This window comes from Dermacentor silvarum, chromosome 4 (genome assembly GCF_013339745.2).
Source record: "Dermacentor silvarum isolate Dsil-2018 chromosome 4, BIME_Dsil_1.4, whole genome shotgun sequence".
Classification (NCBI taxonomy): Eukaryota; Metazoa; Arthropoda; class Arachnida; order Ixodida; family Ixodidae; genus Dermacentor; species Dermacentor silvarum.
In genome coordinates, this window is record NC_051157.2 from 103,717,032 (window position 1) to 103,860,585 (window position 143,554).

Sequence of the window (143,554 nt, forward strand, 5' to 3'; positions counted from 1 at the left end):
ACCAGGATCAGTCCACGTTTTTGCACACGCACACGAAAAATACACGGAAGCCTAGCCATAAACAGTTTTGCTGTAAAGAATCCCCAGACTCTAGTACCAGCCTGCCCAAATATTAACCTTGCTGAAATGACATCTGTTGCCTGGCGCACACGATCACTAAAGATGGGCGTCTCATGAACTCTTTGTACGTTAAAAGAAGTGAAAAGCTAAGTATTTTCTACCAAGTGTATTTCGTTCTAATAGATTGGCTACCTTTTTTGCAAACCGCGAGCGCTTACGTGGTTGCCCAAATGCAGCCGTATGGCATGTTAAAATAGCTGCTGCAACATCTCTCCATAAATGGCGTGACGTTACTCTCGAGCCGAAAGCTGGAGTGGAGCGCATCAATCCAAACTTTCGCCAACGATTGGTCACCGTCGCGGCGATCGTTCTTTATTTTATTTTTACAAATTATCGCTCCATTGCGCGCCCTCACGGAAAAAAGGCGTTTTCAAATGATGACGCAAACAATGGCGCAAACAATGACGCTTGCGCAGTTGCGACTATTCAGCAGAAAACGAGAACCATAGCAAGAAATTCCCGAGATGAGAAGTACTTATGTCCTGGACGAAGAATTATAATAGCTTAAAAATGCTCGAACAGTCAAGTGCATTTGGTGAACAGAAGGGCCGTCAGTCTATTTAGCAGTGAGCACCCTAACATTACCCCAATTTCCCCTTACCTACCTCTACTAAAAAGTGTGAAATGCTTAATTTTCGCTTAATGCAGTACCATAATTATTAATACTGCGATGACGGTACTGGCGTGTCCATATTGCAGTTATGCTCAAACTTGCCTCCCCCGTGTCTGGGTGAAGGGTAGTATTTAAGAGACGACAGTTGCGCAAGAGGTTTATTGACGACGACTGGCCGGTACATACACATAATATGTTCAGACACGCCCCCCTGCTTGGATAGGCTATTTATATGTGATGGTGGCGCTGGAGTGCCCACGAGCGTGGCCTCCTGCTGGTTACAAAATACAACATCTTTCTTCCCCCTATTTGGCTACAGGTACCCGTACTTTTCGGGCACTAGCCGGATCCTAGTGTATCGCCGCAGGGGCGCTGGTCTGACTGGCTGCTGTGGGGGAGTTTGCTCGGTTGCTTGGCCCTCTGCTAATGGCGCCGAGTGGACGTGACTAATGCCCCCTGCCTCGGTAAAATTTAGGGGAGTACCTTGCTTTGGGTGTCTGCGTCCTCCAACAGCGTTATTTCGGACCAGGGAGCCGTTGGCGATTCCACTTTACATCTCAAGTGATCGGCATGGCAATACCTAAGAACCCCACCTACACGTACCAGGAACGTCACTTTTGACACCTTCTTTACAATTTTCCCTGGCCACCAACTCACCCTTTCGTTGCGAACAGTACGGACATATACCTCTTCGCCTTGCGTAAAGTCCCGGCTGTTACCCCTTCTTGCATCTGCCCCCGTGAGCTTATTTTTTTTTTCACTTCTGTTCTTCCACACTTTCATGCTGCACGGTTTCAGCATGGACAGTCTGGTTCGGACTTTTCGTCCGAGAAACAACTCGCAGGGCGCTGATTCTGTGAACGAGTGCGGCGTCTTCCTGTATGAAAACAAGAAATTATCAATGCGGTGTTGTAACGACCGCTTCCGACCGGCTCTTTCATCTAGCTGTAATTTCAAGATCCCCCTCTTCGTGGTCTGCACCAACCTTTCCAGTGCACCGTTTGACTTGGGGTGATACGGGGGCATGAAAAGTGACTTTACACCGTTTTGTTCCAAGAAGTGTTAAAATTCCTTGCATCTAAATTGTGGACCGTTGTCGGTCATAACACTGGGCAGGCCATACGCCGCAAAACTGCTTCTTACCGCCTCTACCGTGGCCAAGGCTGATGTACCGTGCATGACGCTTACCTCGCGACATTTTGAGTACGCGTCTACCATCAGCAGCAATGATCTCCCTTCCACTTCCGCAAAATCTGAATGAACTCTCTCCCAAGCGTTTGAGGCTATTGGCCATGGTTGCACCGGTACTGATTGCGCTGAATTCTGTACACTTTGACAGACCTCGCACGCTCGTACCATGTCTTCTAGTTCTTTAACAAGATTTGGACACCAAATCCAACTACGCGCCAGCATTTTGATTTTCGTCATTCCTGGGTGGCTCTCGTGTAATAAAGACAGAACACTTGGCTTAAGAGCTTTCGGGATAACAACCCGACTGTTCCACAACAAACAACCCTGCTCTATCGACAACTCGTGTCGACGATTAAAATACGGGCGGTATTGCTCTTCTTAAAGCCCCTATATATAAAAAGTAGCGCCATCCACTTCTCTCCTCCTCCGTTCCACTATCGCGCTCGGCGCGACCAGCGCGATCGAGGCGCGATATCGACAGGGGCGCCGCCTGCGTCGGGCCTGCCGCGGCAGACGACAGCCAACGCACTACCAGAGGAAATTCGAGGAAAACTTCGATCGCGCCCTGCGGAGTTTTTGAGGCGCAATTTTGCTTCGTCAGTCCGTTACTGGTCCTAATAATGCCGTTTTGGAAGTAGCAACGCGACATTGCGAGACGGCGCAAATATCAAGTGTGCAGCAAGCGTTTGCGCACGCCGGATGGTAAAAAAAAAAAAAATCCTTTTGCCCTCGCCTTGTCGGTTGCGGCAACTTAAGGCGCAGCAGCATGCCATCGCAACGATGTTCTTGTCCCTAACACGTTTGATCCGTTTGTGCGTACGGCACTTTCGTCGCACAGGCCCCAGAATGGCAGTCGGAGCGCGCTGGAAAGCAAAAAATATAGAAAAGCGCAACGCGAGCTTCCACGTGACACGGATTGGCCAATGGGGGAGCGGAGGAGGCTGGCGTGACAGGAGGCGGCAAGGAGGAAACGCCGGGGTGAGCGCGGTGGCGGCAAGATCTAAGAATGGCGCTACTTTTTATATATAGGGGCTTTAGCTCTTCCGTTTCTTGAGGCCAACCGCGTCACGTCATGTCTACTACCGCTCTCAGAACCTCAGCCCTGTTTGTTTCTTCAGCCACTTCCTGGGCTGTAAAGGTAGCCTCTGATAGAGGCGAAATAAAATTATTTCTTGTTCTTCCCCCGTAGTTGTTTCTAACGGAAGCCTCGATAAGCCATCTGCGTGACCGACTTGTTGGCCCTTCTTGTACTCGATGACATACCAATAACAAGTCAAGAAATGTTTCCATCGCTGCACTCTAGTTATCGCTACTTGACTGCTGTGTCTCTTCGGATCAAACAACTGCATCAGCGGCTGATGATCAGTGACCATTTCGAACTGCCGACCGAACAAGTACTTATACAACTTTTTAATGTCAAAAATAATGGCTAGAGCTTCGCGCTCAATTTGTGCATAGTTTCTTTCGGCCGCTGTAAGCGTGCGTGACGCGAATGCGACAGGTCTCTCGCAGTGACCTACGGTGTGCGCGAGCACCGCTCCAAGGCCGTATGACAATACCTCAGATGTCAAGCGCAACGGTTTGTTTCCATCGTACAAAGCTAGCACTCAGTCCTCGTTCAGAAGCAGCTTGCATTTATGAAAGCTGGTTTCACACTATTTTGTCCATTTCCACGGACAACCTTTTCTGAGGAGCTTGTAGAGTGGTTCTAAGGTCGTGGCTGTTTGGGAAAGGAATCTAGCATAAAAATTCACCAACCCTAGGAAAGCCTTCAATTCGGAGACACCTGTCGGAGTTGGAGCCCTCAATATGGCTTCTACTTTTTCTTTCGTAGGATGCATGTCAACTGCGTCAATTTTGTGACCAAGATAGCGGACGCGGTTTTAAGAAATTGACATTTATCAGCGTTCCCACGTATCCCATGCTTCCGTAGTCTCTGCAGCACTTGTTCGGTGCGTCTCAGGAACTCGTGTTCGGTCTTTCCTGCTATGAGAACATCATCGAGATAGCACACTGTACCCTGCAAGCCAGCCAATTCTCGATCCATCACTGACTAGAAAATGGCAGGTGCGCTTGCGACACCAAACGGTAAACGCGTGAAACGGAAAAGGCCAAGGTGTGTATTTATCGTTAGCAACTCTTGCGAAGGGTCATCCATTCGAAGTTGCAAGTACGCTTTCGATAAATCAAGCACACTGAAACAAGTTCCCCCTGCCAACAACGCAAACACATCTTCAGGCAATGATAGCGGATGGTGGGCAACCGTAATACAGAGGTTTAAAGACACATGGTAGTCACCACAGACCCTGACGGCTTCTCCATCACTCGCAACACATGTGACCAGTTTAGGCGAATATGGTTCAACCAGTCTCGGCCAAGCAATGCCGGTACCGTGCGCCCCTGTTTATTCGCAGCTATCACGAGCGGCAGTCTAAAAGAATTGCCTTCATGAGCTACACTTAGTGACACTGCCCTTCAAGGTAACGCTTGAGCCATTGTATGTCCTTACGCGAAACTGCACAGGCTGATATGGCAGATGTTCAAAATATTTCACAAATTCACTTTCAGGCATAATAGATACCGTTGACCCGTGTCTATTTCCATGGCAATGGTTTGCCTATTTACATTCATATCAACTTTGTACGGCTGAACTATTTATCCTAACGCGCAGAATTCTAAGCTAGACCCGTCCTCTTCCACGGTGAAATCGATCTGCCTTCTCTTGCACATAATAGCTAAATGTCCCGTCTGGGAACAACTATAGCACCTTGCCTTGATGTGCCGACAGTCGTGCTGGTGGTGGCGACCCCCACGACGGAAACACGACCGCATCCTGTCCTTGTCAGCGGGACCCTTTCCTCGCAGCCGCCGTACCACGTTGTCGACAGACGCTGGTGGATCGCGTAGTCGCGGAACTGTCGCCGCGTTGCCACTTGACGTCGTCCTCTTGTTCTCGGGTCGCTCCTTGCCCTGGTAGCATCTCCCTCGTGTGGTTTTCCGCGGCTTCCATGGACGTGGTGATAACACACGCCTTGTCCCATGTTAGGCCTTTGCCATCTTCAGCGGCCAAAAGCTTGCATCGAATAGCCTCGCTGCGCACACCCACGACAAGCTAAAGCCCCTATATAAAAAATTAGCGACACTCTCCTCCTCCGCCTTCCCTCCACCTCGTTTCTCCTCTCCTTCGCGCTCCTTTTTCGATCGTTGCGCCTCCTACACCGCTTGAAACACGTGCACTTGTTTATCTTTCGCCGCTGATCAGATTCGACGATCGCCGACGGTGTTCGCCGCTATCGTTGTGCTCTTCGCCAGTCGGTAGACGCTTCTCGGGCGAAAATGGCGATGGAGCGTGATCGTAAACAAACGCAGCCAGCGCCCGGCGGCGCGACGGTCCACGTGATGCCATTAGGCCAATACCGACGCGGCGTCGGCCTCGGACGGGGTGTGCGAGGAGGCGGCGGCATTCTTCAGAGCGTGACGCTACTTTTATATATAGGGGCTTTACGACAAGCTGGTCTCTGAGCGCCTCAGTTAAAAACGTTCCAAACGAGCAGTTCGTTGCCAACCCCTTCAATTCCACGATGAAGTCGTCAACTGCCTCCCGGTATCCCTGTGTGCGTTTATGGAAGTTGTAACGCTGCGTGACTATTGGCCGCTTTGGCGCGTAATGGTTCAGAAGCAACTGTTTCATCTCTTGATACGTCTTCTCACGAGCCTCCGGAAATATCAAGTTCCACAATCTGGCATACGCGCTGTCACCCACTACCGTGATAAGAACGTCCGTCTTGCTTTGTTCGTCCAGCTTAGTCACTCTCGCAAAAGCCTCGAACCGTTCGAAGTAGATAGCCATCTTACCTGTCGTGGTACAGAATTCTGACAGGCGCCCGACGAAAGGTTGCTGGCTATAGGACGGCGGCAGATCGTTGTCCATGATGTCTGCTGCTGCTCGTTGCTTGAATCAGGGCCGGCGGTTTCTCCCATTCTCGTCGCCATTATTAAAGAGAAGACTGTTGCGCAAGAGGTTTATTGACGACCACTGGCCGTTACATACGTATGTCTTCAGACACGCCCCCTGCTTGGGTAGGCTATTTATACTGTAATGGTGGCGATGGAGTGCCCACAAGCGTGGCCCCCTGCTGGTTACAAGACACAACAGGTAGCAAATCAAGTTTCCTGCTCTTGTTAACCTTCTTCTATTTTCTTTGTTTCGGACACTTTTTCCTTTGGCATAAATCTATTTATTAATTTATTTACATACTCACAAGGCCCAATGCTTCGCGTTTCGGGCGAAACTGCGACTTCCTTAATTGCACTGTAAGGATGAAGTAGTGCGCCGTGCAGAGCTCCGCAGCCGGATCGCCAACGCTACTGAAGTGAGGCTTGGGCTATACGCTGTTCCTGGTGCGCCTGGCTAAGCCTACGCTGTTGTGTCGTCCGCTCGGCGTCCTTCGTGTCGTCCACAGCCTGTGCCAGACTTCCTTGTCATAATTGCTGGAGGTTTCCTGGGTCTCCTGCAATCCTGGAATTGCGCAACCGGATCCTCCCTGCTATCATGACCTCCGCAAGCGCCACGAGCTAGCTTACCACCACCTGCTCCCCAGTCCTCCGTATGGCCCGGGACACTCCGTCAGCGGGACCCTTCCATCTTCAGCGGCACTGACGACCACGGCATTGATGACTGGCTATCATAATACGAACGCGTTCGTCTTAACAACAGATGGGACGACATCGCGAAATTGACCGCCGTCCCCTTTTACCTCACAGGCCCACTTGTGGTCTCGGAACCACGAAAGCGAAGTCCCAAGCTGCACTGTGTTCAAGACAAAGTTCAGCGAGTTCTTCGGCCACCCTGCTGTTCAAAAGATTCGTGCCGAACAGCGTCTGCAGTTGCGCTCTCTGCAGCCTGGTGAGACCTTTACCAGCTACATCGAAGTTGTCATCGATCTCTGCAAACGCGTCGATGCATCCATGACTGCGGACAATAAAATCAAGCATATACTGAAAACCATGTCTAAACTAGCCAAGAAAACGGATAATGCCATCAGACTCATACGGAGAGTTGCCAACCGGCAGCAAGGTCTTGGAGAGGACAATCTTGTGAGACTGGTGCACGCCTTTGTAATGTGTCATTTTACCTACGTGGCGGCCATGCACAATTGGCAAAGGTCGGAGAGGGACAAGCCCAACACGTTGGTCAGGAAAACTATCAAGAGGGCCCTCGGCCTCCTCATGTACACAAGCTCGGAGAAACTGATGTATCTCGGCATGCACAATACGCTGGAAGAGATCGCGGAAGCGCAGGAGAGGGCGCAGTACGCCAGGCTGTCCACCACCCAAGCGGGTAGGAGCATCCTGCGGGAGCTGGGGGTTCCTCCGGCGGAAATCGAGTCCCGCTTCTGTGGTCTCCCTCGAGAACAGCGGGAACGCATTGTCGAGGCTCCAATTCCACGCAACGTTCATCCCGAACACAACGTGGGTCGGAGACGAGCTAGGGCCAAGGCTCTCCTGGGCAAAGCTCGGGAAGAGGCTCCGGATTGCTGTTTTGTTGATGCTGCCCGGTACCCCGGCGGGACGGCGTTCGTAGCGGTGGGCATCGATCACGATGGGAAAATCACGAACTGTGCGACTGTTCGAACGAAGTCGGCCGAGGTGGCGGAGCAGGTGGCCATAGCCCTGACCCTGCTGGACGACAAAAGGACCACGATCTACAGCGACTCGCGGACGGCTGTACGAACTTTCGCCAAGGGCACCGTTTCAGAGCAGGTCGTGCGCATTCTACGGGACAAGGACATCAAGTCGCACACGATCATCTGGTTCCCTGCACACATGGGGCAGATCAAGGGCGCCCCGCCCAACCTCAACGAGTCGGCCCACAGAGCTGCGCGAGGAGTCGTTGACCGCGTAGCTACCGGGTGGCGCGACGTTGAGGTTATGGACAATCGGGACCCTCCCTCCTCATATAACGAACTTACGCAACATTTTATTGCGATAGCAATTATATGGACACTCAAAAGCAGATTTCTGCCGTCGGCGTCGCCGTCGCCGTCGCCGTGAGGTTCCGTATGACGTCAATGGAGATGAAATCGTGGCCGCGCGCCGCCGAACGCTGTATGTGCGAGTGAAAGGGCGCGAGGGACGCGCTCTTTCACGGGGAGTGAACGCACGGCGGAGAACAAACGCGCGTTCTGCGCCGTGCTTCCTTAAGGGCTGCAGAAGTAGGCGTCTCTTTCCTCCTTTACAATCACCATATATGTAGAGCAAACGCGCCTTCTTCCGATGCGCGAGAGGCCGTGGGGGAGGGGGGAAGGGGGAGGGAAGGGAGGCGACGTTTAGCTGCGGCACCAAGTGCCTATTTATATCAGAGGCTCCGGCAACAGTCACCAACGCCGCACGCATTTTGAGCGAACGCGGGCAAAATGCCGACGGCGTCGACAACAGTTCGGCGCGTTGCCGGTGCTGCTGCATGTCCAAGTTTATACAGCTGATAAAGCTAATATCATTACTCCGTATATCTCTCTACAAATTTGCTATCGCAATTGATGCTTCACCTTTCAGGTGAAACTGCAACAACTTTTTTACATGGGACGGAGACGATATCCTCCGCCACATAGGAAACTAAACGGACCACAGGCGTTGACACTCAGATTACTCCAGGTAGGGGCATACCCTAACCCCGCACTGTTACACAGAATATACCGAGACATACAATCGACCAATGCTTGCGAGCTATGCTCAGACCTAGCTGACTTGGAACATATGCTCTGGCGGTTCCCCGCGTTACACGACGGCGACGATGTCACGTCGACCAAATGGGAGGCTCCCCTAAGCAGCCCCGATCTTGAAGCACAGCTATGGGCTGTCCATCGGGCCCGCGACGCAGCAGCGAGGCTCGGCCTTTCTGTGCCGACGTGGGAGTGGCCCGCTACGTGCTGACGCGCGTTCCGAGGGACAATACTAAAGTTTTACCATACCATACCATATACTGAAAGGCATCGACGAGGACGCGTTTCAGATGCTGATTTCAAAGAGCCCCTCTACAGTTGCCCAAGTTATTGAACTATGCCAAATCTATGACGAGCTCCGCCGTCAATTCCTCCTCACCCGCCGTCCTGTTCCCCATCAGGAATCGTTGTCCGCCTTGACCTCTCCTTTTCATGATTCCACCCTCCTCTCGCAGATGAAGACTTTCGTCCGGGAAAAAGTTGCTCGCCAGCTCTCCCTTATCCCCAACCCGCCGGAGTCATAGAAGAACAAGTGTCCGAGGTCCTTCCTGTGGAGCGGGCGCCTCAACTCACTACCCCATTGACTTACGCCGACGCCGTCGCTTCCGTGCGTTCCGTGCTCCGCCTCCGACGCCTAGCTCTGTTTTTATCTCCACGCCGCCACGACCTCCAGTCCAACGAGTAATTAATCCCTGGCGCACAGCGGACAATCGGCGCATCTGCTATTCGTGTGGTATTCCCGGACACGGTGCACGCCTGTGCCGCCGCTATCCACTTCATTCACGTGACGACCCACGCACAGCAGCGTACGACAATCCGTTGTCTTACGCTCCCGACCGCGATTTACACCTTCCCTGCCCAAACCTTCGCCCAGTTTCTGACCGCCGTTCTTCTCGTCGCTCGCTCGCTCTCCCCGATGCGTCGACGTCCCTCTATCGCTGACACGGAAAACTAAGTGGCGCAGTTCCCGAGGCAAGAACTGCGTCATCGTCAGAACGCTCAATCCCTCTTCTTTCGCCGCCCAACGTTATTGATGTCGCTGTTGAAGGTGTCTCTGTGCTTGCCCTCATTGACACAGGTGCCGCCATATCTGTGATTGCCGAAAAACTATGCCGCTCAATACGAAAAGTCACGACGCCTTTCTTCGCTCCATTACTCCGCACGGCCACTGCACAGCAAGTCCAGCCGGTGGCTGCGTGCACCGCCAGACTTGAAATTCAAGGAGTGCTCTACATAGTCGAGTTCGTCGTTCTTCCCCACTGTTCCCACGATATTATTTTAGGTTGGGATTTTTTCTTCCGTCACCTAGCTGTCATTGATTTCTCCCGTGCAGAAGTCGCCTTCTCTTCGCTTGGCATTGCCATATCTGACGACCTTTCGCTTTCCTGCACCAAGTTGTCCCTCACTGACGACATCCAGATACCTCCGTACGCATCCGTTCTGGCACCTGTATCCTGTTCCGTTGCCTGCGACTCTACCGTACTCTTCACACCTTCCACTGCTTTCGTTCATCGCCACATCTCACCACTCCCAACCGCGCTGCTCGGCCTTCAAGCAGGTGCGACTCATCTTCCTGTATACAACCACTTCCCATTCCCGATTACGTTGCTACGCGGTGAACCTCTCGGCCCTGTGGAGCCTTACGACACCATTACCACGTTGGAACTTCCTATTGGATCGTCCGAGGTCAACACCCCCTCCGGTAGTCTCGTACCTGGCACATCGCCTGAAGACGTTTTCAGCCACGCCATCGACAACGCCTTAAACCCCAAACAACGTCATGACCTTCTCCGTAACCTCGGCAAATTTCGCCCTGCTTTTGACAGCCATAGCACTTCTCTGGGTCGAACGACGACTGCATGTCACCGGATTGACACCGGTGCTCACTCACCGCTACGGCAGCGACCATACCGGGTGTCGTCGACAGAACGACGCGTCATTGATGAGCGAGTAGGTGGAATGCTAAAGCGTGGTGTCATTGAACCGTCCGGCAGTCCATGGGCATCGCCAGTTGTTTTAGTTAAAAGGAAGGATGGCTCGATCCGCTTTTGCGTGGAGTACTGTCGCGTAAACAAAATAACCCGAAAGGATGTTTATCCATATTGTCGCGGATCGATGACGCCTTAGACTGCTTACAAGGTGCAGAGTTCTTTTCTTCCCTCGATCTACGCTCTTGTTTTTGGCAAGTGCCTATGGCTGCAGACGATAAGCATAAAACGGCTTTCATCACACCCGATGGCTTATACGAATTTTGTGTGATGCCATTCGGCTTTTTCAACGCGCCTTTGACTTTTGAGCGGATGATGGATACTATTCGTCGAGGCCTCAAATGGAACACGTGCTTGTGTTATTTAAATGATGTAGTATTGTTTGCACCTGATTTTCCTACTTACCTTCATCGCTTGGAGCAGGTTTTACGCTGTCTCAGTGACGCTGGTCTCCAACTCGGACATTCTCGGACATGTCGTGTCGAAGGACGGCGTTCTCCTCGATGCCGCAAAGCTCCGTGCTGTTAAAGACTTCCCAAGGCCAACGTCTCTAAAAGACTTGCGTAGTTTCATTGGCCTCTGCTCGTACTTCCGCCGCTTCATTCGAAATTTCGCTTCGATTATGGCATCGCTGACAGAGTTTCTTCGGGGAGACGCCAATCTTTCCGCGTGGTCCCCGGCTTGCGACGAGGCCTTCGGACGCTACGTCGCCTGCTTACAACACCACATATACTGCGCCATTTCGATCCAACTGCTCCCACGGAAATCCATACGGATGCTAGCGGCGTTGGTCTTGGCGCTGTGCTCGCCCATCGAAAGCCCGGCTACCAAGAATATGTTGTTCCTTACGCGAGCCGCACGCTCACGAAAGCTGAAGCGAATTATTCAGTCACGGAAAAAGAATGTCTAGTGGTCATCTGGGCCATTACTAAATTTCATCCATATCTGTACGGCCGGTCCTTCGATGTCGTTACCTATCACCGCGCAGTTTGCTGGTTGTCGTCTCTCAAGGATCCCTGTGGCCGCCTAGCCCGGTGGGCACTGAGGCTCCAAGAGTACGACATCCAAGTTGTCTACCGCTCAGGCAAGAAGGCAATGCTCTTTGGCGCTCGCCTGTCCACGCCGACATTGTCAGTGTCTCCGTCCTGGACGACCCACTTCCCCATTCGCTTCTGTCGACATGGCTTTGGAGCAACGCAAGGATTCCTGGATTTCATCTTTGATAGATTGCATCTCTGATTCACCTGCACGCCTACCATCCCAAGCTCTACGCCGACAAGATTCGCACTTCGCCATCCGCGACGGAATCATCTATCGCCGTAACTACAGTTCCTACGGCCGCAAAAGGCTGCTTGTCATACCCCGGCAGCTCCGCACTGATGTATGCGCCGCTTTCCACGCCAACCCTCAGTGTGCACACGCTGGTCGCTTCAAGACTTACACCAGACTACGTAATGGCTCTTATTGGCGCGGTATGTACACATTTGTGCAAAAGCGCATTCGATCTTGCACAGAATGTCAACGCCGCAAGCCTGATCCTTGCCGCTCTTCTGGACCAATGCAACCTTTGCCGTGCCCTTCGCAACCCTTTGACCGGGTTGGAATAGACCTATACGGGCCTCTGCCATACACAGCTGCTGGAAATCGCTGGGTCATTGTAGCTATAGACCACCTCACGAGGTATGCAGAAACGGCCGCTCTACCAGCCGCGACGGCTCGTGACGTTGCCTCCTTCCTGCTTGAACGCTTCGTTCTACGTCACAGCGCTCCCCGCGAACTCCTGAGCGATTGAGGTCACGTCTTTCTCGCCGATGTCATTCAAGTACTTCTCACTGAATGCCGCATTATTCATCGCTGTACCACCGCATATCACCCGCAAACAAAGGGATTGACAGAGCGCTTTAACCGAACTTTTGGAAACATGCTTTCGATGTATGTCGCCTCCAACCACACCCACTGGGACCTCATCCTTCCCTATTTCATGTACGCCTACAATACGGCACCCCAGGCAATGACGGACTTTTCTCCCTTCTTTCTTCTATATGGCAGAGAACCGTAATTTCCCATTGACACTATTCTTCCTTACCGTTCGACATAACAGCGGGTACACCGGTTTCCGAGGCCGCCCGGTATGCAGAAGAATGTCGGCAACTAGCTCGCTCCCTTACAACGCAAGAACAAGCGCTACAGAAATTTCGTCATGACGACGGGCGCCCCCACAACCAGTTTTCGCCTGACGCTCTCGTTTGGTTGTGGGTGCCTCCTACTTCGACACCAGGCGTCTCCTCAAAGTTTGTATCCCGACACCATGGACCCTACCGGGTTCTACAGCAAACTTCTCCGGTGAACTACCTCATCGAACCTCTGACGCCCCCTACGGACCTGCGTCGCCGAGGCCGCGAAACTGTCCACGTCGATCGGCTCAAGCCGTATCACAAGCCCTTCGTCCTCACGACTCCTTAGGCCTCCTGTGCAGCTCCGTCTTCAGCGGGGGGGGGGGGGGGGGGGGGGGGGGGGGGGGGAGAAGAGATCAGGAAGAAGCGCGCCGTGCAGAGCTCCGCAGCCGGATCGCTAGCGCTCCTGAAGTGGGGCTCGGGCTCGACGCTGTTCCTGGTGCGCCTGGCTAAGCCTACGCTGTTGTATCTTCCTGTCGGCGGCCTTCGTGTCGTCTACAGCCATGCCGGACTTCCTTGTCATGGTACATTTATATAAACTATAGCTCACAACAGCACTTGTAGCATTGGAACTTGTTTGGATGTATACCCCCTGATGTGTTGGGTATGCGCGTTATAATAATTCGAATAAAAAAGGCAATAGGAAATGCCATGTTTGTCGCATCCTGGAGGCAAATTGGGGCGTACAAAAGATTTCGAAACATTTTATTGACTTTAATGACCACTTTTTTACATCTTCAGTTGGTGTCACGCCAAAATGTCTTCTTCGCAGCAGAAATACTGAAAAACTGCCACCAATTTTTGCTTAATGTAAGAATACGATTTTAACAACTTGAGAGTAGCAAGGAACGAAAGATTTGCGCCAAGCCTGTATTGCACGCTTTCTATAAAGTACTGAATATTTTGTCATTTTTACATTACATTTTTAGAGCGCTGCTTTTATGCACCCGTTCCAGCGGTGAGCGTCGGCGTGGTCCCGCGGCGTAACCGAGCGAACAAGCACAGCGAAAAATGAAAGCGAACGCGGAGTGCAGCGTGAGAACACAAGCGTAGTGCCGCGCAATAATTGCGACGACCGCTACGAGATGGCACCAGACGAGCGCGCCGTCTAGAGTTATTGTATAGGCTCCCTTTGGGGACCTAAAGGGAACCTATACAGTAACTCTAGCGCCACCCCTTGAATATAAAGTGATTTCAGCGCCGTCGTCTCTTCACCAGTGGCATGCAGCGAGCGTGCCCAAAGTCGGAAACAAAGCGTTGCATGAGCAGAGGTCTGTCTGTGGCGGCTGCTGTGAAACGCGCCCACGCGTCACCCACGCGCCGCCTCCTGCTATCTCCCGATTACCGAGGCAGTAGCGGACCACTTCGCTCCGTTTGTAACATGCCATACGAGACAGATTATCCGCGCCAGCCAATATATCGCGAAATGAAAACACTTAGACAACTGCGCTGAAATTTCGGATTAAGGAGTATACCGTAATCATATGTTATTTTTTTTACTCACATGAACTAACTACTTACACTATAGCAAACCAACAAATAGTGCCGAGACGACGTGATGCTAGCTCCGCAGAACCTATCACTGTTTGCCTTCGCCGTCGCAAACAACGTCAAGCTGTATAATTAATGCCCTTGGAGTCAATGCAGCATGCAATTTAAGAGAACATCTGCGCAAAAGAAGTGACATCAACATCAATAAAGTCGAGGTGGTCGCACTGAACGGTAATATGAATTCGATCAAAAAGACTTTAGCAGCAATGTAGACGGACATCAGAAAGGTTGAGTTGTGTGTGACATGTCTTGAGTGACAGTTCATGGCTGACAATAGTGTAAATTGGCAAACCTCGCGGCCTCTTGAATACGGGTGACATTTATTTCATATAGACAGCTGGCATCCTTGAGGGGCAAAAATGCTTACACTCAGTGTTCGAAGATAGGATTGTGCATTAGGGTAGCGGTAGGAACGGGTACTTTTGGCGAGCGATGGAGCAATTGAATTTCGGTGTGCGACAAAGAAGTTGAAAAGTGGGGAACATATGGAGGGTGTGCACCCATATTCAACACCCGTACTAAATAGGACGCAAGGTTTCAGTTCAAGTTCCCGACAGACACGCGGCCATCAATGTCAATTTTCATTAATGTCAGCCATGAACTGATGGAGCATATGCCGCCAATGCTATCCACGTGGCAATTCCATTACGTCCACAAGCTATACAATAATCTAGGTCACAGTATCCATACATATTGAAAGGAAATTTCTAGCTGCATGCCGTTATCTTATGTTAACTCATTCTAATTAAGTGTAACCATGATGCTGCCGTTCTTAGGAATAGTCCGAATTCATAATTCATTAACGAATGTGTCGAAATAGTTTTCTCGCAAATGTCAAAGCTAATTTATCCTTTGAAGAAACACTTGTTGGGACTCGGGTAGCGCTTAGGCCGGTGATCCTTCCGCCAAAGGGATGAGTAGGTCCGGAAGTAAGAGCGATAGAAATAAGGGTTTATTCTACATATTTAAAGTGGCTCCAAATATGGAAGCCCACTCCATGGGAGAGCACTTCGAAAGTCTCAGCTCACTACCTGTCTGAGCACATATCAGAACACGTCAGGACGTCAGGACACTCCAGTGCACCCAAGGTGTCTCCTTATAAAACATTGGTCTTCCCTAGTTGACCCGACTAGGGAATCTGATGATCTTGGTGCGGCGAATCAGAGGGGTCGTATTGTTTACAGAACTCCGCCTCTAATGTTGCACCTTCGAAGCAAGGACGAGGCAATCTGGAAACGGGGGATTCACACTCCTTCTACGAAAGTCGCCTCCTTATTTCTATCTCTCAGTGACGTTCGTCTTGCCAGGGTCGGGAGAGTGACCTTCGCGCTGGTCCCCGCTTCCACGAAAGGTGGCGGTTGTGGTCGCTTCGTGAGCTTCTTTTTCATCGTGTCCCAGCCGGTGTCGCACCGCGTCGCTCGGTAGGCGGCCGCTGATGAAGGGGGTGGCATCGGGAGAAACACACAAACGAGGCGCAACGCCGATTTGAGGCGCTTGTTTGCCCGTCAACGTCGGTGTCGGGCACTGTCGCCGTCTGGGCGCCGCTGATGAAAGGGCCTGCCTCGATGGGAAACAATAAAAGAATGCGCCCGGCCGATTCGGGACGCACCACACTCAATATGTGTTCTAATGGAAGAAAGTGAGCGTGTTGGTATGGATCCGTGGCTTAAAAATTAAGGCTTCAGGGTTTGATGATCCGTGTTTGTGCTTCGCTCACTGGTGTGGCGTTCATGTTTTTGTGCCGAACTTTTCAACCAACAAACCGAATACGTCTTTTGAAAAGGTCTGGAGGCAACGACATCCGGTTTACTGAATTCCACTGCCTAATTGGGACAAAAAATGCTTAACAACGTTGAGCGACATTTACGTCTCCTTTGAAATAACTATGTGACGTTATGAATCCGAGATCACTCCTATGAGCAGCCCAGACCATTCAAGACGATATCTCAATATCCGTGCAGTCGAAGAATGGGCGATGTACGTGCCTTGCTGGCATTTCCTATGTCGCTTCGCAAACGGCTATTCGCAGGGTTGAGCAAATTCGTCACAACTCCATGGCCGTGTTAACGCAAAATCAACCTGGAAGGCTTGGAATGGCTTTTGGAATAGGTGGAGGAAATGCATGTCGACACAAAGCGTCATTATTATTTTTTAGGGCGTTTCTAGCCTCCAAATGCCTATAGCATTGTTTGTGTGTGCAAATATGGCATTGAGAGTTTTTGGGTTCGCTAAACTCCAGCGGCGACCGTGATACGTCGAATATTATGCTGCGCAACACTCTGGTCTTGGACGTCATCATCATAATCATCATCATCAGCCTATATTTATGTCCGCTGCAGGACGAAGGCCTCTACCTGCGATCTACGATTACCCTGTCTTGCGCTAGCTGATTCCAGCTTGCGCCTGCAAATTTCCTAAGTTCATCACCCCATCTAGCTTTCTGCCATCCTCGACTGCGCTTCCCTTCTCTTGGTATCCGTTCTGTAACTCTAATGGTCCACCGGTTATCCATCCTACGCATTAAATGGCCTGCCCAGCTGAATTTTTAATCTTAATGTCAATTAGAACATCGGCTTTCTCCGTTTGCTCTCTGATCCACACCGCTCTCTTCCTATCTCTGAATGTTAGGCCTAACATTTTTTTTTGCATCGTTCTTTGTGCGGTCCTTAACTTGTTCTTGAGCTTGTTTGTTAACCTCCAAGTTTCTGACCAATATGTTAGCACCGGTAGAATGCAATGATTGTGCACTTTTCTTTTCAGTGACAGTAGTAAGCTCCGAGTTAGGATTTGACAATGCCTGCCGTATGCACTCCAACCCAGTGTTATTTATCTGTAAATTTCCTTCTCATCAGGGTCCCCTGTGAGTAATTGACCTAGATAAACGTACTCCTTTACAGACTCTAGAGGCTGACTGGCGATCCTAAATTCTTGTTCCCTTGCCAGGCTATTGAAAATTATGTTTGTCTTCTGCATATTCATCTTCAACCCCCACTCTTACACTTTCTCGGTCAAGGTCCTCAATGAGTTGTTGTATTTCGTCCCCATTGTTGCTGAATAGGACAATGTCATCTGCGAACCGAAGGTTGCTGAGATATTCGCCGTTGATCCTCACTCCTAAGCCTTCCCAGTCTAAGAGCTTGAATACTTCTAAGAAGGGAGTGAATACTATCGGAGAGCTTGTGTCTCCTTGCCTGACCCCTTTCTTTATAGGTAACCTACTACTTTTCTTGTGGAGAACCAAAGTAGCTGTGGAATCTTTAGATATTTTCCAAGATATTTACGTATGCCTCCTGTACTCCTTGAATACGCAATGCCTCTATGACTGCTGGTATCTCTACTGAATTAAATGCCTTTTCATAATCTATGAAAGCCATGTAGAGAGGTTGATTGTACTCCGCAGATTTCTCGATTACCTGATTGATGACATGGATATGATCCATCGTAGAATATCCTTTCCTGAAGCCAGCCTGTTCTCTTGGTTGGCTGAAGTCAAGTGTTGCCCAGATTTTTTTGGAAATTATCTGGGTGTATATTTTACGCAATACTGAAAGCAAGCTAATGGGTCTATAATTCTTCAATTCTTTAAAGTCTTCCTTCTTATGGATTAGTATAATGTTGGCGTTCTTGCAGCTCTCTGCTACACTTGAAGTCGTGAGGCGTTGCGTATAAAGGGCCGGAAGCTTTTAAAGCATGACATCATCCCCATCTTGATTAAATAGACTGTTATTCCATCTTCTCCAGAGAAGATGGATAACATATTTCAGCTCATAAACAGTACAGCCTAATTTTATGACGGCAAGAGGTAGCAGCCACAGTGTGCCGGAACCATGGCTTTAGTGATTAGAGATTTGTTGTGCAGACAACGCAGAAAAAGACATCAGGCCACTTCTAAGGCCTTGCAAAACCGTTGCACTTAGATGGAATGCTACCAACGAAAAGCGCTTGGTAAGATTTGAACGTCTATGCGTTGGGACTTGATACGTTGTGCTACCATGACCATGCCAACCTACAGATTACAGCAGCTCCTACATTTTCGTTTTTTTTTTTGCATTGCACGTGCCGCGAGTTCCCACTGTATAAGGAAGCAATAAGCTGATCAGTGTGGTTGGACATCAGTTGAAATTAACAAGATAAATGGATCTGGCAGGCTATGTGTTGCGTAGGGCGGAAAATTAGGGAGTGGTTGCCAATAAAGGAAATCGCTGTCGAGGACGGGAGAGAGCTAGGTGTTGTTATCAATGAATGAGTGAATCAATGTTTGAGTCCGTTTTCATGGGTGAGAGTGCAATGCTAAATACGCTTCAATTTCCGATTTTAAATTCGACTATGCGTGATGTAATTATTACTGCTGAAGGAATACAATCCTCCATGGACCGTCTTCGACTGACTGTGCACCTGGTCCTGATGGCATATGCCCTAAACTACTCAAACTAGGAAAACCTGCAATATGTCATCTTTTAGCCGACCTATTTCAACAATCTATTGACACGGGATGTGTTCCAAGCGACTGGAAAGTAGCTCGTGTCATTGCCATTTTCAAATCTGGTGACTCATCTAATGCGTCAAACTACAGACCAATTTCCTTAACAAGCACGTGTTGCCAACTTCTCGAACATATCATTTCATCCGCTATCATGCAAGTTCTAGCAGAACATGACTTCTTTTTTGTCAATCAGCATGGGTTTCTACATGGTCGATCCTGTGAAACACAACTCTTCGAATTATTTACTGACGTGCATCACTCTATTCATTCTTTACACGAAGTTGATGCGATATTTGTGGACTTCGCGAAGGCCGATTGACAAGGTCCTTACTTGCGCCTAATACACAAACACACCTCAACATTAATACGACAATTATTACATGGATTACTAATTTCCTAACTAGCCGCTACAAATAAGTTTTTGTGAATGCGCATTCTTCTCTAATAATTCACGTTAAATCTGGTGTGCCATGGGGTTCCCTGCTGGGGCCAATCTTGTTTCAATTTATTTAATGATATCAGTAGTGGCCTGTGTTCCACAATAAGATTTGCGGGTGATTGCGTGATTTATAGAGAAAATAGTAACGCTATAGATACTTGCTACTTACAATCTGATTTAGACAAGCTCAGTAAATGGTGTAAGGAATGGCAAATGGACATTAATGTCAATAAAACCAAAGCCATTCGACTTACGGCCAAAGCTAATCATGTGTTATGCAAACACACATTAAACAATGTGCCTATATCCTCAGCATGCTCTATAGAGTATTTGGGCGTCCATTTGTCATCAGATTTTTCATGGACCACTCATAGAGGCGCTATAGGCGCCATAGTTAGCAAAGCATCTAAGACACTTGGCTTCGTTCGGCACAACTTGCGTTAGCTAGCCCCACCACTAAACATCTTGCTTACACTACATTGGTACGCTTCAAAATCGAATACGCATCCCTAATTTGGAACCCGCATCAGGCCTACCTCATACAGAAATTGTAGTCTCTGCAGAATAAATAAATAAGTAATTAAGTAAGTAAGTAAATAAATAAATAAATAAATAAATAAATAAATAAATAAATAAATAAATAAATAAATAAGTCAATCTTTATTAGCGATAGAACAGAAGTGATACATAGAGAAATATGCAGAAGGAGGTCCGAAGGTTACAAACAGCAGGAGGGGCCTCCTATGTTGATACAGAAAAATTTAGCGATCAAATCAGGAAATTCGCAGGCATAGTATAAGATGTTAGCTGGAGCAAGACAAGGGTAATTGGAGATCTCTGAGAGACGTTCGTCCCGCAGGGGGCAAATTGTCACGTGCCTTGAAAGGGAATTGGTGACGTTTATTGAGGGCATCTGGCTCCTGAAAAACACGGCGGTAGGACCTGGCTATCGATTTGGTTTGGTTTGGTGTGGTGCCTATAGATATAGCACAACGCACTACGTGGAACTCGCCAAGAATAGGCAGTGGGTAGAAAAAGGATGAATACTGAAATAAGATTTTATTACTTAAGAACGAGATATGAAATGAATGCTAATCGTTATTAATATCGAGCGGCCCCGGAGTGCAGCACGCGCACGTCTTTCTCCTTGTCCTTGCCTGCCTTTTTGCATTGTGCCCATTACTGCAGGTGGCATTACGCTCCCCCCCCCCCCCCCCGCCCCTTTCTCGGAAGGAGCATATACTCGATGCTCATAGAATGGTGTAAGGCAAGAAAAATAAATAAATAACAAGATATGGTCAAGGCAGACGCTCGCGCATAGAACACAGTCACCGCTACACAGTCAAGGCGCAGAGAGGTAACCGCATTACCTACAAATAGGAGCATAAATAGCAACATGAATAATGAACAAACAAAAACAACGAACGCGCAACGTAGGGCTTCATGCGGACGACGTGAACTATGTCACGGCGAGGTTACTGTCGACGCCGTGTTTGTGCCTCACTGTCCGGAATGACCTCGTAGTTCCAATCACTAATGCGGCGCAGCACTTTGTATGGCCCAAAATACCGGCTCAGCAACTTTTCACTATCGCCACGGCGACGAACAGGTGTCCACACCCAAACTTTGTCTCCGGGACTGTAGCACACTTGCCTGTGGCGGATGCTGCAACGCCGAGTATCTGCGTGTTGCTGCTGACCGATGTGTAGCCGCGCCAGCTGGCGAGCCTCATCAGCGCGCTGAACAAATTCTTCGGCGTCAGTAGTGAGGTGCTCGGCATCTTGATACGGAAGCATAGCGTCCAGTATCGTCTGAACTTCGCGGCCGTAAAGGAGGCGAAATGTTGTGAACCGCGTTGTTTCGTGTACGGCGGTATTATACGCGAAGGTCACGTACGGCAAGATGCGATCTCATGTTTTGTGCTGTGCGTCGATTTACATAGAAATCATGTCTGTGACGATCCTGTTCAATCGCTCCATGAGTCCGTTGGACTACGAATGGTAAGCAGCCATCTTTCGATGTCTGGTGTTGCTCAACTGAAAAAATTTCGTCCATGAGCTGTGCTGTAAACGCCGTCCATCTGTCTGTGATTAAAGTGGACGGGGAACCATGGTGCAATACAATGCGACACATGAAGAACTGCGCTACCTCAGAAGCCGTGGCTCGTGGGAGCGCCTCTGTCTCGGCATAGCGGGTTAAATAGTCAGTCACGACTACCACCCACTTGTTGCTGTCATGTGACAGAGGAAAAGGCCAAAGAATGTCCAAGCCGACTTGGTCGAATGGCTTGTGAGGTGGTTCGATGGGTTCCAAAAACCCGGCGGGCTTCATGGTCGGTGACTTCCGCAACTGACATTCATGGCAGCCTTTGACATACGGCTTGACGCTTGCCGAAAGCCCGCGCCAGTAATACATATCGCGCACTCTGGCAGTATAATAAGCTGCTTCTGACGATGATAATAGTTGGTCCAGGGCGTAGAGTGCATGTGCCAGACATATGCTCAGTTACCAAAGTTGGCCTCGAATAGATTCATTGAAGAGTGGCACATAGCTAGCGGGCATACCCGTGGGCCTAAGCTGACGTCAGATTCATTGACGAGTGGCTTAGACCAAGTGGCAAATACCCTAGTGGTCTATAAGATGAAATCAAAAATGTTCATTGAACAGCAGCACATACGTAGTGACACATATTCAGTCACTCAAGTTGCTCCGACGGCTGATTTCTAACTCTGTTCCATCAGCAATGCAGCACGATGCGCTACCCATTAAACCATAGACTGCTCATCCCCAGCGACTCAAGTTGGCGGGAAAATGAATAGACAAAAAATTGCCACAGAACCCATCTCACGACGCCTGTCAACGGTAAAGCGTTAGCATTGAGTCAATATAGCGACTAAACGCATTGCCGTATAAGGGCCCATTCACACTTGCTAGTAGGCGAGGTCGCGCGACCTAGTCGCAAAGCGACCAGTCGCAAGTAGTCGCATATTGTCGCTTTTCTCGAAATGCGACCGTTTCGGGCCAGTCGCTCACTGCTCAATTTTTCAGTCGCGCGACCGCAGTCGCAGAACAGCTGAACCAATCACATGCGAAGGAACAGGGCGTCCGTGTACGCTGACGCTTATTTTACGTGGCGATGACATTTCAAGTAGACGTGAACAGCATATCGAGAGACATTACGGTTTAGCGACTCGTCGGTCGCATTTGTCAGTGTGAACATCGTTCGTCTTGAGTAGCTTTCTGGTCGCCAGTCGCAATCGATCGCGCGACCTCGCCTAGTCGCAAGTGTGAATGGGCCCTAAGGGGTGCAGGACTCCTCTTTCGCGCTTCCATAAGAGCACTTCGCGCCATCTAGCACCGCCGCCGAGAAGCCTGCGCGTGTCCTTCGAAGTGCATGGCGGGCGGGTGCGTGCGAACGCTGAGAAATCCGTCACGCGACAATCGGGCTCCTCTGTCGGGTTTATTGCTGGACACGCTGCGCCGTGTGGTGACGCTGCCAAGAAGTTCGTGCGTGGCCTCCAAGACGAGAAGCGTGGCGCGCCGGTGCCATCTAAAGCTCACAATAGTTCCCTCTCTTGCCGCACACCTGCAGTGGCACATACTCAGGGAGCCAAGTTGGCATCGAAGAGGTTCATTGGAGACTAGCACAGACCGAGTGGCACATACCAAGTGCTTGAAGTCGGCATCGAGGAGTTTCTTCTAACACCGGTACCTACCCTGTCCCGCGTCTATAATGACCTATGTCGGCATGTAAGAGGTCTGTTGAGGAGCAGCACGTATGTATAGACATTGCCATATACTCAGTGATCCAAGTTGATCGGATGATCGGAGAGCAGCCCGATGTGCTACCCATTCGACCACTAACAAACCAGTGAGCCAAGTAGGCGGGAAAACGATTAGATTGATAGATATATAGATGGATAGATGGATACATAGATAGATGGCCCCGAAAAGTGCGCATACTAAGAATGCTAATTGCTTTAAAATGTGTGCTTGGGGCCCTTGCGGCCATGAGGAGTGCACCGAGAGCGTGGTCGCAGTTGCTGTCCACACTGCGACATCCAACGCCTTTCGCTACCGACTAAGTGAGCAGTGGTACATTTTCTAGCGATTGCACCTATTGCTGCGTCTACGTGCCATGTCTATGTACTAAATTATTCTCCACTCAGACTTGGGCCGCACGTTGATCTGCAATATCTTGTGAACGAATGAATAAATAAATTGCTGTAGTAAGCGTATAGCCCGTTGCTAACGAGGATAAAAGAAGTGACAGGACACACTTGGCGCAAAAACTCACATTTATTTTGAAGCCCGTGACCATTCTTCCAGCACACTGAACACTGGTACCACGGGTACCACTGGTTTTTATACCACTCTTTGCACTAGGCATGTCAAGAAACAACAGCAATGGAAGCAACGTTAAGAATCTTTCAGTGAATTGGCAGATCAACAGTCAGGGCACCAAACCTTATCCCACACGTTTGGTACTACTAAAATATACAAATACTTTCTATAAAAAATTAATGACAGAAATGCCCCATGTATAACAATATTGTGGCGTCATATGGGAACATAATATAAGAGATGTGTTTATTTTAAATTATTGGATATATGAAAAAAAATTCAATTCTTTGCAAACTCACCTGCCTTCAAAGTATAATACGTACTTAGCGTCTACGTATAATCTGCCCAGCTACCTTGTTTCCGCTCACTGCAATTTCAGTGCATTCATGAAGTATGCACAGCTACAATCCTTGCAGGGAATAGCAACCCAACCTGTAGATTCATTCTTCGTTATACACGTACTGGCGCATGCTATCATTAAGGCAGCGGCCTGACGGAAAACGAGCCACCCGCTAACGGCATATGCTATAAATTTCACTGTCAACACAGTTCACATACTTGGTACGGTGATTTCTGTTGCTGTGTTTACGGATACTTTGCTGTGGATCGGTAATATTGTACCATTTCCCAAATTTATCAGCAGCCAACAAAATCGCTTTCCCATAGGTGATTTGAACAATGTCTTCTTTAACTTGTGAGTTATCCTGTAGATGTAAGAGATTACCACTGTTTCATTCATTCGTAGTTAGGGAACTAATGGTTCAGCCAACAGTGTCGTATAGTTGCAAGAACACTTGAATGTGGGTTAATGGGTTCATCTTTGATTCTTATACTTGAAAGATAGGAAAAAGTTGGCGCAAAAAATGAGGCAGAGGACAGTCAGAGCACGCGCTCTTGTTGCTCTCCCCCAGTGTTCTAGCGCGAGTTCTTGTGCTGTTTCAAGCGAAAACATCGAATTGAGGTGATCATTCTCGCTTTGTGTTGACACGCTTTGTGTGCTTCTCGTGCAAATTATGATGGGAATGCTGCTGTAGGACACCCCTGCGCTTATGACGGCTGTGGCCGAAGGTGATGACGGGAACTGTAGGAAGAGAAAGGAGTTCAAGTTGATGTTTTCCGGAGAAGCGCGTCACAAACTTGTGACCACCATAACTAGCGCAATGTTACTGCCACTAACTGTACCAGGTTTTACATAATGTGTTGTAACGTATCTGTTATTCATCCTTGTAGCCCTACTCAGTTATACATCACCAGATTCACTCAGTATTTTTCTAGATGAACGGCATCAATCTGTGAAAATAATTTCTGAACGCATTCAACATAACACAAATTTATTCCGGAAATGGCTACATGGCAAATTTTTAAAATTCCTCTTTGCTGCATTTGTTAAATCGCCTCTCTATGGCAGATTGACGTCCTTCCACAGGGCGTCCAGATCTGCTCGAAAGCCGGCCGTCTTCGCTGCCATTTTGGCTTTCATGCGCTTAATCTGTGAGGCTGAGAAATGGTTCTCCCAATCGCCGACAATCGCTTTCCTTACGAGATCGGCACCTTTTCTTCTGTGCTTGGTAGGCTCGTCGGACACATCTCCTCTCGAGGGGCTGCATTTGGTTGACTCATCCTTCTCTTTTCCCAAGAAGGCTTCTGCAAAGGCCTTTTTCATGGCTTCAGGAGATATCGTCTAAAAGGGGGGAAATAAATAACAGAAGTAAAAAATATTAGTGCTGAACCCGTATACGAATAGAGCGAAGCTAATAAACCTTAAAACAATTATTGCAATGACACTATTCATAAAAAACGAAACCAATTAGAACAGCCAGATCTTTGGCATCAACAAGCTCCCGAAGCTTGCTTATGCCAGACCAAAAGGTAATATAAGAGCTAACTTTCTTAAACACAAGAAGCTTCGATAAAAGTATTCTTAAAGCTAAGACTGGTGGTGAATCGATATTCAGCGTTGCAGTCGACCATTATGCTCAAGTGCCAGGCTCAAAACTTACAGCAGGCAGTGTTGTTTATTCTGATTTTCAGGGCTCTCGCAGAACTTTTGTACCTGACGATGATGATGACGACCATCGTGAAAACACCAAATCCTATACCGTCATCATTAGCGTTTTGTGCCGATAAGGCACTAAGGATTAGGTTAACGCTGCTGCTTTCCACAAATTGCTTGATATGTTGTGAACCTCCAAAGTAAATAGTGATAAGATTGAGTCGAAGCAGGAATATCAAAGTATTCCCATTGCACGACTCACGTGAGAAAAAAAAAACGACTGCCCTTTAGTCAGTAACCTCACAGGACAGCGACAAAACATTACGTGCCCGAAGAAAATTATTTCCAATGCACTTCCGCTCTCTCTTAAAGTGAAATTGAGTACTGAGAGGAGCTCTGCTCGTAATATTTCTGCTGAGTCTATAGTCTCTCACGGTGCCAGGAGAACCAACATAATCAGGAACTGATATTGCAGTGGATTTCCCATAGCTGTTGTATGGCAGCCAACTAGAATACGCTTTATTTAGCCTCCTTGCACTTTCTATGTCAGTATTTCTCTCTCTCTCTCTTTCTCTCTCTGAATTAGAGGATATTTGCTGTCTTACCCTGACGAATTTGTGCATTGACCAAACGTAAAACCTTTCTCATTATTTTGAGTCCTGTTTTAGCCAACAATAAACAGCATGCATCACTCGGGCACTTGTTGGTCGTTATTTTTTTACGCACTTACCTGAGTCAGCCTCTGGGCCTTTTCACGGAGTCCTGCCGATAAGAGAGGGCAGAGTGCCCTCACATGAGTTCCTGCGACGCTCGTTAGACACCCATTATGTTGCCTTCTCACTAGCCTCCTCCATCTCAGTTACCGTGTCTACTCGAATTAAGGCCGACACCTATTATGTTGCCGTCTCAATGGGCTCCCCTATCTTACTGGTTAATTAACCGGCCTTTCCACAACTAACGAAGGTGACGAATACTAGCACTTGGAGTCGACGGTAAAGTAGTTGTTAAGGCACGCCTCTTCTACGGCGCGGTGGAGTCGTAACTCCTGAGCAGGAGCGTCTACTGGATATTGCATCTTTATATGATTCGTCAGGCACGTCCTTGGTTAACCTCCCTACCTTTGCCTTCGCGTTTCTATCACTCTTATCTATATGATTCGTCGCAATCTGCACCTTCAGACGCAGCCCAAACATAAATGAAGTTACTGTCTTTCTCCTGAACCTTTGCGTTGAATAGAAGAAGCTTATGCATACCTGCACAATCGCATCCAGTGCTACGTTGTCGCTGGTTGCCTTATCCAGCTCATTTCCCAAAAAAGCCGCGATCTTCAGAATGCCGGAATGAGGATCTTTCTTCATGTCCTCATACGTAATACATAGAAAATTAGGCCTCGACCTCTGTGCGAACCAGGATGATAGGTGATCAAAGTAATCATTGGGGTGAACACATCCATCTATGAACATCTCGAAGAAGTCATCAAAGCTGATGTCACTACAACCTGGCACTCCCCGTCGCACCTGGTGGTAATAGGACACGCAGGTGTCATATGGGTTCCGCAGCACGTAGATATACCTGTGAAAATGAGATAGGAACAGGCTGAGAGCATACACGTAAAATATCACGTGTGTAAGACACACTCTGACTCAAATGACCTAAACTGATCCGGAGCAATGCTTCCTTTGACATAACCATAACGTTAAAAGCTCTGTAGGGCGAAATAAATTTTTTCCACCCTTTATGGAGTCATGGCACATTCGAATGCGTGTAGGCACATTAGTAGAGGAACTGCCACATGACCAGCGGTAAACTTTGATCAAAAGACGAATAAACGAATTTCTAATTAGGGTGTAAACTGCCGACGTTGTAAGTTTTTACTTCCCTGAAACATAATCTGAGAGCTCTTTTTCTTAAGGTGCCATGCTTGCACCATGGAAGGTATAATGTGCCATTATACCACAGACGTGTCGACACCTCTTCATGTCACTCTGTCAAATTAAAGCAAGGCACTCACTAGGGTGAAGGGGCCGGTCATAATAGTGTGTAAACTGTTTTGTCGGCCCCCCTCACTGCTAAATTGAGGGGGCCCCCTTTTATTCTGCCTCATGTTAAGTGCACAGAGTTTCGCTGGTCAGTGGATGGAAGAGTTCGTCTCACTGCAGTGCATGGTAACAGCGTAACAACGCTTCATTAAACTAGAGTGTACTAGATTGGGGGAGTGGGTCCAACGCAGGCTCCCCGCTGAGGGTTTTTAGGGCCGAAGCACCTTAGGGCCGAGCCTTGTCCCTCCCGTCGTCGTCGCCCGTCGACCGTAGCTCTGGTTTGCATGGAGTCCGCTAAGGGCGCGGTGGTGCACAAGGGCATTCGTTCCCGACGCGCACTCTCTGTCTCTCTTCAGCCATGGATTATAACGGTCGCTTCTGATAATGGCGCGCCCGCTATGGATGAAAAGGTGAGAGTGGCGGCTCAAGTGCAAGCGGAGTCGAGGGCTCGCAAAGCTGCTGCAGCACGACGACGCAGACAACAAGCGGACCTGGAGTCTAGGGCGTGGGAAGCTCGCGCTTGAACCGAGCATCGGCGCCACCAACCTGAGGTAGAAAACGCCCCGGCGTTTTACCGCCGCTTCCCGCGCTCTCGCCGCCTCTGGGTCCGCTTGCCGGCGTCGCCGTGCTGCTGCACTGATCACAAGGCAGTCTTAATGAAGGGAAAACGAAATCCGCACCTCAATACCATATACGACCAATAAAACAACATTGTATATATTGTACACATGTGTTGTCACTCATTTGCATGTTCGAGTGGGCAATGTACGGGGGATTCACGGTTACCCGAATGATCTCCCGGTGCTTCGCCCACTCATCCTCATTGCGGTATTTTTATTGAAAAGTTGGTGGCGTCCCGTCGTTTTATCCCGAATGAGCGGCCCCACGCACCGGCCGGACGCTTGTCGCGTCGGAGACCCTACCGCAGCTGCATGGAGCTTTGACAGACGGATACTAGGTGGCGGCAACACTGATATTATATTCCCCACCGATCCATTGTAGATAAAATAGAAAAAGAGCGGAGGAAAGAACGCAAACGACGCAACAATGATGGTGCGTCGAGCAGACGGCAGCTACTCAGCCCGTGAACTCGCCTCAGCCAATGAGCGCTGCGAAAACATCCGGAGCCAACGTTTATTGGCCGGAGATTCAGAAGAAGGCGACGGCACCGCCACCACATTTTCCGCGTTTTTTGCTTCACCCTCGGCGCTTGCCAAGGCGTCCGCTGGACCCACTCCCCCCTTTCTAGTACACTCTAATTAAACATTGGTCTGCTGACGCTAAAGCAGCATCTGCTTAAAGCCCCCACCCCCTTCCCCAAGGCTACGCAACTGATCGGGTTGTTTCACTCTCCTCGGCAGGAGCCTTCCGTGTCAGGTGTAGTGGTGCAGCATAGGACAAAAGAACAAGTACAGCAGATGTCAAAAAAAAAAAAAAAACATTACGTCGCAACGTAAAAAAAAAAAAAAATCCACAACGAGATTTGAACTCCCGACCCCACAATTATGAGCCCGATGTTTTTCCGCGGCATAATGAAACCCTTTTTTCTCTTTATTACATGGGAGCAGAATCTTCATTAAGACAAGAAAAACAAAGCGCTACAGAAATTTAAAGATTGCGCGTGTTTTCAGGCGCAATGAAACCTGACGGCAGTGTGTGCTATTACAAAGGTTCTGCATCGGCTGCTGCTACCCGTGACTATATTGTTATGGCTAAGTAAAGCGACCACTCACTACAGTCAGTGCTTTAAAGCTTTGCTTAATCGCCCCACCTTGCTGGTGTTGGTCGCTGCTGCCTCACTGAGTTTAAAGCAGCATATGCCACAGGGTGAGTGCTAGAATAAACAACTTAGCTTGGGCTACTCGATATCAGCAACTGGGCACATTCCACTTGGCATGCTAACATTCTTGGCCAGTCCCCAAGATTGGGTAGGTGCTACCGTCTAGTTGCTCACATATACAAGCAGAATAAGAGACAAGAGATGAAGAAGTCGCCTACAGAGAAGGTCAAGAACAAGTCGGCAATAGAAGCAGTGGCCCATAGAGAAAGCAGCGAAGTCAACAAAATAGGACCAGATCCTGCACTGAGTGAGGGGCGTGGAGCTACATAGAAGTGATAAAGAAAGAGAAGTGAAAGCATTCTCGTAAGCATCAAAGAAAGCTTGGCCTGTAACCACTTTTCTTCACACATGCATGGGATCCACAATTTATATATATATATATATTTTTACTCAGCACCAAGAGTTTTATGTTGCGTGGTCTAAAAGTGTTCATTGTTGAAGCCTTCAGAAGCACGCAGTATCGAGAGCCGACCAGTCTACAATTGCAGGTACTCAGGATGAAGGGTACAGCATAAAATACACTGATGGTAGAAAACAGACATCACAAGCGTCGATTCACAACTAAAGAACAAACTTCACCAAGTGATATGTGTTCATGTATGCCCGAAAGAGCGTGATACGATGCTTGTTTATATATCATTCTTATGGGAATTGTATGGACACTCCGGGGAAATTTGCACGGTCGTCGTCGCCGTGATGTTGCGTATAAAGTCCTAAGGCGATAAGATTGTCGCCGCGTGTCGTATGCTGTGGTTGCGAGTGAGAGTGTTCGAGGGTGAGCTGAGAAGGCTGGTGGCTCAAGGGAGGCAGGCGGGGAGGAAGTGCGCCGTCTTCGATCGCGCGCAAGGCCGTTGAGGGGGTGGGTTCTACTTCGGCCGGCGGCTTAATGCCGCTGCGAGGGTACTGCACGGGCCCGGCTTGCCTCGTGGGCCGGACCGGGCCAGATAAAGCCAATCGCGGCTGGCCCTGAAGCCTTCGGTCCTGGGCCGGGTTCAGGATTGAGGCCACGGGCATCAGTATCGTCACAGGCTCGTCAGTTACGTCACGATTAACGATATTAAAATCACGTGTGGCACATACGCGCATTGGATATGCGTGTGTAAGCCAGGGATATGCGGGTATGAGCCAGAGACAAGAAATAATGAAAGAAAGAAGGAAAGAAAGAAACTAAGAAAGAAGGACAGAGAGAAATAATTTGTCGCTTATACCGGGACCCCACATTTCAGCTTCGCTGGTTTACGATCTGTACGAGGTGCATGGGCGGGGAATTTTTTATTTCTTGCACCATAATGACGATTGCTTTATGGTTACCGCATTACGCATAGATATATTCCGCTTTACTAGTCCTCACAGTGTTCTTAACGAGCCTTAAATTTATGCGCGAGAATTGATTCGTCGTGGACTATTATGGGTTGGTATATGACAGTGTTTTTCGAAGGTTCATTTTTTAATGCCCAAATTTGAGCATATATTTACAAGCGCCGTTTACTGCGATAGCAATTAGGACACTGAAGGGGTGCTCGCTGTCACGGCATCGACGAGCATATGTAGCCTGTGCATGGACGGTTGCTTTTAGCTGAAAAAACGGCGAAGCCAAGCCACGCTTGCGTAATGTATTGGACCAGGCTAGCTAGTGCTCTATTTTGTTCCACGCTGTGCAACAAAATGAATCACCCTCACACTCCGCTTCATGGGCTATGGCGTAGTAGCGGTCCTGCTGAGAATTATGCTTTACCACACCATGGTGCGTACACTTCTTTGAGCAGAAAGAACAGTAAACGTCAAGCAAAATCTAGCGCTACCAAAGCCAAAAGGTTTACCAGCTTTCCGTCTGTCTCGTCTCGTGCGCCATGGTAACGCCGTTGTCAACATTCCTCGCGCTACAGCGTAGTGACACGGCACATATCTGTCAGGGCATCTGTTACTTCTGCGCAGAAGCATTACCTTTGTGTGCTGCGTAGCACCCAGTCGTCCCCACGTATTGTTAGAACAGCGTGCGGGGGGCTGGAGAAGGCTAAACTTCGTTATCGCTGTCAATGCTTCACCTTCTGTAGAAACTGTCACGCATTTTACTAGCGTGCAAAGTCCTTGAGGTTTACAACATAAAGTGTACACCAGACTTCTGTAAACTAGTGAACAATAAAATGCCTTGCCAGAGATTTTAATCGGAGGTTTTGCTTCTGTCAGCATTTCCAGGTTAGTTATTACGTTCGCAGAAAAAAGTTGTTCGCAATGATGTGTTGTCACTGCGTGTAGTTTTATTGTCATGTCTTAGAATACGCCGATGAGGCATTGATAGTTTTCTAGCATGTATAGACTAAGTTCCTCTAGGCCGCGCGAGCTCTTTCTTGAAAACGATTTGCCCTGAGTAGAGTCTATAGACGCAGCGAGGGCTGAAGGCTTCTTGTGCGCTGTGCTCTCGCCGCTTGAGGCAGAGCGAGATGATACACGTTGGAGCGAGAGGCAGCATAATTCGCTAACTGCTGCGGCCGCTCTTCCTCACGCCATCATTTTGACAGCGAGTGCGCGCTGGCACCATTCAGATGTGGTCATGTTTGCCGTTGCGCGCGTGACACCACGCTTGTAAATGTAGTTAGTAAGCGAATGTTGACAAGTTTACACAGACGATAAAACTACTTAGCATAGCATAGCTACTTAGCATAGCTGCCTAATAATGTGCTATCGCAAGCAGTGATTTGCCTTTCGGACGAAACTGGTACTTTTTTTTGTTCGTTTCATTGTCAAAAATGCCGAATTTTGTGAGTTTCTCGTAGCGTGCATCGACTCGTATCTGAAACGTAAAATTTTGCACGGAGGCGGCTCTACATCTGCATGGTCTGATATCTGCATCTGCATAGGCTTTTTATCCACTGCAATATTTCGTTGCGGTTCACACTTAACAACGCGCACCTAGGATACAGTTGTTAGTCCGTGACCTGCCAAGTCGACCGGATGTGCGCTGTAAATGCAGGACACCGGATATTCTATTCCTGGCATCGTGCTTGCCCTAATTCTTCAGCCGATTTTGGTTACCTTGAATCATGCTTGTTTTGCCGCGGCCAAACAGCACCAATAGTTGCGGGGCGAATCGGTTAACTATAACGCCCTGCGTCGGCACTCAGATTGCGTAGAGGCGCAAGAAACAGCAACTGCACGGTGAAGGTGCAGTAACCAATTAAATGGTGGCAAATACAACATTCGCAGTTACCGAATTTTCTCAAGCTACTTTCGAGCCCTTCATGTGTGTTCTTCCTTTATTGTGGGTCTGCGCAGCTTCCCTAATTATGCTGGCGTGTAATCCCGTACAACTAGTGGCACTGTCGGGAACTGAGAACGAAATTATTCCATTGTCATTAAAGGAGATGTTTAATTACCTGGCTTGCTCAGAGAAGCGCACATTCTCGAAAGGCAGATGCGTCTTGATGACCGCCCGTGGCCTTGGCAGCGCCTCAATCTTCTCACCGCCGGCGAATTCCAGGAAGGAATAGCTTGGTCTACATGCCGTGGCGCTTTGTGCCGGCGTTTCACTTGCGTGATTCATGAGGCGATGCAGCACGAAATGGAGCCATGTGGTGCCAGTCTTCGGGAAGCCCACGACGAAGACATCGTCGTCCCTGGGCTCATAGTGAAAGGCTGATCGCAGCCGTGACTCATCGAACAAGTCGCCGATCAGGATGCCTTCGAAGCGACGAAAGAATTTAGGTTTATTGGTGGTCTGCTCTAAGTTGTCTCCTTTGGTATCGGCCATGGCTACGCCTTGAGACTCGCACCAGAGGTATGTCAACTGCACAGGAAGATACATGTCTGTTTTTAGAGAGAAACCTGCATTAGGAACGTACACGGGGTTTGTGGCATTGTGAATCGCTCGATGAGCGTAATGCAGATCGTTAAGGGACGAGCTTTGTAAATGTGTAATTCAACCGCGCTTCACTAGTTGCGTTTAGTGAAGACACAGAGAGCGAAATTGGAGCGGAACTTTGCTATTACCCTATCCTATATGTCTGTACGAGAACTCCCGCTTACGTGGATGATTGCTCTTCTATGGACGCATTACTAAATTTGTGCTCCAAGTTCAGGCAGTTTTTAATGCGTTAGCATTCCTAAAGTACGTCACATACATTTAAGTATGTATGTATGTATGTATGTATGTATGTATGTATGTATGTATGTATGTATGTATGTATGTATGTATCTATCTATCTATCTCTCATGGTTTTATCTATGTATGTTTCTATCTAACCGTTTTCCCGCCAACGTGGGTAGCCAACTGTGCTAAGGTAACAGGGTTTGAAACCAACCATCGAACCAACTTTGCTCACTGAGTATGTGGCAATGTGTGCATACGCGGCGCTCTTCAATGAACGTCTTCAATGAACACTTTTCATCGAGCGTCGACATGGGTCACCGTAAAGTACGAAAGTGGGTAGATACCCTATTTCGAAAATTACTCATTGATGCCGACTTAGAGCACTGGGCATGTGCCACTTGTGAGTGTGTGCCAGTATACGGGTGCGGCCAGCGATGGAACAATTTTCAGCGTTCGCAGGCACCGTCGTGCCACGCTTCTAATCTTGGAGGACACGCGTGAACTTCTCGGCAGCGCCACTAGCTGGCGAAGCGTGTCCGGAAAGTCGCGCGAGAGAGGAGACCGGTTGTGGCAGGACCGGTTTCTCAACGTTCGTCGCCATGCATTTCGGAGGCTTCGTGGTGACAGTGGCGCGAGGTGGTGCCGAGTGTTCTTAGGGAAGCGTGAAAAAGGAACCCCGCTGCAGTACGCGCCTCTGCATAACTCGTTTCGACGGTGGAAATACCTTGTGCCACAATATTGAGTCAATGCTAACCCATTGCCGTCTACACTCATTGTGAGATGGATTCTCTCGCAATTTTTTTTTATTACGATAGCAATTATACGGACACTCCAAGCGAATGTATGCCGTCGCCGTAATGTTAGGCATAAAGTGCAAGGGCGATAAGACCGTTGCCGCGCACAGAATGTTGTATGCACGAGTGAAAGCGCGCAAGAGGGAGCCGACGATCGCGGCTCATTTCTGCCGTCGCCATCGATGTCACCATCGCCTTGATGTTCTGTATAAAGTCCAAGGGCGATAACAGCGTCGTCACACGCCGTAAGCTGTATGTGCGAGTGAAAGCACGCGAGGGGAGCGTTTTTCCGAGCCTGAAAAGTGCATCGAGCGGCCAGGCGTACGGCAATTTCGCGTGCATTCGCGGGCTTCCATCATGCTCGAAAAAAAAAAAAACACTATGTAGCACGTATTGAGCAACAGAAAGCTGTATCGGGTGTTTTTCATGTTACACCACAATTTTCTCATTGAAAATTTTTGATCTAATTAGTATATTTGATAAGTTGAATAAGTCATTTAGTTTAGTTATGTAATTAGGCTGAATGCAAAAATAGTCTGAGTATCCCCAAGCGACGGTATACAACGTTCGTTGCCTTGGTTCTGTCCAGCTACGTGGCATTTGCATATTTTTAACGTTTGGCTAAAATTATACGTGGGACACCATGTACGTAGAAGTCGGCAGGTTGTGTAAAACGATATAGACTACGTTGGTAGTACCTGTAAACGTTTCCTGCTGTGTATACAACAATTGTGACACCCTGTTAGCAACAGTCGAATAAAATCCTGAAGTCGTGCGTCAAAATACTGTGTTCAGACGGTTTATAACCATAGGTTGACTATTGCACTTTACGAACTTTGTGCGCATATACAATTTATATTTTATATACGCCTGAAATCAAGTTTTGTTAACGCCTCTTTACCCATTATACACTACTAAAGAGGGGAATACAGAAGGCCCTTAAAAAGTGCGAAATATACATTTGCTAATGTTTCTGATGAAAAGATAATACTGCAGCGAAGAAGGTGTATTTTTTCCTTACCTGTGGTGTAGGTTCCCCAGGTTACACCTGGACAATGGTTCTGATATGATGCACGTTAGTGCCAATCTTTGTTCCTGCAAGCCAGCTACAGGAGGTCTGATTCTGTATTTCCGTTGCAGTTTATGAAGCCACAGAGGGGCGGCAAAATGGCAGCCTAACTTTGTTGGTCACGTGTTCTTTGTTCGCATACCTAGGCGCTTAGTTATCACCGCCACACGTCTGTTTCCTTTTGTATCTGGAAACTAACCTCCGGATATTCGAGCACATGTGTTGGCGCTCACAACTGCATACGCGAAATCAGCCTAGAAAATACTTGCTACATCATCGTGCTCCTTCAACAACAATATGACAGACCACTCAGCCTAATTGGGCTGCATATTAAGGCTGAAATAATTTTACCGATAAGTTCAGTTACCCTATATTTAGGAATTTATTGAAATGCTAGAATCCTTGTGAACGTTGAGTGCATGTGGTGGGAAAGCACCGGGGAGGGGCGAAAAGAGTGTTCCGTTTCCTGCAAAAAAAAATAAAAATAAAATAATAATAACGATGCACGTGTGGCTCCACTTACAGTGACCTCTTGTTATAGTGTACATAATAGAAGGATATAGCAGAAACATTTGTGAAACACAGGAAAGATACATTTGTTGTTTGGGAATATTTTAACCTAACATGCGAGGATTACAACTATATAAAAAAGAAAGATGCATAAATCAGTAAAAGTCTATGATGTTAGTATCATTCGAAAAAGGAAAAATAAGGGAGTCAGACTGCTTTATCACAAAACTTAGTACCTACTATTATCAAAACGTAATTGCTATACGACGTATGTTATACAGCGAAAATTGCACAAATAATGGACAAACGCAGAAAAGTGGGGTTGGACGGAGGGGAACATGATATATTGGATACATAACAAGGAAACAGCAGAACTGCAAAAAAATGGAATAGACTAACCGGATGAAAAAAAAGACGACTCTAAAGGCTAGCCCAAATAACACTTAATCTTATCTGTCTATGGACGTTAGAATGTCAGTAGTACACATCACTTATTTCAATGTAGGAAGCATTGAGTTATAAGATATGGTGGTCATATCGATAAGCCAAAAAATGGCATAAAATTACTAATATAAACGAATTGTTGATAAATTAGCGAAATGCGTGTTGAAAAGATGAAAATTAGCCAGAGCTTATGGTGAGGTGTTATTGGTTATCGCACCAAAATGCCCGCATCTTTGAAATACAAATAAATAAATACCGAATAACAGCCGTCAAATTTTGGTAAATGTAATAATAGCAACATAGGAACAAATTGGCAGTTTTAAAGAACGACTGGTTTGAAGGGCGCGTGTGATACATGCTTTTTAAAAAGTATAAACATTTTTGTCAGTTTTGTCATGTTTAGGGCTCAACCAAGGCTTTTTCCCCCCAACTGCATGACACTAGCTTTTTGGACTAGCAAACCGATAAGTACTGACGTGACGACATGACGTGGTCCAGCTCTTGGTATCGCACAACGTGTCCCTCTTTCCCTCGCCTTCGGCAATGACATCACAGCGCATCGACGAATGTTCTTGGCGACAATGGGGCTTGAAACCTAACAGAACAAGTGCAGAACAAAAAGAACACCAAAATCAAAAAGGCCAGGGTGTTCACAGTGACTGCTAGTAGAAATTCGATCCAAAATACATTAGCAGCAAGATTGAAGGACGCGCTAAAAGTTGCATTTTGTGTGACGTATTTGACGCGGAAGTCAGGGCCGACATTAATGGAAGTGAGCTTTGCGGCAGCGCGTCTGTCGGGAAATTGAATACTCGTGATCTTATTGAAATGGGTGCCGTGGTTGGAAGCAGTTGAAAAGTGAAAACAGAATTTCATATCAGGAGCGGGCATCCTTGAAGGGGCAAAAATGTTTACGCTCGATGTTCGAAGAGATGATTATGGCTAGTGGTAGGATTGGCAATTTTTGTTGAGCTGTGGAGAAAGGTTATATTTGTTTGTGACGAACTAGTTTAAACAAGTAGAGTGTCTGAATTGTCGCCTAAGGAATGATTGATGAAGTATCATCAAGTACCGCCATGCTCTCCAGGCAGCGATTGCACTACTTCCACGAGCTATAGGATAATGTAAGTCACTGTATTCATACTTACTTTATGAATATTTCTTGCAACATGCCTTTATATTATGCTTACACTTCCTAATTAAGTGTAAGCGTGATGCTGCTGTCCTTAAAAATTGTTCTACTGCATAATTTATTGACACATGCGTCGCAAGTGTTTTATTTTTATAAATGTTCAAGCTAATGTGTCACTTGAACAATCACTTAATATGTCTTAGGATGGAAGAAAACTGTGCGAGTTCGTTACGATCCATGTCTCAAAAAGTTAGGATTCATAATATGATAGCCCGTGTTAGTGCTGTTCTTTTTGTTTGTCTTGCATCCGTGTTTTCTGGGGCATACTTTTAGAAACATGAACCTAGCCAGCCTCTTAAAAACGGTAAAAAAGCCACGAGACCCGCTTTAGTGAATTTCATTGTCAAATTGGGAGAAATTTTGAGGAACATGTTTTCATTTTCGGCTAGGTATGTTCATGTAGGAGAACGAGTGATAGTACGGAGCCGAGATGACTCCTACGAGCAGCCCAGATCGCTCAACCGATATCTTAATACGCATGCAGTAGAACCTTGCGCGACGTACTTACATTACATGAATCTCCTCAATTTCTTCTTAGCAAACGGCTCATAGCGGGGTTGAGCAATGCCGTCACAACTCTGTGCGTGTCACTTAGTGTGCAATGAAGTGTGAAGTCTTGGACTGGCTTAGAATAGGTGGAGTCAGTGCCTGACATCACTAATGGTTAATAATGCTTTTTAAGGTGTTTCTGGTTCCTCACTACTCGACTCACCTCACGGGCTGCCATGCATGAGGAGCTGTAACAGTATATATTATAAAGTAGATTTATTGAGGTTCGTAACCACAGCCGGTCGTAGGATGCACCGAGCACAGTCCTCTCGCTCGAGCTTCTGCTGCGCGCTTGATGCTGCCGATGCCGCGGACTCTGCGCCGAAATTTGTCATTTTCCTTACAAGGGCCCCGCGGAAATAAAGGAGCCATCCTGGCGACTTAGTTGTCCGGAAGGATGATAGAATGGTGATACGGCTTGAGACGCTGAACGTGAACGACTTCGCGGTTCCGACGTCGCATGTCGGACGGCGGCGTCAGCGGCTCAACCAGGTAATTAACGTGTGAAGTTCTCTTGAGAACGCGGTATGGCCCGTCGTACTTCGGAAGGAGTTTTGAAGCGAGCCCGAGCGTGGGGAGTGGCACTAACAACCAGAAGAGGGCGCTCGGGAGAAAAGTTGCAGTCGAGTTCTGGGCGTCGTGAACGGCTTTTTGAAGATTCTGGTCGTCTGAGGTGAACTGGCGGGCCAGATGGCGGCAATCTTCGGCGTGTCTGGCTGCTTCCGAAATCGGCAGGCATTCGGATGGGTCCGGCCGGTAGGGCAGAATGGTGTCGATTGTGTGCGAAGGATGACGGCAGTAAAGAAGGTAAAAGGGTGAGAATCCGGTAGTGGCCTGAGTCGCGGTGTTGTAGACGTAGGTGACAAACGGGAGAACTAGGTCCCAATTAGAGTGATCAGGTGAGACGTACATGGCGAGCATGTCACCAAGAGTTCGACTGAAGCGTTCCGTGGTACCGTTAGTCTGTGGATGACAGGCAGTGCATTTACGATGAACAATAGCGCACGCAGCAAGCAGTTGTTCGATGACTTCAGATAAGAAGTTGCGGCCTCTGTCGCTTAAAAGTTCACGTGGACCTCCATGACGAAGGAGAAAACGGCGTAGTATGAAATTGGCGACCTCCTGCGCTGAAGCATTTGGTAAAGCAGCAGTCTCCGCATAACGTGTTAAGTGGTCTACCGCAACGATGATCCACCTGTTGCCGGTAGGAGTCAACGGAAGTGGCCCGTAGAGATCTATGCCCACGCGATCAAAGGGTCGGAATGGGCATTGTAAAGGCTGGAGTTCACCGGAGGAGTTGTGCGGTGGCGCTTTGCGGCGTTGGCACTCATGACAAGAGTGGACGAAGTTGCGAACGAAATTGTACATTCCCCGCCTGTAATAGCGGTGTCGAAGTATTTCGTAGGTCTTGAAAACTTCCCGCGTGGCCACACTGAGGGTCGACGTGGAACGAGGAGCAAATCTCTGATCGCAAGGTTCGCGGAATGACGAGTAACCATGTGCGTCCCTCTGGGGCATAGTTGCGTCGATACAGTAGCTGGTCTCGAATCGCAAAAGGAGGAACTTGGCGCCGAAGCATTCGTGACGCTGGAACTTTCGACGTATCCGAGAGAAGGTCGAACAGAGATGCAGTGCAGGGATCATGACGCTGTGCAGCAGCAATAGTGTCAAAGTCCAGAGATGAAAATGTGCACTCGCAGGAGGAGTCGTGACTGGCCTTCGGTGGAAGTGGTGATCGGGATAGCGCGTCAGCGTCGGAGTGCTTTCGCCCGGAACGGTAAACCAGATGTCCCTGTAAACGCGGATGTCATATTCCTGAATTCGCAATTAATGCCCAGCGGGCAAGGTGGCCTGATGGGTCTTTTAACGTTGACAGCCAACAAAGTGCGTGGTGGCCGGTCACTACGTCAAAAGATAGGCCGTATAAATATAAGCCAAACTTGCCAAGCGCCCACACAATGCCCAAACACTCCTTTTCTGTAATGCTGTAATTAGTCTCCGCCTTGGTTAAGGTGCGACTCGCGTATGCGACGACGTATTCTGTGTGGCCAGGTTGACGTTGTGCCAACACAGCACCAAGGCCTACACTACTTGCGTCAGTATGTATTTCGGTTGGCGCATGAGGGTCAAAATGACGAAGAATGGGTGGCGTCGTGAGAAGATGGCGCAAGGTTGTGAAGGCGTCGTCACACTCTGGAGACCACGATGAGAGATCTCTAGAGCCAGCAAGGAGCTGCGTGAGAGGTGATAAATTTGATGCAAAGTTTCGAACAAATCGCCGAAACTAAGAACAGAGGCCGATGAAACTGCGTAGCTCTTTGATAAGTGGTAGGTTTTGGGAACGCAGTAACAGCACGTAGCTTCTCGGGATCCGGGTGAATGCCCTCCTTTGATACAACATGGCCTAAAATTGTGAGCTGACGAACAGCAAATCGACATTTCTCCAGGTTAAGTTGCAACACGGCGTTGGTCAAGCAAGTGACTCGTCAAGATAGAAAGGACAGATTGTCCATTTGAGGCCACGCAGAACATTATCCATCATTCTTTCCAACGTAGCAAGTGCGTTGCAAAGTCCGAAAGGCATGACGGTGAGTTCATACAAGCCGTCTGGTGTAACAAAGGTAGTTTTCGTGCGATCGGCCTCTGCCATCGGAACCTGCCAGTAGCCTGACTGCAAATCCAGCGAAGAAAAGAACTCGGCTCCCTGCAAACAGTCCAGAGCATCATCGATGCGTGGTAATGGGTAGACGTCATTCAGAGTGATCTTGTTCAACCGTCAAAAATCTACACAGAAGCGGATGGAACCGTCTTTCTTTGTGACGAGTACCACGGGAGAGGCCCATGGGCTCTGTGAAGATTGAATGACGCCTCGACGAAGCATGTCATCGACCTGTTCTTCAATGACGCGACGTTCCGTAGCGGACACGTGATACGGTCTTTGTCGCAGCAGTGAGTGAGAGCCAGTGTCGATGTGATGCTCGACTGTCGATGCATGGCCAAGAGATGTTTGCGCAACGTCGAAATAACGGCGGAAGTGCTGAAGGATTGCGAGAAGTTGAGATCGCTGCGAATGTGTCAGATCGCCGGCAATAAATGGGCTGAACACATCTGTGCATGCTGAGTCAGCTACGGAGAGGGCACTCAGTTCATCAACGGCAGTAGAAGGCACTTCGTCGAGGACGGAGACAATTCGCGTTGAATCAACCGACTCGACGTAACCAAGGCATTCGCGGCGGAGCAGTGATAGCGGCGATGAAAGATTGTAAATGGGCATCGTGCTGACACCGGCGGCGAGGTCAAGAGCTGCAAAGGCAAAGGAAGCGCTTTTCGGATAACAAAGTGATGAGAGGGCATGAATAAGACCGCCCCGTCGGATATAGCACTACACGATACTGGTACAAATGCTGAAGAGCACGGGGGAATACAGGTGTGTTCTTTCACGAGAAGTTTAGCGGCAGGATGAGCATCGACCGAGGCCAGGTCACCAAGGTGGGAAAGTTCAATCTCAGCCCGAGCGCAATTGATGATGGCATTGTGGCGTGAGAGAAAATCCCATCCTAGAATAACGGTGTGGGAGCACGATGAAAGAACTATGAACTCAACCGTGTGTACAACGTCCTTTATGGTTACCCGGACTGTACAAGCAACGGTTGGGAGAATGGGTTGAGCGCTTGCCGTTCGAAGTGACAATCCAGACAGAGACCAAGCAAGCGGCAAAACCTGGCATCCATAACTGAAATAGCGGCACCGGTATCGACGAGGGCGACTGTAGCGACATCTTCGACAAACACATCAATGATATTGGCAAGTAAAGGAGGAGGACTTCGGCATGTCGACACTTGCGCAGTTCTTGCCTCAGGAACTGCGTCGTCTACTTTCCCTCTTCGTTAGAGACGGGTCGCTGATGCATAGGGGAAAGCGATCGGCGACGTGGGGAGGGTGACCGGAAGCGTTCGAAGCGAGGACGGCGATCTGTCTGGGAGCGAGCGGGTGATGGATCGAAGGGTCCGTAAGGCGCATTTGGATCGGGCGGCACAAAGGACGCTCGTCGATCGTCATCGAACGCCTGCGATCGGCGGCGGCAGAACCTTGCGATGTGACCGGGATACCTACATGCAAAGCATATAGGGCGATTGTCCGGCGTGCGCCACGGGTTAGCGACGGAAGTGCTGGCCTAGGGAACGGGAGGAGGAGGGTGGTGCACTGGCTGCTGGAAAAGTAGTACGGGCGCACTGCGAGCGGCTATTACAGCAACCGCAACATAAGTGACCGGTGTAGCCACGGCATCCTGCTGGTGAACAGCTGGCAGCGCTTTCGCGACCTCTTCATGGATCACATTACGGAGAGGAGGCGGCAAAGTGCTGGCAGACTCCGGAGTGATGGACACGAGAGATAGCTGTCGTCCGACTTCTTCGCGGACGAAATCCTTGATTTGGGTTATCAGGGAGGCTTGTTCGGGGCCGCTGGTCAGGCTGCAGAGTGACGCCGCATTAAGTGTGAGATGTCGCCTTGTCAGAGCTCGCTGCTTACGTAATTCGTCATAGCTCTGGAACAAGCTGATAACGTCGCCAACAGTGCGCGGGTCCTTGGCTAGAAGCGTCTGGAACGCGTCATCATCGATTCCCTTCATGACGTGCTTGATCATTTCCGCTTCCGTCCTGTGCAGGCGCGCTTTCGTTCACGCGCCTGCACAAATTGAGAACGTCTTCTATATAGCTGGTGAACGTCTCACCTGTGTCCTGCGCGCGTGTACGCAAACGCTGCTCGGATCGGAGTTTCCTGACGGTGGGTCGATCAAATACTTCGGTAATCGATGTCTTGAATGCCTACTACGTTCGGATATCCCTCTCATGATTTCTGAATCAGAGACTGGCGACGCCCACAAAATAGAAGGACACGTAAGCCAGCTTGTCCGAGTCTTTCCATTTGTTGTGAACGCTCACCTGTTCATAGGATGACAGATGATGATGATGATGATGATGATGATGATGATGATGATGATCCACAGCACAAATGGCCCCACCGTGGGGGATCGGCCAAGAATTGGGCGGTTTGGAGAAAATGGATTTAAATAAAATTAGAAAAAGATAAAAAGAAAGAAAAAAGGAAGATGAATTCTGCTTGGTCTTCTAATTACTTATTATAATTGACTATTTTAGGAAGGCAGTCGATTCGAATTAATCATAAAGTTTTGCATTGCAGTGCAAACATTCTGGTGGCTGTACCCCAATGTGGAAGCTCCAAACGAAAGCAAGACGGTAGCGTTCATACTGAGGCCAAGTTTGTTTACAGGGTCCTCAAGCACCCTTTTCCTTACTGAGGAGAATCGTCGGCAAGCAAGGAGAAAATGATCAATAGTTTCTGGTTCGCCGCACTGTATACACAAAGGAGATGCCGCCAAACCAGCCCTGTGTGTATAGAAATTTAGTGTCGGGATGCGGCAACGTATCCTGGTTAGTGTAATCTCTAATTTTCGTGTAGGGCAGAATTTACGATTCCAAGGGAATAGTAGATGGTGGTAGTCAGAATGCGAAGCCATACTAGAATTATATATCTCATTCATCATTGTTAATCTCCTAAACCTAGCGGCAGTGATATAGGCGGTTGGGGGAACGGCAGGTACTAAAGGACCCCCTAGGGAAGCCTTCGCTAATGAATCTGCACACTCATTCAAAGGCAAACCTTTGTGCCCGGGCACCCAAATTAAGCGAAGTAAACTCAAATGAGACGGAGCTAACAGATGTAACTCTTGCAAAATTTTTGAGTCACTACGCGTTGTAAGCGACGAACATAGAGAGAGTGAGTCGGTGATAATAGCAACTGATGAATGAGAGGGGTTCAACTTCCGTAATGCTAAAACCACAGCTAAGAATTCCGCTGTGTAGATAGGAGTAAAATCTGGAAGTCTAATCGAATAGGACCAATCTAGCGAATGAGATGAAAAGCGGCTCTCAAGCCCTTTGCCAATTTTTTCCAAGAACTCAGTAATTTCATTCGGTGTAAGAACAAGTGAATCTGCATTGATTGATGGTTGAATCATCTTCAGTGATCTTAGAAAGCGGAACAATGCCCCTCTGTTGCGTGTTTGGGACAAGAAATCAAAATGTCTGATGTTAAACTCTTCTTTCGCTGTAGAAACTGTACGTTTAAAGGTGGCCGCTATGTATTTGTAATCATTCCAGTTTTTTGGACACTGGTTGTATAGGAGCTTTTTCCACGCAGCTTTCCTCCGCCTAAATTCTCTAGTGCAGTCGTCATTCCACCATTTACTAGGGCTATTGCTTTTACTCGAACAAATTACAAATTCAGATCGTTTTTTAGAATCCTCCAATATCGAACATAAACTATGAGCCTTTTGAATACAACTCATATGTCTCATTGAATTAAACGCTGTTTTAAAACAAGTATTAAAACGAGTATAATTAATAAAACTTCTCTTATGAAGCTCCGGAGAGGTTAGCGGGCCTACCACTTCAAAAACAACAGGTAGGTGGTCACTGTTTGTAGCGCAGTCAATCGTTGACCATGAAGACACAACAATATTTGTTCCAGAGAACGTCAGGTCTAAAACAGAGCGAGACTGTCCTCGGAGAAACGTAACGGCTCCAGTGTTCATGCAGGAAAGCCCATTATCTACTGCCCATTCCCACAGTCGTTTACCACACTGATCCGTTTTGTATCCCCATGATACATGATGCGAATTGAAATCACCAGCTAAGATTATATCTTTTCCGCAATTTGCTATAATTGAATCTAAGGAACTAATGTTCTGGACCCCAACAGGAAAGTAGGAATTTACGACTGTGAAAGGTCTACATCCGGGCAAATTTATTTCTACCGCAAGTATTTCGCTGTCTGGGGCCATTAACGTGAATGCTAACTTTGTTATGTGGCAAAATTTTGTTGAAATAAATATTACAATGCCTCCGCCTCTAGTAGGACGGTCCAAACGAAAACATCGATAATTTCGCAATGAAAAATTTTTTCCTGTATACAACCAAGTTTCTTGTAAAAGTATGATATCCGGACAAAATTTATGTGTGAGATGAAGTAAATCTGTTGAAGCAGCAAGTATAGAACGACAATTCCACTGAAGCACTCTCATCAGCCCTCGGGCGGCGAGAGCACCGCAGTGGCAATTGCTCTCTCCAAAATAGAGTCTGTTAACTCGGCGCCATTAGGGCTTTTCTTGGGTTTAGAATGGGGGCGAGAATTTGAGCCAACATTAATGGGGGACCCGCGACGTTTGGGGGCCCGCGACTCCACATCCATAGTCGATACATCATCCAACTCCAAGTTACTGGGACCAGCCATATTTGATTCCTTGTCCGTACTGACGATTGGCAGATTGGGCATGTTGAGCTCAGGTACCACATTAGGAAGAGGTACAGAAGTTGCCTGCAGCAGTTGCGTTAATTGTGCGGACACAATTTGCGATATACAGTCAGACACACTTTCAACGAGGCGTTCCATGACCTTAGCCATTGACTTTTCGACCGCGGTTGCAATCGCTTCTGAAATGGTTGAATCCATGGCAGCAGGTTGCCGCGCCACAACACCAGCGTAACCATGGGATCTTTCCTTTACAGCTACAGTAGCCTCTCTGCGGGAGCAACGCCTTTTATCCATTACTTCAAGAATTCGAATTTCTTGTGATCGAGAAGGGCAGTCAGAATTATTAGCCTGATGCGCACCTCCACATAGGCAACACTTCTCCGTTTGAGTTGCGCACTCATTGCCCGGATGTCCCTCACCACAGACGCAGCAACGAGGACTAGACTTGCAGCCACCCGCACTGTGTCCAAAACGCCAACAACTACGGCATTGTAACGGGCGCGATGCTAGAGGGTCTACACGAAAAATTAGTGGCCAAATTTTTAATTCTGAAGGACATGATGTACCCGCAAACGTGGCAATCACAGATTCTGTCGGTACACGTACGTTATCAGTCACGTGGTTGCACCGATAAATGGCAATAACACTTGCCGCAGAGAGCTCTTCCAGTGCCACTCTTCAACGTCGTTGTCGTCGGTTCCGCTGAAGATGGGAGGTTCCCGGTGGCGAGCGGTGCCAGCTGGAAGAGTCTGCTGGTCGGCGTCCGGCATGGCAGAGTGTAGCTTCCGCAAACAAAGTTCCAGGATGGTAAATTGGAATGTTACCGCGCACGGCTCCACGACCTTTAAAGGAGATTTATTGAGGTTCGAAGTGAGAGCCGGTCGTAGGATGAACCGAGTACAGTCCTCTCGCTCGAGCTTCTGCTGCGCACTTGATGCTGCCGATTGCTTGCTTGCTTGCTTGCTTCCTATGCCATGGCGCATACCCACCACGGGGGATTGGCCAAGAAGCCGGCGGTTAAACAGGTGGGTTGAAATTATTCAATGAAGTAACTGATGTTAGAGCCGTATGTTATTTTATCTTATAGGGAATCGTGTGCTTTTTGAAGAAGATCAAGGTAGAAGGTAATAAATTTCAACCAGTTTAATTGGAATTTTCGAATATAATAACTAATCGATCAGTAACTTGGAATTGGATCAGTAAATTGGAATTTTTTCTGCCGAAGCTGCGGACTCTGCGCCGACGTTCGTCATCTTCCTTACAATATATACTATTTATTCAGGAAGACAGTTAGTTTTTGTGATTAAATGTGGCGAAAACATATATAACCTAGTGAAAGCATTTTTTTTCAAGAAAGGACGTCGCGGTGGCTATCTTTGGCGTGCATGCAGATAGAATGAGGGGGGTGGGAGGGGGGGGGGGCAAGAAATGCGAAAGAAATAAAAGCTGCGGATTGTACATCAGGTAATGCGGCATTTCCCCACTGAGCATCTCTCTATACACGCGCCCGTCGCTGTATTGGCAAAGCGCCAGTTGGGACATCAAAGTGCGTTAATCTGCATTCCTACTGAACGCAACACCGTGCCATGACTGTTGAGAGTTTTTCTTTTCTTTGAGGCAGCGCGCGTACCTCACAACCAGGCTCCCACATACGGAAATCACCGGCTGAAAAAACAACAACAACAACTAATACATGAAGTTATAAGGTAAAAAGGAAACGGAAAGCGACAATCTTACTTTGAGCTTTGGCGCAGCCGCCGATCGAATGTCCATTACCGTTTTTCATGGTAACCTAAAAGGCGCGTTTTTAATGACAGGTGCAATTTAATACGAGAAAGCATCTAGACAATTCAGCTTTCCTTTGAAATTCCAGAGTGCAACCGAAAAGCGTTTTGTTAAACTGGTAATGGTGGGAAAGCCCCATTACCATTGCTTTAATGCAGACTGCAACTCAAGGTCAGAGACGAGGGAAGTTTTCTGCCTTTTAAGTTGCATTTGGTGGCCGGTTGATTGAGCGGTTTTGGTATGTAGCTCTAACTCACGATTCGTGCAGAAGGATCTCCTCTATTTGGCGATAATGAAGCGCCGTATGTATATCGCCGTTTTTATCAAAAGTTCAAAACATTAAGGACAGATGAAATGCGGAACGCGTTACGAGAATCGATGTTGGGGAGAAAATATGTTTATTGCACCGCTCACTTCGACTTCTGCCGAGAAAGTCCTTCTTGGCAGAAGTCGGAGTGAGTGGTGCAGCCCACATATGCTTTTTTTTCTTATTTGTAAGGAAGAAAAAAACTGCACATGCTGCCGGAATATGTCGTTAAAAGGGAGAGGAGGAAAATTACGTGGTGTAGGTGACACGAAGCTTCTGCGACAACCGTGACGCGGCTGCAAGTTGTATTCCGGTGCTGAAAGAAATAATGTAAGTCACTGCTAGCTCACCCACACTTTCTAGACAATGGTCGGCTACGTTCGTTATGTTAACACTGTTTCCTTATATACAGGGTCATGAGGAATGCGATTAGTGTGTGAGGTTTCGAAACTCCATTAAAGAAATTCCAGATTTTTCCACGTACAATGAAACCGTTTGTTATGCTCCCGACTGTACCGATGTAGCAGTCTATAACATTATTTTACTCGTCATGGTCCCTTTGTTCATATTATAGCACGTGGTTTTATCACACTACGTAGCTGGCCATTAAATCACTTTATATACAATATTTGTATATTGCGTACTGTTGAGTGTGTTGGGTATGTTGTGTGTCGGCGACGTGTCCGTGCACTGTGCGTATAATTTCATTTCTCATCACTCTCATCTGGAGCAGCGCGCCGGGCGTGTCACCAGGGAAACCTGGCGAGGAATTATTAGAATTATTAAAGAGCCTCTGTCTACGGCTACAACCTAGAAGAATGAACGCGGACGAATGGAATGACGACGCGGGTTGAATTTAGGCCCTTATCAAACAAACCAGCCCTTACCGGTTTACCCGTGTGTTTACTATGGCGCATACGTATCTACGTGATATCATCGTGAATTGTATTTAGTGGGCTTACCGGACATGCGCCGAGCGCCGACGTGCATTAACTACCACTTTACAAATAATACGATCCGAATGCAAATTCAAACACATTTATTTGAGAGGAACATTTCGACACATGTGGCTCATACCTCTATCACGTGTAAAAAAAAGGCTGGCTAACGTCGCTGCTGCCAAAAATAACTGCTTTACTTAACGCTTACAATATAAGACCTCCATTTTATTATCGATAACGTGTGTAAAAGGCGAGTAGTCAAGCCTTAGAGAAGTGTCCTAATACCTTTTTAACTTCCCTCTAGAATTTCCTCGCTCACAATTATCTCTAACATAATTGAAATTAGTGTGGGGTCGAAATCAATTTACTCAAAATGATTTATTTGCTTCGCTTATGCGCGTTATAAATGCGGTAAACGTAATGGGTCTACAAGCATTTTCAGGTATTTCTTGCAACATTCTGAGCCTTTTAGTGACATGGTGTAATAAGGTGTTGATGTATTCTCCAATATTATAGCGCTTAATTTGGCTGTATCCCTCCTCTTTGTGTGAACAGCTGTCTTCCCTATAATGACAGCATAATCGAGGGTGGTGACTTGATGGACCGGCCCTCATACAAGTGCACGACATGTCTCCTCGGTAGGGATTTAATGTGGTTTCCAACGCAGGCCGATACTTCAGGCGGCGTAACGTCAAAACACCTCTGATAAATCATAGCATTAACCATTAGAGCGCTCAATAACTGCCCATGGCCGGTCTGGAACCTGTGTCTAGACGCCAGACGCGCCCTCCCTACTGGTCCGGGTGGGACCCACTCAGCAAGTGTCCCGAGCAGCATATCCCAGAAAGTATACCGGAAAACTATCACTCACCTTTGGCAATCACTCTCCCCAGTCTCTGTCGAATCTTTTTTGTCTGGTTGGTGACTCCGATGGCAATTTGTCGTTCACCATACGTCATCCGGATCAAATGTCCACGGGACCATTCGCGTTACTTCGATCACAGGTACCGCGAGAAGGTGGCCTCGGCGGGATGTTCCGGGTGCGACATCCTTCTGGGACTGAGGGGCGGCGTGTTGCGGCGCCTCTGCTGGCTGCTCGTCGTCGCGTTCCTGGTTGGCCTGACGCTGCGCGAGTGGGCTCGGGTGTTCGGCGAGTACGACCAGTACAGGGTCTACACCAGCGTTCATTACGACACGCAGGCGTCGCTACCATTTCCCGACGTGACCGTGTGCAACGTGAACCCCCTTAGGAGGTCCGCGCTCTGCAAGGACCGGCAGTTGGCGCGACGCGAGGGTCTCCCCGACAGAGTGTGGTGGCGGGAGTGTGCGGAGCCGGCCACCTACTACGAGGTTAGTCCATGCAATTGTCAATTGTCAGCGACACAAACAAAGAAACACCAAGTTAGTTTAAGTTGATAAAATACTGTTTCGAAGCACTATTTTCGGTAGGTTTGCTGATTATTGAAATTGATTACAACAATAAAAACTGAAATCCATCTTTCCGCTTTTTTGTTTTAGATTTTGTGCCTAAATGTGAGCGCCAGTATCTAGTTGGGACGTGGCGCATTTCAACGTGCTTTCTCGCATTTGCGACGTTGTGGCGCATAAAAAAATCTCGAAACTTGCTAAGTTCAGCCGTTTGGCTTCCTTAGAACGCAATTTTGTCCATCTTTGCCGATAAAAAATTCGCTAGGCACGAGAAAACATCACCAAAATCCATGACTTCACAGCGAGCTGCTGCGAGAACTTGAAGGTGGTGCTGCCATCCGTGTTTAGTTTTTGCGTCCTCTCTAGGTTACGAAGTCGCGTTTCCTGGCAAGGCTTCTTTTGGTTTTTAGAAGGGTCATTTACTAATACAGCTCGACACATTCTCCTATTGAGTGTCTCTGTAGTAGGAGTATACTTGCGAACATGTGCCGGACTTTTCTAAACGTGATACTGGCTGGGAAGGATAGGAGTTGATGATTAACGGGGAACACTTCAGCAACCTGTGGTTACAGATGACGCTGTCCTTTTCTGCAACCATGAAGGTTAGTTGCAAAAAGCAATTGAGAACCTTAGGAGACAAAGTTCAATAGTACGTCTGAAGATTAGTCGGTAGAATACTGAGGTAATGTTCAATACCCTAGCAGGAAAACGACAATTTGTGATTGGCAGTCTGCCTCTAGAGGTCAATGAAAGAGTGCCTATACTTAGGTCATTTAGTTGCAGGGGACCCGGATTATGAGCAGAAAATTTAGAGAGGAATGAAAATCGGTTGAAGGGTAGGCCCCAGACATTACCAAGTCATCACCCGCAGCTTACCGCTAACCTTGAAACGAAAAGTGTAGAAAGATTGCATTCTACCGGCGTTACGTGCATTTCGCCTCTATCGAAATGCGGCCGCCGCGGCCGCGATTCGATCCCGCAACCTCGTGCTCAGCAGCGCAACGCCTTAGCTAACTGAGCTACCGCGGCGGGTGATGGTGACACCCTACACACACCGTATCCTTACATCATTACACCCCACAGCGTTACACAGGGTGCGTATCGTCTGGACACCTGGACACACATCTCCCCATGGTAATGGACGTGCTAATGTGGTAGCCCGAGAGCTCGCTAACCGGGCGCCATTGGAAGAGCTGTCCAATCCAGATGACGCACCCACAGAATCATTAAACTACACTGAAAGTCTACAACATTACAGATACACTTCCCCCCACCACACTAGGCTCTTAACCGAGGAGATGCCGTCGCGTGGCGATAGCTACAAATCAATTAATTACCCTATCTCTTTTACCTTCACCTCTTCCACCCCCACAATATCCCTCATACTGTCCCTACTGTGGAGCAAAGCCCGCAGTATATCATTGCAACTGGGAATACTCAAACCCTCCGGGCAACTCCCCTATTCCTTCACCTTCACCTTCCTCCTGGTAGACTGCGCTAACCTGCGTAGACCCGCAAGAGCAGCGACGGCTGATCCAGCGGGCACGCGGGGTGGCGCGAGCTAATGAGCCCTGAACTAAGGGCGCCACCCTATGAGGAAGTCGCCTGACCGCATCAATAATTTCTCTCTCTCTCTCTCGGTGCAACTACTTCAATGAACCCCGTTTCCCCTGACCCCTCCGTGTGGTTATATTGCGCTTCTTCTTTCTCTGTTCACAACACGCTGCCACCCGCGAGAAACGGACGAGATGATTGATGATGACTGCGGCGTGACGTCGTCTTCTGAAGTTCTTCAGAGTTTCACCGTTCTCGTTCTCGAAGTTCTCCAACTGGCGACGGTTGAATTGGCTCAACTCGTAGCCACTCGCGTAGTAGCTCTCGGGTCAAGACGCTGTCATGTTGGCGGTGGCGGCGGTTGCCGCTGGCGTCCCACCAGGCTGGAACAGAAGCTTTGACTTCACGTGACGGCGCACAGCTGACCAGAGGTGCCGCCAGAGGAGTTTCTTTCATTGTCTTCTTGCACCTGTTCATGAAGAGCAGGTCGTCCATGGCGTCGTCCTGGTTGTCGATATAGGCGCCACGAAGGCAGTCCGCTGGTAGAGGGGCGCGGCCGTACGCGATAGGTCACGACAGTGCAGGAGCCATTTTACACTTTCGGTCAACTTTGACTGAAGTCTATGGTGGAGTCGTTGGACATCTCTAGCGGTGGCGGACTCTGCGGCATAGTTGGCGGGAAATAGCGCGGTTCGTCGATGACTGTGAGCCCTCTGGTGGAAGACCTCGGTGCTGTCACGTGTTATCAGGTCGTTGACGCTGTACATATGCTGGTCTCGGGGCTATGGTTTCGAGCACTGGGGTGCTATTTTGTAAGAGCCCACCTAGTGGACTGTCCATTTCGGCTGTCGCTGACTGGCTGCACGAGCGAGAAGGACACTGGCTAGTGGCAGTTGTCCCCTCCTCACTCGTGCGGCTCCAGCCAATCAGCAGCGGCCAAAATGGACACTCCACTAGGTATACTCTTACAGAATACCACCCCTGCTATACCGGTGATGGTTGGTCTCCACGCTGCGGTGGCCGTCGTGCGAGGACTAAGTGCGATGGCGATTGGGGTCGCTGTTTTGTATTTGATCTACTTTGTCAAGGCTTAACGGCTTGCGCATTTCGTTTTGGGACAGCTTTCCGGAAAGCGTTTCGCTTTCGGGCAAGTCGAACGTGTCGTCGATTCTGGTCGTGATCTGAGGGCTCGTGTAGGCGATCACCTTCTCGTTGTTCAGGATGAGCTGACGCTGTACCCTCGCCTCAGACTGGAGCTTCGGTTGTTGTACGCGGGGTGTTGTTGATCTGACGTTTGAGCTGGCGTTCGCCTCGTTACCGGTTGTACAGACTGGATGCACTGCTTGCAGTCCTGGCAAAGGGTAGGTGGCAGTCATTAGTGATCGGGAATGAAGACGAAAACGAACCCGGCTGATGGGGTGCCGGATCATCTCGTGGTATTCCATGGACGCGGTGAATTCCGCTTCGTATTTGTCGTCGTCGATCACGAGCTCTTCGACTCTGGCGTTGATTTAAGCGAGGCCATAGTCTTTGTCACTGAGTTCTTTCAGGAGCACTTGCAAGTCGGTATCCGTCGGTTCGGTTTCTTGCAAGGCTTCGGTTGCGGCGGCGATTACACCGGTAGCACTGCTTCGAATGACGTCGCGCTGATGGCGTAGTCAGTCCAAGGTCGGTTATGCGGATGGCAGCCTCTTTCCCGGGTTTCGGCACCATAATGTAAGAAACGAAGCGACTGCGCGTCCGTCGGTCAAGATTGCTCGGTGTGACTACTTTAATGAATCGCGTAACCCCTGCCCCTCCGCGTGGTTATATTGCGCTTCTTCTTCCTCTGTTCCCAACATAGACAGAATGATAGATAGGTAGAATGATAGAAATAGATAAATAGACATAAGTTGGCTGAATTAACTAGGCTAAGAATGTCATAGTCGCATTTAAAAAATGGGTGATATTGCATAACCTGTGTCCAACAATCCGTTAACGTAAGATGGAGATTTGAAGTACCCAACAGTCATCTAACAAGGGATGGTTCATGCTGGGATAAACGTTCTGACAAGGAGACTCGTCTTCGTCCGGGCGTACATTCTAACGGGCACGTGTTCACTGTTGTAAAATTTCGTACACAACTTGTTCTGACGAAGCTCGAAGGTTTATTACAGCAAGAGGCATCGCTTGCTCGACCACTATCGATCGCCGTAATCGAATAGCATTACGTGAGTTTAGATGTAATACGAAAACGCATATGATCAGAGAACCATATGTATTCATTTGATATGGAGTGTTCATGCCGTTTAAAAGGGTTGCCGTCTATTTGAGTTGTGACCAATACTCTCGAGGCACGCAGCCCAACCTGGAAGACGCGGCGCTGCAGTCGGAACTTTGGCTGTGGATGGCGCGCAAAAAACGCCTCAACCGGAGCGTTGTGCGAACCATGGGACATCAGCTGCGCCACATGCTTATCGGGTGCCGCCTGGGCAACAACGACTGCATGCAGGCACGGTACGTGTATCCTTGGCATACATTTTATAACGAGCACGTGTACACTACCAACGAAATTAATACGCAAGCGTATACGTGTGACACTTGCGGCAACGAAGAGTGAACCGGGAGCGTGGTCACGGTTCCTTTCACCGCTGCTACATCCAGAGCCTTTCGCTACAGACTGAACCATCGGCCGGTACATTTTCTCGTGATTGCACTCATTGCTACGTCCATGTACTGTGTCTTTGGACTCAACAATTTTCCACGCCTGCTTGGGCCACACCTTGGCCTGCAGGATCTAGTAAATGAATGAATGAATGAATTGCTGCAGTAGGCGTATAGCGGGCTTTGAACAAGGGTAAATGAAGTAATAAGACACTTTATGACGCGCAAATTTGCACTTTACATTAAAGCTCGTCAACTTTCTTACACCAGACAGAGCACTGGTACCACTGGTACCACTGGTACCACTGGGTGTCCTACCAGTCTTGGTACGGCGCATGCCAAGCAAGTACAGCAACTTTAACAACCTTTGAGCGTATTGAAAGAATAACAAGCAGAGTACCCAACCTCATCCTGCACGAGTGTTACTACACTTAAATATGAACCCCCCGATCAATAAATCTCACATAGCCCATATGTAATAATTGCGTATGATAACATGATATCAAACATATGTGATAATGTGAGAATTTTGAATTCATGGCAAAAAAAAATCGATGCTGTGCTAACATACCCGTTTTTCAAGTAAAATACGGTCGCTGCGTCTACGTTTAATCTGCCCAGTTAACTGGTTTCCGCTCGCTCCAATTTCCGTGCAGTCGTGATACATGGGATCTCAGCCACAATCCTTGCAATGCATAACAAGCCAAACTCTCGTTTTATTCTTCACTTGATATGCGTGCTCTCCCTGCCTATCATTTAGGCTGCGGCCTGTATGAACTACGTAAATTCGGCCGCGCGATAGCGGTGTGCTGCAAACTAGACCATCGACGCAGTTAACATACTTGGTACGGTGCTCTTTATTTCGCTGTTTACTGGGCAAATTTCTGCGCATTAGTAATTTTGTGCAACTTATCAAACTTATCATTTGCCGACAAAATCACTTTCACATTGGCGCAGTGGGAAATATTTTCTTTAATTTGTGCGATACCATATGGATGTAAGGCATTACTGCTGTTTTCTTCTTTTCGTAATTAGTTGCTCACAGTCTGTGCTTTCCGAAGAACTTAATCTACGAAAGTCATTATATGCTGCGGATAGCCAGCCTCTAAAAGGCGAGCGCCCTGTTGGCACTGCTGATGTTCTAGATGCAAGCTTCGACCAACACTGCTGTATAGTTTCGACAACATTTTCATGTAGGCTAGTTGGTTCATGCTTGATATTTATGCTAGAAAAATAGCAACAACTTGGCGTAAAAAATGAGGAGAGGTTAGCCAGAGCAGGCGCTCTGTTCTGCCTTTCCTCATTTGTTCTCGCGGCTATTTTTCGCACTGTTTTAAGCGTAAACATCGAATAGTTGCGATTGTTTTTGATTTGTGTTCACACACTTTCTGTGCATCTAGTGACACTTACTTATTTATTTTACAGCGAACCTGTTAAGGGCTAGTTCCCCCAGGATCGTGTCCGCGTGTAGAAAAACACTATCATCAGCAGAACTTCGGCTCCATGTGCACGGTCGTTTGGCTTCAGTGCGCGTGGTGGTTGGTCTCCTGATAGTTGTGCCTTAGCACAGGTGCAAAACGGATGACTAACATGACTGACAGGTCATGACATCAATAACATCCCATGCTCCTCAGTTACATCACGATTAACCATAATAAAATCACGTGTGGCGCATACCCGCATTGGATATGCGGGTATGAGCCGGGGACAAGAAAGAAAGAAAGAAAGAAGGAAGGAAGGAAGGAAGGAAATAAAGAAAGAGAGAAAGAAAGAGGGAAGGAAGGTAAGAAAGAAATCACGTTTGGCTCACACCCGCGTTGGATATGTGGATATGAGCCGCCGAGAGCAGGAGCGGGACAGATCTTACAGGATCCTGACGCTGTCGTGCAGAGTGTCGCGGCTATGAACGCTGTGACTCATACGCTAGTCTATGACGATGGGGTGGACTAGGCGCAGCAAACGCACTAATTGGCCATCGCGCCGGGCAAAAACAAGACGCCGGTGTCCTTGCTGTTTGACGAACATGCCGAAGACGCTCAATATAATCAATAATGATTATATATATGTATATATATATATATATATATTATATATTCACTGTAGCAATAGTCACTACCGCAGACCCACCACAGTCACAGCTTCGCTGGCTTCCATCTTCACAGTAGTCGAAGGGCTCTGATTTTTTTTAATACATAGTTCTGCAGGGCCCGAAGGAGATCTGCAGCTGTAGGTTGACAAATAGCATTTCCTTTTAGGCCAACAAGCTTAACATGAAGACAAAGCTGCTATAGGACACCCCTGCGCTAATGGCGGCAGTGGTAAAGTTGGTGAAGCGAAATGTAGGATGAGAAAGGAGTTCAAGTTGGTGTTTTCCAGAAGCAGCGCATCACAGAAAGTTCCAAAAATGAATTCTGAGGTTTTACGTGCCAATACCAAGATACGGTTATGAGGCACGACTCCTGGTTAAGTTTGACCACCTGGGGCTCTTTAACGTGCACACAATGCCCTGGTATACGACCTCACGGAACGTTTTGACCACTGTAGCTAAGGCAATATTACTGCCACTAACGGTGCGAGATATTCCGTCATGTATTATCACAGATCTGTCGTTCATCCTTGTGACGCTACTCAGTTTTACAGCACCTCATTCCTCACCATCTATTTAGACGGCCGCCATCAACTAAGAAAAAAAAATATACGTCTCTGTAACTTAGCAAAAATTTATAAAAAAAGAAAAGAAACAGCTACTTGTGAATTTGTTAATTCATCTGTGCCATAAGTGCTAAATTTGGTGTCTAAGGCAGATTGACGCCCTTCCGCCGGGCCTCCAGATCTACTCGAAAACCGGCCGTCTTCGATGTAATTTTGGCTTTCATGCGCTTGACCTGTAAGCCTGAGACATGGTTCTCCCAGTCGCTCACAATTGCTTTCCTTATGAGGTTGGCACTTTTCATTATGTGCTTGCTGGATTAATCACAGGGATGTTCTTCGCCTAAAGCTCCTCTTGATGCTCTGCCACTGATCGACTCGTCCTGCTCATCTCTCAAGGAGGCTTCTGTGAAGGCCTCTTTTCGTGGCTTCCGGAGATACGGTCTAAAAAGTGGGAAATAAATAACAGAAGTCGTAAAAATACTTGTGCTGAAACTTACATATGAATAGAACGAAACAAGTCCGCCTTCAACCAATTGTTGCAACGACCATATCTATAAAACACACGAAACCGATTTGAACAGTCAGATCTTCGGCATGAAGAAGCTTCCGAAGCTTGTTCGTGCCGGTGAAAAGGTAATGTGGGATCTAAGGTTTTTACGCCACAACAGTTGCAAGATAAGTTATCTGAAAGCTAGAAGGTGATTCCATATTGGGCGTTGCAGTTGACAATCGTGCACAACAGTGAGGACGAACATATACTGCAGGAAGTGATTTTTATTCTTATTTTCAGGGCTCTCTTGGTATTTTTGTGCCTTATGTTGATGACAATCATCCTGGCGGCGCTAAAGCATGTATACCGTCATCATCAGCTTTTCATGCCGATAGGCCACTAATAAATGAAGTGTGCCATAAGTGAGGAAGTCTGAGAACGCTCATTGTTACCGGCCTGTTGTTATTGCCATGAACAGGAAGGAAACATCTATACATTTCCTATGCAACATTTCCTTCATGAATGTAATAAGTTCAACACGCAAAGAATTTGTACGTGCAGGCTTATTACATGTTCCGGCGAAGCGGACGAGTGAACAAATATGTAGGTGCCTTTTTTCGTGGAGTGAATGCGTCCGAGTGGTATTCCAGAGCTACCAAGTCCAGGGCGATTCTCCGGTCGACCTCTCTTGAGCCTTGATTACATTTAAGACAAACAAAGAAACAAATGACACTAATAAATTTACACTGAAAGGAAACGAGACCATCTTACTGATTTCTTCAACTTTGCTCGACATACAACTTGATGTGAGCAGGCAGGCCGTGTGAGCGCTTGTCGACAGAGGAACTTCACTATCAATAATCACGAGAAGCAGAGCAAATCCAGAATACGTTTTCACAAGCAGATTAGTCTTTGTACGAGGTGACGATGGTTGCGAAAAGGAGCTCTGCTAATGGTTAACATTAAGGCTAAAATAGTAGTCGCTGTACGATGAAGTGTTTCTTTTGGTGATAGAAGGCGCCGAATATGACTTAATCCTTTGTCGCACGGATATGAAGTCGTTGAGGGTAAACATTTATTGGGATGACACTGTGTCTGTAAGCCCCGATGAACACAATTAAAACATATGACGGATAAAAACGAAATCCAAGCCAAAGAATGGAGGCAGTATTCAGAAACTGTGCCTAGAATTGTTCTGCTTAGGAGGCTAACCTCCTGGCAACACGAAGTTACAAGTGCTCTTTAGATTATAAGAAAATACTATATTCCGCAAAGTTAAGACGCAACCAAGGACGGAAAAAAAGGTTCAAGACAGGAAAGAGCGTCACTTACTAGTACCAAAATTGGCATTGTTTGACAAGAGTGCATGACGAACATAAATGATACGTCATCACATGACTATCATGACATGTGTGTCATATAGGTCATGAAACAGCCACCTGCGTTTTGGTGCTCATGACATGTGCGTCATGTAGGTCATGAAACAGCTGTCTGCATCTTGGTGATCTCATGGTTGTTTCGCAAAGTTGGTCGGCTCCCCGCAAACTGCTTCGCATAACATCGGTCCCCACAGGGCGTGGGATCTGCCGGCTTTTTGTAGCGAGAGCTACATTGGCCGTATTCTCGCCGTTTCGCTGCGTTTGGTGGCCGAACCGCGAGCTGAGCCGTTGCCTAGCAAGCGCCGCCGTTGCATCACTGGAGGAGCCGGCGTTGCATCGTATATATAAAAGGAGCGGCTCGCTGCGATTCGTCGGCAGATATGGAAAGTGAGTCGGAGAGACTGAAAGAAGCCAGGCATCGTCGTCGGAACAAACCCAAGAGGGAGGCAGCGAGCCGAGGAGAAGGGGGAAGGACAATCCGCACGCCTCGAAAAGCGTCTAAGTACGAAGCGGCCAGGCGAGTGCATTCAGATGATGGTTCGTCGTCTAGTTCGGCATTTAGTGCCAGGGCCGCGGATCAACGACGGAATGAAACCAGGAGGAGGCAACGAGCTGCGGGGACAGAAGAAGAACGTGCTCGGCGTATCGAACAGAGACGGAAGAGTAATGCAGCTCGGAGAGCGCCGTGCCTAGCCGCCGATACAACGCAGTTGGAGGACGTGAAGGCTCACCGTGTGATGGACCATGTGATTCGGCTGGCTCAAAGTTCAAGTGCAACGCGCATGTTCCAAACGGACTTTACAGACAATCCGTTTGGATTTGCGTGTGACGTTTGCGAAAGACTTTGGCATAACCGTACCTCTCGCTAAGCACACCCAGGTATAACTGAGTTAAACCCCAGCCAATTTTTTTTCTTTAGGGAAGTGTTACTTCATATGTGCTTAAGTTGTGAACCACCGATGAAGATAATAACTACACTTGTGCTGAGTAACAATATGCAAATATTTACATTGCAAGATATGACAAAAAAAAGCAAAAAAGAAAAAAAGCAACTGCTCTCTAGTCAGTCCACTCCCTGGAGAGCGACGTGACTGAAGCCCGTATTTCATTGCACTTCTCTTTCTTAAAATGCAATTGCGTACTGAGACCGAGTTTTGCTCGTAATCTCTTTGCCGCTTCTGTAGTCTCTCAACGTACCTGGAGAATGAACATAATCATGAACTGATATCGCATGGGTATTCCATAGCTCTTCTAAGGCGCCCAACTGGAAGTAACCTTGTTTAGCTTCCTTAGCTTTGTCTGTCTTTTTCTCTGTCTCTGAATTAGAGGACGCTACATCTGGCATATTCCACTGACAGATTTGTTCAGTATCTTAAGCAGACATAAGGTAAAAGTCCTCTAAAAATTTTGAGCTCTGTTTAGCCAACAAAACGAGCATGCATCAGAGAGCACATGTTTCCTATTCATTTCTTTTTCTTGTTTGCGCTGTAATGAGTGTCGAATCGACGAGACTCTGGTGATTGGTGGAGAGGCTGGCCGATATGAGAGGGAAGAGCGCTCGCATATGATATCCTGCGACGTTCGTTAGACACCTATTATGTTGCCTTCTGTATGGGCTCCCACATCTCAATTACTCATTATTTCACAGGCCTTTCCCCATCTAACGAAGGTGACGAAGTTCTAACGAACTTGGAGTCGACGGTAAATTAGTTGTTAGCTCACTTCTCTTCTCCGATGTAGCAGAGTCGTAACTCCTGAGCCGGAGCGCTCCGTCTGCGGAATATTGCAATTTTATATGATTCGCCGCAATGAGCACCTTCTGACGCAGCCCAAGCATAAATGAATAGAACAAGCTTATGGCATACTTGCGCAATTGTATCCAGTGCTGCATTGTCGCTGATTGCCTTCTCGATCTCGTTGTCAAGAAAGGCCGCGATCTTAAGAATGCCGGAATAAGGATCTCTCTTCATGTCCTCATACTCGTACGTTATGTATAAGAAATTAGGCCGCGACCTGTGTGGGAACCAGGATGCTAGGTGATTTAAAGTAATCATTGGGGTGAACCCATCCGTCTACGAAATGCTCAAAGAAGTCATCGAAGCTGATGTCACTGCAACCTGGAATTCCCCGTCGCAACTGGTAGCAAAATGACGCACATGCGTCATACGCGTATACGGATTCCGCAGCATGGAGCTGTATCTATAAAAAGGAGACTGGAACAAGCGGAGAGCCTATACCAACAATATCACGGTTCTAGGAAACACTCTGACCACTTTAACAGGCCTATGACTCAAACTGATCCCGAGAATTGCCTCCTTTGACGTATCCATTATTACGAGTACTGTAGGTAACATGAATTTTTAATTATTACTAGGGTACTTTGCGCAGTTTCCGGGGGCTATGTATGTATGTATGTATGTATGTATGTATGTATGTATGTATGTATGTATGTATGTATGTATGTATGTATGTATGTATGTATGTATGTATGTATGTATGTATGTATGTATGTATGTATGGATGGATGGATGGATGGATGGATGGATGGATGTATGTCCAAACCGTTTTCCCGCCCACCTGGGTAACCATGTGGTCCATGCTTGAATGAGCAGCGCATCGGGCTGCTGTGCTGAGGTAACTGGGATTGAAACCAGCCGTCGGACCAACTTGGGTCACTGAGTCTGTGGCAATGTGTACAAACGTGCCGCTCTTCTACGAACCTCTTTTACACCGACATGGGTCACTGTAGAGGCGGTAGTGGTTGGATACAGCTGTTCAATGAAAATCTTTGACGCCGGCTTGGAGCACTGGGTATGTGTCACTTGGTGTGTGCTGGTGTTCAATGAAACCGGGGTCCTTCAATGCTTTTCATGCTGCCCACAAGGCATTAATAAAAAGGCTAGCCCTTAGGGGCTAAAGACGCGTGTTCTATAAAAGTCTTCGCTGGTACTAAATGTTCCACCAGGAAACCATGTATAAAGTTCTTACATTTGAACCCGTGAGCCACAAGTTAATGCAGTAAAAAAAAAATCAGTAGCTCCTCGCCTGTTGAGGAAATGGGGTGAGCGAAGCTTGTCGTGCATTTATTCGGTGTTCCTGCGAACCAATTGCACTGACGAGTACCACATTGGGCTCGAACCACAACGGGTCACACGCACTGCAGCTGGCTCCGAAGTTGAGAAACTCGCATTTAAACCTGGCCGTCGCACCGGGGAAGCTGGCGCTTGCGTTGCCGAGGCGTGCACCACCGTTGTCGGGTTCCTGGAGGGCAAGACGATGCTGACGTTTGCCCTCAACATCGCGCTCTCGCAACTCGGGGTCGGTGGCTCTTCGCTGACGTTTGGCCTCAACATCGCGCTCCCTCAACTCGGAGTCCGCGGCGCTTCGCTGACGTTTCGCCTGGGCTTCGGAAGCGCTCACGCTAGTATCGGCACGTCGACGACGAGCCCTTTCCCAAGCGCGTTCATTCTGGATGGATTTCCACAAAAAACTTCAAAATTAAATCGGACCGTTACGAAAGACAATGAATGGAAGATCCCCGATGGCTTCTCACGCTTCCCGACAACTGCAGCTTAAGCAACCGTAATGGTTACCGGGAAACACTGGCGGCGAACGCTATGCACGAAGGCGAGCTTTGTGGCAGAAACGCGCCCTTTTGCGTGGAGCCATCTCGGAGATATCGCACAGCCGTGCCAAAAAATTGCATAATTTTCATGTTTCCGTTTTATTGCGATAGCAATTATATGGACACTCCAAAGCAGATTTCCGCCGTCGGCGTCGCCGTCGCCGTCGCCGTCGCCGTCGCCGTGAGGTTCCGTATGACGTCAATGGAGATGAAATCGTCGCCGATGATAAGTGGTTCTTGAGGGAAAGGGAAAGGTTGGCGCTATCTTCTGCAGCCCTTGAGGGAGCACGGCTCAGCGCCAATGTCGCCGCGCGCGCCGCGATAAGTGGTTCTTGAGGGAAAGGGAAAGGTTGGCGCTATCTTCTGCAGCCCTTGAGGGAGCACGGCTCAGCGCGCCGCCAAACGCTGTATGTGCGAGTGAAAGGGCGCGAGGGACGCGCGCTTTCACGGGGAGTGAACGCACGGCGGAGAACAAACGCGCGTTCTGTGCCGTGCTCCCTTAAGGGCTGCAGAAGTAGGCGTCTCTTTCCTCCTTTACAATCACCATATATGTAGAGCAAACGCGCCTTCTTCTGACGCACGAAAGGCCGTGGGGGGGGGGGGGGACATTTAGCTGCGGCACCAAGTACCTATTTATATCAGAGGCTCCGGCAACAGTCACCAACGCCGCACGCATTTTGTGCGAACGTGGGCAAAACGCCGACGGCGTCGACAACAGTTCTGCGTGTTGCCGCTGCTGCTGCAGGACGCCACCACGGACGCGGTCGAGAGCGGACGCGTCTCACGTCGGCTCCTGTGATTTTCGTCAGGACCTGCGGAACCCTGCACGACATCCCACGAAAATTGACCCTATCATCTTCCTAACATCGTTCTGCACCAGAAGACACCACTCTCATCCAGGTAGGCCGATGTTTGGCCATTTTATGTCCACTTCTTGACCTCACCTTGGGGAGCTACGATTGCCCTAACGAGTTAGGCCCAACGCCGACTGCGCCGGGACTCTCCCGCGGACGCCGCCTTATATGGCGGTCACCGCTCTCCGTGGATATGATCCCACTACCTTGGCGTGGAAAAACGTTCCTGCCTCAACGCCCGAAGACTCCGTTCCACCCACGGATATCGTGGACGAGGGACTATTTACAGTGATGACGCTTCGTAAGCGCCGCCAGCAATCTAACACTGCTAAGGCCTCGGATACCGATAAGGCCAAGTCAGCGAAGACCCCACCCAAGAAGACATCCCGTGTATCGTGGCGGCCCGCCGCTATGCCCCGCACTGCTGCGGAAGACTTCACCATCGTGCTCAAGCCTCGAGTGACGGTGGATCTCAAAGCTGCCTTCCAGCCAGGTGAGCTAGGAGCCAAGCTCGCCTCATATGCGAACGCTACCAACAGTGATTGTATCAGTGTGTGGCCCATTTGGGCGCAAAATATCATCGTTGTCTCAACCAACGACATCAACACTGCCAACCTTCTCTCGCGAGAATTCTCGCTCAAGACATCCCAGGGTCCCCTACCGATGATCGGCCACGCCAAGATCAGCGGGGAAGTGTGCCGTGGCGTCATTACGGTGCAGGAACAGGAGACCTCCTCCTCCCTGAAAGCCAAGATCCACTGGCGGGGTGGAAACATCGCTTTCATCAGGAAGCTGGGCAAGACTTCCGTGGCCCTCCTCACTTTCGAAGGCCACCACGTGCCACGGTTCGTGCACTACAACAGTGTCGTGACCCCGGTACGCGAATACAAGCGCACCATACCAGCCTGCTACTGCTGCGGGACGGTGGGCCACCGCCCGGAGCTGTGCCCCCACCCCAACGATCAACGCTGCGGCCATTGTGGTCAAGTTGTGGGTGCCTCTGAGGAGGGGATGACCCCACATGAATGCAAGCCATCGTGCCTGGTGTGCGGCGAGGAACACCTCACCGGATCCCCGGCCTGCAAGGCAAAATTTCGCCGCCTGCAGCAGACGGGCGGCCAACATGGTGGCCGCGGCTCCCCGCAGCAGCGGCCAAAGCCCAAAACATCTGACGTCACGCCGGAAGGCCGTCAGCCGGGAGCAACCAACCAAACCACCAAGACCAATCAGCAAGTGCCACATCCACCCAAGACATCACAGGCGTCACAGAAGACGTCATCCAAGACCCCCGACCAGGGCGCCCCCGTGTTCCAAGCCGGGGAATTTCCACCCCTGACCTCTGGCGGTGCCCCCAGGCATCCAGCAAAGAAGACATCCTCTCAGGTAGGCAGCTGGGCGGGGGCCGCCTCCTCCTCTCACTCTCCCTCCCCCACCTCCTCCCCCGAATTCCTCGTGCTCAAACAAGAGCTCGCTGCGCTCCGGGCACAGAACGCGCAGCTTCTAGTCAAAATTGCCACTCTGTAGGCAGGTAGTACGCCCTCCACCTCCGCGTCACCGCCCCCTCCCCTCCCCAAAATTACCGTCGCCGTTCCGGAACCTAAGCCCATGTGCGTCGCTCCGTCCGTCTCGGAGCCCTCTAACACTGAACAGCGTTTTCAGGCTATTGAAAGCGCTATGACTGCTCTGGTGACACAACTCACCACCATGAGCAAAAGCATCGAAAATCTCTCCAATACCGTCACCCATCAGGTGACGAGTAACATTAAGGCTTGGCTCCAGGACACCAACCCTCGCAGCCGCAGGGCTAGTCCCCTCAAGGACGTTAACCGCCCCTCTAAATTTTCTTATACCAATGACCTCGCCGAACTCTCTGAGGACTCCGAATCCCTACTTGCACAAGGCACCAATGTAGGGGCCGAGTCCATCCCAGCCACCCCAAATTCTCAGTATGGCGGTAGCACCTAAACGCTTACCCCCATCGCGAACCCGAAAACCTCAACTACTTTCTCTAATTCAGTGGAACTGTAGAGGCTTCAAGGATAGGGCCAAACGGGCCAATTTCAGCCTCTATCTCGAAACCTTCGAACACCTGTGCGCGGTGGTTGCCCTTCAAGAGCCCGGCAATGCCGTGCGCCTCACAGGCTATAACACTTTTCAGCGGGACCCATTCACCTGCCTTCTTGTACATAAAACCTTAACTGCACAAGAAGTCGACCTCGACCTCTCAATACCCTACTCGTACACCATGGTCACAATCCTTCCCCTGCGCAGAGCCGACCCCCCGGTACACATCCTTAACATTTACTGCCGACCTAAACTCAAAAAGATCACTTTCGCTGACACCTTCACCAGGGCGCTGAAGATCGCAGGGCGCGATCCCCTCCTAATAGTGGGCGACTTTAACGCCCCTAGCAGGCTTTGGGGCTATCGCAAGGAAGAGATGCGTGGAAGGAAACTCGCGGAGCTAACTTCCACGCTGGGCATCACTCTTCACACCGACCCTGCGCAACCAACTCGTCTAGGTAACTCTGTGACCCGGGACACCTGCCCCGACCTTACCTTCACCAAAAACATCAAACACGCAGACTGGGTCAATACCGAGGAAACCCTCGGCAGCGACCACTGCATTCTCAACACCACACTCTCAACACGACCCCTACAACGCCCCATCACACAGGCTCACGTAACCAACTGGGACGCCTTCCGACAGTCCGTACCTGCCTCTCCCATTCTTCACAATGGTTATTCCCAGTGGGCCCAATCCATACTCCAAACACTAAGACAACACGAGACCGCAATACAACTCACGGACAGCCATCTGGACGTGGATAACCACCTCCTCCATCTTTGGGAGGCCCGTCTTAGCCTCACAAAGAGATGGCGCCGGCAAAAACACAACCGCAAACTCCGCATGCGGATACTGGATCTCACCCAGAAGGCGGCCGAGTACGCTGCCCAGCTCGCCGATTCAAATTGGGTAGGCCGATGTAATACTGCCGCCAGGCAAATGTCTGGCCGCAATACATGGAGACTCTTCCGTAGTCTCATCGACCCCGCGCAAACGCGAGGCGAGACACAAAGGCATCTACATCGAGCCTTTCACAATTTTCAGGGCTCTACAACACAGCTAGCTCTCTCGCTCCGGGACCGCTATCTCTGCACTGAGCAGGACCCGCGAGGCCCCGAGGATCACTGCGCAGGCAGGGAGAACTCGGAACTGGACGCTCCTTTCCAGTTACACGACCTCCGTGCGGCTCTTGCCAAAATGAGGCGGGGCACGGCTCCCGGGCGAGACAAACTCACCGTAAAAGTCCTAGCAAACCTACCCGATACTGCACACCAGTCGCTTCTCGAATACATCAATGTTATCTGGTCCGGAGAAACACCCCTCCCCCTAGATTGGAAAACATCTCTAGTAACCTTCACACCAAAGGCAGGGAAACCCATCAACGCTGATAACCTTAGACCCATTTCTCTTACTTCCTGTGCGGGGAAGCTAATGGAAACTATGGTCAGGGATCGTCTCTCCTCCTACTTGGAAGAGCGTAACACTTTCACTGACTCCATGTACGGCTTCCGACCCAACAAATCTGCGCAGGACATCCTCCTACAACTACACCACGAAGTCCTCACTCCCATAGAACACCCCCACAATGACAAGATCATTCTAGCGCTTGACCTTAAGGGAGCCTTCGATAACGTTAAGCACGAAGTCATCCTAGCTCACCTCAGTGCCACTAACTGTGGCGATCGCACTTTCAACTATATTCGAAATTTTCTCACTGACAGGGCTGCGTACATTCGCATCCAAGATCGGGAATACGGCCCTTACCCACTGGGCACGCGAGGCACACCACAGGGCGCTGTGTTGTCGCCTCTCCTTTTCAACTTAGCTATGGTACAGCTCCCGGCCCGGCTGGATGCTGTCGACGGGGTAAAGCATGCGCTTTATGCCGACGACATCACCCTGTGGGCCACACACGGCAACCTGGGCAACATGGAGGACAGCCTGCAAGCCGCAGCGCATATAGTGGACGAATATGCGGCATACTGCGGCCTCCAATGTTCCCCACAGAAGTCAGAATTCGTGCACATTCGGCCCACGCCGAAGTGCACTTCGTCCATTAACCTTTCCCTACATAGCGGACCCATTAACGAGGCACAGGAGATCCGTGTCCTTGGACTGCACATACACAAACACCGCCGAGTAGAGACAACACTTCACAAACTCCGTAAGGTTGGAGAACAGGTGGGCCGCATGGTCCGCCGGGTTTCCAACAAGCGGGGGGGTCTCGAAAGCAAGGATGCGCTTCGTCTCGCACAAGCTTTTGTCACGAGTCGCATCTTGTATGCGACACCGTACCTGCACTTACGGAAACACGATGAAGATTTTTTGGAGGTCACCCTCCGCAAAATCATCAAGCGAGCCCTAGATCTCCCCATCTCTACCTCCAATGCGAGACTTCTTGCCTTGGGGGTGGTCAACACCTACCGGGAGCTTCGGGAGGCTCACTTGACAAATCAATACACCCGCTTGGCGCAGACCCCGTCAGGCAGACGACTCCTAGATCGCCTACACATCAGGCATGAATTCCACACACAGGAGCGGGTACGAGTGCCCGAACACTGGAAATACGCGATCCATGTTCGACCCCTCCCCACCAATATGTCCCATGAGTCACACACTGGTCGCCGGGAGGCGCGGGCTCTTGCCCTCCGACGCCACTACGGCTCCAAACAAAGCGTATTTTACACGGACATCGCCGGCCCTTACCATGGGGGTTGGTATACGGCCGCCGTAGTCCACCAAGACAGGCAGGTGGATGGTCTCTCCTTCCGTGCACCCAATGCTACCCATGCTGAAGAGGTGGCCATAGCCCTAGCTATCTCACATGACACTTCCAAAACCATCATATCTGACTCCAGAGGAGCCTGTCGAAATTTCCAGCTAGGATGGATCTCACCCCTAGCTGCTCAAATTCTTCGACCTTGCCCGCGGGTAGGTGACCCCTCTCCCCGCTCACTAATCTGGACCCCCGGCCATCAGGAACTCACAGGCAATGAGGCAGCCCACGCTGCCGCCCGCGCACTCATTCCCCGGGCAACTGCCTCCTCCACCGATGACCACTCTGATCCAGAATATAATCCTCCTCTTCTCACTTTTAAAGACATAAGTACCCATTATCGGGACTCTCACCGCCGCTTTCCTGCGCTCTGCAAAGGGCTCAAGAAGGCGGACGAGAGAATTCTTCTTCGCCTATTCACGAATACGCTACTGTGCCCGGCAGTGCTCAAACACTTTGACTCTTCCTTTTCCGGCCTCTGCCAGTACTGTGGGGAGGTGGCTGACACTTACCACATGGTATGGGCATGCCAACTCAATCCGTCTCTAACCCCCAATCCCAACCCAACCCGAGAGGACTGGGAGGCGGCCCTGCTGGGCTGCCTGGACCTTCCGGCTCAACAGGCCATGGTCCAGCCTGTCACGACAGCGGCCACGACCAATGGGGTCCCTGAATAGGGACTCCACCTAGTATTGTATTGAGCTGGCCTATTAAGGGCTGGTTTTCCCGAACAACCTCTATGTAAATAACACCTTAATAAATGTTTACCACCACCACCTGCTGCTGCATGTCCAAGTTTATACAGCTGATAAAGCTACTATCATTACTCCGTATAGCTCTCTACAAATTTGCTATCGCAATTGATGCTTCGCCTTTCAGGTGAAACTGCGACAACTTTTTGTTTCGTACTTTTAATATTTCAGTCTGAGAAGATTTAACATAAAAGGCCTGTGCTGTGGGTGTTTTGTTTTATGGCATCTGTTTGTCGATTTTCATTGTCGAAATTCCGAGGAATAGCTTTGCCAAGAATGCAAGACAAGGTATGAGCAACATTATTGATAGAATGGTGTCGCAGTATAACCCGCATATACCGCATGTCATATAAGAAGGCGTGGCATATACATGTACGTAAGTATATTTGGAGGGCAGGCGTGGTTGGGGTAGGGAGCCCACATGCAAGCGCTGTTTTAGGGTGGTGACAACACCAAAATTTTGACCGCTATTTGCCGCCAAATTTGGTGGACAACCATTTTTGGTCCCCAGTCTCTCTGCCTTTTATTGCGATAGCAATTATATGGACACTCCAAAACAGATTTCTGCCGTCGGCGTCGCCGTCGTCGACGCCGTTGCCGTGAGGTTCCGTAGGACGTCAATGGAGATGAAATCGTCGCCGCGCGCCGCCGAACGCTGTATGTGCGAGTGAAAGGGCGCGAGGGGCGCGCTCTTTCACGGGGAGTGAACCCACGGCGGATCTGGCGCTGAGCCGTGCTCCCTCAAGGGCTGCAGAAGATAGCGCCAACCTTTCCCTTTCCCTCAAGAACCACTTATCATCAACCCACGGCGGAGAACAAACGCGCGTTCTGCGCCGTGCTTCCTTAAGGGCTGCAGAAGTAGGCGTCTCTTTCCTCCTTCACAATCACCATATATGTAGAGCAAACGCGCCTTCTTACGACGCGCGAAAGGCGGTGGGGGGGGGGGAGGGGGAGGGAAGGGAAGTAACGTTTAGCTGCGGCACCAAGTGCCTATTTATATCAGAGGCTCCGGCAAAAGTCAGCAACGCCGCACGCATTTTGTGCGAACGCGGGCAAAACGCCGACGGCGTCGACATTAGTTCTGCGTGTTGCCGGTGCTGCTGCTTGTCCAAGTTTATACAGCTGATAAAGCTACTATCATTACTCCGTATAGCTCTCTACAAATTTGCTATCGCAATTGATGCTTCGCCTTTCAGGTGAAACTGTGACCACTTTTTTTGACACGCTCTGATTTACTCATGTTGGCACGCGATCTATTAAATTTCTTTAATTCAGTTTTCGCCAGTGCGCACAAGAAACCTGCAAACTTCTTTAATATCCTAGTTGCCTTTTCCTTCTATTTGAACACATCAAACTTACTTTTCCATTGCATGTCGTGCGACATATATAAAGCAACAAGTTATAAGGCACGGTGGCATGCTCGTGGTAGTAGTATCTCACGCCAAGAATGTGAACTGCATTAAGCATTGTCGCTGCCTTCCAGTTGTGCATAATATGTAGAGGGTGTTTTTCGAAGTGTGCTGTAATGAAGACTGTCCTTACTAGTCTGTTTAACTAAAAGGTAGACGTGCCGTTTACGGCGCTCAGACGCGCCATTTGTCTCTGGTTGCTGAGGCCAAAGTTTATTAAAAGAAGTTAATTATTTTCCCGTCCCCAAGGGTTGCGGGAAATGTGGTCTGTCAGCTGGTCTGTCGCCATTTTGTGCCCCTAGGGAGCCTACATGCAACGCTGTCAAACGGCGTTGCATGTAGGCTCCCTATGTGCCCCAAATTTAACCCGCCAATTTAGCTGGCGGCGGTAAGTTCCCATACCAAGGCTGTCACCACCATAAAACAGCGCTTGCATGTAGGCTCCCTAGCTTGGGGATGATTTTCTTCGCCACCCGCCAACATCGCACGCCGACGCCGGTTGCCGACGCCGGATTTTCTGCGACACGGGGCCCTTAACGCTATCGCTTTAAAAGAGGAGTGAAATTCTACGCTGTAATGATGAGCGGCAACACAGCCAGCTGAGGAAGAAGACGATGACGACGAACGCGGGAGCAGTGGCACGAGCGCGTGCTGAGCACGAGCACGAGCGCAAACCGAGGGGCACCAACGAGCCAGCTGCCGAAGAAGACGACGACGCTCGAGCCAGTGCAGCTGATGATAATTTTTTGCGTACATAAGCGCCACTGAAGTCTGGGAGTTATAACAAGCTTCGCTTAAAAAATCGCTCTTCCCTTTCATGTTGAAGACGACTGTACACAGCCACATTCTCAGTGAAACAAGTTGATCCCACCGTTGGTTTCGAACACTATTTCATCAGCAGAGGAACCCGACAGGCTAACCATTCGACCATGGCCTACACAATGACCCAGGTAAGCGGGAATACGGTTCGAGACAAACATACATAGATAGAGAGGCAGTAGTCCCTGGAAAAAGCGTTAAGTACCGCAAAAATGCGAACGCATTAACCCTTTCAGCCCTGAATTTTTTTTAACGTGCAGAAATTTTTTCTTCGTTTTGTATTGATTTACTACGGCCCAAGAAGCACAAAAATATTTATTTTATTCGGAGCACCACATCAGCATAACACATGGCGTCATGTCCTATATATAGGACACCAGGGCTTAGTGGTTGTAAAGAGCAATATGAAGTATTTCGAAGTTGCATATTACCCTCGACTGTATCACACATTTAAATATATAAGAACTTGCATGATGGTCATTTGACAGTGGTTCTTTTGCATCAGAGGCATCAAAAATATCCTTCGTGCTGCTTATACACGGCTCATCATTGCACTTCAATGGCCTCTATCTTTGATAGTCGCTTTGTCGGATGTGTTTTCGTCATAGATAGTCAATTCTTCTACTGTACAGAAATTACTGTTCCCCAAGCCTTCAAAAGCAAACTATATCCCGCTTTTCATCGTCATCGTCTGCTACCTCCAACACGCAGACGTCCTCCATCATTGCACTTGAAAGGCCTCCATCTACTTGATAGTCGCTTTATTGGATGTACTTTCGTCATAGATGTCCAAATCTTCATCTATTGCGCAGCAATTACTGCTCCCCAAGCCTGAAAAAGCAAACAGTGTGTAGCGCCCACCGACGCCGCAACGCGGCGACGCTATGGTCGGCGCTCTCGGCCGGCGCCTTGGTGCCGGCTGCAAAAGACGACGAAAATAAAGTTGGGCGGCGCGTGCTCGATGCGTATGCATGGCACGCGCTAGTCTGTTCTAAAAGAATGCTGCACTGGTCCTCTTGCTCTGGCGCTCCGCTGCGCCCCCTCGGTTCCGGACATGTGTATCCTGGTTTTCATCGTCATCTACCTCCAACACGCCCACTTCCTTCATTATTGCACTTGAATGGCCTCCATTTACTTGATAGTCACTTTGTCAGATGTATTTTCGCCATATATGGCAAATTCTTCGTCTACTGTGCAGCAATTACTGCTCCCCTAGCCTGCAAAGGCAAACTGTATATCCTGCTTTTCATCGTCATCGTCTTCTACCTCTAACACGCACACTTCCTACAGTGCAGCAAACATATTTGCGTCCTTGATACAGATACTTATTACTATAGGAGTCCCCTTTCCACTGAATGCAGAAACTCAGGCTGACCTACCGCCTTGGGAATAATAACACAAGAAATCGGACGATGTTACAAGCAACAGCGTCCTCACTGTACATTCAGCTTATTCAGGGGCCTTGACAACCATTGAGCCCTGGTGTCCTATATTTAGGACACGCAGATTATGGCGTGCTGCGGGCTATGCACAAATAAGAGGCAAAAGTTCCTGATATAAATACACTCCTAACCATATCAGAAACAATACACAAAATTATGATTGCTACCGAGACAATAGGTATTGAGTAAAATATTATCAAAGACGTGGAAACTGCTGCAGTCGTGTTTCTTGCCTTCCGCCATTTTGATTTCACCTCTAGGGCTTTCTGAGAAAGACAAGGATGAAGAAACTGTCGCCTATGCTGGCGGAGGTGTATGGGGTATTGAGTGAGTGAAATAACTTTATTGAGGTCCAGAGAAGACGCAGGGGACACCCCGCGCCACCCGGCTAGTCCCACGTAGGGACCGGCAAGCCGAGCTTGACGGCCCGATCGCGGGCACTCTGGACGGCCAGGGTTTGGTCGTTGAGTATGGGGTATTGCTCAAATTCTTTTTTGAGTTTGCTAGCCATTTGCGTAACGATTAAGAACAATTTCTTTTCGTGTCCTTTTTATAGGACGTCAGGGCCTAAAGGGTTAAAACGCCAGCTCTCGCGAGTTTTTTTTGACGTGCACTGACTCGGCATTTTTAGAGGTAAAATTTTTCATGGAGGCGGCTCTATAGCTGCACAATCTGCAACAAGGCTTCTTATTTAGTGCCGCATTTGACGGTGCGCACGTAGGCACAGCTGTTAGTCCGTGACCTCTCAAATCAACCAGATGGCCGCTGTAGATGTAGGACACCGGATAAGCACATGGTTGGCGTAGTTCGGGCTCTAACTCTCGTGCCAGGTTTCGGTTATTGCCAGGCACTCTTGTTCTGCCGCGGCCAAACAGCAGTAATAAAATCCTCGCAAATGCAGCATTCGCACCTACATCGTTTTCAAACCCACATTCGGGCGCTTCATATGCGCTTTTCCTATTCATTGTGCGCCTGCGCAGCTTCCCTGATAAAGCTAGCGTCTAATCTCTTACCACGAACGGCACTGTCGAGAACCGAGAACGAAATTATTCCCATAAAATTAAACGAGATGTTTAAGTACCTGGCTTGCTCCGAGAAGCGCACTTTCTCGTAAGGCAGATGCATCTTGATGACCGTCCTTGGCCTTGACAGCGCCTGAATCTTGTCACCGTCAGCGTATTTCAGAAAGGAAACCGCTGGCCCACACGCCGCGGCACTCTGTGCCTGTGTTTCGCTAGCGTGCTTGATGAGGCGCTGCTGCACGAAATGGAGCCACGTGGTGCCTGTCTTCGGAAAGCCCACGACAAAGACGTAGTCAGCCCTGGGCTCATAGCGGATGGGTGATCGCAGCCGTGACTTGTCGAACAAGTAGCTGCTCAGTATGCCTTCGAAGCGACGAAGATATTTAGGTTTATCGGGGGTCGGTTCCTAGCTGCCATCGTTGGTATCGGCCATGGGTGCGCCTTGAGACTCGCACGAGACGTAGGCTAACTGCAGAGGAAGAGTACTTGTTGGTTTTTAGAGTGATACCTGTACGATAAACGTACACGGGGTTTGTGGCGTTGTGAATTGTTTAATGGATGTAATGGAAAAGCGTAAGTGACAAACTTTGAAAATGAGTGATTACACAGTGCTTTTACTCGTCTCTTTTAATGAATACACACAGAGTGATGTTGAAGCTAAACTCTTTTATAACAAAAACCTATATATATCTGTACATGACCCAACCCTTGTGTGGACGGTTGCACTTCTAATGTGGACGCATTACCATATTTTGGCTACAGGTGCAGAGTGTTTTGGTTGTTCAATTGTTCCCTTTATTATCGATATCAAATTGAATTGAAAAGAAGACACAACAAGAAATAAAACACATAGTGCTTTGTGCGGTCAGTCTCTTCCGTTGTCGCGTGTTCAAGCCCTTTTTAATCATGCACTATTATATAATTGACCAACAAGGTACACTGGTGCATACGTTGAGAATAGAAAACAAATAAATGCCTTGACGATTACAGGATTAAAAGGGAGCCCTGTGCCGAGAAAAAGAATGATTACGTCACTCGACCACGGCTACGTACGTAGCACTGCAAATACCGGACTTTCATAGGCCATAGAATGAGACTGGTGGCACTCTCGTTCTATGGCCAAATGCTATTTAACCTGTGTAAACATATACGCACAGCCAGCCGTTCAATTTATATAGGAGGAAGTATTAGTCAAGGTTGTTTTTAGGCGCTGACGACAGAATAAAGTTACTTTACATTGGGGTGTACCACTCAGTAATTAACCTGGTGTAACTAGGCACGAGTAGCTGCAAGTGAAAGGTATCAGCAGTTTTCAAGACGAACGAAAATTCTCGGTTAATAGGGTTGTGCCAGAGCAATTGACAATTCCTAAAAAGAAAACTATGAACAACCTGAAAAGTTGATTCACGGTGCCACCTTTGCGGGAAAGCGTTTCTCGACCTGGCTTCAAGGTAAGCAGTGAGAGTACTATTGTAACAAGATAAAGTTGCTGTACTTTTGACATAGACTGCACTGTAGGATCGACAGGACGATCCGAAAATAAAGATTAATGAAGGAGGTGATGCTAATCATGGGAAAATTGTTACTCCAAAAGGTATACAAAATCAGTTCATTTCGCAAATATTTCAGCTTTATAACACAGAGAAAAATTGTGTGATTTGTGCAAGAACCTCATTTTTCAGTAGTATATCTATGTCAAGAGAGCGAGTGCACCATTCACTGTATTCCCGGTGTTCGAGGTTATAAAAGATTTCCTTTGTCGTTCCCATTGTAAATGATCGAAGTGAATACACCAAACATATAATGCTAGTTTTTGTACTATAAGCTAAGCGACTTCGAGGGGTGCAATAACGAGCAAGAAAATTAAGAACGCATAAATAGGCATTCGTGACAAACAGAAAAAGTTCGACCATCTTTGGTGATTATTATTTATTACCAGAGAAATCAGATGAGGACAGAACTGTACATACATTGCACGGATATGTGTGCATATTGTTACGGGGAGATTATATATACAATGGATATATGTACAGGGTAAGGCGCACAACGCTGCAGCAATCGTTCAGGAGAGCGCGTGCACACCAGAAAACCACCCGTTGTCGTCGTCATCGTCCAAGCACCGACCACACGATCGCCGCTCGTGACATTACCCGCCGGCGGCAGAAGCACCGTCCCGGTGCAATTAGGGCCCGGGCCGAGAGTGGTACGGTTTAAGGCGCGAGACATGGACTATGTCACTCGCGATTGTTGCAGAGGCCGACGTAGGATTTAGCGGAGCGATTTCATAGGTCACATTAGCGACTTTGCGTACGACGCGGTAAGGGCCAGCATAACGGGAGAGCAGTTTTTCGCATAGGCCAACGTGACGTGACGGGAACCACAGCAAGACGAGCGATCCTGGAGGGAAGTTCACCTCCCGTGTCGGCGGTCATAGAGACATTTTTGATTGACCTGTGAAGCCGACAAGCGATCGCGGGCAACCTGACGGGCGATGTCAGCAAGGGCAAGAGCATCACGAGCATAAGCAGAGGATGTGTCTGCGTGAGCATGAAGTATGGTGTCCATATAGGCAATGGTGGGTCGTAGCCAAACAGTAGATAAAAAGGTGAATAGCCAGCTGTGTCGTGACGAGAAGCGTTGTAGGCGAAGGTCACAAAAGGCAGGTTAATGTCTCAGTCTCGGTGGTCCTCAGACACGTAAATATCAAGCATATCTGTGAGAGTACGGTTGAGGCGTTCAGTAAGGCCGTTTGTCTGTGGATGGTACGCAGTGGTGAACTTGTGATATGTCTTGCAAGAACGAAGAATGACGTCGACTACTTTAGACAGGAAGCAGCAGCCGCGGTCCGTGATTAACTGACGAGGAGCACCGTGGCGCAGGATGACGTCGTGAAGAAGGAAATCGGCTACATCAGTAGCACAGCTGGTGGAAGTGCTCGTGTAACAGCGTACCGCGTTGCGTAGTCAGTAGCCACTGCAACCCATCTATTGCCAGTGGTTGACATGGGAAAAGGCCCTAGAAGATCGAGTCCCACCCGGAAAAATGGTTCATCAGGGATGTCGAGGGGCTGAAGGCTGCCAGAAGGCAGTAGGGCAGGAGTCTTTAGTCGCTGGCAGAGGTCACAAGCCGCAACGTACTGTCGCACAGAACGGTAGAGACGAGGCCAAAAGAAGCGCCCACGGATGCGATCATACGTGCATGACACGCCTAGGTGTCCGGCCGTCGGTGCATCGTGAAGCTGGCGCAAAACAGTAGTGCGAAGATGTGCGGGAACAACAAGCAAGAGCTCAGCGCCGTCAGGCCGGGCGTTGTAGCGGTGTAAGGTGTCATTGTGGAGCACAAACATCCGTAGGGAAGGGTCAGGGTGTGGTAAGTTGAGACCGTCCATAATAGGCCGCAAAGATGAGTCACGGCGCTGTTCGTCAGCTATGTGGACGAAATCTGTAATGGCCAGAACAAAGGTGTCAGGTTCATCTTCCAGTGTATCAGGGGGATCGACCGGGTATCGTGACAAGCAGTAAGCGTCTTGGTGAAGCCGTCCAGATTTGTAGAAAACAGAAAATGAGTACTCATGCAAGCGGAGTGCCCAACGGCCAAGGCGACCAGTGGGGTCATTGAGCGAGGAAAGCCAGCAATGCGCATGGTGGTCTGTAATAACTGAAAAGTGCCTGCCATACAGGTACGGACGGAATTTTGCGATGGCCCAGACGAGTGCTAAGCACTCGCGTTCTTTGATAGAGTAATTTTACTCCGATGGCGACAGAAGGCGGCTTGCATAGGCGACCACGCGGTGGAGGCCGTGCTGCTGTTGTGCAAGGATGGCGCCTATACTGTGGCCACTGGCATCGGTACGAACGTCCGTGCTGGCTGACGGGTCGAAATGTGCTAGAACAGGTGGGTTCGTTAGGATGGCAACGAGCGATGAAAAGGCATCCGCTTGGTCACGACCCCAAGTGAAAACGACGTCCTTCTTGAGTAGGCCAATTAGAGGGCGGGCCACTTCCGCGAAGTTCTGGACAAAACGACGGAAGTACAAGCACAGGCCAAGAAAACTGCGGACATCCTTGGCCGACCGTGGAGTAGGGAACTGACTAACCGCACGGACTTTGTCAGGGTTTGGCTGCACGCCTGCAGCGTCAACAAGGTGGCCGATTACGCAGATTTGACGGTAACCAAAGCGACATTTCGACGAGTTAAGCTGAAGACGAGCACGGCGAAAAACATCAAGGACGGTGGACAGGCGAGTGAGATGGTTTTCAAACGTAGTCGAAAAAACGATAACATCGTCCAGGTAGCAAAGGCATATGGACCACTTGATGCCTCGAAGAAGAGAGTCCATCATGCACTCGAAAGTAGCACGGGCGTTACATAGGCCAAAAGGCATCACTTTAAATTGATAGAGGCCATCAGGAGTCAAGAAGGCGGTCTTCTCGCGGTCTTGGTCGTCCACAGCGATTTTCCAGTATCCTGAGCGCAGGTCGATGGACGAGAAATATCTGGCGCCGTGCAAGCAGTCCAGTGCGTCATCAATATGCGGGAGAGGATACACATCCTTCTTGGTAATCTGGTTGAGGTGGCGGTTGTCTACACAGAATCTCCAGCTATTGTCCTTCTTTTTCACAAGTACGACGGGAGAGGCCCAAGGACTGCATGAGGGTTCAATTATGCCTTTGCCCAGCATTTTCTCCACTTCCTGTTGGATGACAGCATGCTCCGGAGCTGACACACGGTAAGGCCGTCGGTGAATAGGACTCGCATCGCCGGTATGAATGCGAATGCGAATGCGATGCGAATATTACTAAGTTCATGACAAAAAAAATGTCTCTCATGTAAGGAAGAAGAACGGCTCTCGAGATTTCCATCGCCATCGCGTACCTCGGAGCCAGAACAACATCGGCACGCTAGAAAGCGTCTTTGCCATCGCGTGTCGCGCGGCCATTTCGCCCGTCCAGCCGAGCCATCGTTGCTGCGGCTGTGTCTCCGGCTATCGCTCGACGACTCCAATAAACGTCGTCCCATTTGGAGGAGGTGCTGGGTACGCCTGAAAACCTGGAACTTCGAAGAACGACTCTGCCATAAATTCCCATCATGACGGAAGACCCGTCACCGCGTGAAATGGCCACGAAGCCTGCCACGGCCTGCTCGGGTGCATTGCGTCAGCGCGACCCTGCCATTTTCAGTGGAATAGGAGATCATGACGTGGAGGAATCAAATGCCTCTTCTTATTCTATGAAAGCCAGATAGGTTGATTGTACTCCCCAGATTTCTCGATTGACCGATTTATGCCATAGATATGATCCATCATAGAATATCCCTTCCTGAAGCCAGCCTGTTCTGTTGGTTGACTGAAGTCAAGTGTTGCCCTGATTGATTGTATTGGAAATTATCTTGGTGAATATTTTATCCAAAGTGAAAGCAAATTACGGGTCTATACTTATTCAATTCTTTAACGTCTCCCTTCTTATGAATTAGTATAATGTTGGCGTTCTTCCAGCTTTCTGGTACACTTGAAGACGTGAGGCACTGCGTATAAAGGGCCGCAAGCTTTTCAAGCATGATATCTCCTCTATCTTTGATTAAATCGACTGGTATTCCATCTTCTGCAGCAGCTTTTCCACTGTTCATGTCTTCCAAGGCTCTTCTAACTTCATCGCTTGTTATAGAAGGAGCATCTGTATCCTGCTCATCACTACTTCGAATGAAAGTAGCTTGGCTACTCTGGGTACTGTACAGTTCAGTATAGAATTCTTCCGCTGCTTTTACTATGTCATCGAAATGGCTGATGATATTACTCTGCTTATCTTTCAGTGCATACATCTTGCCTTGTCCTATGCTTGGTCTCTTCTTACTAATTTCCATTCTGCGTCCATATTTTACGGCTTCCGAAATCTTTTCCACGTTATAATTTCTAATATCCCTTACTTTCTTCTTGTTGATCAGTTTTGACAGTTCACGGAATTGTATCTGATATATCGAGTTTGCCACTTTCATGCTTTGTCGTTTCTTTATTAGGTCCTTTGTTACTTGGGAGCGCTTACCGGCTGGTTGCCTTGGTGCCTTACCTCCACCTTCAATTTCTGCTTCTGAGGTCAGCCTAGTTATGGTTTAACTCATTACCTCAATGTTGTCTTCATCTGCCTGTTCTATAGCTGCATATTTGTTTGCGAGCGCCAGATTCCATTGTTTCAAATCAACTATGGGTTGTCCAGAGGGCCCACGATGCCGCTGAAGGGCTGGGCCTAACGGTGCCATCGTGGGCACGGCCCACCTCGGCTTGAAAGAGTCAAGCCTCAGGACTTCTCTAAATAAAATGTTTTCACACACACACCTGCCTGAATTGGTCTGCTTTAACCCTTACTGCGTGGAGGTTGGCCTGTTTCTTCTTCAATAATTTTACTCTTTCTCGCTTCAAATCGAGAGAAATCCAAGACCAATGGTCACTGCACTTTACCCTATCTAACACTTCTACATCCTGCACTATGCTGGGATTGGCAGGGAGTATGAAATCTATTTCATATCTTGTTTCTCCATTAGGGCTTTTCCAGGTCCACTTCCTGTTGCTGCACTTCCTGAATAAGGTATTCATTATTCGGAGCCTATTCGATTCCGCGAATTCTACTAACATCTCCCCCTTGGCGTTCCTAGAATCAATGCCGTAGTTGCAAATTGCTTGCTCACCAGCCTGCGTTTTCCCCACTTCCGCATTGAAGTCGCCCATGACTACAGTATACTGAGTTTGAACCTTTCTCATTGCTAATTCAAAATCTTCATAAAACTTTTATTTCTCCATCACCATGACTGCAGGTTGGGCGGAGGCTTGTAGTACCTTCATTGTATACCTCCTATTTGACTTTATTACGGCGACTGCTACGCTATCATTAATGCTGTAGAATTCATCAATGTTGCCCGCTATGTTCTTACGGACCAGAAGTCCTACCCGGAATTTTTTCTTATCTGAAGACCTCTGTAGCGCAGGACGTGGCAGTTAGCTGGTCAGCACTGCATAAGCCTCATTAGTTCTTCTAACCTCACTAAGGCCGATAATATCTCCGGCAATGCCTGATAATTGCTCAAATAATCCTACTAAGCTAGTATCACTCGAGAGGGTGCACGTGTTAACGTTGCCAGGTTCAGATTCCAGTGGCGGCCTGTCCGGACCCACAGATGCTTAGCACCCTCTGCCGCGTCGCAGGTCTGACCGCCACCTTCGTCAGGTGCTCCAGAGCTGCTGGGGACTGAGGGTCGGGGGTAGGAGTCACAAGGGAGGTAGTGGCCGTATACTGAACCAGGGAGGCCAATTCCTGTTCTGGTGAGGGAGTGACTTTGTTGAAGCTTAGTGATATTTCCTAATTTGGTTGCACCTGGACGGATGAAAACTGAAGACGACGAAGAGGAGAAAACGCGTGAGGGAAGGCTCGCGCTAGCGCCACCTTTGACCAGTTGGTTTAATAAACCGCAACCGGCGGACGCGCAGTCGCTTCGTTCCTTACATTTATGGTGCCGAAACCCGGGAACTTTGAACGAATGGTCCAACTTGGTGTACCGTGTTGGCGACTCGTTTAGATGTGGCGTGTCGTCGTGGTCGAACAGGGTCGACTTAAATTTCGAGCATGGGCTGGAACGAGGCTGACTGAGGTAGTCGACGTTTGTTGGTATCTTCTCGGTGTCGGTGATGCCTATTGCACCAAGTTGCCACATCTCCGTCTGGTCAGCAATGTTATGTGTGGCTTGCCAATTCCGCTCACACCCTAGGAATAGGGCAGATGCGCTGGAGTTGCAATTAGGCAAGGCATTGGCGGGCCTTACTGGGTAGACGCCTTGCACCAGCCAACCGAAGACCGTCTCAACTGCGCATAGATCGCTGCTGAGACGTTCTATTCTTCCGGTCACTATGCGCCAATAGTAATCTGATCCTATAAGGACACTGATTGTCGGTATCGGCCGATCGCCCAGTCGATTCTCATCTGCGACAAACATCTTGCGTTCACGCAACTGTGCGAGGAGATCTTGTCCGATGACTGTAGTCTTCACGGTGCAGACTTCCGGTACCTCCAACGCTTCTACGTTGACGCTGCGGGAGTCGAACCGACTATGAAGTTCGAGCTTGACGCTTCGACAGCTGCAAGGGTGGGAACACTTAGAAGTGCCAAACGTCCAGAGAGAAAGGTCTTCTGTCTCGAGGGAAGGCAGGTCGAGCCTTTTGGACAGGTCGCGTCGAATAAAGGCTCTCTGGCTGCCGGTGTCAGGAACTAGTCGAACTAACACGGAATCGTGGTTTCCGGACGCCCATACTGTGGCCGTTTGCATCAAGACAGGTGCAGACGTGTCACTATTAGCTGGAGCACTTGTCACTGGTGGCTTGAAACTTTTCGTTGGATCATGGTGGACAAGTGGACCACTGCTCTCCGGAGACGGGTAGTTGCGATCTTGGTTCCATATGACGCAAAGTACGGAAAGGTGACGTTTCGAGCATAACTTGCACTTGAGCCACGCGGCGTGGCGGCACATTCATGCTACATTGCCCTCTTTGCCACATTTAAAACAACATTTCTTTCCAGCAAGCCGGCGTCTGATCTCGTGGGCTGACAATGTGTCGTGGCAGTCCTTTATGGTGTGGTCACGGTTATCACACAGTACACAGCAGGGATACTCGTTCGATGCAGATCCTGCAGCCAAGGCTAATGCTGACGGTACCGGCGGTGCTAGACAAGGTCGGCATCGCCCTTTCCCCCCAGAGGTAGTTTTCGCGGCCGCATCGAGGCCGCACGTTTCAGCTTGGCTGGTTAACCCTCTGTACGGAGTGCTTGGGCAGTGTCTTCAAACGAAGCTTTCACCCGAGGTGAAATCGCATATGGCTATAGGCAAGATCGCCTGCCTACAGAAAAATACCATCATCCGCATTGGGTCGAGCGTCGTCGTCTTCTTCGGAAGCTGACTCGTTGGAATCCCTTGGGTTGCGCTCGTTTTCGTGCACGGCACAAGCTCGGCCCACTGCTCCCGCGCTTGTCGTCGTCGTCTTCTTCCACAGCTGGCTGCGTTGCCGCTTATGATTCCAGCGGTATTAACCTAGTGATAAACAGCGGGGCCACACGGTTCAACTACGCTGGTTAACCACCTTCGCGGAGTGGAAGGGCCGAGGATTGTTTTTCAATAGGTTATCCCGTGTAATAATAGCATGGGAGTTTTAAATGACATACTATTTTTAATAAGGGATTTTAAAGTATGGGTCATGTGCTTTTTTGTGACCGTGCATTAACAACCTTAAGTTATTTCTAGCAAAATTCGATTCATCACTTGTGATGCTGGACGGAATACTATTGCGTACGTTTACACAGAGCACATTTCTCTACTCAGCCATCGTGAATCTTTTATTTGTATTTTAGCGTGATGCAGAAACCACTATAAGGACTGTCTCGTTGTCGCTGGGTATATAGGTTGTTCCGGAGGCGCCTGGACTCCCGGTATGGCAACTGCTTCTGCCTCAACTGTCATGGGCAGGAGCAGCACAATGCCTCCATCTTCAACTACCACACCGTCTCGGCGCCGAATGCCGGTAAGGGCAGCTATTCAGTAAGTTGCGCAGCAAATCCGATGGCAGCCATACTCCCCTCTTGATAAACTCAATTCGGGAGTTTGATCGATTTGTCGAAGGCCTCCAAAAATCTATGCTTGGTTCACAAAAACCTAGAAGTACTCAAAGGCTCATCTAAGGCTCTCATGGCTGTTATATGGCCTGAGCTGAGAGACATTCCATTACACTCTATCACAACAATGTGCATATGTTCATTGTTTTAATGCAATGTAATGCCTCTCATGATTGAGGACCTTCATCGAGAAAGTGCAAGAATTGGGTTGAAGATGAATATGCAGAAGACAAAAATAATGTTCAATAGCCTGGCAAGGGAACAAGAATTCAGGATCGCCAGTCAGCCTCTAGAATCTGTAAAGGAATATGTTTATCTAGGTCAATTACTCACAGGGGACCCTGATCATGAGAAAGAAATTTACAGAAGAATAAAACTAGGTTGGAGTGCATACGGCAGGCATTGCCAAATCCTGACTGGGAGCTTACCACTGTCGTTGAAAAGAAAAGTGTACAATCATTGTATTCTACCGGTGCTAACATACGGGGCAGAAACTTTGAGGTTAACAAAGAAGCTCGAGAACAAGTTAAGGACCGCACAAAGAGCAATGGAACGAAAAATCTTAGGAGTAACGTTAAGAGACAGGAAGAGAGCGGTGTGGATCAGAGAACAAACGGGGGTAGACGATATTCTAGTTGACATTAAGCGGAAGAAATGGAGCTGGGCAGGCCATGTAATGCGTAGGATGGATAACCGGTGGACCATTAGGGTTACAGAATGGATACCAAGAGAAGGGAAGCGCAGTCGAGGACGGCAGAAAGTCAGGTGGGATGATGAGGTTAGGAAATTCGCAGGCGCAAGTTGGAATACGCTAGCGCAAGACAGGGGTAATTGGAGATCGCAGGGAGAGGCCTTCGTCCTGCAGTGGACATAAATATAGGCTGATGATGATGATGATGATGATGATGATGAATGCCTCTCAGCTCAGCGTTGCTGAGCTGAGAGGCATTAGATATACAGAGCAAAGGACACGTGAGATTTGCGGAGCGTTATGTATCCAATCACATCGAAATTCCTGCGTCAGTGTACCATTTTTGTTTTCTACATAGCTGTGGGGTTACCTATTTCTTAAAAACGGGACAGCTAGCTATGGCGACGCACGTGATGGAATGATTTCATGCCTATCCTGACGCAGATACCGTGTTTTTGTTGGTCTTCTGCGCCGAACCTGTGTATTGTATATATTGCATTCCCCGCAATAGACCAGTGGTTGTTAGTTCAGCGCCTTGCCTGTCGTACTCACTTCATGTCGTCCAAGCGCTGTTTGTTCCCGTCCTAATGATGTGGTACGGTAGCGCCCCTGGACTTCCCGCCTAGAAACTCGAGATGGTCCAGAATAAAGGCTAAACGCTTTGTCATGTACGAGACGTGAGGGCTCCAAGACAGGTCTCTATCAACGTTGATATACAGAAATCGGTGGGTTCATCTGTTTGGCACAATTCGGCCATTGATCGGCAAGGCGTACAGGGCCATCGCTTTGAAAGTAAAATCAACGAGTGCACACTTCTCAACTGAAACCTTAGCCGTTGTTATTTCTTAATTAGACAGGTTGTTACTACATTTGAAACCTTTTAGAGTCGTGCGCCGACTTGTACACGTGTCATTCCTGAAGCCCATGCATATGCAAACGTCGTTCGCATATCAGGAAAGTTGTACGGTTTACGGCAACGAATCTGAAAGACCCACGAGTACCAGGTTGAACAGTGTAAAGCTATAGTACTCAGCCTTGCGGTACGCCACAACAGGTGTAACTAGATGGCGTTGGTCCATCTTCAGTCAAAATAAAGAAATATGGGGATCCCACGCACTGTGACAATCAATGTAAGCGAAGCTTTGTATGCTGTTTGCTTTGATTGACGATAATTAGCAGTGATGTTGGCGGCGAACGTGTAATTTGTTCAGCGTTTAGTGCAAGACCAGAGTGCTGAGTTGATAGTAAACGTTACCTTGTGTTCACCACTGCTGTTTGTCTACGTAGTCCACAGAACACAGCGGGAGACGTGTTTGCATGAGGCGTTGTTGTGCGTCATTGTTCATACTCTCCGAGGGGGTTCAGCATTATTATTGCCTCACATGGCACATCGCATCATGGCAAAAGTGAGTAAATTTCGTCGGCCCTTCCACTCCGTGAAGATGGTTAACCAGCGAAGCTGAAACGTGTGGCCCCGGTGTTCATATAACTGGCTTAATCCCGAGCGTTCATTAAAGTATTTCTCTATTATGAGGTTCCACACACGTTCGTGTGCGACCGAGAGGACGATGTCACTGACTGTATGCCCGAAATCCGCCGTTGTCGCTTGCGTTCGATATCACGAGTTTTCTCGGCTAGTGTGGTCGCAGCATTCGCCCGCAATTGCCACTCTGGATTCTTCGAAAGTAAATTGCTTCAAAATTAAATCTGTCCGTTACGTAAGACAATGAATGGCTCATGCTCCCTTAAGCAATGGCTCATACCCCCGCATACGCGGCCTCCCCATTATGATGACAGAAGAGAAGTGAAATTTCACGCTGGAATTATTAGCGACCACGCAGCCAGCTGTGGAAGCAGACGACGACGATGAACGCGGGAGCAGTGGCACGAGCACGTGCCGAGCACGAGTATACGAGCCAACGAGCCAGCTGCGGAAAAGACGATGACGCTCGAGCCAATGCTGATGATGATAGTTCTGAGTGGACAGGCAATTTCGCCTATCCAATAAAGCTTCGCTTTAAACACATTTCCTCAGCAACGGCTAGTCAGCAAGGGACTGCTCTCGCGCGTTCAGCTGCTGGAGAGGAGTGTTCGGACAGCACGTAGCTCCTCTATTTTAATAAAACGACGTTTTTTATGTCTCAGTGATGCGTCAGTGAGCGTCAAAAACGCACTGCAGGAAAGCCAACTTACACAACTGACCTATCTGCACAACTGCGCACACAATAGAACAATCTGCGCATCTGCGCACACAATCGTAGAACACCAAAGTTTACATTGGCCGTTGCACCGGTAAGAACAATGGGAACTGCAACGCCACGCTACCCAGACGAACTGTATATATCTGCATTGCATTACGCGTGTCTTGCAATGCATTCCCCGCCGTCACCATGGGTAGGCCGCGGGTGCAGCGCACGGCAGAAGAAGCTGCCGTACGCGAACGTAAGCACGAGCGCGATCCTGCCCGTAAGGCCGATCCCCTGTATCCGAAACGGCATGCATTCCGTGAAAGTGGGCGTGTAATCAACGGCTACATGATCTAAAATAAAGGCTATGCAGCCTAACGAAATGTGTTTTGATTCAACTTCAACGTTAAAAAAAAAAAAGAAAACCTGGGCAGCTTGCACTAGTGCTGCAAGGCCGGAGTAAACAGTGGATCTGGTGATCGACCTAGCTTCTGCCAGGCTTTACTAGGCTTGGCTAAGTTTTGCTAGGAAATGGGACGCGCTTCAAGATGAGCGGCTTCTTCGGGTGTCCGGATCATTGGTCGTCCCATGTCAAGGCTACATGTACTCGCCACAGAGTCAACGAGAGTTCTGCCGCCGTCGCCGTGGCTCCGAGCTTTATCTCCCCGATGACGTCACGGCCAAGCCGCGCCTCCGTACTTGCCGAGGCGTGGCTGGTCGAAACCTGCCGAGCCGCCGCCAGGGGCGCCTGCTGCAGTCACGGACACCGCGGGCGTTCGGCGCGAACGCGGGGAAATGGGGAAACGAGGACGGAATCGGTAGCAGCTTTGCGCGTTGCCTCGTTGGTGCTGCTACAATTTCTTTCTCTCTCTCTCTCGCTTCATTTCATCTTTCTCTCTCCAGAGCATAGCGCGCGCCGCGCGCATGCTCTCCTTCCCTCTGCTTAATGTCTCATGTCAAGGCATAGCCTCCTCTATAACTTTGAAAAGTATAGAGGAGGCTATGGTCAAGGAAACATGTGCACAGCACGGAGAGGAGGCGAATGACACGCGGCTCCACAAGTGGTTGCTAGGCAACGCGCGGTGACGCCATCGTTCAGCGAGGTTTTTTGTACACGCTCCACGGCCTGACGGTCGGCTTAAACAGCGCCGCTGTTAAAAAAGTTGTCGCAGTTTCACCTGAAAGGCGAAGCATCAATTGCGATAGCAAATTGGTAGAGAGCTATACGGAGTAATGATATTAGCTTTATCAGCTGTATAAACTTGGACATGCAGCAGCACCGGCAACACGCAGAACTGTTGTCGACGACGTCGGCGTTTTGCCCGCGTTCGCTCAAAATGCGTGCGGCGTTGGTGACTGTTGCCGATGATGATGATAAGTGGTTCTTGAGGGAAAGGGAAAGGTTGGCGCTATCTTCTGCAGCCCTTGAGGGAGCACGGCTCAGCGCCAACGGGGAGGGGTAGGTGGGAGCGAAAGAAGGGATAGAGTGGAGTCGCCATGGCTGGGCGAAGCAAAACCGGCAGGCATAGGCGGCACGTATCAGGCCGAGATGGAAGGCCTTGGTGTGCTGCAGAGTCTGCAGGGGTGTTGTGCCAGGCCGGTCAGGCCTGGGGTGGGGTTGGAGGCCGTGAGGCCTTCCCGCTTGTAGAAATGTCCTTAGAGGCGTGCGGAGAGCCCTGACGAGTCAAGGAACTCCACGACGCCTCGAAGTGCAGAAAGGTGGTGTCGGCCGGGGAAGAGGAGATCTTCCTCCTTGCCAGAGGGGAGGCCCAGGCGGCGGAACTCCTGCAGGAGTGGGCCCCGCTGCTGGAGGTACGCCGGGCAGGCCAGCAGGAGATGTTCGATCGTCTCCGGCTCCCCGCAGGAGCTGCAGGCCGGGGACGTCGCTCGTCCCAGTCGGTAGCTGCGTGCTGCCGTCCAGCTGCAGCCGATGCGGAGCCGGAGAAGGAGCGAGGTCTCCCTGCGAGCCAGGCCTCGCTGGGGGAGTGGTCGTGGGGGGCATCCCAGTGCCACCCGTTTGTCTGGGTGGTGGGTCGCCAGGTGTCGCCGCAGCCTCAGTCCAGTGAAGTCGCCCTCCGTCACGGCCCGACTGAGGGGCACAGTGGTGTGGTGGGCGTCCTTCGCCAGGGTGTCGGCTGCCTCGTTGCCCGGGATCCCTACGTGGGCGGGGATCCAGTGCAGGGACACCGGGTGGCCTGCGTCCTGCAGCGCTGTCAGCCGGGTAGACAGCAGTGCGACTCCAAGGCTGGCGCTTTCTGGCCTCTGCAGGCCGAGGAGGGCTGCCTTGGAGTCGCAGAGGATGGCCGCTGGTACCCCAGGAAATTGGTGCCGCAGCTGTTGCCGAAGCCTCTGATATAAATAGGCACTAAAATACAATCCTAAACAAACGATCCAATGACACAAGCATCGCATCGGGTCGCTCCGCATTGCTTGGGTTCATTGCGTGGTCGTTGGCTTTGGACTTTGATTTAGTTTGCATGGGGGAAAGCTTCGCGTTCAACCATCCTACTTTAAGAAACGGGCTTTGATTTTTCAACCTACGTTCTCACTTCGTACCCTATAATCTGCTCCACCAACATGTTCTATGGCCTGTTATTTTATTACAAAATATGCCTGTTTTGTATCAGGATATCAATGCGGCAAAGTGAAGCAAGAGATTGCAAGTGATACGAAGTGATTGGAATGACGCAGGCCTGACGCTTACGCTAGACGTACAGCCACAGGAGTACCTGCCTACCAGCACTGCGATGGGTTTCTTGGTCATGGTGCACGGACGCGGCTTCAGGGCGGACCCATGCGGCGACTCCGTCTTTGCCCAGCCTGGTTACATCACATACATCGGCCTGAGACAGGTATTTGATGGCGTTTGTGGACGGGAGTACAGTTTAAAATTGAGTTCAAAATTCATTACTTATAAATGTTGCTTTTTTTATTTTGCAAGAACGCTTGTATAGGCGGGTCATCTCGTGGACAGAGCAGGTTTTTCTAAGTGTACGGCTGAATTCAACCGATAGTCGTAAGTTTCATAACTTCTATCCTGAGGCTTAGGTCGCACCGAAAGAGTTGACTGCGCCGTAGTGAAAAAAAAAAAAAACTACGTTTTAACAGCAGAGCTGTTTAAGCTCTTGGTTAGGCCGCGTTGTTTGAACAAAAAAAAAAAAAAAACTGCGCCTGGTGATGACGTCACCACGCGTTGCCTAGCAACACCTCGCACAGCTGGTGCGACGCGTTGCTAGGTGACGCTTGGCGAGGTTACCGCTTGGCGAGGTTACCACCCTCCCCCTGGTTACTCGTGCCACAGCGCTAGGCGCGGCCGACGTATCCGGCGTTCGTTGGCGTACGCCGGCTGCAACACTATATTTGCTAGTAGGTACAGCGTTTGACCGCTGGCGCCACGCTGCGCAGCTCGCACGTACCGCGTTTCTAGGTGGTTCCGTTCACCGAGGGCGCTCGAACGCAATGATATGGTAGTGATATAGTGATATGGATGTATATGCAAACCTTGGAAGCGTGGCTGTATGGCTGAGTGGTTACGGCGCTCGCTTCGGGATCTTGCGTACGCGGGTTCGAAGCTCGCTCTGGCTGCATTTTTTTTTAATATCACGCTTTTCCCTTTTTTTTCTCTCACTGTTAGCCAGCGCGGTCGCTTGAACCCCGGCGCCACGGCGGCCGCCGTGGAGCCGGCCGCCGACGCGAAGCGGCGGTCGTTGGGGTGTTGTGGAGCGCAGCGTAGCAACACCCCAAATAAAAAAAATACTGCTCCAGTCAGGTAGACTGCTCCCTCCCTGATAGTGAGATTATATTTGGATCATCAAAACAGTGATTTCTCCAGCGTTTTCTCCGTCAACGCCTCCTCCGTTCCAACTGCGGCGGCTCGAAACATGGTACGCGCGAGCGGCGCAGCGTGGCGCCAGCGGTCAAACGCTGTACCTACTAGCAAATGGAAATACGCGCCCCGGCTGCATCTGGCGTCGTGATGTGACATGCTCCATTTCGCGTCAGCCTCGTCCCCCAGAATGGATCGCATCCGTGTCTCGTCGATGCGATGCAACGCGATGGGTTGCATATAAAAACTGTGTATTTGGTTACGTCATTTCCGTACGCTAAATATTGTTACGGATAGAGAATGGATTTATTTACAGTGAAAAGGATAGAGAAGACATGGGACGGTTCGAAACAGACGATCACCCAAAAACCTCGCGCTGCTTCCACTTCCTTTTCTACGCTCCTTCTGTGCGGCGTTACATTTTCCTCCGGAGACGAAGCTCACCGAGCGAGTCAGAGTGCGCGTTGATGGTACGGTTTCAATCGTGCGACGTGCACAGGGTGATTCCACGAGAGATCAACGCAGGTCCAAAAATTCATATTTTAGATTTCATTCAATATTTTATATTTTGCGCGCATATCACTCGGTAGTACGAAAGTGAACTTGCCTTGTTTGACAAATGGATACTTTAGGACAAAAAAAAAATATATCGAAATACTTCAGGTGGCAGGCGCCATTTTCATGCACCGGGCATTAATTCTCGCAAATTCACAACAATGTGAAATACAAAATATTACGGCTACATAGAATGCATTTTTTGTGTAAAACGTATACGTAAAGAAGAGTCAGCAAGTGTTGTTTGAGGCTTCTGTGCGAAACGGAAGTGTTTTTGAAAAAATTCTTAATTTGCTACACTTTTCGAAATTTGCTATATTTACGAATTTTATTGCGATCGCAATTATATGGACACTCAAAAGTAGATTTCTGCCGTCGGCGTCGCCGTCACCGTCGCCGTGAGGTTCTGTATGACGTCAATGGAGATGAAATCGTCGCCGCGCGCCGAACGCTGTAAGTGCGAGTGAAAGGGTGCGAGGGGCGTGCGCTTTCACGGGGAGTGAACGCACGGCGGAGAACAAACGCGCGTTCTGCGCCGTGCTCGCTTAAGGGCTGCAGAAGTAGGCGTCTCTTTCCTCCTTTACAATCACCATATATGTAGAGCAAACGCGCCTTCTTCCGACGCGCGAGAGGCCGTGGGAGAGGGGGGGAGGAGGAGGGAAGGGAGGCGACGTTTAGCTGGGGCACCAAGTGCCTATTTATATCAGAGGCTCCGGCAACAGTCACCAACGCCGCACGCATTTTGAGCGAACGCGGGCAAAACGCCGACGGCGTCGACAACAGTTCTGCGTGTTGCCGGTGCTGCTGCATGTCCAAGTTTATACAGCTGATAAAGCTAATATCATTACTCTGTATATCTCTCTACAAATTTGCTATCGCAATTAATGCTTCGCCTTTTAGGTGAAACTGCGACAACTTTTTTGTCTACTAAACTAATGCATGTAGCCTTTTGAAATTTGGTGGGCTATGAGACCTTAACCTGTTTAACGATTGTGCTGAATATTGTTGCTGTATCACAAATTTCCATTTTTACAGTTTGCCTCAAATGTGAAGTTTTGACGAAAATGAACACTATTTAAAAATCAAAATAAAAAAAACCATCGTTAATTTTTCTCAAAATTTCGCGAACAGCTGTCCACAGACACTGGAAAAAGAACATTAAAAACATCTTGCATTATTTTGTTTTTAATGACAATATATGTCGTAGAAATGAGAGCTTCGCCGGGATGCAGCAAGGTGCTAATAAATAGGGACATCGGGGTAAAAACAACGTCCATTAGCCTCTGACTTGCCTAAACTTGGCCATGATTTCGACAAAAGGGCAGTTTTGGTAAACTAGTATTATGATTGCAAGCATGCAGTTCTCGAATGCCTAACTTTCTGACGTAAATTGTGCTACTGGGCCATCATTCGCGCCCATATTTTGTTAGTGCTTTCAGATGATGCTCTTCTAAAAATCGTCTCTTTTGAACGAGTTGGTAGAGTGTAGTAGAATGGGGAGTGGGTCCGTGGGAGGCGGTGGCAAACAGTTGTAAAGCGAAATACGTTGAAAGTTGCTGGCGGTGTGGCCGCCGCCTTAAGAGGAAGCTTTAGCTTGGGTGCTCCTATCTAAATACATGTAAATCGAGAATTCGTTTTTCTCGGCAACCACTGCACCACATTTGATGACGTTTGTTGCAGTTAAAAGAAAAGTGAAACTCTAGTGGCTGCTGGTTGCAATTTTTTTATTTAAGTCGTCAACTGTTTAATGAAATTGACAAAATAGCAGAGCTTCAGAAAACGAAACTATCAAATTTACAACTCTAACTCAGCAATGAAACATCATATCACAATCTTGTAAACTGCACCGAATAGTAAATCTAAACCGTACAAAAATGCTATATTCTACATGGCTTTAAAATAGACTATACTATTTTGTGTGTAGAACTTGTGCAAAGTCCTTGTAAACAATGTAACAAATTCACGTAAGAAATAAATTGGCATATCAAATTTGTCTGCTTTAAATGCTCTAATAGATGCCCTTCACAGGTCTGCGATATCTTTTATATAGGTGCAGAGCTACGAAGTTGTAAACTTCGTGCTTTTTTTTTTTTTTCAAACTTACCAATGCTTGAAAATTCTTGTTAAATAATGCAGGCCAGAAATCTACGTTTTGTGTCCGACAGTCACTAGAATTTACCTTTCTCTCTCATGTGCAACAAATTTAAGTAAATCGGCCCAGTGGTTATCTCAGAAAATTATTTCTGCGTTTTAGATGTATTTGAATAGGCGGCATCGGAGTTGGGCTTGAGCTAAAGCTTCCTCTTAAGAGCAAGCTTTATTAGATTCGCTTCATTAGATCTGCGTGATCTGGCCCTCTGGATCAGTAGGTCTTATTGAAAATGTGGAAAGAGCCGCCATTACTGCTGCGCTTCGTAAACTGAGGACGCGTTCTCAGCACGCTATCATCCTTTCGGATTTTCCAGCGGTGCTCCAACATTTATCCCGTCCATTGTATGGCAGCAAGTTCGGCCGACAGTCATTGATGTTAGCTAAGGAGCACAGCAATAGGCATTTCATTCTCAAGTTTCAGTATATACCGCCACATGTTGGACTTGCAGGCAATGATGCAGCAGATTAAATTAAGAGTGGCAATGAATGACCCCTTATGTAAGGACTTCTCAGCACTTTGAATAGCACCTCACCATCCAGGACTGGTTTTAGCACTTTGAATATCACCTCACCATCCAGGAGTGGTTTAAGGAATCCGTCACGCAGAAGGTATACGCGGTTTCATAGAGTAAGAACTAGTTGCGCGAACACCCCCCCCCCCTCCCTGTTAATGCAAAACAGTTCATCTGTGCCTGCCAATACTTCAATAAAAACATAAACGCTCTACTTGAGGCTTAGCACAGAAGACAATTTCCGTAAGAGTGTGCGGAACAGGTAATGTTTTCCAAAACACACAAGTTTCTGAGAGAGGAAGTGTCGCGCCTCTTTTACCACCTGTTCAACCCACTTTTTAAAGAGGCGGTAGAAGAGAGCAACCGTTGGCACTATCTGCCAGCTAAATCAGCCCTAACCAACACCATCGCCTCCCCTACCACCATCACCGTATCTTAGGTACTCTACTGTATAATGACGTTTCCGACGGAGCCATGGCGAGTACGACATTTTTAGAGACTTTTAACTGCCGTAAATTTTGTTACTTGTGTACATGCACAGGTAGTGCACCGTTAAATCTGCAATTATCTGCGTTGCAAGCTACGCACACTTGTTAAATAAAATGCGCCATGTAAAGGTTGCTCTGTTGACGTATCTTTACTCACATTCAAGAGAATGAGTATTGTACTAAACGGTAATTTATGCATAAGTATTAACCATAAGGGTAAAATTACCCTTGTGTCGCAATCATGGCTAAGTTTAGGCAAGTCAGAGACTAATGGACATTCTTTTTATGCCGATGTCCCTATTTCTAAGCACCTTGCTGCATCCTGGCAAAGCTCTCATTTCTACCACATATATTGTCATTAAAAACAAAATAATGAAAGATGTTTTTAATGTTCTTTTTCCAGTGTCTGTGGACAGCTGTTTACGAAATTTTCAGAAAAATTAACGATGTGGTTTTTTATGTTCATTTTAAATTGTGTTCCTTTTCGTCAAAAGTTCACATTTGAGGCGCACTGTAAAACAGGAAATTTGTGCTACTGCAACAATATTCAGCACAATCGTTAAACTAGTTATAGTCTCATAGCCCACCAAATTTCAAAAGGCTACATGCATTAGTTTAGTAGATAAAAATTCGTAAATATAGCAAATTTCGAAAAGTGTAGCAAATTAAGAAGTTTTTCTAAAACACTTCCGTTTTGCACAGAAGCCTCAAGCAGCGCTTGCTGACTCTTCTTTACGTATACGTTTTACACAAGAAAATGCATTCTTTGTAGTCGTAATATTTTGTATTTCACATTGTTGTGAATTTGCGAGCATGCCCGGTGCATGAAAATGGCGCCTGCAACCTGAAGAATTTCGATATTTTTGTACTCCTAAAGTACCCATTTGTCAAAGAAGGCAAGTTCACTTTCGTACTACCGAGTGATATGCGCACAAAATATGTAATATTGAATGAAATCTAAAATATTAATTTTTGGACCCGTGTTGATCTCTCGTGGAATCAACCCACAACTTGTGCCTCGTGTAAACGGCGGTTATCAGCTGTCACTTAAGTGACATCGTAGGTCACTTCACTCAAGCATTTGAGAATGACGAACGGGCCCAAATACTTGGAGAGAAGCTTTTGACAAGGTCCCCTTTTCCAAACCGGTGTCCACAACCACACGAAGTCACCGGTGACGAATCTGACGGGCGAATGCTGTGCGTCGTGGCGAGCCTTGGCATGAGCATGCGACGATAGGGTTCTGAGCCGGGCGAGTCGACGTGCTTCTTCGGCACGACACAATATCTGCGCGACAGAAGCATCTTCGTTAGGGGAAAAAGGAAGTATGGTGTCGAGGAAACTTTGAGGATGGCGAGCGTAGAGGAGAAAGAAAGCTGCGTATCCTGTTGTATCATGCTTGGCTGTGTTGAAGGCATACGTGATGAACGGTAATACGATATCCCAGTTCTTATCATCCGCTGAGACATACATTGAAAGCATGTTGACGAGGGTACGACTGGTGTGGTCGGTTAGGCCGTTGTTTGGCGGATGCTAAGGCCTGCAATGGTGATACTGAGTTCCCCAAAGGCGCAATAACTCTTCCACGACGTCAGCGGTGAACTGCCAGTCGCGATCACTTATCACCACACGAGGAGCTCCGTAGTGGAGGATAATCGAATGCAGAAGAATCCCAGAAACATCGACTGCTGTAGCTGAGACAAGTGCCATTGTTTCAGTATAACGTGGTAAATAATCCACGCACACGATTATACAGAGGCACCCGGTGGAAGACTTGGGGAAGGGACCGAGTAAATCTATACCCATTTTCTCAAAAGGTGAAGTCGGCGGTCTGACTGGTTGCAGAGTTCCTGCAGGAGCTGTAGTCGGGTGTGTGTTGCGTTGGAAGACGTCACAGCTGGCAACGTACTGCTTGGTTGTCTTCCACAATTGAGGCCAATAGAAACGTTGTCGGAGGCGGTGGAGCATTCGAGCGAATCCCAGGTGCCCGGATGTAAGGTCGTCGTTCATGGCGCGAAGTACCGCAAGGCGCAGGCATTCTGGGACGACGAGGAGCAGTGGAGCTCCGTTGTTAGAATGATTCTTGTGGTAAAGCAGACCGTCACGAATCACAAATGGCGTAGGCCGTTTAGATCTGTGAGTCGCACCAATAATCGGCTTTAGTGAAGGGTCGCGCTGTTGTTCGTTCTGGAAGGCGGCGAAGTCAGGAAAGTCGGATGAGATTGCAGTTAGGTAGTCGTCGAAATCGTCGTCATCACTGCCGTTGCTCTGAGAGGGACGAGATAAGCAGTCGGGATCTGTGTGGCACCGATCACTCTCGTAAGCAATGGAAAAGTTGCATTCTTGGAGCGGTAAGGCCCATCGAGCCAACAGGCCAGCTGGGTCACGCAGTCCAACGAGGCAGCAGAGAGCATGATGGTCGCTAACAATCTTGAAATGGCGGCCGTACAAATATGGTCTGAACTTGTGGATGGCGGAAACAACAGCAAGACATTCCAGTTCCGTGACTGGATAATTGCTATCTGCTTTCGTCATAGTACGACTTGCATAGGCAACGACGTGTTGGCGAGCGTCGTGAAACTGGACGAGCACAGCACCAACGCCCACACCACTTGCATCAGTATGCAGTTCGGTGACCGCCTCCGGATCGAAATGGCGGAGAAGTGCCCCAGAGATGAGCAAAAACTTCAGCTGCTCGAAAGCAGCCTCGCACTAAGTAGACCATACGTAGGGAGTGTCCTTGCGAAACCGGTCAGTCAGGGGACAAGCAAAGCTCGGCGAAGTATTTAATAAACCCGCGAAAATAGAAACAAATGCCCAGGAAGCTTCTGAGGTCTTTCACTGTCTTAGGCTGCCTAAAGTTGCGAACAGCAGAAATATTTTGGGGGTCTGGCCGTATACCGTCATTGTCGATGATATATCCCAGCACGAGGGCTTGACGCTTACCGAAATGGCCCTTCTTAGGGTTTAAAATGAGGCCATCCTCTTGGATGCAGTCCAAAACAACGCTGAGTCGCTGGTTGTGCTCGTGGAAAGTTCGGCTGAAAATAAGCACATCATCTAAATAACACATACAAATGTCCCATTTGAGACCACGGAGGATGGAGTCCATAAATCGTTCGAAGGTTGCTGGGGCATTACATAAGCAAAACAGCATGTAGTTAAACTCAAAGAGTCCGTCACGCGTGACAAAAGCGGTCTTTTCTCTGTCAGGCGGGTGCATCGGTATCTGCCAATACCCGGACCGGAGGTCAACCGACAAAAAGTGTGAGGCAGAGTGAAGGCAGTCAACAGCATCGTCAATGCGCGGTAACGTATACACGTCTTTTTTTTTTTGTGACGGCATTGAGGCGGCAGTAGTCGACACAAAATCCCCATGAGTTGTCTTTCTTCACTAGTATAACCGGAGCGGCCCAAGGACTGCAAGGCTCCTGAATAACACCTTTCTGCAGCATGTCATCAACCTGTACCGCGATCACTTTTCTTTCCATAGGAGATACGCGATAGGGTTTCTGACGTATCGGAGTCGCTTGCCCTGTGTTGATGCGGTGGTGTATGCGGGATTCCGGCAACATCCGAGACCGCTCACGTTGAGCAAAATCAGACTGACGTGTAGCAGGCAAGCACTTGTAGGAGTACATCTTTCTCGAAAGACGACAACGACTTGATATTCATACGCCACAAGTCATCCGAATAGTTGGGCAATGGTCGACTGATGTCTGAAGCTGCTGCAACTAATTGTACGTCTATTGTGGCTTGCTCCTCAAATGTTCCCATTTTAATGCCGGCAGGCAGGGCAACAGGCTCCGTAGAAGCGTTAACTGTCCACAAGAATGCACGCCCGTTGACGGCTTTAACAACAGATCGAGGGAGCAACACATTCTTCTTAATCGCGTTATTATGGTCTGGCTCGACAAGACTGCTGCTTGATCCCGCCCGGACACGTAAGAACACACGGGAACAAACATGGATGTCCGACCAGGCAGGGAGACATCTTGAGAAAGCGAAAACACGTCGGCTTGATCGGTCTGCAAATCATCAAGTATGGCTATTGGCAACCCGCTCGGTAGTAAAATCTCTCCAGCCCCGCAGTAAAGTGTAGCACTGGAATGCACGTAGGAAATCTATGCCTAAAATAACATCATAAGTTGCGTGGACCAAAACAGTGAACTCGGCTCTGAAACAGTCCTCCAATCGCAACCAAAACCGAAGAAACGCCAACAGGGCGCCCGATGCGACGTTCTCACGACCAGGATGGTGGTGGTTCGGGAATGCCCTCGTCAAACGCGCACTGATAAGCAGCGTCTGCTCCTTGAAGTCGCGCTAGATCATCTTGAACCACTCGACGCACGATCGAGGCGGTGTCATCGCAGGCCGCGCGTTCATACTTGCAACTTTGGTGAAGTTGTCCAAGCACCCGAACTTGGGTAAGATCCTTCGGGTCTTCAAGGCTTGGAACGGGTGACACTGTTGCATGAATTCGGACGGGATGTTCAGTTTTTTTTTCGCGATTAGAAAATTGCAGACGTCGTCAGTGATGCCTTTTAACAGATGTACCACCTTGTCTTCATCGGACATATTCGCGTTTACAATTCCACATAGCTTCAATATTTCTTCAATATACGTTGTACACGTTTCGCCAGGCAATTGGGCTCTGCGCGAGAGCGTGCGTTCTGCTTTCTTCTTTTTTGGAATTGGAGTCACCAAAGCAGGGTTTCAATCCTGGACAGAGGTTTCCCAAGTGGCCACCATGCGTTCGTGATTGTCAAACCAAAGTAGTGCGGCGCCGGCGAAAAAAAAATACAACGTTCACAAGCTGCGCTTGCGTGGTCTACCCGTTATGGCGGCTTACTCTTTCGTAGTGCCTCAGCCAGTCATCCACGTTTTCATCTGCTTTACCTGAGAATATGCGTGGTTCCGGCGTCCAGTAGCTAGGTGGCCTTGGTCGCTGGCTGACTTGATCGATGCCCTCTTCATTGGTGCTCGTTGAACGGCCTGCTTGGGCTGTGGCCATGCTTGTTGGCTCTGGTGGTAGTCCGGCCAGGCATTTGCTTCTTCGAAGATCTTGGAGGACTGGGTTGTCCAGGACGTCTAGTACCCAGCACCTCCACCACTTGTTACGGATAAAGAAAGAATTTATTTACAGTGCAAAGGGTAGAGAAGACATGGGACTGTCCGAAACATCCGATCACACAAAAACCTCGCGCCGCTTCCACTTCCTCTTCTACGCTCCTCCTGTGCGGCGTTACAAAATGTATGGTTCGCACATATCCTCAGCAACACGGTCAAGGCGTTTCCCGTACCCCACTGCCGGCTGCGTCCCTTAATCAGTCTACCCGATTCTTTGTGCGCGCGCGCGCGCGCGCGTGTGCGTGTGTGCGTGCGTGCGTGCGTGCGTGTGTGCGTGCGTGCGTGCGTGCGTGCGTGCGTGCGTGATCTCCTCGCGCAGCACTTTGCTGGAAGGCGAGCGAGGCACCATTGGTGTGTCTGCGTGCGGTAGTTCTCAGCTGCATCTTGATGGCTGTGCCATCGCTGCTTTCGTAGTGCATCGCCCATAGACACAGAGCTGCAAACATAAATTACTAGAGAGAACTTTGGGCGTTAGTAAATCTGCAAGCACGGTGTTTCAGTCAGCATTGAAATGGCGGCTATTACATGAATTAGCCTAAGCTTCATCCTTCTGGTTTTAAACGCCTTTTGGCTTCGCAAATTTATTATATAAATGCCACCATTCGCTGTGAATATGCATGATTCTCCCAAAATTATTACAGCCAAGCTGATAGCCTCTGGTTGGTGGGGATGTTTCGTGGCGGTGCTCAGTCAAAATACGGCAGCTGGAAACGGGGCTTATGTTTCAGTTTCCGCGTAACAGAGTTAAGTTTTCTCGTATATTTGAATTTCAATCCGATGCTACCTTGTCTGCAAGTTGTGTGTAAGCCGAACTTTAAGAAGTTTCTAGGCGAAGGGCCTACAGGAATGAAGATGCATGCTCTGCTATAGGTATCGCAACCTAGCGTCCGCGGCCACTCAGGCAGGCCTCAAACAACAGTTGGAAAAGGGCTTTGTCATTCAGTTCCCGCGTAAGAGATTCATGTTTTCTCGTATATTCGAATAACAAAGCAAAACTGTCATGTCTGCAGCTTGTGTGTAAGTCGTACTTTTCGCATTTTCTGACGCAATATACTTTGAAACATTAATTTAGTTAAATAAGGTACTTACACGTGGCGGACAGCCTAGAAGAATGAGGATGCATGCTGCGGCTAGAGCACTGCACGGGCCCGGGCCGTCCGAAGCGTTTATCGGCGGGCTCGGGCTTGAAGCCACGGGCCCGGGCCAGACTCGGGCCCGCTCATTGAAGGGCCTAAGTAGGCCTTCGAGCACACGCGACCGTTAGGCATTGCATGGTTCAGTGCATTCTGTGCCAAGCTGAAGTGACACGTGCAAGATGACTGTCATCATCATCATCATCAGCCTATATTTATGTCCACTGCAGGACGAAGGCCTCTCCCTGCGATCTCCAATTAACCCTGTCCATGCGCTACCTGATTCCAACTTGCACCTGCGAATTTCCTAACTTTATCACCCCACCTAGTTTTCTGCCGTCCTGGACTGCGCTTCCCTTCTCTTGGTATCCATTCTGTAGCTCTAATGGTCCATCGGTTATCCATCCTACGCATTACATGGCCGGCCCAACTCTATTTTTTCCGCTTAATGTCAACTAGAATATCGGTTATCCCCGTTTGTTCTCAGATCCACACAGCTCTCTTGAGTGTATATCTTATCACATGAATATATCTTATCAAAGAAAATAGTAAAACAGATGAAGTTCTTATTTTTAACAGCGGAGCTGTTTCAGCCGGGCCTAATGTGTCCGCTGAATCCAAAAATGTGGGCCGATCCTGGCAGCAGTGCAGAAAGGGTCCAAGCGCAATGACACATACACGTGTGAACTAGCGAAGCTGAGCCTGAATAAGTCTAGCTAAGAATGGTGGGGACTAATTGCCTATCGATAAGCAAATGATAGCCAATCAGTAGCTAGTCAATAATCGATCAATAATCAATAAATTCCTGAAAATGCTGGGGATGACTTGGTAGTGCTTAGCCTAGCCCAAATACGTGGCCAATACCTTACGATAGCCAATCGACAGCCAATAAATAGCTAATCAATAATGAATCAATTATCAATAAATCCGGATAACTTGGTAGTGCTTAGCCTATCCCAAATACGTGGCCAATATCTTGCAATAGACAATTGATAGCCAATAAATAGCTAATCTATAATCAATCAATAATAAATAAATTCCGGGAAATACTGGGGATGACTTGGTAGTGCTTATTCTAGCCCAAAAGCCAGGACTAGCTAGGTGCCCATCATCTCCGCTGTCGCTTTAGCATTGCGCCGCCAGTGCAAGCTACGCTAACTTTTTTTTCTTTTCCGCAAAAAAGATCATTGTTTCGGCGTAATGAAAAATAAATTATACAAAGAACCACTCCTCAAACCATTTCTATGTTACCGCTTTTGCGATCGCACTATTACCACTGTCGATACTGTGGCATTCTTTTAGCGCTAAGGCCAGTTACTTTTGTGCTTCAATGCATAAAAGAGCGTTTTCCTCAAAAAGTTAACTGGAACGCCGATGCATTTCGTCGGCCACTTTGAAAATTATTATCTCGAAACTGGTTCAGTCTTGAGAATTCGTTCCAAGTGGATACGCCTTGCTCCTAGATTGAAAGGTGTACAGTAAAATAATTATTTAAAAAGTTAATTCGCGTAATTATGTGAAATATTCAATTAAGCGTTTTGACCATCCATTAGGCCATCCATGTCAGAATTAGCTTGGAACTACATAAAACAATTAGCCTCCTTAGAGCGTCGTCGCATTATTGCGAACACAAGAAATCCTGAGATATGGTCAATTCCATACTTCAGAACACTTTATAAGCATCAGTCGTTAATACATTACCTACCATTCACTTTGAACAGACACAAAAATGGCGGTACTTTCAGTAAGAAAAAACTCAGCTGACACTTTGGTCGCTTGTAATGTATCTGATGTGATTATTATTCTGCCTTTGTGTATGGTTCTCAGTATATAATGTAAATCCTGTTTCGTTTTCTTAGCAAATGTTGATCTTGTAAAATTCAGTCTCATGCTATGTTGTATAGCTGGTGTTTCGTTGTTTTGTATAGCTAGTATTGTTATTGTAGTGTTGTTTAAAATGTATTCTGTTAAAACTTTTTCCAATTCTGTTAACTCGCCGTGACGCAAATATTCTTTGTCTTTCCGTTCATAGCTATTTCGTCTATGAGGAATTCCAGCGAGAGCTGGAAATATATGTGAATTATTGTGCATGTGTGCACACTGTTTGCTGTACTATTGCCTTGCCTGGCCTCATGGGTCACGTCAAGCTACATATGTAGCTCTTAGTCCAAAATGACCGTCCAGCATGTAAACTGGACAATAAATTAATTTTATTTGATTGATCTCGTCGGACACTTTGAGAATTATTATCTCGAAACTGGTTTAGTCCTGAGAATTCGTTCCAAGTGGATACGCCTTGCGAACTCGGCGGCTATAATTCGTAGATTGAAAGATGTGCCATAAAATAATTATTTAAAACGTTAAATGGCGTAATTATGGTAATTCTTCAATTAGGCATTTTGATTTCTCGTGGAAGTAATCGCCGCCTCATCGAGTAGTTTAGATCAAGGATTATAACTGTGCTATCTCACACAGGCAATCTTTCAAAATTTGGTTCAGCTAAAATGAAACGCCCTGTATATTTGCATGCTAAATGACATCATAGAACCATATCATACAAATCAAGGTAAGTGCATGTGCACCACCCGAAAAATAGTAGCACAGGCAATGGGCCGGATTACTGATGTTGCCGTGGGAGACAGAAAGATTTCGTCCTTTTATTGCTTATATACTGCAGCTAATTAAACCTCGAGAAGGAGAGGCTGAAAGATACGGTACAATCTGTAAGTAAAAAAAAAGAATTTTTTTCTTACAGGCCGGGCCTGGTGATGCACACGCGGGCCCTAGCTAAGCTTAGTAATGAACGCCCGGGCCCGGGCCGGGCCCGGGCTCAGTAACACGGGCCCGGGTCGGGCCCGGGCTTGGAACCACGGGCCCGGGCCCGGGCTGGTCTCGGTCATGTATGCCCGGATCCGGGTCGGGCTCGGGCCGAAAAATTAGGCCCGTGCAGTGCTCTATGCTGCGCTTCCGCACATGTGCCTGCGCGCGTGACGTGCGTCGCTTGTGATGGTGGTGCTTGTGCGACGTCGTCTGACGTCAGTTGGGCTGGTGGTACTGGTCTAACGCCTGCACCAGCTTTACTGTACAGCAGCTTTCACAGGGTGGAATGGAGGCGGATTCATTGCATTCGTGTCCTCGGAAATATATAATTTGTTGGAAATTTTGAAGAATAAACCGTAATCAATAACTCCCCAAGTACGAAAATCCAAGCAAATTCTTCTACTATACACCATTTCTATGGTGGCTGAACGATGACAGTGCAACTCTTCCATCTAGTAAATTTTGTAGTAAATTGTGCGCCTAGACGGCCTAAGTTGGGAGACGTGATTTTAGGCCTTTGGGACCTATATAGTAATTGCCTTCTTCACTGCAGGAAGAGCTGTTTAGTTTCATTCTGTTTAACAGAGCTGTTTAACTTGTTTACTTATATTCCACGTTTTCCTCCATTTTTAACGCTCTTCTCCGAGTGTGAGAGATGACCAAGGGCACTGACTTCACATGCCAGTTGTTCATGAAAAGACAGTGAGAGCCTACGCCATAGTATGAGCAGTGGTACCGACGGCACCACTGCCGACCTTTGACGATACGCTCGGCGAACTAGTCCTAGCCAAGTTTGGATGAATGACCGCTCTCGGAGAAAAAAGTCCCGGGACTCTCGAAGCATCCCTCTTGCATACACATGTCCACAACAACATATTGCTCTTCTTGAAGGCGACTGTGCCGTATAGACTGCCTGTGGCTGTCAGTGAACATTCCACTGCGATTGCGCTCACAGTGGCTCAATCTTTCTTGGCATTATTTTTCATTCTCTATATCTTCCCCCTTTTCTTCTCCAAGTGTATACCTATTTTCTTCTCCAAGTGCAACCAACCATGCACTGCCTATAGGTGATCCGCCTGGCCTCTTTTTCTTCTGTTCTCTCTCTTACAGGGGAGGCGCACAGCACTTCCCGAGCCATATCAACCTCCATGCAGGGACACCTGGCCAAGTAAGCTGAAGCACTACCTGCAGAACACCACACGGTACACTCGTGAGGTACGTGTCATTATTTCTTTCGTACACATTCACGCAATCCCCCGCGCGCCCTTGACGATGTTGTCTTTGCTCACTGCAATAGTTTCAAAAGTCATACGTAATAAAGAAAAGTTTATTACCACCATGATGGCTCAATAGCTATGGCGTTCTGCTGCTTAGCTTGAGGTCACAGGTGCGATTTGTGACCTTGTCTGGCGCATTACGATATGGGCGGAATGCAACATCGCTGGAGTAACCAGCTTTCGGTGGACCTTAGAGAACCAAATGGCGGTCACAAGAAATTCAAAGCTCCCTTACGAACACCTGTTTTGACTTAAGCGATGAAAGCTTATCGTTAGTTCATCAAATCAATTTGTATTAGCCACAAATAGCTAAATTTTAGTGAAGGCGATGCGAGCCTGTGATAACGCAACGGCAGTAACAATGCATTGCGCGCGTCAGACGCTCGAGCTTGGAGACAACGCTTGGGGTTCGCTTTAGCCCTCATCGGTTCTCCGTTAAATAAAACTCCTTTACAACATCTATGCTTTTTAGTTTTCTTGCTGCGAGTGCATAAGAACAAAGCACAATATTTAGCGCGAGAAAAGGAAACATGCTGCGAGTCATGTGCGATTTAGAATGAAGGTTTTTACCGGTTTGACACATACCTACACACGATTTCGTATGCGTTCAAGAACAATGCCTCAAATGAAGAATTATGGGGCATGGCCTCGGCTTTTATTGATTTGACTTTCAACCATTTTGTCTAGGGGAGGCTCCAAGAAAATTGGCTATAAATGTCAACAATGCGCGAATTCTCCTGTAATGGTCGAAACGTGTAGCAGGAAGCTCTGGCGGTTCAGAAAAAATCAAGCCTAACCTAGAAAATACCTACTGCGTACATGCTGCATATAAATACGTGCTGTATGCCTTTATTGTTGGGTACATGGTTTTGTTTCGTTATTTCTTTAAATACAGGACTGCATGAAGATCTGCCACCAAGAGATGATCCGCTACAAATGCAAGTGCGAGTCCCAGAACTTGCCCTTTTCTTCGCGCGATGACCGTCTGAAGACGCCCGTTTGTGGAGGTTAGCTTGCGTAACATTTGGATGAAAATACACACTGGATGCCACACTGTGCGGGATAGTTTTGGGGACATGAGTAACGTTCTTTAAGAATTTCTGTTGACATCACGTCTTGTATGCTACAGGTCACTGTGACGCAGAAGAAAGGAGTATAAATATGTTGGCTGGTAGTAATGTGCATAAGGCCGTGCGGATTTTGAACTTTTGCACAAGAATTGCCTCTATCAGTGTACCGTCCACAGAAATAAACTCGAAAGAAAGATTCCCAGACTCTAGTACTGGCCTGCCCAAATATTAACCTTGCCGAAATGACATCTTTGCCTGGAGCACACGGTAACTAAAGATGGACGTCTCGTGAACTCTTTGTACGTTAACAGAACTGAAAAACTAAGTATTGCCTACCAAGTGCCTTTGGTTTCCATAGAATGACTACCCTTCTTGCAAACCGCGAGTGCTTACGCTGTTGCCAAAAGGTAACACTATGGCGCGCTCAAATAGCTACTGCAATTTCTTCGCAAAAATGTTGCGATAGCACTCTCGAGCCGAAAGCCCGAGTCGAGTGCATCAAACCGAACTTTCGCCAACGATGGGTCACCGTCGCGGCGGTCGTTTTTTTTAGTTTTTTTTTTTTATAGGTTGATTGCCATCTGGAGCGCCCTCACACAAAAAAGGCGTTTTCAATGCTAGCCTATAACGATGACGCAAGTGCATACTCGCATGCGGAGTTGCGACTATTCAGCAGAAAACGAGAACCATTGAAAAAAGTAACCGAGATGAAAAGTACTCATATCTATGAGTACTTTTCCCCTCCTGGCGGTAGGGGAAGAATACCTTAAAAAAGCTCGTACGAGTCAAGAGTATTTGAACGAAAGAAAGGGCGCCAGCCTATTTAGAAGTGAGCAATCACTCCCTCCCTTTCCCTTTACCTATTTCTTCTAAAAATAGTCGGAAATGCTTAATTTTCGCTTAATCCATTACCAAAATTCTTAAGACTGCGATGCCCCTGCTAGCATGTCCGCACTGGAGTTATGCTTTAACTTGGCTCTCCGTGTCTGGGTGAAGGGTAGCAAATGAGATTGTGATTGTGTCTGTGCTTCTTATTTTCTTTATCTCTATTTTGCTGTCATTTTACCTCCCCCTCCCCTCTCTCCCCAGCGTAGGGTAGCAAACCGGATCTTCCCATCTGGTTAACGCCCCGGCCTTTCCCCTTTCTTTTGCCTCTCTCTCTGTGCTCTTGGTAATCTCCTATTTCTCATTTTTTCCCGGTGCTTGTCCTGTGGCCTAAATGTGTATTTAGGTAAACGCGTGGGGGCCCTCCTAATTCCTTTGCTTTTTATCTCTCTCTCCCTTAGACGTTAGACGTCTCTCTCTCTCTCCCCTTTATGCGCAAGGAGAAAATGTTTCTGCTTAAAAAAAGAAATGAATAGCATCATAACGCTGCGAAGGGCTTTAGTAAAGGCAATTATTATTGGTAAAAAAATGCGAGTTTCACTCGGCTATCGACGTTACATCTCCTTTGCTCTCAAAAGCAAGGACCCTGAATGTTTGTGCAGTTGTTTCCTATATCCGCGAACGGCGAAGAAAAATTTGCAACCAGATTGCCATTTTCCTCCTCTTTTCAATGGTGATAACGTATGAACCAGCCTGTTAATTGCACCTATTGCATTTTAACGCAGAAAAACACTGGGAATGCGTTCGCCAAGTCCGTGCAATCATGGACCTGCCGTATGTGCAGCGATACTGCCGCTGTTTTCGGTCCTGCATGTGAGTATGTGAGGCTGTACTCTGTAGCGGTTCATTTCAGAAATCCGGGGCTGTATGGCATGCAACATCCGGCTTTAGCATCCGGCGTTTCCAAGTGCTTTTAGGCAGCAGCTTGATGGCAGCGGAAAAGGGCAGTACGAAAACAAATATAAGATAGGCGAATAAAGCGTCCGATGTTATATTTGGTGAAAGGTGTAAGCATGAAACCTCTCTTGTTTCGCTAAGGTGCCATGTTGGTCCTTCTTACCCTCGTTTGAGCCTTTCTCACTGTGACGGAATATTTAACGTTGTCATCGCTTCAGTACGCCGGCCGGCCAGCCTGCCTGCCTGCCTGTCTGGCCAGCTGGTTGGCTATAGTTGGTTGTTTCACTGACTGACTAAATTATTGATGGCTTATGACTGACTGACAGATAAATCAAATTGAATGCTTGAATGAATAATCGATCAATTGATTGACTGACATATTTGGACAATGTTACTGCCAATGTCAAATGTTGACAATTTTTTCCGCCGGATTTTCGGCAACGATACAACGATGCCTGTTCCAAGTGTGAGATAACGCGAATAAAAACAAAGCAAGAGTAGTAGCACCAATTTGACACTTGCATGCCTGCTACAATAACTTGGCTAAAATGAGTTTACTAACAGCAAATCATTTAGTGCGCTACTGGCAAGCAAGCATACTGAGCTCCAGTTGACATCTACGAAATGCGAAGCATGCTTGGTTTGGTAGAGAATGGTTGTTATGAATCCGGTAAGTGTGCTGCAGCGCACGGTTACTGCTCAGGCGATGAATGTTTCCTATCGGTCGGCATATATCTATTGTAACGGTGCATTTGGACAGGACCGCGAGCGCAAGACAGAGACGAAGAGGAAGTGGTAGACTGTCTATTGGAGCTGTGACCGGTGTACCAGCCTGCGCGTTCACCAGTAACCTTTCACATGTAAATAGTTGTACATGTGACGCGAACAGGAGGTTGCCGACGGAGACAAACATGGTCGCCCGAACACTGCTTTAATCTTCGTCTTCTTCTTCTATCATGCACGGTCCTTCTTCCACCATTACATATTCCCCCTCCCCACAAGAAAGCGCGCGCAAAAACAAGACAATAGGGAGCAATGGCAGACTGCAAGCTAACAAAAGGTACAACGGTGCCGTATCTCGTGAGCACTTATCGTCGTACACGTTCAGCTCTTGACGCAACTCAGTAAAATTCAAGGGCCTTGAGGTAGCTGTAGTGGTAGTTGCTCTTGAAGCTAGTGCAGAGGACAGGATGCACGTTGCGGGTTTTTTTTAGATATTTCGCTCACGCAAGATGCACCGTTGGCGCGTGAGACGTCTCCTTTATGATGGTTGGACATCCGCGTTTCCTGAAATGGCTGCTCGTTGTTCGAGGTTACTGAAGCGAGGAAATGGCACCCGTCCCTTTTGCCGTGGCATGCGGTGTCGTCGAAGTTGTCCTCGCAATAGGCGCAGTCCGTACATGTGGCGTTGTAGAGGTCCTTGGTAACGTTTTTTTTTTCTAGAAAAACAATGTACTTGGGTTCGTCTCGTGTTTAGTTGGCTAGCGAGTTCACGTCTTTTTTTTTTTCCGTCGCATTCGTGTTTTTGGCGACGCTCTTCGTCGTCGCCTGGCCAAAGTCCCCGTCGTGGGCTGAAGTTGTTGATGGAGTTCGTTTTGATCTTTCTGATTAAATTAAAATTAAATTATGGGGTTTTACGTGCCAAAACCAGTTCTGATTATGAGGCACGCCGTAGTGGGGGACTCCGGAAATTTGGACCACCTGGGGTTCTTTAACGTGCACCTAAATCTAAGTACACGGGTGTTTTCGCATTTCGCCCCCATCGAAATGCGGCCGCCGTGGCCGGGATTCGATCCCGCGACCTCGTGCTCAGCAGCCCAACACCATAGCCACTGAGCAACCACGGCGGGTGATCTTTCTGATGTTTCTGCGCGAGCTGCTGAGGTAGCATTTCCATCAGAATATGTGCTTGATTTTTTTCGCAAATTGACGTGTTGATCTGTGTGTAGCTGGTACGCTGCTCGCTTTTGGGAGACATGCCTGGTGGAAAAAGCATTTTGCCAGGCTTTACAGAAGACTCTTCTGAGGCTGCTGCAACGACACGACGAATGGGCACGACTGTCGTTTGCCAGGGTGCGACGCTTCTGATGTGGCAGTGGTTCCTTGTGGTGTTTTCCGCGGAAGAAAGTTTGTGTGTTGTGACGTTGTTTGGTCTCCAAATGCACATGGCTAATCCGTAGCCGCTGAAAGTGCATTGTCTTCCTTTGGAAAAGAGCGCATGCTGTTGGTGGTTTCCTCCTGTTGTCTTGACGGGAAGGGAGTCTGCTTCATGTCACCGCTGGAAGGAATAGCTGCTCTCTTTCCTTGACTGGTGCGAGTGGTATCGTAATCTGAGTTGGTGCAGCTTGGAATCATGAATGCTCGATCACAAGGCAATGCCGCAGCGGACGCGGCTTCATGACACGCTTCCAGTGGTAGGTATGTCTCTCGAAAGTTTGAGGTGCCATGCGCGAACGAAGCAGTCCTTGCGCGAATGAAGCTGCGGAATAAGCTTCACAGAAGAATTGCGTGACTTGAAACCAGGTGGCGGGTCGCACGTGTATGACGCAGTGAACGCATTCGATGCATTAGCGATGGCAGGAGTACGATAGCATGATGACACAAATATTCGCGGTTCCTGCATGAAAGTGAAGCCTAGTGGAAGGTTTTGTCTTGAAGCGAAGTGACTTGGATGTCGCTCAGCGTACGGAGGCTTTACTTTGTCCATTATGCGTGGTGAAATCATAGTGGGCGTGTGATTATGTTTCGTCTTTTCGGCAGAATCACTACATGAGAAAGTTGTCGACGATCTAGTCATACGTGGCTTTGGTTGGCACTGATGATGATTGCTGCGTGAATATCTTTGGTGACTGCGGCGACCCAGTTGCAATGTCTCCAGCTGTTGGATAATGAGGGGGTTTGCAGTGTACGCCCTAAATCGATTCATCATTTCTTTTTGGATTTTTCCCCACGATTCGTTGTTTTCAAAGATGTGCGCGAGGTAGAAGCGAAATGCCTCACCGATGACGTAACCATTGCAGTCGGTGACCATATGCCGCTCCGACCATGATGGATCGGATGCGTGGAGCTCGAAGAGGCGAACCCAGTCTTGCACGGGCCCATCGTCCACTTGTTCGGTGTACTTGGGTACGTCCAAGGCTTGCGGTGATGCAGTCATGATGCTGATTACTGTCGGTGGAGGAGCTGTGCGCTCGGGGTTCACAGCGTGGCATGGAAGACTTCTATGTTGATGTGCGGCTGATGAGGTGGCTGCCACGTCTTCATCCTGTCAACTTGCGTGACGCGAACATGAGGTTGCGGACGGAGACAAACATGGTCGTCCGAACACTGCCTTTAATATTCGTCTTCCTCTCCTTTCATGCACGGCTTATCTGTCCATCGTTACATATATACGTTTGTGCATTGGGATTCGTCTTCGTAACATTTGGTGAATGTTGCGGGATAACGAGTCAGAACGGAGCTTCGCAGTGGCTGCCACTTCGGTTCGTCACCGATGTCACGGGAGACGATGCCTGATTCAGCAATGCCTGCGTTGACTGTGACCACTGTCGTACACACGCATCCGTGTGATCCAGGAACCTTTTTTTGCACTGATGGCACCGACGTCGAGGACTGGTTGTAGAGGTATGAGCAGGCGAGGAGCCGCAGCAAACGGTATCCCACAGTGATGCTGTCGAACATAATGTTGTACTTGGCGGGAACAGCGCGAGTGTGGTTTCAAAACAACGAAGGAGAACTCCGGGACTGGGAGACCTGCAAGCAGAAACTGCGCGATCTCTTCGGAAAACCTTTGGGTCGGAAGGTCGTCACCAAGAAAGAGTTAGCATAACGAGTTCAAACGTCCACCGAATGTTGCGGCGCCTATATAAAAGGTGTGCTGGCACTCTGCCGCAAGGCCGATGCTAAAATGCCAGAATCTGACAAAGTCGGGCATGTCTTAAAAGGTATCGCCGATGACGACTTCATTCTACTGATTTGTAAGAAATGTACTTCGGTTAATGACATTATCACAGACTGCAAGCGTTTAGAGCAGGTGAAAAGCCGTCGTATCTACTTGTCATTTGCACGGCTTCTCAATACGGCAGCAACATCGGCTTAATTGTGAAGACCGACAGGAATCTCCATCACAGCAGCAGCCTTCAGGGCAGCTGATGAAGATTTTGCACCGTGAGCTGGAAGCCATGTGTCCCGCGCACCTGTCCATGATCCGTGAGCTTCTATGCTCCCTCCTTTTCAGGCTATTGTGCGCAAAGAACTCGCCAATGGCGGCTTTCAGTCAGTTTGCACCAGGGCAAGTTCCCGGCCAACCGAACGTCCTTCGCTCATGCATGCCCAAAATCAGTGGTTTCCTCGAGGTTCTCGCAACGTGGTGGAGTGGCGAAAACCGGATTACCGACCTATATGCTTCAGTTGTCGCCGCGTTGGCCACGTCACCCGATACTGTCGCAACCGCTGGTCCTCGATTACGTTCTCAAACAGCCCGCACACAGACGGCAGTTTTCGGCATTTCCAGCAGCAAGCCGTGCGGAACCTGCATGTTACCGACGGTACGACCACACGGTGCCGCCGTTCACCGTCGCCGAGCAGTCACCAGTCCTGTTCTCTACAAAGTCGTCGCTGTCATCCTGTTCGCCCCCGTCTCGTTACCTGTTGCCGTCTTTCCGACCTGGGCACGTGTCCTCCGGAAAACTAAACGGTGCAGTTCCCGGAGGTAACGCCGATGGAGCAACGCCCATTATCCTTGGCATGTGTACTGCCCGAATAACTCTTGCTGGTTCCAACACTTCCGTTTTATCTGTTGTTTTTGAACGGTGATCCGATGACTTGATTTTCGGCCTCGACTTTTTATCGGACCATTCAGCACTGACAGACTGCGCTGCTGGCCTCCTCCAGCTCGAACTGCCTAATCACTGCTGCCATAAAAAATCAGCTGAGCTCCGTTTATGTTATGCAGACTTCGTATGGCGGCCGCCTCAAGCCGCCATGTATATACCGTTGACGTGCTTCCCGTTCGTTCCTGACTGCGACTATGTGTTGAGTCCTAATGTCAATGTGCTCCTGCTACGCACTGTTACCGTTCCTCATACCATTGTGACTATCGCCGACAACCACACATTGCTTAATGTTTTAAACTTTGGTTTATGTACACAAGTCATACCAAAAGGCATGTCACTCGACAACACTTCTCCCGTCGACGATACTTCCATCTCTGCATAGTATGTTCCGTGCTCGTTTGCCGCCTCTAGGTGTCCGATGAGTTCCGAAACGTGCGAGCTCAGCATATTTTCAATGATACGATGATCGCTCATGACCTGCTTCACGAACAGGCTGCGTATCTAAGTCGCGTCTTGTCGTCTTATCGCGACGTCTTCAACTTTGAGGATCACCCGCAGGGACAGACTTCCATTGTGACCCATAAGAATACCATCGGTGATGCTAGTGCTATTCGCCGACGTCTTTATCGTGTGTCTTACGCAGAACTATACGTTATAGAAGCTGAATTAGCCAGGATGATAACAAAACGTGTAATTGAGCCTTCTTCGAGTCCTTTGGCATCGCCTGTTGTCTTGGTGGCGAAGAAGAATTGAGGTTGGTGATTTAAATTTTTAACACCGCACCGGCATCATAATTGTCCTCTGCTTCAGCCCTTTCGACTTCCTGAGCAGATGCTTATAATGGCAGTCACCATAAGTATCTCAATCGAGCCGTCATAATTGCGATCTAATGACCGCTTCATGGGAGGAATTGGCTAAGTTTGTAATGAAAGACATACTACCCAGCAAACCAAGCAACGGCGACGAGTGATCGTCGCGGCGTGAGCTGATCAGTAACCCGTGCTCGTTTGTAGTCTAGACAATGTAGTTTTCAAAGAGTATTTAGATTTTTATTTAGATTTTTCATTCCTTTTGCAATTTGTGATTGGATCGTACGACGCTGCAACCTGCATATTGGCATGCTGCTCCGCAACGACATGCTGGCACGCTGCTGCGGAGCAGCTGTTGTAGTTTTCTTCAAGAAGGCAACCTAAAATGGCTTGCTTAAATTCACCTCGCTTAAAGCGTCACACAGCGGGAACTGACATTTTTTATCTACCCCCCCCCCTTCCTTCTTCGTTTAGCCTTGAATCATTGACCTTACCAATCATGACTACTCATGACTAATCATTACTGGTTCAGGTTTCAGGTTCGACGGTGTGTTCAGATCAAGCGATAACAACAACACTTATTCTCAATCAGATTTTGCTTTCCATGCAGTGACGTCGACCACTACAAAGAACTCTCTTTCGCCGCCATGCCTGAGGTAACCATGTCACAAACCTTGCTGAAAAAACTGTCTTTTCTTGGCATGCTTACTTATCTTTGGTCGCATATGTGCTACGGTATATTCATGACACAATTATCGAGCAATGTAGCCAAAGCTGGTACCTGTATTCACAAAAAGATCTTGAACTAAAGCTCTTCGTAAAAACAGATAACGGGCAGTCTTCATTTTGGATATACTAGGCAGATACGAATTCACAAAAGTAAGTTTGTCGTTCGCAGGTGGTGCTTGCTACTGGCTGATGGACTTCGCTAATAAGTCCAGCAATAGGATTGCGTTGAATTTGCTCTTACGAATAAGTCTAACTATAAGAGCTTTCCGTGAAATACTGGCCCTGGTTCCTAGCCCTCAGCGCTGGCCCCAATTTATAATCAGGCCTGCTGTATTTTGCAAGGCATTTTATATTTATCAAGTATTCATTACTGAAGTGGTTTTACTTCATTTTGTTTCTTTTGCAGGAATTTCATAGCAACCAAACAACTGTACGAAAACGGTGAGGAGCTTCGTCTCAGCGGGACGCTCATGTGCACACGCTTTCTTCTGTTTCTTGTTTGAGCAGAAGAAAGGGATCTAGGGCCGCATTCATAAAAAAAATTCTTACGCTAGAACGTATGCTACATGTCTAGCGATTCTCACATTTCATAAATCACAGCGAAAGTGGCCAGTCAACCGTAAAAAGCTCTCACGAGTGAAAAATTTGTGGATTCAGCCCTGAGCGCGTATTCAGTAGAAAAGTTATGCCAGAGCTGTCCGTAACGGCGCGTGCCAGCCGTCCATGATGTTGGATATATTATCAACGAATGTGCACAATGTATGGAAACAACACGAGCAAAAAAAAATGTTTTGTGAATTCGGCACCAATTTCATCTGCAAGAATGGAATTGCCGTTAATCACTCGCTAAACATGGTAAACTTTTTAGAAAGTTTTCATGGTTTTGGAGGGAAAGTCAATGATCAGGTTCAAGTCGTATGTAATAAAAAGAATAGCGCTCGCCATTAAAAAAAGAAAAAAAGGAAACTATTCCAGCACAGGGCTGAATGAAAGAATACAGGTTTGGCGTGTTTACAACTGGCGGCTACGCCGTTGAAAAAATACGATAGTGAGACAGAGAGACAGAGCAGGAAACACAATTGACGGCACCTGTCTGTGCCATGTTCATCGATCAAAGCGCTCGTAGATCCGTCACCAACACAAGTAAAAATGCTGGGTGGCCTGGAGAACAAAACACCAATTTTATGTAGAACGAAACAAAAACTGAAAGAATAGCAGCTGCAAAGACATTCTGAACACAATGGCAAAAACATGAAAGCCCTACATTAGAGGGCCTTTCATAGCGATCATTGTACTGTCTGCAAAACGCCGACTGAACGAAAGACCTATAAATTGAAAGCATTGAGAACAACATATTTGGGAAATATGAAAAACACGTGCCGTTGTTTTGATCATTGCAGCTTGGTCTTGGTACATTAAAAGAAAGAAAAAAAAGCTGCGATTGATGCGACGGCTTATAAGACCTTCGCGCTTGCAATATTTGCGCCTAGACACTGTTGACGTAATTGTAACACGGGTTCTTTCCTGATTACAGTTTTCAGAACATGTGACTGTCTCACCAGTGATGGTTGTCCCGTTATTCTTGGTGATGTAGAGCTGGTTAGTTGCTGCTAGATGCATCGTTAGTAAATTTTGGTTTCCTCAAAGAAGAAAAGAAAGAATGAAAGAAAGAGAATTTTTCTGCATGACCTCAGCACCCCGCTACACTATACATTGTGGTTTCCCTCTGTTTCAATATGTTTTGCTTTAACATTAGGTTTGCATTTCTGTCTCAAGTTGTTAAGAATCTTCCGGTAATAAACAATCTTAAACGTACTCGCAAATATGTTTGGGGTGGGACTGTTACTTTCACGTTACTCTAACGAATTATATCTAACGAACACTTCTGAAAAAATATATGAGAAAAGAATCATGTATGCGACGGAAATTATCATTGCGAAAAATAACGTTTGCGAGTAAGCTCATTGAATAATAATTTAATTTCGAGCCAACCATAGGTCGTGGCATCAAATGCCAAGAAAACAGCGTTTTCAAAACACAATCATGTGCGCCCCATATCTTAAGACGATAGAATGGCCAAGGTCTTTTGCACTGCCCACATTGGTTAGGTTACGAAATCGAGGCCTAACGAAAGCCATGGCACGGCGCTATCTTATTCTTTTGATTACGCTGACATAGTTACTGCATGAATGTTCCTGGCGAAGTTTGTTAGACGTACCGGAATGTATTTGCCTCTTCTGTCCTGTTTTTTCTTTTATTTTTGTGACATGCCACTTCTAGCTCCTGAATCAGCACACGACGCTTAACCCGGGAAAATCCGGTCTCTAACGTCATGTGTGGTTGTTTAACGAAACCCCTGTCGCCATGCCACCATCTTTCACTTACAAAAAACTTCACTTGGACACAAAGTTATTTACAAGAACACCGCAAGAAATTTGCGTGGCTGCAACCACTTAGACCCGTTTCAGTTTTCTATAACAGACCCACAAAAGTACCCCCCTGTAGTAATTGGTGTAAAACTAATTTTGGCTGTTCTGTCCTCGCGGACAAGATCATGTAAGTAAAATTTAACATCTTTTCAGTCAAGTTATTGAGGCGCTAAACCTATTCACTTCAGCTGCGCTTCGCGTTTTCCTATACCTGCTCCCTTCTTTTGCCATGATTTCTTCTGTAGCATGTACAGCCTCCCGAATTTTTAACTATATCGCACGAGAACACATATGGTCGTACGTCGTCCTGAAGGGAACATCGCATTATACGACTCTTGTACAGGAGAGTGATTAGTGCACTTAAGAGTATTTCTGCCGGTCTCGCTGATTATCGCCGCTTAAAGGCGCTACAATGTCGCGTGATGGACGCTCGCGCGATATAGATAAAAATGCGGGAGGCTGTACATACATGTCGCGTGCAGTGCTTTGTTCAGAACCACTCTTCTTTCCCCACAAAAACGATGACCCATCTGCGTCCTGCCACTCTGTGCTTGCTTGCTTGCAGTTTTCTAGCCCAGGTGGTGGTCTACTACAAGACGCTTACGTTTGAGAGCGTAGCCTCGGTTCCGAAGTATGACGTAAGTATTCTCCCCGGCTCTCACAGCCATGTGCGGTTACAAAAGAAGTGCCATGGCCGCCACTTTATCGAACTCATGGCTGATAATACGGAGGTTAATTGTTCGGTAGCATGGTCAAAAAGCAGCAGGAAGTCCAGCAGAAAGATAATACGCATGCAAGCACCGACTAACAGTAATTTTGTTTCCATCGACGAGAGTATATATAGGGTGTCCCAGCAAAGTTATGCCAAGCTCTTCAAGAAAAAACGATGGTTGAAAAAACACAGCGAAAGATACGATTTTGAGACCTACGGTGGGGTGTCGTCATAGGCGTGACGACTGAACAGCATAGGTCTTAAAATCGTATCTTGCACGGTGTTCTCGCAATCTGTTTTGCCTTGAACAGCTTGACTAACGTTAGCATAGGGCACGTGGTATAGAGGAGTGACAACCGGATTGCGCTTGCATGGAAATAACATCCCAGCAAAATTAAAATAAAGACAAATTCTGACCAAAATTGACGGTGACTAGAGATTGTGTATGTGGACTGGAACTTAATATTACTTTTTCATGCAGTGAAACAGTCCGGTTAACTTTTGCAGGGATTAGAGAAATATTTATTTTCATTCTATGTATACCAAATTTGTTATTTCACATTAAGTATTGTTGCTGATGTGGGTACTGTAGGGGACATTGAAATGTCGACCAGTCTGATTGTAAAGTTGATCGGCTTTAGCCAGGTGAACTGTATAAAAGAACCAACGAGTCATCCTATAAATTAAGGGAAAGGTTGGTGTAGAAAATAGACGGGTGTGGGGGAGGAAGTGGAGAGAGAAAGGGTAAGTGCAAGGGCCAAGTAGATAGAATAATGCGTTTTCGCTATCTCATGGTACACAGACATAGTGGGATCTTTTGTAGCGTCCATGCCTATGCATAACGTAAGTTGTTTCAGTTAGTTTTAAAGGCTTTTTGCCATATTCGCAGTAGTTACTAAGTTTTTGCGGCGACCTCTAATCTGAGTGGCTGGCGTCCGAACAGTCAGCTGGTAAGTAAACTGTCGCCCCTGCGTTAGATAATATTGTTATTGGTGAATACGCTCCATGGCGAATAGGGTCTAGGTTTTGTTGCTTCATGCGGCACTATTAAATAGAATAGTTTTATTGAGGCATTGCAATTTGGTATAATAATCTAGCGAACCAACTTTTTATTATCTTTTAACGTTTTGCTCTGCGGGCGGCGCACATTATCCCATTTCATCGCATAACATGGGATATACAGCACAACATCAGGCGCTTTCACTAATGCTGTGCATAGCAACCTGCTTCTTTCAAGTCATTGCTAGCGTTGTGGCTATAAGCCTACAGTCTACTAATAGGCTGCATTCGCAGCCTATAAGCTAGGCATTGGAAAGACGTGGACCATCCTATCATATAACAATGTTTGGTTCAGGGACAATATATTTTATAATTCGCTTTTGCAGTACTTGCATGAAACGGGCCTCCGTGCTTATATATACGAGTAATTTCATTCCAAAATTATGCCGCGTGGCAACCAAGGCGAATAAGAAAAGAGTATTATTTTTTTGCCCTTCGTTATTAGTTGCCATCACGCCACGCCTACGTTATCACCGGTATTGTCCACGCGATGCGATGGGCGATAACAAAGAAAAAGAATCGGTGGAAAAAAATCTCTACATAATACAGCCCCAACAGCAGTGATGCAGTTCCTGCCTATTATGTCATCCGTGTCCACGCGTTAATTTCAACGCCGCTCCAGGGGTGAGCTTGCTTGCCTTATTACTCTCTCTTTCCACCTGCAGTTGAACCGAGTGCTGAACAGCTTCTGCGGCATCAACGGCATGTGCCTGGGCATCTCTTTCTTCATGTTCTTCAGCATGCTAGACGCGATCCTCCAGGCATTGGTGTCGTGCTGCAGATCGCGCTGTGATCGTCGCCCAAGCCATCAGACGAGCGCTGGCGTCAAGCTTCACGCCCTACCAGAGATAATGGGCTTTTGTTTGTGAATTGCAATCAGGGCTGTAAGGCGACCGCATCTGAGCTAGCAATTAAACGCCTCGAAGTGCAGTCATGACTCTGTAGACAAAATAAGCTTTAGTTTTCAAAAAAACATGAATACCTGCACACAGACGAAAAATGACGGAATAATATTTATCTTTCGTTTCACAAACCTACTTCCACCTTGTTCACTTCCACAGGACTGGGCCAAGCCCTCAAACCTTCTGGGCACATATTCGCAAAAATGTTATTACGCTAAAAGTGTTCAGGAACGCCGCTTTTACTGGAACCTTCCGTGGTTTTGAAATAAAGTTGAAAATGAGAACTAAAAAGCCGGTGACCAAAATTCACAGCACAGATGGGATGTTATTCAAAACGTTTTATATGTGATGCGATGAACGAAAAAAAAAAGCCAGGATGCAGAAAATGAATGCAATATTCTCTTCCCCTGTCACAAGACAACAGAGTTCTGCATATATTGCATATATACTGCATATATATTGAATATATGGCAGTATATACGGCACCACTAAGAGAGGATGAAAAAAAATAGTTTAGTGAAGGCGCAGTTGTTCCTGAGCTAACCGCTTCGGGTTAGCTCGATATATCGAATCTGAAAGGGATCACATAAAAGTCTCGATATATAGGTGATTAGATATATAAAATAAAAAAACTATACAAGAATTTTCAGGGGGAGTCTAGTGCTGTTTGTTATACACAATACTTCGTTATATGTGGGTTCAATATATCCGGGTTCTACTTAATTTTGCTGCGGCACCAAAGGGACGTAGATACACAAGAAGGAAGCGAGCACAGCAAGAGTCACACGGGACAGGCGCTGTAGGCACTTCCGGCCAATGCGGTAAGCCAGTACTGACATCACACATTTTCTACTTGTCATTGTCTTGTACGAAGACCCGATCATTCCAACTTTAAAAAATTAAAATGTACTTCATGTACCAGAGCGCGTTCACTCTTTAGCATAACTCGTGCATCTACGAAGCCAGTTTCCGATTCAGTACACAAGAGACGCATACGTCGTGACGTCACGGCACACTATAGCTCGCTCCGTGGTTGCGAACGCAGCGGCTCTGCATGCACGGGAGCACAGCCAAAAAGAAACGCACTTCTCTGCGTGTTTTGGCTTTACGCCTCACACGATGCGCGGCATTCAAGACGGCGCCTGTGGCACCACGCGTTCCGTGGCTGCCGTTGGTATGTGCCACATACATCAACCACAGAGGAGCTTCATGGCCACGTGAAGGCACATCTACGCCCGAACAACGACACGGAGAGCGCATTCGCCCCGGGAGGTTTGCACGCAGGCCGACCATTCCTCCTGTGCAAGCGGTCGCAACCATATTACTCTGGTACACGACCTCCCACGGCTGAGCGCTTCGAGGAGCAGTTCTTCGATAGTCGTTTACCTGTGCGCTATAGCTGCGGCGACTTGGGCCACATTGCCAGGTACTGCTACCGTCGCAAACCACCGACGTTCGACCGATTGACGATGTCTGGGCGGTACCGTGCTCCACTTGTTGAAACGTACTCGCCCTCGCACACATAACCAGGACGCATTCCTCACCAGCAGCCGGAGACGCTGTGGAACCATTCTCTGGCATCCGATGGCAGCTTGACACCCCCACCCGCTCCTCGCGTAACCTAGTCACCGTCTCCGCGGCGTCGCTACCCATCGCCACATCCGGAAAACTAGTGGGGAGTTGTTGCATCCTGTTGGGGTGTGCAATGTGGGCGTTAGTTTGGGTGGTCCAATATATAAAGCATAGTTCCTTGTTCTACCTCATTCTATGCATGGCGTAATCCTGGGCCTTGATTTTCTGAAACTGTGTGGTGCCACTGTCGACTCCCAAACGGGAGGAATTAGTGTAGGTACAAGTTTTTACAGCGAAGCTGTTAAGGGCTCAGTCTCCGATGGTCGTGTCTGAGAGTAGAAAAAAACCTCTCATTGGTCGTATGCAGTATGTGCGAGTAAAAGCGCGCGAGGGACGCCAATGTTGGGGTCGCGAGCTTTCACGGGGAGCGAACGCACGGCGGAGAGCAAACGCGACTTCTTTCATCGCGCGAAAGGCCGTGGGGGGACGGGAGGGAGGGAGGGGACGCGGCGTTTAAGTGCGGCACCAAATGCGTATCTTGCGACTGGGGCGCAAGGGGACTGGCGACTCAATCACCCACGCGAAAAGAGGAAAGTGGGAAGGCAGCGTGGGAGGAAGGGAGTGCGGCTTTTGCTCTTCGAGCAATTAACTGCGTACTTGTACTTTGCGCGGCGACGGGCGGTCGCGCGCACCGTATCTTGAAAGAGATCTGCAACACAGCTCCTACCTTTCTATGCGCAGTGCCTTCGCCGCTCAGTTTCTGTTGAAACGATAGACCGGAACCATCATTCGCTGCTGTTGGCGCGCTTGCTCACGCCAGCATTTCGACAGCGGTTGTGTGCGGTCATCGAGTGGGATCTATTAAATGCGAAGCATTTCTTGGCGAACATTTGCTACTTTGACAGTATCTATCTATCTACCTATCTATCTATCTATCCATCTGTCTAGCCGCCTACGACTTTGTGCTCTCATGGTCGTTTTATTAACTTGGTATATACTAAAATTGGCATACTATGACAAGAGTATATGACGAACATAAATGATATGTCATGACATGAATGTAATGACATGCGTTTCATGTAGGTCATGAAACCACCGCCTACGTCTTGGTGCTCTCATGGTCGTTTCGTTAACTTGGTAGGTACCGAAATTGGTATAGTATGAGAGGAGTCTATGACGAACATAAGTGATAGATCATGACATAAATGTCATTACATGCGTGTCATGTAGGTCATAACAATGACCCAGCGAAAAAGATTAACACTCGAAAACCACTGAAATGGGCTCGGAAGTGGGTACTAAATGAAGGAAACACTAAAGGATGCTGATAGAAGTCATAGTCATGAGCATGACTCAGCAAGAATGACAAATGCACAGCGAAAAAAGATTCAGAATAAAAAACCACGGGAATGGGTTCGGACGTGGGCCCTAAGTGAAGGAAACGCTAAGTGATCGTAGAACTCATAGTCATGAGCATGACTCAGTATAAATGACAATGACTCAGTGAAAAAGGATTAACACTCAAAAGCCACTGAAATGGATGCTGACGTAGGTACTAAGTGAGGGAAACACTAAAAAACAGTCATGAGCATGACTCAGCGAATATGACAATGAATCGGCGAAAAAAAATATAGCACTCAAAAACCACTAGAATGGGATTGGACGTGGGTACTAAGGGAAGAATACCCTAAAATATGGTGGTAGAAGTAATAGTCACGAGAATGACTAAGGTTTTCGCCCTAAGGTCTCTTAGGTGTAGCTAAAAGGACTCGTGAGGGCTCATAACATGAATGCCATGACATGCGTGTCATGTAGGTCTTAAAAAGTTGTCGCAGTTTCACCTGAAAGGCGAAGCATCAATTGCGATAGCAAACTTGTAGAGAGCTATACGGAGTAATGATATTAGCTTTATCAGCTGTATAAACTTGGACATGCAGCAGCATCGGCAACACGCAGAACTGTTGTCAACGCCATCGGCGTTTTGCCCGCGTGCGCTCAAAATGCGTGCTGCGTTGGTGACTGTTGCCGGAGCCTCTGATATAAATAGGCACTTGGTGCCGCAGCTAAACGTCGCCTCCCTTCCCTCCCCCTCCCCCACGGCCTCTCGCGGGTCGGAAGAAGGCGCGTTTGCTCTACATATATGGTGATTCTAAAGGAGAAAAGAGACGCCTACTTCTGCAGCCCTTGAGCGAGTACGGCGCAGAACGCGCGTTTGTTCTCCGCCGTGCGTTCACTCCCCGTGAAAGACGCGCCCCTCGCGCCCTTTCACTCGCACATACAGCGTTCGGCGCGCGGCGACGATTTCATCTCCAAATGACGTCATACGGAACCTCACGGTGACGGCGACGGCGACGGCGACGCCGACGGCAGAAATCTGCTTTTGAGTGTCCATATAATTGCTATCGCAATAAAAGATCCGCCTACGTCTTGGTGCTCTTATGGTCATTCCGTTAACTTGTTAGGCTCCCCGCACACTGCTTTGCCTAACATCGATTCCCACAGGGCATGGGATCTGCCGGCTTTTTTGTTTCGCATTTTTAATATTTCAGTCTGAGAAGATTTAACATAAAAGGCATGCTCTACCGGGGTTTTGTTTCATGACATTTGTTTATGGGCTGCCATTCTCTAAATTCTGAGGAGCTGTATAAACTTGGACATGTAGCAGCACCAGCAACGCGCAGAACTGTTGTCGACGGCGGCGGCGTTTTGCCCGCGTTCGCACCGAACACGCCCGGCGTTGGTGACGTGTTTATGAAGAACGTCCCAATCTTCTCAGTACACCCTATGGCGGTGTACCGTAGCGACCATAAGGCCATGGTCCCTGTGGTCACTAAATAAATGAAAACCAGAGGATCATATATATTGCTAATTCTTTAATAGTTCAAATGACCAATTACGCTATCACATCTTAATAGTCATAATTGGAAATACAAAATTCCCACCATAGTACAGCTTCACTGGTCTTGCATCTCCACGCCAATGGAAGGGCTGAGAGTTTTTAGGGGTGAAGCACCTTAGGGTCGAGGCTTGTCAGTCCGTCCACGTTCTCCGTGCTCTTGCGTGGGCCGATCCCGGAGGTGGTGCACAGCCGCGCCAAAAAAGTGCCTCATTTCGAGATCCCATACTAACGAAAGCAGACATCCTTTGCTGTACCGAAACGTGGAACGCGAGACCGCACATCAATGGATTCTTCCCCGTAGTGTGCACAGACGAAGCAGAGCGTTCGGCGGGTGGTGTTGGGATGTACGTGAAATTACCAGAAAGCGCGGTAGATCTCGAGCCAATCTCCTAACGGCCAACACGCAGCAATAAAACTATCCGACGGAACCGTCGTGATATGACAGTGTACTTGGCCCCGAATCTGTCTCGAGGCAACGTAGGAAAGTACATCGATCTAGCCATGCGCGAATACGAAACAAAGTGCAAGAACAACCCCTTCGTACTTGTCGGAGACTTCAACGTAGACATCACGGACAGCGACTGGCTTGCGCACTATTTGACGTCTCTATGCGCTTTACGATGCATTTCGTATGACTGGAAACAACCAACAACCACCAGGGGAACGTGCATAGACCTTGTCTTTGCCAACTTCAGGCTTGATCGATCGAAGAACCATTGGCTGTACATTTCATGGACCACAAAGTAGTGATAATGAAGGGTAAACGGAATCTAGAACTCAACAGGACATCCGAGTTATGACAAGTAAAACATCGTATATATTGTACAAACGCGTTGTCACTCATTTACATGCGCGAGTAAGCAATGCCACGGGTGATTAAAGGTAAGAACGATCCCTAGTACTTCGCCCCCTCGTCATGATTAGCTTCGTGGAGATGCGTGAATTTTTTTACTGCGTTTATCATTAACACTTTGGGGAACGTGGTTTAAATCATGGATCCGGGACCTCGAAGAGGTGCCACGTAATGCCTCACGCATTGCTCGCATTTCCCGCTGAATAGAAACTGAACTTCCCATATGCACAAATTTACCATACCTTGCCTTATTGCTGCACGGCGTCTACGAATTTTGCTTTGTGTCATGACGTCACGGTATTATTGATGAGGCCACACACGTCATTTCGAAACCGATTTTGGTAAGAAACGAAAACATCTAATAAGCGTGTACCAACCTGCATAAATCCTATGTGTGATCCTCTGACGTGCGAGGAACGTATGACAAAATTTCATGAACTAAACAAATATGTGTCAGTATTCCTTTATTATTGCTCCTTCACACCATTTCAGTGTTAGTTCTTTGTTTATTATTTATTGGACAATATTGCTGACTCCAGCTGGAGTCGTCGCAGTGTGTGTAATGAATAATGAGTGCATAAATAACAACAGTGCCCCAAGCAGGAACTAATACTATAAAAAAAGAGTACAAAAAATATTTCGGCTTTCCCCTTCTGTGAAGGTGCATTACCAGCGAAGCACTTAAGCACATGACATAGAGGTGACACAGAATTTAGATGAAAGGTATGAGGATATTTTATCTCTCGAGCGGCGACAGCGGTCATCCCGAAGAATGGCACACCCACACACTTTTATTTTGATTGGTGGTCTTGATCGGCGGCATACATTCGCGTGAAAGACTACCGCCACCTCGGGAAGCCGGCGGAAAGTGTACACGAGCGACGGGATCGCCAGGCCGGGAGAGCGTAAGGAAACTAGACACGCAAGCGCTTGGAACAACGCCAAATAGACGGCAGTGCGAATGTACACATGGCCGACGCGGGTGGCACAGCGGAAAATCTTTGAGAAACCCTTATTATCTACCTGAGAGTCCACTGATCTTGAAAGTGGTGCCTATTGATAACTAATCTAGTCAAAATGCATATCCAAGTGATGCGACGTATGAGATGCACAGAATGAAGCGATTTTGCATCAAATTCGGGAGCTGAGTTTTTGCACACGCAGATCTGTTGACGGACACGAGAAGTGCGTAGAACAAGCAGCCGGCAATCAATGTTTTGAAATTTCTGATATGTTCTGCTTCAACAGCATGCGAATATAAGTCATTCCGCTCCATTATCATTCGCGCAAAGAAAGACTGCTTAAACGCGTTGATGGCTGAAATAGAACTGTGTCCCTCCCTAGCAACTTAACCTATTGAAAAATGCGCATAGTTAGATGTGTCACTGTTTTAATGCCTTTGATTAATTCCAAACATGAAGCGTCACCATTCATCTCTGACGCAAGTTTCAGGCCAAGTTTTGTGACCGATCCCGAAAGTGGGCCCGTATTCAGAAAAAAAGCTCTTACGCTAGAATTGTTCTTAAGGGAAAATTTCAGCCAATCCTGATGCGGGACATGCTATTGGCAAAGGCGGCCGTCCAATGGCAAAAACAATTCACAGTAAAAGCCTTGTGAATTCGGCCCCTGATCACCACATTGTTTTGAACTTCTTCAAAACTCAATAATATTCTTATGGGGAGAAACTATATACAGAGGATATATTTACAAGGGACGGCGCAAAACGGTGCAGCAATGGTAGGGATATAGTGCGTTCACACCAGATAGCCACACCGTCATCGTCGTGGTCATCGTCCAATCACCGACCACAGGATCGCTGCCGTTCGAGTGCAATTACCGTTCGAGTGCAATTAGGGCTCCGGCCGAGAGTGGTATGGTTTAAGGTGCGAGGCATATATGGCGGGCGATGTGTCCATTCCTAGAGCATCTGAAGCAGATCGGCCGGTCATAAGGCGCGCGCCAATCGGCGGGATTCCGATAACGTGGCGTGAAGGTCGTGTTCGGTGTATAGCAGCAGCGACGACTGGGGAGACCAGGTTGAGAGCAGCATGACCGTATGAAAGGCGGGTAACATGCCCATATTCGCTACCTCTTGGTGAACCACGGCCTGAATTAGCGAAGTAATAGCCACGCTGTTGTCTTGCATACCGTCATGAGGGGTAACTGGTGCCATGGCCTCGAGTTCTCGAGGGATCATCATTATGACGTTTTCGGGAGCTTGCGTTTGACGTAGCGTGGCTAAACGTTCGCATGAGGACGTGGCAGCCGTATTGGGAAGTCGGTCGAAGCGGTGAGTGATACGCTGACTTTTTGCCTCCTCAAAACGACGACATTCAGCGATGACCGACTCCACTGCAGAGCAGTTCTTACACAGTAGCACATTAAATGCGTCATCGGCTATGCCTTTCAGTACGTGTCCCACTTTGTCCGCTTCAGGCATGTCCTTGTCGACCTTGCAGCACAGACAACATTACCTCAATATAGGACATTTACGGCTCTGTGGACGTCTGTGCAGCGAATTGCGAGTTCTTTCTTGGCCGCCAGTTGTCCAATATGCTTCCCGAATAGATCGCGTAATTTCTGCCTACAGACTTCCCAACTTGTTAAATATAGAAAATATAGAAGATGACATTCGGAAGCATTATCGTAGGGTCTCAATTTTTATTGTTGCTGACGCGTTCATACATAGCCAGCCACTCATCGACGTCCACGCCGCTTGCGCAGTTGAATGTCCCTGGTTCATGAGGGTGCAAGAGAATGACCGATGACGGGCCCTGCTCACACTGGGTCACTTGGTCGGTCATTGTGGTGGCAGCAACTTGCCGCCCACCGCGAAGATACAATTCCCGATGTTGTAGCGAGTTTATCCTCGCACCTCCACCAAAGATCTTACGGGAAGAATCTATGCACAATGGATATATTTACAAGGCAAGACGCACAACGCTGCATCTATGGTAGGGCTAGCGCTTGCACACCAGATAGCCACACTGTCGTCGCCGTCATCGTCCAAGAACCGACCAGAGGATCGCCGCCGGTGACAATATTAGAGAGTTTTAGAAAAGAGGCCCCTAAAGTTAGGGGCCCCAAAACGCTTTGCGGTCGTTAGCCTTGGGGCATGCAGGAGTGAAGAACTTTAGAATAGGGCTTTGCGTTTGCGGATAGCATCTTGCGCGTAAAGCGCCACCACGGCGTCAAAGAAAAATCTGGTAGAAATAATAAAGTAATATATACCGATTTATATTAATACGAGTATTTTAGACTTTCGTGTTTTCGCGTTTAATTACAATTTAGAAATTATCATGTTAGCAGCAAGCTGCTTGTTTCGATTAGTTTTGAATATCCAACTTTATGTGCCTTCATCAGCCAAGTTAATCCGCGTTAGGCCTACGAGCCATGAACTCGACCATCAAATTCGGGATCAGCTACGTCTAATGAATCAATCTTCACTGCAGACGTTAGTCGAGAGAAAGCGACAACCGCAGTCACTTCTCCTAGCTTACGAACTTCACGCGTTACCATCAATCGAGCGCAGTTTTGTGCTACGAGAGAGCCGTCGCTTCGATGCGTGCCGCCATGTTTGTTTACGCAAAGCTTTTGGGGGCAGCCTTTGGGGCTCCCGCTAAATCTGTGAAATAGCGTGCCCGACGCAAAATCCGAAGACAGTTTGCGCCTCACGCATGCGCAGCGGATTCGACGCTATTTCTTTGGGGCCCCTATATTCTAAAACTCTCTATTAACATGAGTAGAGGGGTCCCAAACAATATTAACCACTTGCCGTCCACCGCAAATATCCAGTTCCCGGTGTTGAAGTGAGCTTACCCCGCACCTCCACCAAAGATGTTACGGGAAGAACTGATACACAATGGATATATTTACAAGGCAAGGCGCACAACGCTACAGCATGGTATACGGCTGCAAGTGCTGTAAGATTTGTATTCCACAAAGAATCGAGAAGGGAACGCTTAAAATAATGCAGTTTAGATAGTGCTTAGTTAGTAATTTGATTTGCACTTGCAGAGTGTAATGGTGTCATGCCTCGGCTCTGTAGCAGGCTCTCGTCTACAGCAGTGGGTTTAAACTGGTTGTCTAGGAAGCGGAGCGACTCTTCTTTGTCCCCAGTTGCCGTCGGGAATTCAATGTCCTGTCTCCACGTGTAGCAAGACACGAAGGGTAGCAACAGGTGTTCAGGCTCTGCATTGCGTATGAAGTAAATCCAGGCTTTTCGTCTTTCGCCGGCCTCTGTCGAAGACAAACCTCCGGAGCGCGAATTCGCTTCGGCGTCAGGGCTGCACGATTTAGGCTGCGAAGACAGCAACACGACGTCTTCCTGCGTTCTGACGTAGACGTCGGGGTGCGACTCGAGGCCGTCGAGGGTCTCCAGCATCCGGTCGTCCACTAGGTACATTTCACCGAACACCTCCTGAACGAATCGGAAATAAAAGCGCTTTTTTTATTCATTCGTTCTTGTATAACAAACATAGCAGCAATATGCGCAGAAGCATTACACGGCAAGGAAACCGTCCACTATTCAGCCATTTTATTGCGGAATACACTGCCTTTTATTATGAAACTTCAGGAAGCACATAGATTTTATCACGAAATAAAACATTTTCTGTTATGTGCCCCGCAATCAAACTAATAATCTTATGCATCACATTTTTTTTACTACATGTACTATTAATTTAGATATGTGTTTAATTCCGTGCTTGTGTGCATTTTTTTCTGCAATGAGGCTCCTGCATGAGTGCGATTGTTAAACATGTTCTTTTTTTATTTATTTATAATTTTGTTTTCATTTTTGATGTGTGTGCATTGAAGTTTGGTATTGTGTAGAACATGTTTTTATCTTTCCATGCATTGTATACATATCTTTTTTTTCTATTTCTTAGCGTGTACTCGTTTGTTGCTCTATTTCTGCTGCTAAAACACGTTAGCTACTTTAATCTTTACCATGCACAGGTGGTCCCAATTACGTCTACGACTCTGGGACCTTCTCTTGTATTTACCATCGTGTAATAACAACAAGTTGCAATAATAACATTTGATTATCGTTCTGAAAAGACTTAGGTCCCAAAGCACAAGGCTCGCAAGAGACCTACCGTGCAAAGCATGAGAAGGATACGGGTTAGCATATCTGGCAGCGATGAAATATGGGGCCGAATTCACAAAACTTTTCGTTCAAGTGATCGCTGCGATTGGCTGTTTACCTTCGCTAACTACAAGTCCAGCATCCGAATTGGCTGGAATTTCCTCTGAGGAGCAATTCTAGCGCAAGAGGTTTTTGTTAATATGGGCCATGGTTTTTGACACGTACTAGTACAAAAAAAAAAGAGAGCACATAAATATAGTATAAGTTTATACAGACCAATGCATTATGTAGACTTTTAAATCATAAAAGCATTAAATTATACTGTACTAGAATGCAATATAATGAAGTAAGAATAAAAATTACTCTCCTTTAAAAAATCAACGCCTACAGTAGCATGCAGTTTTATGGTAATCGTTATAAAGTTACAACAGGACGCCAAATTTTCGGTAATTGGTTCTAGTTTTAGTCAATAAGAGGTTTTGCTGATGTAAACAGACTTATATGGTGAGTAACAAGTAGTTTTTCGTTAAAAAATACTAAAAGAAATTGGTGAATGAGGCTAGTCGGTATTGATTCATAACTGCTACAGTGCAATCAATATACGAAGAATAAGGGGAGACACGAAACGACCGCACTATGCCCTGACTACCAACTGGAATTTTCTATTGGAACAAGTGTTTTATAGCGAGGCCGAGCTTTTCACGCGTGCTCTCCACAATGACGCGTGGTCACACCATTATCTGATAAAAGCACGCAAGCATCAACATAACGGATACCTGATAACGAAACCGTCATATATATAAGAGAGCGAGTTCATTGTCCAGCAGGGGCAGCGAGGGCTGGCTCAAACACACGCTTTGTTGTTTTTTTTACATGCAGTGCCTTCATTAACTACATTGCCATAACATTATTGCGACAAAACAGAACTTGTGGTCTGTTGGACTGCGCTTGGCAAGTGCAGCTCTTGCAATGAGTGGCCAAATGCGAGTGGTTATCCGATTTAATATTGTGCACATGCACGCCAAAACGTTTGTTCAGACATCTTCCCGTCTATATATATATATATATATATATATATGTAATATATAGTATATACTTGAGCTAGCCATCACTGGGCCTGCTGGCCAATTAACTTGCTCTCTTCGATATACGAATATTACGTTGCCAAGTATCATATATTTCGACGCAGGGTTGTTTTCTTAGATAGTGGTGTGACGGTGTGTCATTAGGACAAGCATGTGGGACAATAATCTTGGCGTCTCCATAAAACGCTTGTTCCAATAAACAAACACGCGAGTTGATAGCGCATCGTCCGGTCCCTTCCTGTATACCCTTCTTCGTATTTTGCGTGGCAGCAGCCATGTATTGAAGGAATGTTCGAGTAAAATCATTTTTAAAGCCGACGATATGGTTCCACAGGTTCACTGAACTGAGCGAGTAATTTTCAACAGTTTCAGACGCGAGAGAGCAGAGAGCGAGGGAACGAAACGCCCTTCGTTCGTCAAGCAAAAGAATGCTTGAGGGCTCATTAACATTCCGACAACTTTACGAATAGAGCGCTGAGCTTATCTCCACGTCGACAGGCATTGTCTCGTGACATGAGATGGGCCCAGCGCGCCCAGCTGCCTCACACGCATACACAACATAATTAGATGGCTCATATTGGACAGTGTGCGGAGTGATAACCCCGAATTTAACCTCGTCCAAGAGTTCATTACGAAATAAAAAAAGGGGGAAAAATTTGAGGCCGAGTTCACAAAGATTTTCACTAGTAGGTGTTGTTTGCTATTGTTCGAGGCTGCCGCGTTCCTTAATATATGTCCAGCATCGGGGTTGACTAGAATTCGCTTTTATGGATAATTCTAGTGCAAGACTTTATGTGAATACTGGCCCTGATTCTAAATTTGTGATATCCAAGAAAAGAATCTTGAAGAGCAAAGTTAAAGCAAAACCACATCGATACCCTCGAAACACCTATAGGAAAATTTATGTTCGTCTACCTTAACAATATTTTGGTCGTTATGAACCTTCAAAACCGTTTTCGTAACAAAATTTCCTTTTCGTTGAACATGACTCAACGAGCCCAAATTTGCAGTTTACGAAAAATTTTGTAGAGTTGGCAGGTACGCATATTTTGAGCGAAGGCCAGCTGTTCACTGAAAAACACACACACACACACACACACACACACATACACTTAGGAACAAAGAATGAATTTGGCCTCTGGACCTATGTATTCACAACAAAGTACGTACGCTAGAGCCATTCGTATAAGAACAGTTGCTAGTTAATCGCATTCACGGAGAACATTATTAGCGAAGGCTGCCGGTTAGTAGAAAACTGCATTTACGTACGAAATGTTTTATGAAAATGTGTCCTAGAGCCTAATTAACAAAGCAAAAATTTTCGTTTCCAAGTGCTGTTAGCCGTTGGTCCGATGGATTCGCTAATGATATGTCTAACATCACGATTGGCTGAAATCTGTCACCGTGAGAGCTTCTTGTTAAAAGGGGCCATGAGTGTTCTAACGAAACCTTATATGAAGGCTGACCGCTTACCGCTACGTTGTTCTTTCGCGAGTTCCTCAACAAACTAGCATTTTTTTTTTGGTCGCCATCTGTCAGACACGGAGCACTCGTTGTATTTCTCATTTATGTATACTTTTCGATGGAAATAGACAGAAAGAGCAGGGGACGAATTCACAAAGCTGTTTGTTCGTTAGTGTGCTTTGCAATTAGCTCGCTGCATTCGCTAATATTATGTCCAACATTGCGATTGGCTAAAATTTTTTTTTACATAAAAATCATATCATGAGAGTTTTGTGTGAATACAGGCCCAGAAACCACCCTCATAAGGTTTTGTTTATCGCTAAGTGCTCATTGTCATTGGCCAGCCACCTTCACATAATATGTCCAGTGTGAACAATGGCTGCCATTTCCTTTCAAGAATAATTCTAGCGTAAGAGAATATTCTAACCAATCCTGTTGACGGAAATTTTATTAGCTAAGGCAATCGGAAAATGGGAAAGAGCACTTACGAATGAAACACGGCCCGAATTCGCAAAACCGTCTTACACTAAAATTGTTAGTAAGAGAAAATTTCAGCGAATCCTGCTGCTGGGCATATTATTATTGGCAGAGAGTACTTACGAAAGAAAAACTTTGTGAATTCTGCCCCAGTTTGTGAACTCGACTACACGGGCCAAATTAAAAACGCTTTTTGTTCGGTAGCGATCTGAGCCATTGGCTTGCTGCCTTCGCTAATATCATGTCCAAAGTCAGATTGGCGTAAGTGTTTTTGGTCCACCTGATTTTACTTCTATTCGCACTCACGTGGCCCATGCCCTCACGGGGCAGCAGACATGGTATCTCGTACGAGGACATGAGAACCAGCGGCCATTTCTTCAGCGTCTTCGCCGTGGCAATCAGCGTAGCGCGGCCATTGTTGGGGTTCGTCAAGATGTGATGGTTTGGCTGGCCATACTTCAGAGTCCCGTAGGTGAACACGTGGTGCAGAGCCTGCTCATCCTCTCTTTCAGCTGCCATGTTGTTCACTCTTCCTTGCTGCGTGAGAGGGAGAGAGAGAGAGATGTCTAACTTATAGCGGAAGTGTACAACAGGAAACGAAGTCGTGAGGAAAGTCTCTCAACGTGAAAATCAGGGCCCGAATTCACAAAATCTTCTTACGTTAGAATTTTTCATAAGAAAGAATTTTAGCCAATCCAGATGCCAGACGTATGATTAGCGAAGGCCCAGCCAATGGCATAGCGTACTTACGAAGGAAAAGTTTTGTGAATTTGGTCCCAGTTTATTATAACAGAAACCGCAGCGAGCTGGTACAAATTTGTACTTTAAAAACAGGAGCAAGACACACGAACGCAAGATAATCCAAGGAAATTCAAGAATTTTCAGAATACTTTATTTGCTTTGTGGCGTTTATGGCGCCTTTCTCGTCACTCTTCTGTCTGTGTCTAGCGCCTGGATTTCAAACCGTGAACGCCAACTAAACTGCTGAGAAATTAGGGAGATGACTTCAAGCAACGGTATCCTCGATGCAGAACCTGTTGGTGTGTTTGTGTGTATTTATTGGTGTGTTTGCGTGTGTCTGTGTATTTGTGTGTCAGTGGGTGTTTTGTATCTTTTTTTTACTGCACGCAAGGATGCTGGTGCCTGGTAGACGGCGCCGGCTGCTCTTTTTTTTCGTTATTTATAGATTAGCTCCAAAAACTGTCAAACAAAGCATAGAGAATAGACTATAAGGACAGGCCTCACAGCACACATATAATACACGTATACACATCAAGAATTATGCCTTAACGGCAAGTCTTTATCGCAATAAAAAATAGACTATAAGGACCGCATTTATAAGGTTCACATAGACACAACAAAACCAATTGCTTTTGAGCAGTTTACCAGCGTTCGAGTGTATTTGTGTTTGTGTGTCAGTGTGTGTCGGTGTGTAATTCTTTTTTCATTTAGTGTACGCAAGCAGATGTTGGTGTCTGGTAGACTGCACCGCCTACTCCTTTCTTCTTTATTTATAGATGAGCTCAAAAAAGTGGTAAATAATACAGAAAGGACTATAGTGACAACCGTTGTAAGGCTATCATAGACACAACAAAAACAATTACCTTTGAGCAGTTCACCAGATCTAGTGTTTTTGTGTTTGTGTGTGTGACGATCTGTTGATGGAACAATCGACCAATCTATCAATATCTTCCATAGGCAATCAATAACCACGCGTTTTCAAAGCCCACAACGGCGCCTGTTCGAATCGGACGAACGCCACTGCCACCAACCCATACGCTGCTGTTCGAGGCTGCTGAATATTTCCGCATCATCGCCTCCGAGAGTCTGAGTGCTCGATTCGTCCGTCATATGTGCACATCCGTACGATACGTCGCATCATTAACGCGATTAGTCAGAATGATATGACAGTTCTTTTTATTGTGCTCATTACGATTGAGTTGGCCCGTTTGGCTAACTTTAGGTAGCTCGGAACAGTCGTTTCGGATAACCCCGCCAACGCTGCATTGGTCGTGCAACACAGCCACTAACTTTCACTTCGGCGATGAACGGGCTGTACTACAATAATCAAACCTCATTGCAGCTGTTGCAGTCCACACTTTCTGGGAAAGTAGGTTCAATGCTGTGTTGCTGTGTTGCGCGACCTGTGCAGTGCTTCCTAAGCAGTCTCAAAGAACTACTTAGAGATGTCCTGGCCCATAAAAACTTCTGGCCATGGAGGATGACTTCTGGCCATGGAGGCTGTACCCCATTAAACGAAATCCACTAAGAAACTCGACTTGTAACAACTGCTGTCGCTGTTGAAACTGCAAGCATAAAATTACAAAAGAACACTCACGGCTTTTGTGCGAGGGTTGTAATGTAAAATGCGAGCACATCAGACGCTCTGATGAAAAGCTGTGCAAACTGGGGGTGACGAAAGTCCTTCTCTTTTCTCGCAAAAGCAGTAAGCAGCGCCCTAATTTGTTGCTTAGCCCTGCGGAAACTTGGTTACCTCTCGGTTAAGCACTGCGGAAACGGACGATACGAGCACATCCGCAGTCAGATGATTGTTTGGGGCCTGATTTATATCCTCTCATGCAGATAAGTTCCAGATGTAGCTTGCTCAGCACGTTATGTTGTAGATGTAGAGACATCAGTTACTATTCCAGGCAACGCATGCGTTATCGCTGTTTTACACTATGCAGATATTTTGCAGAAAGAGTACTACGGCTCATCACCATCACCGCAGCTGGATTCACCGAAACATGCTTAAAGCGCACTGTTGAGCGTGGACTTCATACTTCAGTATTCTAACTCGATAGCGCTTAGGGTCCCCTGTTGCAGCAAAGTCCGGTGTCGGTGTCAGCGTCGGCGGCGTTTTGCGTGAGCGAAAATTCGCGTATTTATTTAGGTATTTGTACATGCCACGCATTGATATATGACATGCGGTATGTATGCGGGTTATATTGCCACACCATTCTATCACTAAAGTTGCTCATACCTTGTCAACATTCTGAATAAAGATATTCCTCGTTTTTTGAGAATGACAGCCCGCAAACAAATGCCATGAAACAAAACACCGGCAGTGCATGTATTTATTGTTAGATATTCTCAGACTAAAATATTAAGAGTGCGAAACAATAACACCAACCTGACAATGATTCATTTTTTTTTTTGACGTGGTTGTGCACTACCTCCGGGATCGGCCCACGCAAGAGGCCGCGTTTCTACAAGAAAGCTCGCCTTTGTGCATAGCGTTCGTCGCCAGCGTTCGCCGATAAACATTACGGTTACATAAGCTGCAGTTACTGGGAAGCGTGAGAGGCAGTCGGGGACCTTTGAATGCTAGCGCGTTCCACTCTTACAGGCGAAGCTTGAGCGTCCTCCATTTTGTTTCTTTGTTTCTTTGAGTCAGTCTATGTTTCGTATATTGTGTTTGGCTAGGCGAGAATAAATAGCGGACGTCCCCCCCCCCTTGATGTCAACTTCTTCTACAAACGCATTTTGCTGAGAAAAAGAGGGAAGATTAACGCCACGGTGAAGTGAGGAGTTATTTTATGCTTCCGCATTAACGTGTCATTTCTTCACATGAGTAACTGGAGTTGCGACAGTGATTATTTATGAAGGATTGTAAATGAAGAGATATGCCTGGAATAATTTTCGTCTCATTACTCAAGGACACTTAATTTTGGCATACTCTCGTATGAGTCACGTGGCTTTAGCGGGCCCTCGGATTTATCAACATCGGATCTTGCGCCTGGAATACAGCATGACGCATTGGCCATTCAGTTATACTTAACTGTGACAAGACATAAGCGGCTTGCTTGTTATTTGTATGATTGCGATGACGCGCAAATGTAGGCGAGGGATAAGCGCGAGGCGATCGCTATAACCAATCAGGTGGCCAACCATTAAGCGTTTCGATGTCCGCTAGGGTCCGTCACTGCTCTCCCAGAGTGCTCTGCCGGAATTTTCAATAGAATTCAACATATGCAGTACCCCGCGAGATTTCGAACTCTGGACCCACAAAGTGCAGCAGAATATTTCACTTCGCGAACCCTCTGGCGAAGCCACTTCAAAGAATACTGCACCTGAGCAATACTGGTACCTGGTCTCTTGAGCATTCGTTAGGTGGAACCCATACAACGATAGGAGCAGGAATTTTCGCAGCGGTCAGCGTATCGCGGGGCGCGTGCGTCATGAAAAGGCGCTGCCATCTCCGAGACCGACTTTTTGCTTGCAGGCCGCTATTTCATTGCATGCTGGTCGGTATTTCCGTCCGTCCGTCCGTTAGGCGGTCGTCTGTCCTCTTTGTAGCCTACTCATCATCAGGTCCGTTATCATGGTTTCGATTATTCTGGCTCGCTCCGCTAGCTATGTGGTGTGTAATCGCGTTTACTATCGCCCAGGAGAGTTTTTGCCTTGTTGATATGGCGGCGATAAACACAAGTGCGATAATCGGAGCGAGGCGCAGAAAAGAACGCTATCGCATCCAGTGTCCCGGCAGCGCGCGTAAGCGTTGAAGTCGAGTGTAAGTATACGGGCCCGCAAGTGCGCTCCGGCCATGTGAATGTAACCTGCGTGAAGCGATCATGTCACGCCTTGGCACATATAGCAAACCGAACTTTGCTCTCACTTGAGAATCGAAGGGCGCGATTGGAGATCTTTGTTCGAAACGCGTTCTGTTCAGTCGATGCGACGTGACAAAGTGGCAGTATGCAACATTTTTTGAGAACTGGAGGGAGAGAGCGCCTTATCGGCAAGCAATGAAACATGCCATAGCCGCAGCCGCCGTTTGGATACAATCCAATCCCTCAGACGTGCCATAAGAAGATGGAATCGGAGCGAGCTGATGATCGCTAGAACTTCACATCTTTCGTCGCGTTCTGCTCCTAGCAGACGACGTACCCGTAATCAAAATGATTGACAGGAGCGTGCCGTCCTTTTGACGTTCCCAAAAATGACAAACTCCAAGAATGTTAGTCGTCCAGGGAGTTCACCGCTTGCCGATTGGCTGCTCTCTCCCTCCAGTTGTCACAAATTTTGCATACCGCCACTTTGTGACGTCGCAGTAACTGAACAGAACGCAAAACGAACAAAGATCTCCGAACGCGCCCCAGGAGTGAGGATCTTTCCGAAATCCTTTCAATGGTCATACGGTCTTCGCCTTCCAGACTTCACATACCTGTTTCTGCTAGAAATACTAGCGATTGTCTTAGTCTTACGAAAACGTCTCCGAAATGCCTGAATAACTGTTATGGTCACCTACTCCCTTTCTGCATGCACATCACTTACTGAATACTCAAATTTGACAATTCTGCGAGCATCTTGTTCAGTGATTGCTCAGTATTTACGGCAAGCTCGGAGATGCTTGCTCCGAGTACCGGGACACCTTGGAACGCACTGTTACAAATAAAGAAGAAGGTGCGCCGAGCACGCGCAGCGGTCATGGGCGCTGCTCGCTCAGTTGCTACCAGATGACGAACGAGTCAGACGTCCGGGTCCGGGCCTCATCCCCGTCGTTGTCTGGCTACCCGCACTTGTTTAAAATGACAGATTCATTCGATGCACTGTTATCTCTGTTCTGCCAACTTCAGCTTATGTAACCGCAGCTCGGTTCAGAAATTTCACCGCATCTCAAGATTCCGCAATATCCACTCTCGCACAGTCTCCTGACTTTCTTGATCTGTGTCTCCCATGAAATAATTGGCGTTCCTTAAGTCAATTTGAAGTTTCTTGTAGAAGACCGCACGACCGTATTCCGCCGTTAATCCTTTATTTACACAGATCTTGCCTGGCTTCGGCCTCTTTGTGGGAGTCTTGCAATGTGTACATGGATCTATTGAGGTTTTTCTATCTTGGTGCCAATTTTCGACAAAGAAAACATTTAGGTGTTCTATTACGCCAATTTGGGCTTTCATAGAGAGACAAATTATTTGAAGGAAGGCAGGAACGTTGGTATGAAATGGCGCGCTCTAGCCTGCTACTCGCTAAATTCACATATTCGCCTTTGCTGGGATTCAGCTACAAGAATGATTTTATTGCAAGTTACAGCTTTGCTACTGACACAAAACGGTTACCGTATTAAATTTACGAAATTATGTATTAATTGGATCATTTTCTCTCATAAAAGTTTTTTCTCAATAATTTGCCTCAATAATTTGGTGTCTAGATTTCTTATCATTTCGACATTTTCTTCTTTTTCTCACCCACACTTTATCTTACTTTAGTCATAGCCTCCAAGATAAAGGTGTGCTGTTGCGATCTTGGAGGCGTCGTTCTAGTTATCTTCTTAAAAAAATGCCAGAGTTTCGCTAAGGGCGAAGCAATGAATGCGATAGCAACACAGCAATGTCATACGAAGTAAGGTGAGCGGCTTTGGTAGCAATATGAATTGTAGTAAACATGAGCTGATTAAGTAAGCAGGTGTGCTGCGGCGTAAGTAGACCGACATGAAGAGAGACTCGATGACCACGAGAAGGCTTGTGTGACACGGTGGTGTTGATGAGAAGCGCTGCCCATGGGCAGCGCGTGCGAAGGGACACACCTGTAGCGCTGCACTGCCGATCCCGGCAGCATTGCATGTGTAGGGTGCGTTGGAAAATGTGGCCCGACTATTACTAACTGTGGTGTGAGTGCGCACAAACAAACATGAATAGATCACACTGAATGACTGCAGGCAATGACTGTCAAAACGCTGGCAGCAAGCGCATATACGCCGCAGCGGGCGAAGGTACGTGCGGTCTATCGCTTCAACGGAAACTGAGCGGCGAAGGCACAGCGCATAAAGGTCAGAGCCGTGTGGAGATAAGAGACGGTGCGAGCGAGCGACGAGCGCGGTTGTTGGCAGAGTAGAAGTGCGTCCCCCCCCCCCCCCTCCGCTCCCTCCGGCGCTCACTTCCCGCTTCCTTGCTTGCGCGTGGAAGATTGAGTGCGTTCGCTCTCCGTGACAGCGTGCGTCCCCACACGCTTCCGCTCGAGCATACGGCGCGCGACGAACATTTTATCTATACGGAACCTCACGGCGACGGCGACGACGACGACGACGGCGACGGCAGAAATCCGGTGGAAGTGTCCATATAATTGCTATCGCAATAAAAACACTTGTAAAACCAGCCGCTTCTTGGGTAATCGCCCATAGTGGGTCTAAGCCATTGTTTCGAAAGAATGACTGCGTGACTGCTCGCGCGTATCTGTGAGTGTTTACTCCAACCGACAGATTTCACGCTTACTTCTGCTGCAGCTCTTGCTCACATTTTGTAGTAAAATCGCATTTTATAGTATGCATCATTCAATTGAGCACATGGCAATGCTACTTGCCGGCTACTAATGGAACCCAATCTTGAAGGTCATGCTTTGCCTCCATGCAGACAATGAAGATGATATAGAAGCCATGTTTTAAGGATCACATGCTTCTAAGGGTGCAGATGAAGTCAAATTCGAAGTTCTTTCTTAAGATACCAGGCAAGTAAATGTGCCAAATCTTACGCTGAATTATCCGGACCATAAAATGCGAAATCAGGGAGAGAGCAAAACAGTGGAAAGAGCTGAATCTTTTTTCTAAAATTTTAGGAGAAAAACGCTTGCCCCTGTACGTTTCTTTCGTTCTCTACCTCTCAAACACACGACGTGGTCCTCGTCCGCTGCAGTAATGCCTTGCGTGGACTACGAAACACATGCACAGACTCCACCCCTCTCGGAGTCCGAGTGGTGAACAAAACTTCACGCAAGTTTCCATGTGCTGAAGCTACGCGTAAGCGCAGAGGCTAGCGCGCCCCGTTCTGCCAACTGCATAGTCGCAATGGTATTTTTTAGAACCACAGTAGCGGCGGTGCGCAAACTTTAGTAAACTTTTCAAAACAGAACAACTTTACGAGGATGGGGACGTAACGAGAAGGACGGATGAATACAGTCACCCAGTTTTAAGCTTTAAATATTTGTCGCAGTGAAAAAGCCTATCTTGTATGTAGCAGTGTACATACCTTAGACGCACTTCAGATGGCGGCACCCGTTGTGCAATCATGACAACTTCAGCTCAGAGTGCTTGTTTGATCTCGCTGGCATGGGTAAATTGGGGATGCTCCCTTACAAACGTGAAAGGTCACTTATAATGCACGCTAATTACTGCAAAGCGACGAGCCGTTCGTCGGGAACCGAATTAACAAAACGTTTGTTTCGCAAGTGCTCTTTGCCATTGGCTTGCTGCCTTCGCTAATGATATGAAATAAAGTGATACAAAGTGGTGCCAAGCAGTGACCTAGCCTGCTTGATTTAATCAGGTATGCCCTACTCATTTTTTATGGCAGCAATATTTATACATCTCCATAATCGTCTTTTAGAGCGCAGCTCTTAAAGGCCCGTGGCTGCGTGAGCGTTGGAGTACCCGGCGTAACCGAGCGAACGCGCGCATTTGATAAATGAATGAATGAATGAATGAATGAATCCTTTATTTTAAGGAAGGGGACGGCGTTCGGATTCTGTTGTGGATTAGGTGGCAAAGGAATCGGTGTTTCCGGATTGTTGGCTGAGGCGCATCTTCATCTCAGTCTTTGATCTTCCTCTTTATGCCGACTCTGGTATTACTAGGTGCATGTTCAGTTCCGTCGCTCTCGCATGGGCTGGTCGACCCCTCCTACACTACTCGAAACAAGCCACTTTGGCTGCCATATGTCGCAATGTATTTCTGTGGTTGAGTGTTAGTTTGTATTCGATTTACTAGGGTTCTAATGCACAGCTCGAAACTAGGTGTTGCAAGTTTGCTCTGCATGACGCCGGACAATGTGTGCATCGGGTATAAGTGTTCGCAGTCGTAGCTTGTCTGGTTTGGTGCCATTTGTTAAGTATGTGTGGTGTGTATGCAGCGTTCGCCATAACCTTGTTCAAAAATCACCGCCCAAGCACTCCGTACAGTTGGTTAACCAGCGAAGCTGAAACACGCGGCCCCGGTGTTTATCAGTGGGTTAATCCCGACGGTACATTGGTATGGTAAAGCTTTATTTAGAGAGGGCCACATCCACTTCCTGAATATACCCAAGACTTTGCAGGACTTCACTATAACTATTTCGCGTCTTTTGAAACTCTACAAACTATATCGGAGCTCGGTATTTTTATACTTTCCCGTTGTATCTGACGTCGTTCTTGTATGACGCCCGTTCTGACGAAGGTCCTTACGCCCTGGTAGGGCTGCGTTGCTGGATGTTCCGCCACCACAAAAACGGCTCTGTATTTCGCTTCAATAGCTTAGATGTATAAAAGATTCACTGCAGAAAAAAGGGCATCATCTTGGTGACATCACGGAAGTGACTTTCTCAATGTCATGTTTCCTCCAAAGGTCTTCGATACGCTTTTCGCGATACGAAGTACCTCCCTAGAATGGATTTAATGGATAGAATGGATTTAAGCAAAGCCCCCGCTGAAAATACTGGTATTTTCAGAGCGCTTCTTCGCATGCGAGGTGATTGTGGAGATACATATCTGAAGAATCATTTGGAATGTTGCCCCAGTAATTCCTAGTATTTGGGCCTAGATGTATAAAACGAAATTATAGAAATTTCTGGTGAAATTATCAAAGAAAGCCTAGTCAAAAGTAAACGCTACAGGATGCTTCTCCATACTTGACAAAACGACGGATATTGCTGGAGTCGAACAGCTTTCTGTTTGTGCAATGTACCTAAGCAAAGATGCCAACGACATCGAAGGAGTGTTTTTAGGTTTTAGCACCGGAATAGATGCCCTGTCTCATTGCGACTGCAGGTTCTATGTAAATGTGTACAAACTGCTGCGGATTCTAGTCACACTTCCAGTGATCACTGCCAGCGCAGAGAGAATATTTTTTAACACGAGATTACAAAAAACTACTTGCGCTGTACAATCAATGTCTGAAGAACGCAAGTTTAGGCTGACGCTTCTATACGCCCACAGAAACGTCCGTATCAACGTATCCGAAGTCATTGACCGCTTCGCTAAACTTCCCCACCGAGTGAAGTTTCTCCTTTAAATGATGAAGCAGCAAAATCAGTGCAAGTAAAGATCTCTTTTCCTTCAGGTACATAAACTCAGAATTATGAAAACGTATGACTGTTCATTAGCTTTTAAAAACACAGAAATTTTCACCATTTATTGTAACAGCATCATGATCGAAAATTACGTTAGCGTCATACGAAAATTACGAGGACATCAATAACCCATTTTTACCGACCTTGCTCATTGAAAGCCCGGCCCACACGGTGTTTCCCAACAAACACACTCGGATATTGGGTAGTTAAACTTGCCGCATCATCTGTTGCTTTCGTTTGGCCATTTAATTCTTTCCTTTTAAGCTACCTGCTTTTACTTCTTTTTTGAACCGAATCAATACCCTTCTTTAATTTTGGGTGCAGAATATTGTTGCAGCTCTGCAGGCAGTTAAATTACACATTTTCGTACTGATTTCTGCATTATTCTTCTATGATTCTACCCATATGGTGCTGCCGCGACCGCCACTATGATTTCTGCGATCATAGTTTTGTTGTTTCCTGGATCGTCTGTCTTTCTATGCGTAAAGTTTACTATCTGTGACTGCGCAACATGTTTATTTGTCTTGTTGACGCATTATGTACAGTGACGTTTGCTTAAATACGTAGATTTATTGGAGACTTATACATATATTTAAATATTTTGTTGCGAAGTTTTGTGTATACATGCAAGCAGTGAACTTTGTTTCTAGCGACACTTTTTTCCCCTTTATCAAATTGTACTGTCGCATTTGTATATTCCATTCTATCTTCGCATTTCCAATGTATATTTTGCAGAACTCCCGCTTTTTATATGTAGTCATTGTTGCGACTATAGTATCGTATAATACAATACACGACCAGTAAAAGCTGCTCCTGCGCAATCTATTGCAACGAAGGACAGCGTCATTGATGTTTTTTCCCTGGCCATTGCATATGTACAAAATATAAACAAGGTTCTTGAATGACAAATATTCATCAAGATATTTGTCTTCAACTTGTTCTTTTCATGGCCTTTACGTTTTTCATATCAGCTGCATGCCCTGCTTTGCTGGTGTCGAACTGATATAGCTCTAAAGTACGTGTGATATTTTCTTTACCTTTATAAATAGGCAAAAAAACGCGTAAGCAGGGATAACAGTATTACTGCCACAATTTTTGGGACATACGAATATATTCTTTTATGAAAAAATACATATTTTACTTGACAGTGCGTAGCGTTCAATAATTCGTTTGCCGCATCTAATATACAGTGGCATTGGCAATGGCAATGCAGCTATTCTTCATGTATTTGGTCGCTCGACACTTGCTATAAGAAGGAGGCCGCGCTGCAACGTGAGCCCCCCCCCCCCCCCCCCCCCGACCCCCACCAACATTTCTGGCTACGCCACTGGTTCCTTACACTGGCGTTCTGGGAATATTTGCCTTGGTAGTGCAAACAGCATGGCGTATAAAGAAACAAAGAGCACCTCGTGGGACCTAATTTTCGGCATTTTGTATTTGGTCATACAGTTACCATTAAAGGTACTGCTACGAATACGTAGTTACCATTAAGGACGCGATAAATACCTATATGACAATTAGTAACAATTCAGGTGCCGAATTCACAAAGCTTTTGTTCGTAAGTGCTTATTTACACTGACTTGCCGCCTTCGCTAATGATATGTCCAGCAGCAACAGGATCAGCCAGCATTTACTCTTACGAACAGTTAGCGTAAGAGCTTTGCGTTATTATGGTGGCGTCGATCTTCGTAATGCGTAAGTGAAAAAAAAAATGTCGCAGTTTCACCCGAAAGGCGAAGCACCAATTGCGATAGCAAATTAGTAGAGAGCTATACAGAGTAAGGATAGTAGTTTTATCAGCTGTATAAACTTGGACATGCCGCAGCACCAGCAACGCGCAGAACTGTTGGCCGACGCAGTCGGCGTTTTGCCCGCGTTCGCACCGAAGCCGGGCTGGCGCTTTTGCATAAATACC

The 143,554-nt window shown here is 47.7% G+C and overlaps 3 protein-coding genes across 4 annotated transcripts; 1 reads left to right on the forward strand and 2 right to left on the reverse strand.

Moving 5' to 3' along the window:
* Window positions 1–24,939: 24,939 nt before the first annotated feature.
* LOC119450457 (sulfotransferase 1C2) lies at window positions 24,940–35,508 on the reverse strand. 2 transcript variants are annotated; one of them, XM_049665885.1, is made up of 4 exons: window positions 35,400–35,508; window positions 32,872–33,281; window positions 26,872–27,190; window positions 24,940–25,306 (listed from the first exon to the last, which is right to left on the reverse strand). In XM_049665885.1, the coding sequence occupies exons 2-4, from the start codon at window positions 33,243–33,245 to the stop codon at window positions 25,025–25,027; spliced, it is 975 nt and encodes a 324-aa protein (XP_049521842.1). In that variant the 5' UTR covers window positions 33,246–33,281; window positions 35,400–35,508; the 3' UTR covers window positions 24,940–25,024. The 2 variants fall into 2 exon arrangements, with proteins under 2 accessions (XP_049521842.1, XP_049521841.1); XM_049665884.1 differs by having other exon boundaries at window positions 32,872–33,319; window positions 35,400–35,491.
* A 13,749-nt stretch (window positions 35,509–49,257) lies between these two features.
* Window positions 49,258–118,152, forward strand: LOC119448801 (acid-sensing ion channel 4-A). The gene is made up of 11 exons (XM_037712015.2): window positions 49,258–49,860; window positions 53,834–53,988; window positions 82,858–82,976; window positions 88,636–88,796; window positions 103,670–103,774; window positions 104,732–104,843; window positions 106,517–106,604; window positions 112,943–112,988; window positions 113,468–113,502; window positions 116,056–116,128; window positions 117,927–118,152. The coding sequence occupies exons 1-11, from the start codon at window positions 49,258–49,260 to the stop codon at window positions 118,128–118,130; spliced, it is 1,701 nt and encodes a 566-aa protein (XP_037567943.1). The 3' UTR covers window positions 118,131–118,152.
* A 9,323-nt stretch (window positions 118,153–127,475) lies between these two features.
* Window positions 127,476–132,136, reverse strand: LOC119448802 (gamma-glutamylaminecyclotransferase C). Its single transcript, XM_037712016.2, has 2 exons — window positions 131,909–132,136; window positions 127,476–127,907 (listed from the first exon to the last, which is right to left on the reverse strand). The coding sequence occupies exons 1-2, from the start codon at window positions 132,119–132,121 to the stop codon at window positions 127,476–127,478; spliced, it is 645 nt and encodes a 214-aa protein (XP_037567944.1). The 5' UTR covers window positions 132,122–132,136.
* Window positions 132,137–143,554: the final 11,418 nt, after the last annotated feature.

Bases quoted from the DNA above. Each gene is read 5' to 3' on its own strand.
- LOC119450457 (XM_049665884.1), bottom strand. From the start codon at position 33,299: ATGTATCTTCCTGTGCAGTTGACATACCTCTGGTGCGAGTCTCAAGGC. The intron at 27,191-32,871 runs GTAATTAAACAT...TCATTTTCACAG, and splicing joins CGCTTCTCTGAGCAAGCCAG to GTATATCTACGTGCTGCGGA. The intron at 25,307-26,871 runs GTATGCATAAGC...CCCCCCTTTTAG, and splicing joins CACTGGATGCGATTGTGCAG to ACGATATCTCCTGAAGCCAT.
- LOC119448801 (XM_037712015.2), top strand. From the start codon at position 49,258: ATGGCCGGTCTGGAACCTGTGTCTAGACGCCAGACGCGCCCTCCCTAC. The intron at 103,775-104,731 runs GTACGTGTCATT...CTTTAAATACAG, and splicing joins CCACACGGTACACTCGTGAG to GACTGCATGAAGATCTGCCA. The intron at 116,129-117,926 runs GTAAGTATTCTC...TTCCACCTGCAG, and splicing joins CCTCGGTTCCGAAGTATGAC to TTGAACCGAGTGCTGAACAG.
- LOC119448802 (XM_037712016.2), bottom strand. From the start codon at position 132,121: ATGGCAGCTGAAAGAGAGGATGAGCAGGCTCTGCACCACGTGTTCACC. The intron at 127,908-131,908 runs GTGAGTGCGAAT...CGATTCGTTCAG, and splicing joins CCCGTGAGGGCATGGGCCAC to GAGGTGTTCGGTGAAATGTA.